At 35.6% G+C, this 144,179-nt stretch overlaps 1 protein-coding gene and 2 pseudogenes across 1 annotated transcript; 2 read left to right on the top strand and 1 right to left on the bottom strand.

Moving 5' to 3' along the window:
• Window positions 1-30,362: 30,362 nt before the first annotated feature.
• CYLC1 (cylicin 1) lies at window positions 30,363-114,520 on the bottom strand. The gene is made up of 6 exons (XM_045471806.1): window positions 114,458-114,520; window positions 89,404-89,457; window positions 82,721-82,761; window positions 80,862-80,980; window positions 77,766-79,376; window positions 30,363-30,545 (listed from the first exon to the last, which is right to left on the bottom strand). Exons 1-6 carry the CDS (start codon window positions 114,472-114,474, stop codon window positions 30,513-30,515), a joined length of 1,875 nt encoding a protein of 624 aa, XP_045327762.1. The 5' UTR covers window positions 114,475-114,520; the 3' UTR covers window positions 30,363-30,512.
• LOC123595174 lies at window positions 34,983-48,207 on the top strand (annotated as a pseudogene).
• Window positions 114,521-132,976: 18,456 nt separating the features above from the next.
• Window positions 132,977-134,464, top strand: LOC123595042 (annotated as a pseudogene).
• The last annotated feature ends 9,715 nt before the right edge of the window (window positions 134,465-144,179 follow it).

Raw genomic sequence — 144,179 nt, 5'->3', positions numbered from 1 at the left:
CTTTCTGCTGCTTCATTATTGGTGTATACAAATGCAACAGATTTCTGAATTTTCATTTTGTATCCTTGGACTTTATTGAATTTGTGTATCAGTTCTAGCAATTTTTGGTGGAGTCTTTCAGGTTTTCTATATAAAGTATCATGTCATCTTGAAATAGGGAAAGTTTGACTTCTTCTTTGCTGATTTGGAAGCCTCTTATTTCTTTCTCAGACTGCTGTGGCTAGGACTTACAGTACTATATTAAATAACAGTGGTGAGAGTGGACATCCCTGCCTTGTTCCTAATTTTAGAGGGAAAGATGTCATGTTTTCCTCCATTGATATTATTTTACCTGTGGGTTTTTGTATATGGACTTATGTGGATATTACCTGTGGATTGTTGTATATAGACTTTATTATGTGGAGGTATGTTCCCTCTAGACCTACTTTGTTGAAGGATTTTACCATGAATGGATATTGTACTTTGCAAATGCTTTTACTGCATCAATTGAAATTATGATATATTTAGTATCCTTCCATTTATTAATGTGGTGTATCACATAGATTGATTTGTGAATATTGAACCACCTTTCAGCTCAAGAATAAATCCCACTTGTTTGTGGTGAATGATTCTTTTAAGATACTATTGAATTTGATTTGCTAGTACCTCGTTGAGAATTTTTGCATCTGTGTTCATCAGAGACATTGGCCTGTAGTTCTATTTTAATGGAGTCTTTATCTGGTTTTGGTATCAGGGTAATGCTGGCCTCATAAAATGAATTAGAAGTTTTCCTTCCATTTCTATTTTTTGAAATAGTTTCAGAAGAATAGATACTAAGTTTTCGTTAAATGTTTGGTAGAATTCCCCTGTGAAGCCATCTGGCCCTGTACTTTTGTTTGTTCGGAGATTTTTGATTGTTGATTCAACTTTTTTGCTCATTATCAGTCTGTTCAAGTTTTCTATTTCTTCCTGTTTCAGTTTTGGTAGTTTATATGTTTCTAGGGATTTAATCATTTCTCCTGGGTGTCCAATTTGTTGACATATATTTTTTCACAATATTCCGTTATAATTGTTTGTATTTCTGTGGTGTTGGTTGTTACTTCTTCTCTATTATTTGTGATTTTATTTTGGGGGGGGGTCTTTCTCTTTTCTTTTTGATAAGCCTAGCTAAGGTTTTGTTGATTTTGTTAATTTTTTTTTTAAAGAACCAACGATAGTTTCATTGATTTTTTTTCTTTTTGTTTCTACATCTTTTATTTATGCTCTAATCTTTATTATTTCCCTTCTTTTTGTGGCTTTATGCTTTGTTTGTTGTTGTTTTTCTAGTTCTTTAAGCTGTAAGGTTAGGTTGTTTATTTGAGATTTTTCTTGCTTCTTAAGATACAACTCTCTTGTTCTGTAATTCGCTAGGAGCACTTTTTCTGCATCCCAAAAATTTAGGGCTGTCGTGTTTTCATTTTGTTTCCATGTATTTTTTTTTCAATTTCATTTTTGTTTTCTTGGTTGTCTCATTCATTGTTTAGTAGCATTTTGTTTACCCTCCATGTATTTGTGGCCTTTCCAAATTTTTTCTTGTCCTTGACCTTAAGTTTGGTAACACTGTGGTCAGAAAGTATGCATGGTATGATTTCAATCTTTTTGTACTTGTTGAGGACAGATTTGTGACCTGTATGTGATCTATCTTGGATAATGACTCATTTGCACTTGAAAAGAATGTTTATTCTGCTGTTTTAGGATGCAATGTTCTGAATATATCTGTTAAGTCCATCTAGTTCAGTGTATCATTCAAAGCCATTGTTTCCTTAATGATTTTCTGTTTAGATGCTCTGTTCCTTGATATAAATGGGGTGTTAAAAATCCTCTAGTGTTATTGCATTATGGATTAATTCCTTTATGTTTGTTATTAACATATATTTTATATGTTTTATGTATTTGGATGCTCCCATGTTCAGTTCATAAATATTTACAATTGTCAGATCTTGTTGCACATTCCCTTTTATTATAAAATAGTTCCCTTCATCTATTGTTACAGTTGTTGATTTAAAGTCTAGTTTATCCTATAATCACATTGCTACTCAGGCTTTTTTTGATGACCATTTGCATGATAAATGTTTTTCCAAGCCCTCACTTTTAATCTGCACATGTTTTTGTTTTTATTTTTTTTTATTTTTTTATTTTTGAGAGTGAGAGACAGAATGTGAGTGGCAGAGGGGCAGAGAGAGGGGGAGACAAGGAATATGAAGCAGGATCCAGGCTCTGAGCTGTCAGCACAGAGCCTGATGCAGGGCTGGAACTTCCCACTTAAGCCAAAGTCCGATGCTTAACCAACTGAGCCACCTAGGTACCCCTAATCTTCACATGTCTTTAGGTCTTAAAAGAGTCTCTTGTAGGCAGAATATACATGGGTCTTGTTTTCTCATCCATTATGATACCCTATGTCATTTGATTGGAGTGTTAAGTTGATTTACATTCAGAGTAATTATTGAGAAATATGTATTTAGTGCCGTTTTACTACTTGTTTTGTCATTGTTTCTGGAGACTTGTTCTGTTACTTTTTTGCCTTTGTCATTATTGGTCCTTCCTTTCCACTCAGAGTCCCCTTTAATATTTCTTTCTGGGTTGGTTTAGTTTTCAAAAGCCTCTTTAGTTTTTGTTTGTCTGGGAAACTCTTTAGAACTCCTTCTGTTATGAATGACAACCTTGTTGGATAGAGTATTTTTGGCTACAGTTTTTTTTTTTTATCATCCCATTCAGCACATTGAATATGTCATGCCACTCCCTTTTGTCTTGCCAGGGTCCTGATGGGAAATCTGTAGCTAGCTTTATGTGTCTTGCCTTGTAAGTTAAAGACAAATAAGATGTTTTCCTTAATACTATATTTTGCAAATTTAATTACAATATGTCTTGGTGTTGGCTTGCTTTTGTTGATTTTGATGGGAGTTCTCTGTGCCTCCTGGATCTAGATGTATGCTTCCTTCTCAAGATTAGGGATTTTTTAGCTATTACTTTCTCAAATAAATTTTCTGCCATATTTTCTCTCCTTTCTTCTTCTGGGACTCCTATAATATGAATGTTCTTGCATTTTATGGATTTACTGATTTCCATGAGTCTATTATCATGAATATCATTTGTCTTTCTTTTTTTCAGCTTCTTTATTTTCCATTATTTTATCTTTTAAATCCCTTGTTTCTTTGTTTTTCCTATATTTTTGTTCATTGCATCAAGACTGCTTCAAATCTCAGTTACTGTATTTTTTTTTATTTCTGAATGATTCCTTTTTAACCCTTTTATCTCTTCAGTAAGGGGCTTCCTGAAGCCTCCCATTCTTTTCTCAATCCCAGAGAGAATTCTTATGATTGTTGCTTGAAATTCCTCATCAGGTATGTTACTTATATCTGTTTCACTTAGATTTGTGGCCATGACCTTCTTATTTTTTCATTTGGGATGAATTCCTCCATCTTGGCATTTTGTCTAAGTCTCTTTCTTCTTCTCTGTGTTAGAAAATACCATTATGTTTTATGCTTCCAAGAGTAATGGATTTAGGAAGAAGGGGTCATATACTGTCCCAGGCCTCTTACTCTAGGTTGTGTCTCTATTGTATGCTGTGTGTATTCTGCTGTTGTGTTTTGACTATTTCTTTTTTAGGCCAGTCTTCTGCAGATGTTCTTCTTGTATGTAGTGGGCAGTGTTTGATCTTTTACCAGAATGTGGCAAGTTTTACCTACATGTGTTCTCTGGTCTGCTTGTGAAATGAGACTTGATACTATTTCCACTAGAATTGAAGCCCTGCAGAATTCTCTCAGTAGGAGATATGTGGTCAGATATTTCTGCTGTTCTTCTGGGGAAGGGAACCACTGTGTTGGGACTGAGGTAAACCTAACCAAGAAGGGTTGTGCTGTCAAGTACATTTTCTACCTAAAATGGTATAAAACTAAATATTACAAATATGAGGAAAACTGGAAAATTCATAAATACATGGAAACTAAACAACCCGCTTCTGGGACAATGATCAAAGAACTAATTCAAAGGTTATAAAAATGTATCTTGGCACAAATTAAAATGGAAACACTAGTTATCAAACCTTAATGGGAACATCATAATCAGTTATAAGAAAGAATTTTATACCTAGAGTTGCATACATTAAGAAAATAAAAATATCTCAAATAAACAACCTCACTTTATACATTAAGGAACTAGAAAAAGAACAAACTAGCCAAAGTTAACAAAAGGAAGGAAATAATGAAAATTAGGGTGGAAACGAATTAAATAAAGAAGAGAAAAATAGAAAAGATTAATAAAGCTATGATATGGTCCTTTGGAAAGATAAAAAAAAAATTGTGAGGCCATTAGCTAGATAAATGAAGAAAAAATGAAGAGAAGACCCAAATTGATAAAACTACAAATGAAAGAGGAGACATTACAACTAATACCAGAGACATGATAAAAAAAAAAAACATATGGTAATACTTTAACAGACATACTCCAACAAACTGAACAAATTATAAGAAATGGGTAAATTTCTAGAAACATAAAAATTACCAAGACTTAATCAGGAAAAATAGAAATATAAACACCAAATAATGAGTAAGAAGGAATCAGTAATAAAATATCTCCAAACCCAATAAAGCCCTGGCCCTACCTGCTGTACAAATACCAGTTAAGTTTACTGATAAATTATGCAAAATATATATAGCTGAATTAACACCTATCCTTATCAAACTCTTCTACAAAATTTAAGAGGAAGGAAAACATCCAAGTTTACTTTACCATCTCTGCATTACCCTTATACCAATGCCAAATAAAAAAAACTAGAAGACACAAACACTATATGCCAATATCCCTGGTGAATATAGATGCAATATTTTTCAACAAAACATTACAAAACTGAATTCAACACTTTAAAGGAGTATTTACCATGACCAAGTGGAATTTATCCCTGGGATGCAAGAATGGTTCAAAGCATTAAAATAAAAATGTGTGTTATACTACTTTAATAAAATAGAAGTTAAAATGACATATAATCATCTCAATAGATGCAGAAGAAAAAAACATTTGACAAGTACCACCCCCTTACATTGTAAAAACTCTCAAAAAATTGTGTCTAGAAGGAATATACTTCAATGCAATAAATGACACAGTGACAACACACAACCGACCTCATAATCAAAAAAGTTTGAAAGTGTTTCCTATAAGATCAGGAACAAGACAAGCAAGTCCACTGTCACCACTCCTGTTCAGTACAGTACTGGAAGTCCTAGGCAGATCAATTAGACAATAAAAAGAAATAAATCACATAAGAATTAGATTGGAGAAAGTAAAATTGTCTCTATTTGCAGATCACATGATTTTACATATAGAATAATCTCAAAGACTCCACCAATTTTTATATTTAATCAATAAATACAGAAAACTTGTAGGATACCAAATCTACATTTAAAAATCAATGGTGGTAGATTTACATTTCTGAAAAATAAATGGTAGAACTTGGGGAAGAAGGTGGAGTAGGAGGACCCTAGGCTCACCTCATCCCATGATTACAACTAAATAATACCCATAGCAGTTTAAGTAACCCAGAAAATGGCCACAAGACTGGTAGAATAAACTCCACATGTAAATGTAGAGAAGAAGCCACATCAAAAAGTGTAGGAAAGGAAGAGATGTAGTCAGGAGCTAAATGTATTGGCAATACTCTTTGTGGAGAAAGGAATGCCATGGGCACAGAAAAGAGAGAGAAACAGAGTTCCAAACTGGGATACCTGCAAGGGCAAGATGAATCCACATAACATTTAGCTTTGAAAGTCAGAGGGGCCAATTTTTCTGAATTTTTTTAAGCCAAGGGACTTAAAACCTGAGATTTAAAGCAATCAATGGCTTGGCTCTGGGAGAGCTAAGAGGGCAAGAGGAAACTGTCCCTTACCACAAAGAAGGAATATAACAGCCGATAGAGACACAGCATATAAGCAGCAATTTGAAAGGTGCCTGAGGCATAATGAGAGGAGTGTTATTTACTCATCTTAGAGCCTGTCCCAGATGAACAGAACTCTTCCTAAAGAGTTAGGGAGCTCTTCCTCAAGGAATAAAAGAACTGGAAGACATCATTTTCCTCCTCCACACCCCTACATAAACACAAGAGAACCTAAGGGCCTGGCTACTGAACTTGCTAGCATAGCTTCCTTGCCACCATATGCTGTGCATCTGCCAAACTACCACTCTGGACATTACCTCTGTCCCAGTGTTGCAGGACCCCTCAAATGGTACGCAAAGCTTGCTAGCACTGCCTCCATGCTGTACTTCCCCCTGCAATGTGCTTCTGCAGATCCAAAAGATATATTCAGTCTTTTTGCTGCAGGACCCCTCCCCTGACAGCACAGAGCTTTCTTGAACCAACACCCGAAAGCACAGCCACCCCAATGCACTGCTCCTGCATTGTGCTTTGGAGGACCCGTCCTCACCTATATGCTCTTGGCCAGGATGATGGTGCAGGCCTGACAGTGTACAAACAGCCTCTACAGTGACAAGCACCATTCCAAAGTGACTCCTTCCCTCAAGAGTGGGAAAAGTAAACAAACATGTCAGCCAGGCTGCTGCCCCAGCAGTGGACTGGAGGGAAACAACTGGTCTGATGACAGGTCCCACCCACCAATGAAAGCTTCTCAGGGGACAACACAGGGAAAGCACCCTGCAGTTTGGTGCTACAGTGTCTCTGGCAAAAGTGTGGTCTGAATCAATTCAGGTGCAAGTCATCCTAAGACTGGCCTGCTAACAGAGACCAAACACTGCACAAAACAAAGAGAGGCCTTGCAATCAACTGGATTGAAAGAAAAAGTGGCTGAGATACAACAGCAGGGCAAACACATGACACACAAGAGACAGCCCTGAAGCACCAGTTCTCATGAACAGAGGATACTACATAACAGGGCACTACAGAACCTCCTCCTCATTAGGCCATTATTTCCAGTACAGGAATGTAGCTATCTTTCCTAAAATAAGGAAATAGACACAGAGAGTGAGAGAAAAAGAGGAGACAGAGCAATACGTCCAAAATGTAACAACAGGACAAAAACTCAGCAAGAGATCTAAGTGAAACAGATATAAGTAAGATCTGATAGAGAACTTAAAGTAATGATCATAAAGACAGTCACCAGACTTGAGAAATGAGTGGAGGACATCAGTGAGACTCTGGAAAAAGAGATGGAAAAAAAGGAACAAATCAGAGGTGAGGAACACAACAAATAAAATTAAAAATACACCTGATGGAATAAATAGGGGTCTAGAGGAAACACAGGAAGGAATTAATGATCTGGAAGACAGAGCAATGGAAATTAATCATGTTGAGAAAGGAGAGAAAAAAGAATTATGAAAAATGAGAGTGAACATACGAAACTCAATAACTCCATCAACTGTAATGACATTTGCATTATAAGAATTCCAGAAGAAGAAGAAGAGTGAAGAAGGGGCAGAAATTTTATTTGAAGAAATAATAACAGAAAACTTCATTAATATGGCTAAGGAAAATAATACTCAGATCAAGGAGGCACAGAAAGCACCCAAAAAAATCAACTTAAGGAGGTCCACAAGTAGCATAGTAATTAAAGTGAGAAATGAAGTGATAAAAAATTTAAAGCAGCAATAAAAAAGAAGGTAGTTATATTCAAGTGTAACCCCATAAGTCTATCAGTGGGTTTTTCAACAGAAACTTTGCAGGCCAGAAGGGAATGGCATGATATATTCCTAATGCTGAAAATGAAAAATCTGCAGTCAAAAATTCTCTGTCTAGCAAGACTACCATTCAGAATAGAAGGAGAGATAGAGTCTCTGAGTTAAACACAAATAATACAAAACAAAAACACTAAACAAGTTCCTGACCACTAAACCAGCCTGGCAAGAAATATTAAAGGGGATACTTTGAGAGGAAAGGAAAGACCATAAATGAGACTATGAAACCTAAGTACCTCTGCATAAATTAATAAAGGAATTCACAAAGTAAAAGGATGTAAAATATGACACCATATACCTAAAACATGGTGGGGGTAAGAGTAAAGTTGGGTTCAAATTTAAGTGACTATCAACTTATCGACTGCTATGTGTAAGAATGTTAATAGAAACCTAATGATAATTACAAATCAAAAACCACTAATAGATATGCAATAAATAAAAAGAGAATAACCCAACTGTATCACTGAAGGAAACCAGCAAGGCATGAAAAGAGAAAAAGAAGAAAGGCTTATAGAAAAACTATAGAAACAACAAAATAAGTAATAAAGTGGCAATGGATACATACATAACAATAATTACTTTGACTGTAAATGGACTAAACAATCCAATCAAAAGACATAGGGTGACAGAATGGTTAAAAAAAACAAGACCCATATATATGCTGCCTACAAGATACTTATTTAAAACCTAAAAACACCTTCAGGTTGAAAGTGACAGGTGGAGAAATATTTACCATGCAAATGTATCTCAAAAGAAACCTAGGGTAATATTTATATCAGAAAAAATAGACTTTAACCCAAAGTCTCTAAAAAGAAACAAAGAAGAGCACTATATGATAATATAATGACATATATGATAATAAAGGGGGAAATCCAACAAGAAGATATAACAATTGCAAATATTTATGCACCAAGATGAGTGCACCCAAATACATAAAACAGTTAATAACAAACATAAAGGAAGTCATTGATAATAATATAGTAATAGTAGGGACCTTTAACACTACATTTGCATCGATGGACAGATCATCTAAGCAGAAAATTAACAAGGAGACAATGGCTTTAAACTGGAGACAATGGCTTTAAACACACTGGACCAAGTAGATTTAACAGATATATTCAGAACATTCCATGCTAAAACAGTAGAATACACATCCTTCTCAAGTGCACATGGACTATTCTTTAAAATAGGTCACATATTCGGCCACAAAAATGTCTCAACAAATTCAAAAGAATTGCAGTCATACCATGTAACTTTTCTGACCCCAACACTGTGAAACTAGAAATCAACCACAAGAAAAAATCTGGAAAGGTGATAAATACATGCACGTTAAATAACATGCTACTAAACAATGAATGGATCAACCAAGAAATCAAAGAAGAAACCAAAGATCACATGGAAACAAAATGAAAACACATGAAAATAAAAACACAATGGTCCAAAATGTTTGATACATAGCAAAAGTGATTCTAAGAGGGAAATTTGTAGTAATACAGGCTGAACTCAGGATGCAAGAAAAATCTCAGTCTACCTTACACCTAAATGAGTTAGAAAATGAAGAATAAACAATATCCAAAAACAGTAGAAGAAAATAAATAATAACCATTCAAACATAAACAAAATAAAAACTAAACAAAAATAAAAACAGAAAACAAAACAAAAAGCAGATAAATGAAACCAGGACCTGATTCGTGGAAAAGATCAACAAAATTGAAAAATGTTTAGCTAGGGGCATTTGGGTGGCTCAGTTGGTTAAGTATCCAACTCTTGATTTTAACTCAGGTCATGATCCTATGGTTCATGGAATTAAGCCTGTGTCAGGCTCTGCACTACAATCGCAGAACCTGCTTGGGATTCCCTCTCTCCCTCTATCTCTGGCCATCCCCTGCTCTCTCTCTCTCTCTCAAAATAAATAAATAAACATTTTTAAAAAATTAACCAGACTCACCAAAAGAGAGAGGGTGAGAGAGAGAGAGAGAGAGAGGGAGGGAGAGGGGGGATTCAAATAAAGAAAATAATAAATAAAAAAGGAAAAATAACAAATGACACTCCAGAAATAAAAAAAAAAGATTATAAGAGAATATTATGGAATAGTGCATGGTAACAATGGAACAACCTAGTAGAAAGGATAAATTCCCAAACATATAATCTCCTAAAACCAAATCAGGAAGAAATAGAAAATTTGAACAGACCAATGACCAACAATACAATTGAATCAGTAATCTAAAAACACCCAAAAAACAAATGACAAGGACCAGCTGGCTTCCCAAATAAATTCTATAAAACATTTAAATAATTGGTATATGTATATTTCTCAAAGTATTTCAAAAAATAGAAGAAGAGAAGTTTTGAAATTCATTTTATGAGTCCAGTATTATCATGATACCAAAGCCAGGTAAAGACACTACAAAAAAAAAAAAAAAAAAAAAAAAAAAAAAAAAAAAAAAAAACGAAAAACAAAGAACAAAAAACAAAAAAACAAGAGTACTGTAGGCCAATATCTCTGATGAGCATAGATGCAAAAGCCCTCAAAAGAATATCAGCAAAGAGAATCCAATAATACATTAAAATATATTCACCACAGTCACATGGGATTTATTCCTGGTCTGCAAGGGTGGTTCAATATTTTAAAATCAACCAATATGATGCATCACATCAATAAGAGAAAGGATAAGAACCATATGATCATTTCAATAGATGCAGAAGAATCCTTTGACAAAGTACAGCATCCATTCATGATAAAAATTTTCAACAAGATAGTCTTAGAGAAAACATACCTCTACATGATAAAAGCCACATATGAAAAGCCCACAGCTAACATCATACTCAATGGGGAAAAACTGGGAGTTTTTCTCCGAAAATAAGGAACAAGGCAAGGATATCCTCTCTCACTACTTTTATTCAACATAATACTGGAAGTCCTAGTCACAACAGTCAGACAAGAAAAAGTAACAAAATGAATCCAAATTAGTAAATATGATGTAAAACTTTCACTATTTGCAGGTGACATGACTATATATAGGAAACCTTAAAGACTCCACTAAAAAAAAAAAAAACAAACAAACAAAACTACTACGACTGATAAATGAAGCCAGTAAGGTCTCAGGATACAAAATCAAAAGGCAGAAATTTTGCAATTCCATACTCTAATAATGAAGCAACAGAAAGATTAATTAAGGAATCAATCCTATTTACAATTTCACCAAAGATAATAAAATACTTAGGAATAAACTTAACTAATGCGGTGAAACACCTATACTTTGAAAACTATAAAATGTTGAAACTGAAGATATCCCATGCTTATGGATTAGAAGAACAAATATTGTTAAAAATGTCCATGTTACCCAAAGCAATCTACACATTTAATACAATCCTTATCAAGATACTGATAACATTTTTCATTGAACTGGAACAAAACTATCCTAAAATTTGTATGGAACCATAAAGATCCTGTAAAGCCAAATCAATATTGAAAACACTACAAAGCTGAAGTTATCACAATTTCAGATTTTAGGTTGTACTACAAAGCAGTAGTAATCAAAACAGTATTGGACTGGCATAAAAATAGACACCTAGATCAATGGAAAAGTCTTGAAAGCCCAGATATAAACCCACTATTATATGGTCAAATAATCTTCAAACACAGTAGCAAGAATTTGAAATGTGGAAAACACGGTTACCTCAAAAATGGTGTTAGGAAAACTGGACATCTGCATGCATAAATAAATTAATGTGTACCACTTTTTATATCATACACAAAAATAAACTCAAAATAAATTCAGGACTTAAATGTGAGAAATGAAACCATAAAAATCCTAGAAGAGAGTACAGACAGTAACTTCTCTGACATCGGCCATAGCAAAATTTTTCTGGACGTGTTTCCTGAGCAAAAAATAAATAAATAAATAAAAAACTATTGGGACTTCATCAAACTAAAAAGCTTCTGCACAGCAAAGGAAACAAGAAACAAAACTAAAAGACAACCTACCAAACAAGAGAAGATATTTGAAAAGATATCCAGTAAAGGGTTAGTATCAAAAATATATAAAGAGCTGATAAATTGGAAACATATGGGGGTTATTCAAAAAGTTAAAAATAGAACTACCCTATGATCCAATAATTGCACTACTAAGTATTTACCGAACTAAGCTTTACCAAACAAAGTATTTACCAAAAGAATATGAAAATACTAATTCAAAGGGATGCGTGCACCTCGATGTCATAGCAGCATTATCTACAGTAGCCAAATTGTGGAAACAGCCCAAGTGTCCATCAACTGATGAAAGGATAAAGATGATGTGGTATACATATACAATGGAATATTACTTAGCCATAAAAAGAATGAAATCTTGCCATTTTCAATGACTTGGATGGAGCCAGAGAGTATTATGCTAAGTGAAGTAAGTCAGAGAAAGAGATATACGATGATTTTATCTATGTGTGGAATTTAATAAACAAACAAGCAAACAACAACAAACAAGCAAAGGGAAATAAAAAAAGGGAAACAGGCCAACCAAGCAAAAGACTCTTAACTATAGAGAACAAACTGATGGTTACCAGAGGGGAGGAATAGGTTAAATGTGTGATGGGGATTAAGGAGTGCACTCCTTAATTGTGATGAGCACCAGGTATTGTATGAAAGTGTTGAATTACTATATTGTAAACCTGAAACCAATATTACATTGTATGTTAACTATCTGGAATTTAAATAAAAACTTAAAAAAAAAACTTTAAAATGAGTTTATATAACTCAACACCCAAAAAACAAATAACCCAATTGAATATGATAAGAAGTCATGAACAAACACTTTTCATGAACTGAACACATACAGATGGACAACAGACACATGAAAATGTATTCAATATTACTCATCATCAGGGAAATGCAAATCAAAACCACAATAAGATTATACCTCATGTATGTCAGAATGGCTAAAATAAAATAAAAGAAATAGGTTTGGGGAGGATGTGGAGATAAAGGGACCCTCATGCACTCTTGCTGAGAATGCAAACTGGTGCAGCCACTGTGGAAGACAGTATGGAGGTTCCTTAAGAAATTAAAAATAGAACTACCCTATGATCCAATAATCGCAGTACTGGGCATTTACCAAAAGAATGTGAAAACAATAATTTGAAGGGATATATGCACCCCTGTGTTTATTTCAGTATTACTTACATTAGCCAAATTATTGAAGCAGCCCAAATGTTAATAGATAGATGAAAAGGTGGGTGAGGGGTATTGAGGAGGGAACCTGTTGGGATGAACACTGGGTATTGTATGGAAACCAATTTGACAGTAAATTTCATATTAAAAAATAAATAAAATAAAAAAAGAAGTGGCATATATATTCAATGGAGTATTACTCTGCCATAAAAATGATGAGATCGTGCCATATGCAACAACATGGATGGATCTATACAGTATAATGCTAAGCGAAATAAATCAGTCAGAGAAAGACAAATGCCATATGATTTTACCCATATGTGGAATTTAAGAAAGAAATCACACAAGGAAAAAAGAGACAAACCAATAAAAGCAGACTGTTAACTATAGAGAACATACTGATGGCTGTTCTAGGTGGGTGAGTGAATTAGGTGAAGGGAGTAAAAGTACACATCATAATGAGCACTTAGTAAAGTACACAATTGTTGAATAACTATTGTATACCTGGGACTGATATAACAGTGTGTGTCAACTACACTGGAATTTAAAAAAAAAAAAAAAAAGAGCAGCTATCATATAAAAAAGCTAGCCTTAAAATTCCCCCAAATATCAGGGGAGCTTTTGGAACTTTCCCTGTGTGAAGGAGCTGGTGGACACAGTTTTTGCTCTCCATTCACCTTGAAAGTGCAGACCTGTGCAGAAGCTGGGTGCCCTAACAAACATGTTGCCTCAGTGAGCTCCAGACCCCTATGCCACACCAGCCTTAGCTGTCCCACAAAGGTGGCCACATAGTGGTGCATACTGGGACACTCTGGTTAGTGTTCATTACACCACCAACCTTTACACAAAAATGACACAGGCACAAAGGACCCAGAGCACTTTAGGCCCACATCACTTTGGCTGCAGATGGTTTGTTAATGTACTTCTGGTGCAGAGTATGTTGGAACCTCCTGGTTGATATCTGCTTCAGATTCAGCCACCCTGCCAAAATGCCACCTTCACAGAGTGCTCCAGAACACTCCTGCTGCACTGGGCTCTTCTACAGTCGCCACCAGTCCAGGACACCCACTATGTTGTGTACCTCAGGACACACTGGATTGCAACAAAATCAATTTCAGCTGTCCTGTCAGGTCACTCTTAATGTGGAAAACCCTGGAACAAGCCAACCTGCAACCGCTTCATCTTCAGCTGAAATGCTAGAGAACATTTTGTGTGGAAAGTCCAAAGATCACACCCACCCACACCCACTCTAACTTTAGCTGTCCTGACAGAGGTTCCCCTTTTTGAGCACCGCAGGACTCCATGATACATACACCAGGAAACTTTCTGTGCAGAGTGTTGTAACACCCTAGTTTACATCCACTTATGCTTATCTATTCTGCAAAGGTATTCGACGTGAGTAGCAACACAGTTCCCCAGCTTGCACCCACTTTAGTTTCAGCTATTCTGCCAGGTTACCCTCTGTACAGGGAACCCAGGAACTTTCTGGATCATACACCATCTCACTCCAGCTTCCCTGCCAATGTACCTCTTGCACAAAAAGCACCAAGACACTCTAGATTACACCAAATGCAGCTTCAGCTATGAAGATGCTTTCTGCAAGTAGAGTCTCAGGACAACCTGGTTTGCAACCACTTTAGCTTTAGCTGTCCTGCCAGGGAACCTGTTGCATAAAGAGCCAAAGACCACACAAATTTGTTCCCACTTCAATTTTCGCTATTTTGCCACAGCCCTCACTGTGTGGATGGCCCTGGGATGCCAGGCCCCACCTACAACCAGTCAGAAAATTTCACCAAGAACTCACTCTCAACATAGGGGATACCATACCCAAGACAATTCCATCAAGATTAGAAGTAGCTGTTTTGCCTAACCCATAGAAGCCAACACAGAAATTCAAGAAAAATGGGGAGACAGTGGAATATGTCCCAAAATAAAGAATAAGAAAAATAACCTAAGAAAATAACTAAATGAAAAGGAGATATGCAAAATGCCTAATAAAAATTTACATGAATGGTCATAATTATGCTAACCAGGCTGCAGAGAAGAGTGGAAATCTCACTGGGACCTTCAGAAAAGATATAGAAAATTAAAAAAAAGAACCAATAAGTGTTGAAGAATACAGTAACTAAAATAAAAAATCAACAGTAGAGTAGCAATGCAGAATGTATAAGTGATTTGGAAAACAAGGTAATAAAAAGCACTGAAGCTGAGCAACAACAAAAAATAATAATAATTTAAAAAAATGATGAGAGGTTAAGGAATCTCTTGGACAACATCAAATGAACAAACATATGCATTGTAGGATTCCCAGAAGAAAAGACAGAAAAGTACAAAAACACTTATTAGAGGAAATAATAGCTGAAAATTTCCCTAACCAAGTGAAGGGAACATTCACGCTCAAAGAAGCACAGAAAGTTCCAAGTAATATTAACCCAAAAAAGAGCACACAATGACACATAATTAAAATATCAAAGTTTAAAGATAAATAATTTTAGAAGCCGCATGAGAGAAGCAAAACATTACCTGCAAGGTAAATCCTTAATAATATCAGCTGGTTTTCCAGCAGAAAATATTCAAGCTAGAAGGGACTGGCAATGTATATTCAAAGTGCTTAAAGGAAAAAAAAATCTACAATCTACAATCAGGAATACTCTACCTGACAATCTTATTATTCAGATTTGAAGGAGAGATAAAAAGTTTCCCAGAAAAACACAAATTAAAAGTGTTTATCACCACTAAACCAGCCTTACAAAGGATGGTAAAGGGACTTATCAAAGTGGAAAATAAATGGCCATAATTAGACATGAGAAAATTAGGAACAAAAAGTTATAAAATATGATAGCATATACATAAATGTGAGGGAGGGAGTAAAAAAAGGAAGGTTCTTTGGAATGTGTTTGTACTTAAATGACAACCAACTTAATATAGACTGCTGTATAATTAGGATGTTATATATCAATCCCATTGTAACTACAAATCCAAAAAATATAATAGATGCACACATAAAAAAAAAACAATAAGGAGAAATAATGCCAAACATAACATTACAGAAACTCCTCAATCACAAAGAACAAGAGAAGAAAAAAGGAACAGAGAACAACTGCAAAAATAACCTGAAAACAATTAACAAAATGGCATTAAATACATACTTATCAATAATTATTTTAAATAAATGTCCTAAATGCTTCAATCCCAAGACATAGGTTATCAAAATGGATAAAACAACAAGACCAATGTATACGTGGCCTATAAGACACTCACCACAGATCCAAAGACACATACAGACTAAAAGTGAAGTTATGGAAAAACATATGCCATCGAAAATTGAAGTGAAGAAAAAGCTAAGGTAGCAATACTTATATCAAACAAAATAGACATTAAAACAAAGCCTGTTGCAAGAGATAAAGAAAAGAATTACATCGTGATAGAGATCAAACAAGGAAATATAAAAACTTCAAAAATCTTCACACACAATAATGACACAATAAATGCATATAGAAAATATTAATGGACATAAGAAAAGACACTGATGGTAATACAATAATAGGGGGCACTTTAATGCCCCACTTACATCAATGTATAGATCATCCAGTCAGAAAATCAATAAGAAAACCTTGTCTGAATTTCACATTTCACCAGATGAACAAAACAGATATGTACAGAACATTCCATCCAAAACCAGTAGAATGCTTCACCAAAAACCATACTACATCTAGGAATAAACCCGACCAAATAGGCAAAAGATCTATACTCTGAAAAATATACAATGCTTATGAATGAAATTGAAGAGGTCACAAAGAAATGGAAAACCATTCCATGGTCATGGATTGGAAGAACAAATATTGTTAAAATGTCTATACTACCTAAAGCAATCTACACATTAATTAAAAGACAGAAAAGTACAAAAAAAGTGCGTTTTTCACAGAGCTAGAACAAACAATCCTAAAATTTGTATGGAACTCTGATAGACCCCAAATAGCCAAAGCAATCTTGAAAAAGAAAAGCATAGCTGGAGGCATCACAATTCTGGGCTTCAAGCTATATTACAAAGCCATAGTCATCAAGACAGTATGGTATTGACACAAAAACAGACACACAAAGCAAGAAAGAATATCCAAGGGGGGGGGAGGGGGAAACAGTGTCCTCAAAAAATGGTGTTGGGAAAACTGGACAGCAAAATGCATAAGAAAGAAACTGGACCACTTCTTACACCATATACAAAAATAAATTCAAAATGGTTGAAAGACCTAAATGTGAGACAGGAAACCATCAAAACCCTACAGGAGAACACAAGCAGCAACCTTTTTGACATTGACCATAGCAACTTCTTACTAGGCACATCTCCAGAAGCAAGGAAACAAAAGCAAAAATGAACTATTGGGACTTCATCAAGATTAAAAACAAAACAAAACAAAACAAAACAACAACAACAACAACAGCAACAACAACAAAAAACCTTCTCTGTAGAGAAGGAAAACAATCAACAAAACTAAAATAAGCTCATGGAATGGGAGAAGATATTTACAAGTGATATATATGATAAAGTATCCAAAATCTGTAAAGAATTTATCAAACTCAACACCCAGAAAAACAAAATAATGCAGTTCAGAAATGGGCAGAAGACCTGAATAAACATTTTTCCAGAGAAGATGTTCAGATGGCTAACAGACACATGAAAAGAGGTTCAACATCACTCATTATGAGAGAAATGCAAATTCAAACCACAATAAGATACCACCTCATATATCTCAAAATAACTAAAATTAACAACACAGGAAACAACAGATGTTGGCAAGGAATCAGGGAAAAGGGAACCCTCTGGCATTGTTGGGAATGCAAACTGGTGCAGCCACTCTGGAAAACAACATGGAGTTTTCCCCAAAAAGTTAAAAATAGAACTGCCCTATAATCCAGCAATTACAATAGTAGGTATTTACACAAATGATACAAAAATGCTAATTCAAAGGGACATGCACCCAGATATTATAGCAGCTTTATCAACAATAACCAAATTGTGGAAAGAATCCAAATGTCCATCAGCTGATAATTAGACAAAGAAAATGTGACATAGAGGCACCTGGGAGGCTGAGTTGGTTGGGCGTATGACTCTTGATTTCAGCTCAGGTCATGATCCCAGGATCATGGGATAGAGCTCTGCTTGGGATTCTCTCTCCCTCTGCCCCTCTCCCTGGCCCATGCTCTCTCTCTCTCTCTCTCTCTTTCTCAAAATGATGTGATACACTCACACACACTACTACTCAGGTATAAAAAATAATGAAATCTTGCCATTTTCATGATGTGGACAGAGCTAGAGTATATTATGTAAAACAAAATAAATCAGCCAGAGAAAGAGAAACACCATATGATTTCTGTCATATATGGAATTTAAGAAACAAAACAGATGAACACAGGGGAAGGAAAATAAAGAAAGGACATTATACTTCCTTCTTAACCATAGACTCTTATCTATAGAGAATAAACAGTGTTGCTGGAGGTGAGGTGGGTGGGGATGGGCTAAATTAAACGGGTAATGGGTATTAAGGAGGACGCTTGTGATGAAACCTGAGTGTTATATATGTGATGAATCACTAAATTCTACTCCTGAAACCAACATTATACTATATGTTAACTAACTAGAATTTAAATAAAATTTTGAAACAAATTACCAGTAACCAATATATTTTCAAGTGCACATGGAAAATTATACAAGATAGATCACATGTTAGGCCACAAAACAAGTCTCAATAAATCTAAGATTGGCATCATATCATACCTTGTTTTTGACTCCAATAGTATGAAACAATAAGTCAATTACAAGAAAAAATTGGAAAAAAAACCCAAAAACGCGGAGACTAAACAATATAGTAAGCAACCAATGACTCATGAAGCAATCAAAGAAATAATAAAAAACATACAAGAAGGTAAATGAAAATGAAAACACAATGATCCAAAATCATTTGGATGCAGCAAAATCAGTTCTATAAGGGAAATTGATAGCGGTAAAGGGTTACCTCAAGAAACAAGATGTTGAGCATCTTTGCATGTGTCTGTTAGCCCCTCACACTGGTCAGAGTGTCTAAAATTAACAACTCAGGAAACAACAGATGTTGGCAAGGATGTGGAGAAGGGAACACTCTTGCTCTGTTGGTGGGAATGCAAACTAGTGCAGCTTCCCTGGAAAACAGTGTGGAGGTTCCTCAAAAATTGAAAATAGAATTACCCTATGACTCAGCAATAGCACTTCTAGGAATTTATCTAAAGGATACAGGAGTCTTATTTGTAGGAGCACAGGTATGCCAACATTTATGGCAGCACTATCAACAATAGCCAAATTATGGAAAGAGCCCAAATGTCCTTCAGCTACTGAATGGATAAAGAAGATGTGGTATGTATATACAATAGAATACTACTCGGTGATGAAAAAAATGAAATCTTGCCATTTGCAACAATGTGGATGGAACTGGAAGGTATTATACTAAGTGTAATAAGTCAGAAAAAGACATCATATGCTTTCACTCATATGTGTAATTTGAGAAACTTAATAGAAGACTATAGGGGAAGGGAAGGAAAAATAAGTTACAGAGAGGGAAGCAAACCATAAATACTCTTAAATACAGAGAACAAACTTATGATTGATGGGAATGGGGGGTTGGGAGGTGGGGAAAATGGGTGATGGGCATTGAGGAAAGCACTTGTTAGGATGAATCATGGGAATCTAATGCTGAAGCCAAGACTACACTGTACACACTGTATGTTAGCTAACTTGACATTAAATTATTAAAAACAAAAAAAGAAACAAGAAAATGTTCAAATAGTTAATCTGATCTTACACATACATGATGGGAAAAAGGGACAAACAAAACCCAAGGTGAGTAATAAAAAGGAAAAAAAAAACCCACAAAGATCAAGGCAGATATACGTAGCATAAAGTCTAAAAAATGTAAAGACAAGAAAAGGAAAAAGTCAATCCTGCCAAGAGCTGCTTCTTTGAAAAGATAAACAAAATTAAAAATCTTTAGCCAGACTCAAGAAAAAAAGTGAAAAGGCCCAAAAAAATGAAATCAGAAATGAGAGAGAAGTGACAATTGAAACCACAGAAATACAAAGGGTTATAAAAGAATACTAAAAAAATTATATATGAACAAATTGCACAATCGGGAAGTAATGAATGTATTTATAGAAACATATAACCTTTCAACACTGAATCAAGAAATAGAAAAGAAAAAAAAGAAATAGAACATTTCAATAGAAGAATTAATAGTAATGAAATTAAATCAATGATACTGATTAAAAAAATACTACCAAAAAATTTCCAGGACCATCTGGATTCACAGATGAATTCTACCAAACATTAAAAGAAGAGTTAATACCTATTCACCTCAATCTATTCCAAAAAGAAAAAAGAACCAAAAAAAAAGAAGAGCTTCTAAATACATTTTATGTGGCCAGCATTACCCTGTACTAAAACCAGATAAAGACACAATAAACACACACACACACACACACACACAATAGGCCAATATCTCTGATGAACATAGATGAAATACTACTAAAAAATATTAGCAAACCATATTCAACAATACATTAAAGGAATTACACATTACAATCATGTGGGATTTATTCTGGGTACACAAAGATTTTTCCATTATTGCAAATCAATCAATATAATATATGATATTAACAAAACAAAGGATTAAAAGCATATGATTACCTCAATAAATGTAAAAATACCATTTGACAAAGTACAGTATCCATTTATGATAAAACTCTCAACAAAGTGGCTTTAGGGTGATCATCCCTCAACATAATAAGAGACATATATGAAAAACCCATAGTTAACATTATATTCGATGGTGAAAACGAGAGGTTCTATTCTAAGATTAGGAAAAAGACAGGGATATCCAATGTCACCATTTTTATTCAACATAGTACTGGAAGTCCTACACACAGGTATCATACGATTTTACTCACATGTGGAATTTGAGAAACACAACAGATGAACATATGGAAAGGGAAGGGAAAATAAAATAAAAACAGAGAGGGAGGCAAACCATAAGAGAGTCTTAAATACAGAGAACAAACTGAGGGTTGCTGGAGGGGACGTAGATGGGGGGATGGGTTAAATGGGTGATGGGCATTAAGGAGAGCACTTTTGCGGATGAACACTAGGTGTCCTATGTAAGATATGAATCATTGGGTTCTACTCCTGAAGGCAAGAATACACTGTATGTTAACTAAATTGAATTTAAATAATAAAAAAAGACAAGCAATAACAAGTGTTGTCAAGAACTTGGACAAAAAGCTGTTATTGTACACTGCTGGTGGAAATAGAAATTGATAGAGCTACTGTGGAGAACAATATGGAAGTTATCTAAAAATACAATTACCATATGATTAATTAATTCTACTACTTAATTTTTATGAAAAGAAAACAAAAACACTAAATCAAAAATATATGTTCATCCTTAAGTATATTAAAGCATTATGTATATTAGCCAAGATATGGAAGGAAGCTAACTGTCCATGGATAGTTGATTGGACAAGGAAGATGTATATACATATACATATACATATACATAAACATATACATATACACATATACATATGGTATACACATGTACATATAGAAAAAAATGTTACATAGCCATAAAAAAGGATGAGATCTTGCCATTTGTGATAATGTGTAGAACTAACAGATATTATACTAAGTGAAATAAGTCAACCAGAGAAAGACAGATACCATATGATTTCACTCATATGTGGGATCTAAACAACAAATGAGTAACAAAGAAAAAGCAGAATCGGATCTATAAATATACAGAAAAGAATTATGATTGCCAGAGGGGCGGAAAAAGGGGGATGGGCAAAATGTGTAAAGGGTATTGGGAGATACAGCCTTCCAGTTATGGAAAAAAATAAGTCATAGTAATAAAAGGTACAGCATAAGGAATATAATCAATGATATTGTAATAGCATTGTGTGGTGACAGATGGTAGCTGCATTTGTGGAGAGCATAGCATAATATACAAACTTACTGAATCACTGTGTTGTACCCCTGAAACTAATGTAACATTTTGTCAATCATAGTCAAGACTTTTTAAATGTAAACAATAAAAACAAATTGAAAATAAGGATTTAACCATTATTAAAAAATTATTTATAAATATGGACTATATAATAGTTTTATTTTTTGAAATAAAAGAATATTAAAATGTAGTTCAAAAGAAAGTATTTTTTCTTTTTTTTCCAAATTTTTATATAAATTCTAGTTAATTACCATATAGTGCATTATTAATTTCAGGAGTAGAATTCAGTGATTCATCACTTACATACAATACCCAATGCTCATCATAACAAGTGCCCTCCTTAATACCCATTATCCCTAACCCTAACCCACCTCCTTCCATCAATCCACATTTTGTTCCATATATTTAAGTGTCTCTCATGGTTAGTTTCCCTTTCTCTTTTTTCCCCACTCCCATATGTTCATCTATTTTGTTTCTTAAATTTTGTATATAAGTGAAATCATATGGTATTTTTCTTTCTCTGACTTATTTTGCTTTGCATAATACATTCTAGCTCCAAACATATTGCAAACGGCAAGATTTAATTCTTTCTGAAGGCTGAGTAATAGCCTTCAGATATACATCTTCTTGATCCATTCATCAGTCCATGGACATTTGTGCTCTTTACATAGCTTGGCTATTGTTGGTAATGCTGCTATAAGCATTGGGGTGTATGTACCCCTTCAAACCTGTATTTTTTATCCTTTTGGATAAATACCTAGTAGTGTAATTGCTGGGTCTTAAGGTAGCTCTACTTTTAACTTTTTGAGGAACCTCCATACTGTTTTCCTGAATGCCTGCCTGCACCAGTTTGCATTCACACCAACAGTGCCAGAGGGTTCCCCTTTCCCTGCATCCTTGCCAACATCTGTTGTATACTGTGCTGTTAATTTTAGCTATTTTCACAGATATGAGTTGGTATCTCATCATGGTTTTGATTTGCATTTCCCTGATAATGAATGATGTTGAGCATCTTTTCATACTTCTGTTGACCATCTGGATGTCTTCTTTAGAAAAGTGTCTATTCATGTCTTCTGCCCATTTCTTAACTGGATTATTAATTAATATTTGGGGGGATGTTGATATATATATATATGTATATATATATGTACATATATATATATATATATATATATATATATATATAATTTATTGTCGAATTGGTTTCCATACAACACCCACTGCTCATCCCAACAAGTGTCCTCCTCCATGCCCATCACCCACTTTCCCCTCTCCCCCACCCCTATCAACCCTCAGTTTGTTCTCAGTCCTTAAGTGTCTCTTATGGTTTGGCTCTCTCCTCTGCAACTTTTTTTCCCCTTCCCCCCACCCCCATGGTCCTCTGTTAAGTTTCTCAAGGTCCACATATGAGTGAAAACATATGGTATCTGTCTTTCTCTGCCTTATTTCACTTAACGTAATTTGGATACTAACCCTTTATCAGATGTCAACTGCAAATATCTTCTCCCATTCGATTGCTTGTGTTTTAGTTTTCTGACTGTTTCCTTCTCTCTGGAGAAGCTTTTTATCTTGATGACATCCCAATAGTTAATTTATGCTTTTGTTTCCTTGCCTCTGGAGATGTTTCTACTAAGAAATTGCAATGGTTAGTGTCAAAAAGCTTGCTGCCTTCCACTGTAAGGTTTTAATGGTTTCTGTCTCACATTTAGGACTTTCAACCATTTTGAATTTACTTTTGTATATGGTGTAAGAAAGTGGTCCAGTTTCATTCTTCTGCATGTTGCTTTCCAGTTTTCCCAATATCATTTGTTGAAGACACTATTGTTTTCCCCATTGGATATTCTTTCCTGCTTTGTTGAAGATTAATTAACCATATAGTTGTGGGTTCGTTTCTGGGCTTTCTGTTCTGTTCCATTGATCTGTGTGTCTGTTTTTGTGCTAATACCATACTGTCTTGATGACTACAACTTTGTAATATAGCTTTAAATCTGGTACTGTGATGCCCTCACCTTTGGTTTTCTTTTTCAGGTTTGCTTTGGCTATTTGGAATCTTTTTTTGTTCCATACAAATTTTAGGATGTTTGCTCCAGCTCTGTAAAAAATGCTGTTTCTATTTTGATGGGGATTGCATTAAATGTGTAGATTTCTTTAGGTAGTATAGACATTTTAACAATGTTTGTTCTTCCAATGCGTGAGCGTGGAATGATTTTCCATTTCTTTGTGTCATCTTCAATTTCTTTCATAAGTGTTCTATAGTTTTAAGAGTATAGATCTTTTACTACTTTTATTAGGTTTATTCTTAGATTCCTAATTTTTTGGCGCAATTGCAAGCAAGATCGATTCCTTGACTTCTTTTTTGGCTGCTTCATTATTGGCATATAGATATGCAACCAGTTTCTGTACATTGATTTCATATCCTGAGACTTTGCTGAATTCCTGACAATACTTCAGTTGACAGGTAAAATAGTTGTAGAAGTTTAAGGTGCAAAAATTTACACACCTGTGTTATAAGTCACACAGATGAAAAGAATAGCATCGGGAATTAAGTCAATAATATCTTAATAAGTACTTAATAAGACCTAGAATCATTTACTTGAGTGCCTATACACTAGGGAAAGGAGAATATACAGTTACTTTGAGGAATATTGGACACAGTATCTGACTTGACATTGATATCCAGAGAACTGAAGCATCACCATCATGGTACCCTTAGTAAGGCCTTAGAGATGGGTTATGGGTTGAATTGTGTCCCTCAAATTTCTCTGCTGATATCCTAACCTTCAATACTTCAGAACATGACCTTTGGGGGAGAGTATTTACAGAGATAAATGTTTAAATGAGGTCATTGGGATAGATCCCAATCTAATGTGATATGTCTCCTTATAAAAAATGGAAATTTGGACACAGAGACATATGTAGAGGGAGAATACCATGTGAATATGAATGCATCCATCTACAAGCCAAGGAGAGTCCTTCCCTCACAGTCCTCAGAAGGAACCAACTTTGTCAACACCTTGATTATGTTGTTATAGCCTACAAAATGGTGAGAGAATAAATTTATATGGCTCAAGCCATTCAGTTTGTGGCAGCTTAAGTACCTGCCACTTTGGTAGGCTACCCTAGAAAACAAGTACATATGAACAGGTAATAAATAGAGTCTTGGTTATGGTTCAGCTTATGATTGGTCTAATGGATGTTGCAAACCCAACCACTGGTCATTTCCTCAACTTCTAAGTGTATCACTTAGCTGTATACTTGGCAGTTGGAGTAACCCTCTATGTGGTCCATGGACTGTGGAGTAGTAGCTATTATAGTAATGAAATCAAGTGGAAACCTTAGAAACTTCCTTTCCACCCTTTAGGAAAAACATAAAAGTATATATAGCATCCCTAGGTCCACTTGGGAATGATTTATATTACTTTTAAGGAGAAAAAGTATACAAGAATAACATTCCCACTCATAGCTCTGCTTAATTTGTGAGTTTGCCTACTGAGAAAACTGGATGAATCATGGAGAATGACTATAAACTACTACAAGTTCATCCAGGTGGTATTCCCAACTGTAGCTGCTCTGCTAGACATGGTACTGTTGCTAGATCAGCTTGGAAAGACCTCACATACACTGATTTGGGAAATTATTTTCTATTTATTCAGAAAAGGGAAACAGAAAACAGTTCACAATCATATGAGGCAATGATATGCATTTACAGTTTGCTGAGATCTATGTTAAATCTCCCATTCTTTCTCATAATATAGTCTAAACTATTCTGAAACATCTGTATACCCTATAGAATATTACATCAGTGGCATTATGCTGATTAGGCAGGATAATAAAAAAATTGAAAAATATGCTGGAAGGCTTTATTAAGGGACATTTATTTCAGAGAATGGAGGACAAATAATAGAAATATTCAGGAACTTGCAATTTTACTAAAACTTTTAGTCCAGTGGTCAAAGACGTGCTGAGACACTGCCCCTCTACAGAAAAAAAAAAAAAAAAAGTTGTGTCTGGCATTTATTACTAAGCAGAAAGAAATACATTTGTGGTCTTCTTTGGATTCTGGAGTAACACACTCCACACAAAAGAATACTGCTCCATTTGACTTACTGGGTGACACTAAAGGCTGACAGATTTCAATGGGGCCTTGAAACAGAAAAGGGCTTGATAATAAGCCCAAGTTGTGGTGTCAGTATCCCTGCTGCTTGTGGCACAGAATGAAGAAAATTCTCTGGTTTTGGAGGTGTAAGTGATAGGGAAAGGTGCAATGTGGTGTTTCTGACAGGTGCCAGTGTGAGAATCTCAATTAAAGCCCCTGGGTTTCTGGAGCAAAGCCATGGTGTCTATATCCAAGAATTATATGCCCTTTAACAGACAACTCTTGGCATGGTACTGGACTATAATAGAGACAAAATGTTTTACAATAGGATACCAAATGATTATGAATCCAGAACTGCCAATCATAATCCAGATTCTGTTGAAGAATTTTTCCTAATCAAAAAGTCATGAAGGCCCAGCAGCTATCCATCATAAAATGGACATGGTCATTCTGGGATCAAGTCTAAGCAGGACCAGAAGTTATAAATAAATTTTATGAACAGGTTACACAGACCCCTATGTCATCCAACATACTTGCACTAGCACCCTCCCTCTGCTTACACCTGTGAATATTTGAAGAAGGAGAGAAAGCCTGAATTTCATTCATAAATAGGTTGGTTTAGTTTGTGGGTTCAAGCTAAAAATAGATGGTACCTACATTGCAGCCACACTCAGGGATGGCCTTAAAGGAGTATAGATCTAACCAGAGGATTCACTTCACAGTAAAGGAGAAGTGGGAGTAAACTGGCCAAGAGATTCACTGGTAATACATATTGCACTATCCAGAATCAACTGTCTTCAGAGAGAGCCTGAATGACCTATTGAAGGCATAATAAAATATTAACTTGGGTGCAATACTCTTCAAAATTGAGTGACATTCTTTAAGATGCAGTGCATGCATGAAAACAGCAACTTCTATGTAATGGTGTGCCTTGAATAGGGAGAGCATATGTGCTTAGAAATGAAGTGATATACTAAGGAGTGGCCTCACTTACTATCCCTCTCAATGGCTCACTAGAGCTTGAGTTCTTCTTGTTACATCAGTTCTGGCCAATGTAGTGTTATAAGTCCTAATCCTCCTAAAAGGAACATATTCTTGCCAGGGGAAATAGCAATAGTCCCAGTGAAGTGCAAGTTATGTCTATTGACAGGGAACTTTGGACTCCTTATGTTTAGAGGCCAGCTATTGTGAAGAAAAATCACCACCTTGACAGGGTAATTTAACCTGATGAGCAAGAGGAGATAGAGTTCCTTTTTACAATATAAGAGAGAAAGAATATCTGTGAAAGGCACATGATCTCTTGGTACTGTGGTACTTGGTACTTCCATTTTTTACTATGAATGGAGTTTGAAGAGGGTATGATTACTAGGGTCTCAGACCCTTCTGGAATGAAATTGGAGGTTGTACCACCAGGTAAGGCAGCAAGATCTATAGAAGCAATACCTGAGGATGAAGAGAAAGAATGGACAGCATAGGAAGTCAGCCAATTGTGGCCCTAACATCAACAACAGTGATGAAGGCTATTGTTTTTCCACTTTTCTCCCTAAGAAGAAGTCCACAGGAGCGTTGGAGGGATGAGTATGGATAGAGAAATTAATCTGTGTAGTGACTGAGTTTGCTGCTCAGATCTCACTTCAAGAAAGATTGGGGCGCCTGGGTGGCTCAGTCGGTTGAGCCTCCGACTTCGCTCAGGTCATGATCTCGTGGTCTGTGAGTTCCAGCCCTGCATCGGGCTCTGCGCTGACAGCTCAGAGCCTAGAGTCTGCTTCTGATTCTGTGTCTCCCTCTCTCTCTCTCTGCCCCTCCCCGACTAATGCTCTCTCTCTGTCTCAAAAATAAATAAACATTAAAAACCTGCATATCAAGATAATCCCTTCTTTAAAAAAAAAAAAGAAAGAAAGATTGTGCTATGAGGAGTGTAGATACTGATAGCCTCAAGCTACTGAAAATTTGAGATCCACCAGTGTGCAAGCCAGGGCCACTCTTTCACTGGATTGCTTCCAGCTAATGATTTAGCACCATGGGGGTACAAAGGTCAGGATATTCCTTACCAACACAAACTCTTCTAAAGAGCAGTATTTACTCATGGCTTTTCACTGGCCTGGTTGAGACTCTCTGAGCTGCATCACAGTCTCAAGCTCTTCCTTCCAGCTTTCCTTTTTCTTTCTCTTTTAACATGGGTCACAACTGCATGGTAATCTGAAGATTCTCCCTACCTACTCTTTCTCCTTTTCTCCTTTACCTTTCACCACTGTTTCCCTGAGTAAGTCATTTATATTTTTCATTATCCCTTAGCTTGTACTTCCTGGAGGATTGCTGGTGCTCTAGGGTAGAAGTCCAGAGAGACATTTCAGGTGGAGGGTAAATTCTCTAGCTGCCATTTGCCAACTGTTTTGGAAGTATTTTACCAACATTTACAGATCTATCCTTGTGTACTGGCTGAATATTGGTATTGGGTCTAAATTTCATCCCTGTTTCTCATTTATTTCTCCAACATCACTTATTATTTATAGGTAATTGCTTTTATTATTTTATTTTATATCATTCAAGAGCTTCTTTTAGGAAATACAGGTACACACACACACACACAGACACACACATGCATTCTCTCTTCTCTCTTTTAAAAAATACTATAGCTTATATAGCATATAGTCTCTTATTCACCTTGATTTTTTTCACTAAAACTTAAGTAAAAGATCTATCCATCTCACTACATAGAGAGCTTATTTATTCCTTTTCAGATTCATGTGGCATTCCATTACAATGAAATACTGTTGTATATTCAAACAATCATTTAATGACAGATAAATGGACTGTTTTTAAACTTTTCATATTTACAATGTTGCAATAAAAAACTTTTTTGTGTCATTTAGGGAATGTGTAAAGTTATCAAATGGGTTAGAAAAATGACACCTCTTTAAGAATTGGATCTGAAATGTAGTAATTTCTGAGTAAATGGAGGACAAGATTATAACAAAAGGCAGAAATCAGACTGTATGGAATGAAGGAGTTCTCCATATTTATATCTGTCTATAGCTCTATCTATATATTTGTTGTTTCAATAGATAGGATATTTGTGTTCTCTCAAAATTCATATATTAAAATCTTAATCCCCAATGTGGTGGCATTAGAGTGGGGCTTAAAACCCCAAAGGTAGAGCCTTTGAGAAGTGCTTTGGGGGAGCAGAACCCTCAAGAAAGGAATTAGTGTTTTTATAAAAGAGAACCCAGAGCTCCCTAGTCCCCTTCCACTATGTGAGGACACAGTGATAAGGGAGGTCTATGAACCAGAAGGTAGGATCTCACAAGACCCTGAATTTTCTGGTTCCTTGATCTTGGACTACCCAGCCTCTAGAATTGTGAGAAATAAATTTGTTTATGAGCTACCCAATTTATGGTATTTTTGTTATAGCAGCCAAGACAGACAAAGACGATTATCTACTCTAATCTAATCTAATCCGACTTCGGATTACACCGTCTTTCTTTCCACACCCCTTTACAGCTTTCAGGAATAAACATTACAAGCATATTCATGGAAATATGTAAAATAATTGACAAATATGTGTTATTCTTTCAGGGTAACTTGCAGATTATCATTAAATAAAGTAATAAACTAAAGAAAAAGTGTCTAAAGGTAAATGATTACATTTAGAGGTCTATATGTATGTAGGAAGTGGGGGTTACTCTCTACATATATCTCTTTATTTCTTTTAAGGGTGTAAAAGATATGATTCTTTCCTTCCATTATCTGTTTACTTTTTCTTAACGCTAAGAAAAGGTAGATAAAACAAAACATGATAAATGTATTCAAAGGGAGATTGTAAAGTTTTAACCTAAATTTAGAAATGGTTTCTAATTAAAGTTTCAGAACATGAGGTAAAATGCTACAGCATTTTGGCTTGAATAGTTCAAGCATTTAATAAAGCATGTACCACTAAAATTACCTCTATAAATTATACACAAAAAAATCAGCTCCTGGTGTAAGCATTAAATTGTAGTGTAGGGCTAAACTGTAGCCTTGAGAAATAACAGCTTTGTTTGGATACTGTAGGTTAAGAGATAACAGACTTGTCCTATCAATCAAGGGAACAAATGTTCAAGGAAAATCAACTGGATAAGTGTTTGATTGGATTGGGGCAAGGGCATGTCTGAACTGTTTCCACCCCCATCTGGGAACTATTTCTTTGTTCTGTTCCCAGGTGGTGATAAGACAATGTGGTAGGCTATAAAAACTCTATACCCCGGCTGTTCAAGGCCACACTCTGATCAAGAGTGTCCTCCCGATCTGTCGGCCTTGCCTCTCATTGCAATAAACTTTGTTGTGACTGTCACTGATGCCTGTAGCATTCTGTTTCAGGAGTCATGTGGATGCAACACTGGGATTCATGGAAGACTTGTTTTTATTTATTACAGTTCCACACAAGTAGAAATGATCATTTGGGAGTAGCCAGTGTTTACTGTGGTAAGGCCATTCTGTGAAACCAAGTGCTCAGTTGTTCTTTTTTTTTTTTTTTTTTTCTTTTTCTTTTTCTTTAAAGCAGCTTATGAATCCACTTTGCTTCAGGCTGAGGAATAAAGTAAAAAAAGGAAAAAAAAAGAAAATAAAAAGTAAAATATTATTTATCTATTAATTATGGAGAGTTCCTGGTTTTTTAGAGACCACACCAAAGCACATAATGTCACAAGTGAAAGGAACTTGGATATCATTTTTATTTCTTATTAAAAATGCAGGTCCCCGGACTCCACCCCAGACTTATCAAGTCGAAGTCTGAGATGGAGTCAGAAATTTGCATGTTCAACAACTTCCCTGGGTGCTCCTAATGTTCACCAAAAGGTGAGAAGTACTGAATACTCATCCAACAATAACGATTTGTGTAGGAACCAAGTTCTATCAAAGTACATTATGTATCTAAGATCTCACAACTATTTTAATAGACCAGAACTTTTGAAATTGAAAATATAATATAAAAACACAAAAAATAGTTAACAATAATGGAAAGTCACTTCAAATTCCACCCTACTAATATAAATATATTCATATTTGCATGTTACTATCTTTGTTCAGAAACATGCAGATTTTTGCTTAGTTGTGATCCCATAGTATTTTTTTCCTGTTTTTATCTCTTAAAAGTATAATATGAACTTTTTCCTTTAATTATCAAGGTTTTATAATTATTTCAATGAATGCATATGATTATATATATTTTACTAAACCATTCTCCTAATTTGATACCTTTAGTTTAATTCCAAAGTTTTTCCTTTACAGACTGTATTGTAATCATTGTCTTTATTCCTAGAGTTTGTTTATCCATCTGCTGATATTTTTATTACAATACATTTCAAGTAATGGGATTACTGAGTCAAATAGTATTACCACATTTACGACTCTTCCTTCATAGTTCCATATAATTCTAGAGGAAGGTTAAACCAGTTTACACTGTTCTTTTGCATCAGCAGTGAATAAAAGTACCACCATCCTTAAAGCCTCAAGAACTCTGTGAGATATATAAGATATCTTAAACACATAGTACATATAAAATTTGTTATATTTATATAATTTAGGTATGTATTATTATATCTTTACTTCATTATTATATGAGAAATGATCTCATAGGATTGTTTTCATTACTAACCATGGTCAATATATTTTTTTAAATTTTAAATGTTTTATTATTATTTATTTTTGAGAGAGAGACAGAGCACGAGTGGAGGAGGGGCAGAGAGGGAGATACAGAATCGAAAGCAGGCTCCAGGCTCCGAGCTGCCAGCATAGAGCCTGACATGGGGCCTGAACTCACGAACCATGAGATCATGACTTGAGTTGAAGTCAGATGCTTAACTGACTGAGCCACCCAGGCACCCCATAGTCAATATTTTTTAATAATTTTCTTATATTTATTTATTTCCTCCTGTATAAATTATGTTTCTATTTCTTGGCCATTTATTATAGGTACCTTTATTTTACTATAAGAAATGTGTCTTGGGGCGCCTGGGTGGCGCAGTCGGTTAAGCGTCTGACTTCAGCCAGGTCACGATCTCGCGGTCCGTGAGTTCGAGCCCCGCGTCAGGCTCTGGGCTGATGGCTCAGAGCCTGGAGCCTGTTTCTGATTCTGTGTCTCCCTCTCTCTCTGCCCCTCCCCCGTTCATGCTCTGTCTCTCTCTGTCCCAAAAATAAATAAACGTTGAAAAAAAATTTATAAGAAATGTGTCTTATTACTCACACTCTTGATTTATAGTTCAGTATTTTTTTCTACATCATACTTCTCAAATAATTAGGATGAAGTGTTGACTGTGTGTAGCCTAAAATACAGATAGGATAACTTTCATCTACATATAGTGGTTTAAGAGAATTACTGGAAATGCGACTTTCTAAAGCATTTCACATTACCTCAAGTCCAAATATTTGACATTCATTCATTTATATTTTGGCTTTAAGAGTTTTAAATGCTTCTGTTAAACCATAGTTAATACTTTAAAGGTGACTACTATGGACTGAATGTATGTGTGTCCCTATAATTCATATTCTGAAACCTTAATGCCCAATATGATGATATTTGAAGGTAGAGAATTTTAGGGGGTAATTAGGTTTAGATGAGGTCCTAAGGGTGGAGTCCTCATGATGGGATTGGTCCCCTTATAAGAGAATGAATAGACCAGATCTCTTTCTATGCCATGCAATGATATATCAAGAAAGTGGTGTCTATAAGCCAAGAAGAGGTCTTTTATCAGAACTCAGCCATGCTTATAGCCCAATCATGGACTTCTAGACTATCAAATTGTGAGAAATATGTGTTAAGTCACCCACTCTATGGTATTTGTCATAGCAGCCTGAGCTAAGATAGTATGAAATTATTTTGACAATTCAGGGAATAATAAGTGGCAGAATTTTTTCCCTATGAGAAAGCTTTTTGAGTTTCTGGAACTTTCCATAAGATTAAACATTGTCTAAAGAAGAGAGATCTTGGAATTAAAGTTTGTTCTTGACAGCCAAATGTCAACAAAAAGAAATCAAAACTAATGGCGACTGAGGGGAAATAGGTAGACTAGTTGCATTTTTGAAGCACAGCAAAGCAACAGCATATCAACACAGTTATGCAATAAAGGAAAAAAATCTTTTGAAACTACACTATTAAAAATCATAGGCCTTTGTTCACCTTATTTCCATTTAATTTATAGTTTAATATCAAAAAGAAAACCTGTGTAGAGGCATCACAATAATCTATTGTGGCTTTTATGCTCCTTAGGCTTTAATTATGTTTACTATGTGAGTTGCCAACCCTGTGTCTCTACCATCACTCACTTTGTCTGGATTCTTCCTGGAAATTCTGTTTCACTTCAGTTAATATCACCTTTCAATATCATACTCTTATCTTGTATCTAATGTTAAAATTTTATAGCCTGGTTCTCCTATTAACTAGTTGAGTGTACTTGGATACAAATTTCCCCACTGTCTTTGCCTTTCAAAATGTTTCTTATCTTTCATGATCCAGGTCAAATATCACCTTAATAGTTATTTGACAACTTTTTTTTTTACCCTTTTTTAATGAATGAATGGATGAATGAATCAATGAATCAATGAATCAATGAATGTATTTATGAACTGGGCACACTAAAAATTATACTATCTAGTATCATCTGGATTTTTAAAACTGCCCAGCAATTATTTTATTCATTTCTTCCTATTTTTTAAATAAATGTCACACTAATTTTCTTGTTCAATAAATATCAAGTGCCAGCCACTTTCTTGGGAATTTGGGATATATTAGTAAACAAAACAAAGAGCTTTGCCCTCACAGCGATTACATTATATATTATATTATACATTATATGTATAATACATTATATATTATATATTACATTATATATAATATACATATTATATATATGTGTATATATATATATACATATTCATATTTGTCAAACTACTGCCACAATCACTTCCAAACATTTCAATCACTCCCAAAAGATGCTATGTATCCCTTGATTGAAAGTTTTAAGCAGATGTGATGTGTTTTAACATGATGTGATGTATGTTTTCTACAGAAGAGAGTTAACAGTGGCTGGGACCAGGGAGGTAGCAGTGTAGTTGATGAAAGGTGGTCATATTTTAGATATCTTTTGAGTAAACCAGATCTAACAAGGATTGTAAAAGAAAAAGAAAAATCAAGATGTCTTTGGTATATCCTAACCTTATTCTTGATCTTAATTTTTGATCTTAATTTGTCTTGACTTAATGGGAAAGTATGACATTTTCTATCAGTTTTTTATAGATAGCTATTATCAAAAGAAGACAATTCTCTATTCTTTTTTTTTTTTTTAGTTTTTATTTAAAGTCTATTTAGTTAACATAGAGTTTATTATTAGTTTCTGGTATACAGTATAGTAATTCAACAATTCCATACAACACCTAGTGCTCATCACAAGTGCACTCCTTAATCTCAATCATCTATTTAACCATACACTCACCCATCTCCTTTCTGGTTACCATCACTTTGTTCTCTATAGTTCAGAGTCTGTTACTTGGTTTGTACCTCTCTCTCTATTCTCCACTTTGCTCGTTTGTTTTGTTTCTTAAAATCCATATGTGAGTGAAATCATTTATTTATCTTCTGACTTATTTTGGTTGCATAATATTCCCCAGCTCCATCCATATCGTTGCAAATCACAAAATTTTTCTTGTGTGAAAACCCGTTTGTCCTGATATTCAGCACCAAAGCAACAAATCGAAAAGTGCCTAGACCATGAATGACAAAGACCCATTTACTAATTTTAAGCAGCTTCCAGACAGGTAGAAACCTGCAAGTACGTTATCAGGTGGCAGAAGCACTGGAGAGTGTCATTTTTGCAATATCATCTTGACTTGCTGCTGATAATGGCAATGATACCGATTTTTGATTCTCTTCCTCTAGCCTGTTAACATCAGTGGTCTTGTGCTGCCTATCCTTCACTGTAATCAGAATGTATGAGTACCCCATGCCAACGTGCAGGACACCCAAGCCATAATGGGGCCAAGTGAGTGCCCAAGCACCCCAACCCATGCAGAGACCAAGGCACAACAAGGGTGGGTAAGCACCCTAGGCCCTGCACTACCCACACAGAAACCAAGCCAAAGCTAAGTTGAGAAAGGGCCTCACATCCTGCCAACCCTATGTAGTGGAAATGCCACAACTGGGTTAGTTAGTACCTTGAGCCTCACCCAAACCATTCAGAGACTTGAGCCAGAGTTTGGGAAAATGCCCTTAGATTCACATTCCCTGTGCAACATACTAGCCACAAACTGAACAAATGAGTGCCCAAAGCCCTTGCCTACCCCACACAGAGACCAAGAAACAATGAGATGAGCAAGTGGCTAAAATTATACTCTCCTTGTGCAGGGGTTGAGTTACAAACAGTTCAAAAAAAGGCCTCATGCTTCACCATCTCTGTACAGCAGCTGTAGCCTTATCACAACCCATGGGTATGTGCAACCCACAAGAAGTACAACTATAGAGTACCTGGCTCTGGTAGCCAAGGAAGATTGCATTTCTGGACCACACGTTTCAGCTTCTACACAATACTTCTCCTTCAAGAGTGGGGGAGGTGGCCATTTCACCTAATACAATACAAACACAGATAGGCAAAATGAGGAAACAGGAAAATGTTCCAAATCAAAGAATAAGGCAAATTTCCATATTAAACTTAATGAAATGGAAATAAGCAATCTAACTGATAAAGCATTCAAAGTAATGGTCATAAAGATGCTCATTGATCTTGGGAGAAGAATGGATGAACATAGTGAGAACTTCAACAATGTAATAGAAAATATAAGAAAGTGCCAAACAAATTATAACTGTACTGAAAAATACATTAGAGAGGTTCAACAACACAATGAACAAAATAGAAATATGAATTTGTGGGCTGGAATATAGAGCAATGGCAAACACCCAGAGCACCAAAAGGGGATAAAAAAAAAAGACATCTGGATAACATCAAGCAGAATGGGAGAAGGGAAAGAGAAAGGGACATAGAAAATATCTCAAGAAATAAGTGCTAAGATGTCTCTAATCTGGGACAGTAAAACATACATACAGGTTCACAAAGCCCCAAGAGTTCCAAATAATATGAAACCAAAGAGAAACACACTGGGACACATTTTAAAATGGTAAAAGTTAAGGACAAAAAGAATTTTAAAAGCACCAAGAGTAAAGCAACTTACTACATACAAGGGAAACCCCATAAATCTATCGGCAGATTTTTCAGCCGAAACATTATAGGCCAGAAAGGAGTAGCATGACATATTCTGAAGTGCTGAAAGAGGAAAACTGCAAACCAAGAATCCTCTGCCTAGCAAGTTTATTATTCAAAATTAAGACTTACAAATTGTTTTCCAGATAAGCAAGAACTAAAGGAAATTATCACCACTAAATCAGCTTTAAAAGAGATGTTAAAGACATTTCTCTGAGCTAAAATGGACAGGTATTAGTGAGTAATAAGAAAACACAGAAAAGCAAAAACCTCACTGGAAAGGATAAATAAATAAATGTTCAACCACATATAAAGTTAAGTATGATGGGTAAAATAAAAGTAGTAAAATTAAAAATACAATAATTAATTAAGGGATATATAAAATAAAATTATATAAAGTGTGTTTTCAAAATATTTTTGGGTGATATGAGTAAATATTTGGAATGAGTACAAAATTAATATCAACTTAAAATAAAGTATAACAAATAGAACAACGTGAGGGTTTCTCGAGGGGAGGTGGATGAGGGGATGGGCCAAATGGGTGATGGGCATTAAGGAGGGCATTTGTTGGGATGAAGACTAAGTGCTATATGTAAGTGATGAATCACTGGGTTCTACTCCTGAAACCAATACTACACTGTATGTTAACTAACTTAAATTTAAATAAATAAATTTTAAAAAGACTACAATATACCTAAGATATTTTATTTTATATGAAACTCACAGTACTACAAACAGCAACAACAATGAAAAAAGCTTATAGTGAATACAAGAAAGACAATGAGAAAAGGATCTAAACATAATACTAAAGAGGAGGAGGAGCCAAGATGGCGGAACAGCATGGAAGGTTTTTGTGTGTCTCGCATCCATGAGATACAGCCAGACCAACACTAAACCATCCAACACACCTAGAAAACTGATTGGAGATGTAACCCAACAATGCACAACCTGAAACACAGAATTCAGCAGGTATGTGGCACAGAGAGGTGAACTTGGGGAGAGAGAAGCTGGCGGCAGGCAGAGAGCCGCTTTTGCAGTCAGAGAGAGGATGGAGACTTGGGGGTGGGGAGAATACAGGAAAAGCACCCCTCCCCAAAAACAGCTGATGAGAAAGTGGAAAATTGGAAACAGTCACAGGGTCTAAAATAAAAAGGGAGAAAGGAGAAAGGAGAGGGTTTAAATTATATTAAGACTGTAAACAAGGGGAGCGCAAAGTCTGCAACTCTGCAGCTTGATAACTGACTGTGCTCTGGTGGGAAGGGTGAATCCCCAGGAACAGAGTGGGGTCTGGGGGGATCTCAGGCCACACGGGGAAAAGCGGTTCCACTGCTGGGAGGACATTTGGTAGAGACTGTTGAAGCCACCTAGACCCAGCAGACCCCAGAAAATGGCTACATCCGCTGGTGCTGGAACAAGGTCATTAAGGGTGAAGCCTGGTGCCAGTGTGTGTTGTGATTTTCCATAATCCCTGAAAAGTTCCTGCTACACTATCTCAATAACTTTTTCTGGGGTGGGCTGGCACCTGGCCTCAGTCACAGGCCACCAGCAGCAGCAGGGTCTAGCAAGCGATCCTGGGTGCAGTCAACATTTGGCCTTTGCTCATTTGGCCATTGCTCATATGACCCTCTTGCAGAGGGGTGGAATGGCTAAAAGCAGAGGTCCTTCAGAAGTAAGGGGGAAAAAACGCATCTGAGACAAAACTTGGGAGAGGTACTGCCTGGGGCTTGTTCATAGTGAAGAAGCGGAGAGTGGATGAAAGCTGAAGACAGAGGACGGGTGCACGATTACTGATCGGGGAGAACACAGTTCCAATACTAGAGACTGGGTAGCTAGAACAGAGAATTAGTGATATAGAGGACAAACTTACAGAGAATAATGAAGCAGAAAAAAAGAGGGAGATTAAGGCAAAAATGCACAATTTAAGACTTAGAGAAATCAGTGACTCATTAAAAAGGAACATCAGAATCAAAGGGGTCCCAGAAGAGAAAGAGAGAAAAATCAGGGTAGAAGTGTTATGTGAGCATATCATACACAAATTCTCAAAATACTTAGGCAAGGAGAGAATCATGAAAGCATCAAGGGAAAAAAAGTCCCTAACTTACAAGGGAATACAGATCAGGTTTTCAGCAGAAATTTCCACAGAAACTTGGCAGACCAGAAAGGAGTGGCAGGGTATATTCAATGTGCTGAATCAGGAAAATATGCAGCCAAGAATTCTTTATCCAGCAAAGCTGTCATTCAAAATAGAAGGAGAGAGAGGGAATAGGAAGATGGAGGCGTAGGAGGACGCTGGGCTCACCGCGCGTCCTGCTGATCAAGTAGATTCCACCTACACCTGCCTAAATAACCCAGAAAACCGCCAGAGGATTAGCAGAACGGAGTCACCGGAGCCAAGCGCAGACGAGAGGCCCACGGAAGAGGGTAGGAAGGGCGGCGAGGCGGTGCGCGCTCCACGGACTGGCGGGAGGGAGCCGGGGCGGAGGGGCGGCTCGCCGGCCCAGCAGAGCCCCGGAGTCTGGCCTGCAAAAGCGGAGGGGCCTGACGGACTGTGTTCCGACAGCAAGCGCGACTTAGCGTCTGGGAGGTCATAAGTTAACAGCTCTGCTCAGAAAGCGGGAAGGCTGGAGGACAAAGGGAGGGAGAGCTGCTGAGCCCCCGGACGACAGAGCTCAGTTTGGTGGGGAACAAAGGCGCTCGCCAGCGCCATCTCCCCCGCCCATCCCCCAGCCAAAATCCCAAAGAGAACCAGTTCGTGCCAGGGAACTTCCTCGCTCCGCGCAAACACCCAACTCGGTGCTTCTGTGGAGCCAAACCTCCGGCAGCGGATCTGACTCCCTCCCGCTGCCACAGGGCCCCTCCTGAAGTGGATCACCTAAGGAGAAGCGACCTAAGCCTGCCCCTCCTGCCCCTGTGCACCTTGCCTACCCACCCCAGCTAATACGCCAGATCCCCAGCATCACAAGCCTAGCAGTGTGCAAGTAGCCCAAACGGGCCACGCCACCCCACAGTGAATCCCGCCCCTAGGAGAGGGGAAGAGAAGGCACACACCAGTCGGACTGTGGCCCCAGCGGTGGGCCGGGGGCAGACATCAGGTCGGAGTGCGGCCCCGCCCACCAACTCCAGTTATACACCACAGCACAGGGGAAGTGCCCTGCAGGTCCTCACCACGCCAGGGACTATCCAAAATGACCAAGCGGAAGAATTCCCCTCAGAAGAATCTCCAGGAAATAACAACAGCTAATGAGCTGATCAAAAAGGATTTAAATAATATAACAGAAAGTGAATTTAGAATAATAGTCATAAAATTAATCGCTGGGCTTGAAAACAGTATACAGGACAGCAGAGAATCCCTTGCTACAGAGATCAAGGGACTAAGGAACAGTCATGAGGAGCTGAAAAACGCTTTAAATGAAATGCAAAACAAAATGGAGACCACCACAGCTCGGATTGAAGAGGCAGAGGAGAGAATAGGTGAACTAGAAGATAAAGTTATGGAAAAAGAGGAAGCTGAGAGAAAGAGAGATAAAAAAATCCAGGAGTATGAGGGGAAAATTAGAGAATTAAGTGATACACTAAAAAGAAATAATATACGCATAATTGGTATCCCAGAGGAGGAAGAGAGAGGGAAAGGTGTTGAAGGGGTACTTGAAGAAATAATAGCTGAGAACTTCCCTGAACTGGGGAAGGAGAAAGCCATTGAAATCCAAGAGGCACAGAGAACTCCCTTCAGAGGGAACCTGAATCGATCTTCTGCACGACATATCATAGTGAAACTGGCAAAATACAAGGATAAAGAGAAAATTCTGAAAGCAGCAAGGGGTAAACGTGCCCTCACATATAAAGGGAGACCTATAAGACTCGTGACTGATCTCTCTTTTGAAACTTGGCAGGCCAGAAAGAATTGGCACGAGATTTTGAGTGTGCTAGACAGAAAAAATATGCAGCCGAGAATCCTTTATCCAGCAAGTCTGTCATTTAGAATAGAAGGAGAGATAAAGGTCTTCCCAAACAAACAAAAACTGAAGGAATTTGTCACCACTAAACCAGCCCTACAAGAGATCCTAAGGGGGACCCTGTGAGACAAAGTACCAGAGACATCACTACAAGCATAAAACATACAGACATCACAATGACTCTAAACCCATATCTTTCTATAATAACACTGAATGTAAATGGATTAAATGCGCCAACCAAAAGACATAGGGTATCAGAATGGATAAAAAAACAAGACCCATCTATTTGCTGTCTACAAGAGACTCATTTTAGACCTGAGGACACCTTTAGATTGAGAGTGAGGGGATGGAGAACTATTTATCATGCTACTGGAAGCCAAAAGAAAGCTGGAGTAGCCATACTTCTATCAGACAAACTAGACTTTAAATTAAAGGCTGTAACAAGAGATGAAGAAGGACATTATATAATAGTTACAGGGTCTATCCATCAGGAAGAGCTAACAATTATAAATGTCTATGCGCCGAATACCGGAGCCCCCAAATATATAAAACAACTACTCATAAACATAAGCAACCTTATTGATAAGAATGTGGTAATTGCAGGGGACTTTAACACCCCACTTACAGAAATGGATAGATCATCTAGACACACGGTCAATAAAGAAACAAGGGCCCTGAATGAGACATTGGATCAGATGGACTTGACAGATATATTTAGAACTCTGCATCCCAAAGCAACAGAATATACTTTCTTCTCGAGTGCACATGGAACATTCTCCAAGATAGATCATATACTGGGTCACAAAACAGCCCTCCATAAGTTTACCAGAATTGAAATTATACCATGCATACTTTCAGACCACAATGCTATGAAGCTTGAAATCAACCACAGAAAAAAGTCTGGAAAACCTCCAAAAGCATGGAGGTTAAAGAGCACCCTACTAACGAATGAGGGGGTCAACCAGGCAATTAGAGAAGAAATTAAAAAATATATGGAAACAAACGAAAATGAAAATACAACAATCCAAACGCTTTGGGACGCAGCGAAGGCAGTCCTGAGAGGAAAATACATTGCAATCCAGGCCTATCTCAAGAAACAAGAAAAATCCCAAATACAAAATCTAACAGCACACCTAAAGGAAATGGAAGCAGAACAGCAAAGGCAGCCTAAACCCAGCAGAAGAAGAGAAATAATAAAGATCAGAGCAGAAATAAACAATATAGAGTCTAAAAAAACTGTAGAGCAGATCAACGAAACCAAGAGTTGGTTTTTTGAAAAAATAAACAAAATTGACAAACCTCTAGCCAGGCTTCTCAAAAAGAAAAGGGAGATGACCCAAATAGATAAAATCATGAATGAAAATGGAGTTATTACAACCAATCCCTCAGAGATACAAACAATTATCAGGGAATACTATGAAAAATTATATGCCAACAAATTGGACAACCTGGAAGAAATGGACAAATTCCTGAACACCCACACTCTTCCAAAACTCAACCAGGAGGAAATAGAAAGCTTGAACAGACCCATAACCAGCGAAGAAATTGAATCGGTTATTAAAAATCTCCCAACAAATAAGAGTCCAGGACCAGATGGCTTCCCAGGGGAGTTCTACCAGACGTTTAAAGCAGAGATAATACCTATCCTTCTCAAGCTATTCCAAGAAATAGAAAGGGAAGGAAAACTTCCAGACTCATTCTATGAAGCCAGTATTACTTTGATTCCTAAACCAGATAGAGACCCAGTAAAAAAAGAGAACTACCGGCCAATATCCCTGATGAATACGGATGCAAAAATTCTCAATAAGATACTAGCAAATCGAATTCAACGGCATATAAAAAGAATTATTCACCATGATCAAGTGGGATTCATTCCTGGGATGCAGGGCTGGTTCAACATTCGCAAATCAATCAACGTGATACATCACATTAACAAAAAAAAAGGAGAAGAACCATATGATCCTGTCAATCGATGCAGAAAAGGCCTTTGACAAAATCCAGCACCCTTTCTTAATAAAAACCCTTGAGAAAGGTGGGATAGAAGGAACATACTTAAAGATCATAAAAGCCATTTATGAAAAGCCCACAGCTAACATCATCCTCAACGGGGAAAAACTGAGAGCTTTTTCCCTGAGATCAGGAACACGACAGGGATGCCCACTCTCACCGCTGTTGTTTAACATAGTGCTGGAAGTTCTAGCATCAGCAATCAGACAACAAAAGGAAATCAAAGGCATCAAAATTGGCAAAGATGAAGTCAAGCTTTCGCTCTTTGCAGATGACATGATATTATACATGGAAAATCCGATAGACTCCACCAAAAGTCTGCTAGAATTGATACATGAATTCAGCAAAGTTGCAGGATACAAAATCAACGTACAGAAATCAGTTGCATTCTTATACACTAACAATGAAGCAACAGAAAGACAAATAAAGAAACTGATCCCATTCACAATTGCACCAAGAAGCATAAAATACCTAGGAATAAATCTAACCAAAGATGTAAAGGATCTGTATGCTGAAAACTATAGAAAGCTTACAAAGGAAATTGAAGAAGATTTAAAGAAATGGAAAGACATTCCCTGCTCATGGATTGGAAAAATAAATATTGTCAAAATGTCAATACTACCCAAAGCTATCTACACATTCAATGCAATCCCAATCAAAATTGCACCAGCATTCTTCTCGAAACTAGAACAAGCAATCCTAAAATTCATATGGAACCACAAAAGGCCCCGAATAGCCAAAGGAATTTTGAAGAAGAAGACCAAAGCAGGAGGCATCACAATCCCAGACTTTAGCCTCTACTACAAAGCTGTCATCATCAAGACAGCATGGTATTGGCACAAAAACAGACACATAGACCAATGGAATAGAATAGAAACCCCAGAACTAGACCCACAAACGTATGGTCAACTCATCTTTGACAAAGCAGGAAAGAACATCCAATGGAAAAAAGACAGCCTCTTTAACAAATGGTGCTGGGAGAACTGGACAGCAACATGCAGAAGGTTGAAACTAGACCACTTTCTCACACCATTCACAAAAATAAACTCAAAATGGATAAAGGACCTGAATGTGAGACAGGAAACCATCAAAACCTTAGAGGAGAAAGCAGGAAAAGACCTCTCTGACCTCAGCCGTAGCAATCTCTTACTCGACACATCCCCAAAGGCAAGGGAATTAAAAGCAAAAGTGAATTACTGGGACCTTATGAAGATAAAAAGCTTCTGCACAGCAAAGGAAACAACCAACAAAACTAAAAGGCAACCAACGGAATGGGAAAAGATATTTGCAAATGACATATCGGACAAAGGGCTAGTATCCAGAATCTATAAAGAGCTCACCAAACTCCACACCCGAAAAACAAATAACCCAGTGAAGAAATGGGCAGAAAACATGAATAGACACTTCTCTAAAGAAGACATCCGGAAGGCCAACAGGCACATGAAAAGATGTTCAGCGTCGCTCCTTATCAGGGAAATACAAATCAAAACCACACTCAGGTATCACCTCACGCCAGTCAGAGTGGCCAAAATGAACAAATCAGGAGACTATAGATGCTAGCGAGGATGTGGAGAAACGGGAACCCTCTTGCACTGTTGGTGGGAATGCAAATTGGTGCAGCCGCTCTGGAAAACAGTGTGGAGGTTCCTCAGAAAATTAAAAATAGACCTACCCTATGACCCAGCAATAGCACTGCTGGGAATTTATCCAAGGGCTACAGGAGTACTGATGCATAGGGGCACTTGTACCCCAATGTTCATAGCAGCACTCTCAACAATAGCCAAATTATGGAAAGAGCCTAAATGTCCATCAACTGATGAATGGATAAAGAAATTGTGGTTTATATACACAATGGAATACTACGTGGCAATGAGAAAAAATGAAATATGGCCTTTTGTAGCAACGTGGATGGAACTGGAGAGTGTGATGCTAAGTGAAATAAGCCATACAGAGAAAGACAGATACCATATGGTTTCACTCTTATGTGGACCCTGAGAAACGTAACAGGAACCCGTGGGGGAGGGGGAGGAAAAAAGGAAAAAAAAAAAAAAAAGAGGTTAGAGTGGGAGAGAGCCAAAGCATAAGAGACTGTTAAAAACTGAGAACAAACTGAGGGTTGATGGGGGGTGGGAGGGAGGAGAGGGTGGGTGATGGGTATTGAGGAGGGCACCTTTTGGGATGAGCACTGGGTGTTTTATGGAAACCAATTTGGACAATAAATTTCATATATTATAAAAAATAAAAAAAAAATAAATCTCACAACCACCTTGTAAAAAAAAAATAAATAAAAATAAAATCACCTATAAAAAAAAAAACAAAAAAACAAAAAAAACAAAATAGAAGGAGAGATAAAAAGTTTCCTAGAGAAACAAAAATTAAAGGAATTTGTGACCACTAAACCAGCCCTGCAAGAAATTTTAAGGGGGAATTTCTGAGGGGAGAAAAGATGTATACATATATATAATATATATATATATATATATATATATATATATATATATCTTATATAATGTAATATATAATATAATATATAATATAATATGTATATATTATATACATATATAATATGTATATATAATATAATATAATATGTATTATATATACATATATATTATATATATTATATAACAAATATATAATTATATATTAATTATATTTTATATAATATATTAATATAATTATATTATAATTATAATATTAGATATTATATGCTATTATAATATATATTAATATATTACAATATAATTATATAATATAATATATATACTAATATATTATAATATAATATATTATATATATCAAAAACAACAAAGATTAGAGAGGACCAGAGAACACCACCAGAAACTCCAACTCTGCAAGCATCATAATGGCAATAAATTGATATCTTTCAGTACTCACTCTAAACGTCATTGGGCTCAATGCTCCAATCAAAAGACATAGGGTAACAGAATGGATAAGAAAACAAGATCCATCTATATGCTGATTACAAGAGACCCACTTTAGACCTAAAGATACCTTCAGATTGAAGGTAAGGGGATGGAGAACCATGTGTGATGTAATGGTCAACAAAAGAAAGCCAAAGTAGCCATACTTATATCAGACAATCTAGACTTAATATAAAGACTATATCAAGAGATGCAGAAGGGCATTATATCATCATTAAGGGGTCTATCCACCAAGAAGACCTAACAATGGTAAACATTTATGCTCCAAATGTGGGGGCACCCAAATATATAAATCAATTAATCTCAAACATAAAAAAACTCATCAATGGTAATACCATAATAGTAGGAGACTTCAACACCCCACTCACTACAATGGACAGATCATCTAATCAAAAAATCAACAAGAAACAATGGCTTTGAATGATACACTAGACCAGATGGATTTGACAGATATATTCAGAAAATTTCATTCTAAAGCAGCGGAATACAGTTTCTTCTCCAGTGCACATGGAACGCTCTCCAGAATAGATCATATACTGGGACACAAATCAACCCTAAGTAAGTACAAAAAGGTCGAGATCATACTGTGCATATTTTCAAACCACAATGCTATGAAACTCGAAATCAACCACAAGACAAAATTTGGAAAGGTAACAAATACTTGGAGACTGAAGAACATCTTACTAAAGAATGAATGGGCTAACCAAGCAGTTAAAGAGGAAATTAAAAAGTATATGGAAGTCAATGAAAATGATAACACAATCCAAAACCTCTGGAACGCAGCAAAGGTCATCATAAGAGGAATGAATATAGCAATCCAGGCCTTCCTAAAGAAGGAAGAAAGATCTCAGATACACAACCTAACCTTATGCCTTAAGAACCTGGAAAAAGCAGCAAATAAAACCAAAAACCAGAAGAAGACAGGAAATAATAAAGGTTAGAGAAGAAATTAATGCTATTGAAACTAAAAGAAAACAGTAGAACAGATTAATGAAACCAGAAGCTGGTTCTTTCAAAGGATTAACAAAATTGATAAACCACTCGCCACTTTGATCAAAAAGAAAAGAGATAGGACCCAAATAAATAAAATCAAGAATGAAAGAGGAGAGATCACAACCAACACAACAGAGATACAAACAACAATAAGAGAATATTATGAGCAGTTATATGACAATGAAATGGTCAATCTGAATGAAATAGACAAATTCCTAGAAACATATACACTATCAAAACTGAAACAGGAAGAAATAGAAAATTTGAACAGATGCATAACCAGTAAGGAAATAGAATTAGTAATCAAAAATCTCCCAAAATACAAGAGTCCAGGGCCAGGCGGCTTTCCAGGGGGAATTCTACCAAACATTGAAGGAAGGATTAACGCTTTTCTCTTGAAGGTGTTCCAAAAAATAGAAATGGAAGGAAAACTTCCATACTCTTTCTATGAAGCCAGCATTACCTTGGTTCCAAATCCAGACAAAGACTCCACGAAAAAGGAGAACCATAGACTGATTTCCCTGATGAACATAGATGCAAAAATCCTCAACAGGATATTAGCCAACTGGCTCCAACAATACAGTAAACAAATTATTCACCACGACCAAGTGGGATTTATACCTGGGTTGCAAGGCTGTTTCATATCTGCAAAACAACGTGATTCATTACATCAATAAAAGAAAGGACAAGAACCATATGATCCTCTCAACACACGCAGAGAAAGCATTTGGCAAAATACAGCATTCTTTCTTGATACAAACCCTCAACAAAGTAGGGATAGAAGGAGCATACCTCAAGATCACAAAAGCCATACATGAAAGACTCAACACTAATATCATCTCCCATGGGGAAAAACTGAGAGCTTTGCCCCTAAGATCAGGAACAAGACAAGGATGTCCACTCTTGCCACTGTTATTCAACAAAGTATTGGAAGTCTTAGCCTCTGCAGTCAGACAATGCAAAGAAATAAAGAAAATTCCATACTTACTATTCCCAAATTATCCCAAAAATGGAATAGAAAGTAGCAGTGCCAAACTTATTTTAAGAGGCAAGTATTATTCTGATACCAAAAGGAGAGAGAGAGAAAGAAAGACACAAACAAACAATCGGGCCAATATTTCTAAAGAACTTAGATTTAAAAATTCTCAAAAACCTATTAGCAAATTGAATTAAACAATATATTAAAAGAATAATACATGGTCAAATTAGATTCTTTTCGGGGATTCAATGATGGTTGAACATATGAGAATCAATCAACATGATATTCCACATTAAAAAATGAAGGATTAAAAAGCACATGATTAGTGACAGTACTGGAGAAGGAAGTTGGAAGCCACTATAGTAGCCTCTGGAGGAGCAGGCAACGTTGATCTGTGGTCCAGAGGCCATTATCCCCAACTGGGAAACCCAGGAAATCTCCACAGGGACTACTCTAATGGCTGAGCAATTTGATGGGGTCGTGATTTTGGGAGCCCACTCCATAACAACCACTGGGTCCTATATCACCAGTTGAGTGACTGATAGGCTGACCCCTATTCATGACTGTATTTTTTGCTGCCACTAAGGCTCAACAGCTTATATGCAGGCAGTAGGTGATGCTGTCAGTTATCAGTTTGATTTCCACAGCACCGAGCTGAATGAGCCTCCTATGGTACACACAGCAACCAGCCTCTTTTAGGAGATGTGTTAATGGTATCTAGAAGACCTGATGGCAGGAATCATCATTGCAGGCTGGTAACCACAAGAAGGAGGCCAGTTGTACTCAGTTCCTATTGTAGGTATGATGGTAAGGCAGTCCTTTGCCACTGGGGGTTCTGGGAGCTCATATACCTATGGCTATTGGAAAGCATGACCAAGGAAGAGTGTCTGGAATTCACTGCCAATGATATTAATTTGGTCATGGAATGGGTGGTTCCAGTGGAGGGGTGATTTGCCTGGAAGCCATTGCAGAATAAAGGGTAGAGCAGAAGGTACTTTTGGGAGCCTAGATTCCCAAACTCACCATTACCACATCCACAATTCCTAGAATTCTAAGATACAATAAAAGACACACCATTGTGATGGAAAATTCACTAAAAATTTCATCAAAAAAGAAAAAAGTATGATCATTTCTATAGATGCAGAAAAAGCATTTGACAAAATTCAACGTCAATTTATGATAAAAATTCACAACAAAGTGTTTATAGAAGGAATGTACTTCAACATATAAAAGCCATATATAATAAACCCACAGCTAAGATACTCAGCAGTGAAAAGCTGAAAGCTTTTCCTCTAAATCAGAAACAAGAAAAGGAGGCCTGCTCTCAGCACTTTTATTCAACATAGTATTAAAGTCCTAGTTGCAACGATTAGGAAAGAAAAAGAAGTAAAAGGTATCCAAATTGAAAAAGAAGAAGTAAAATTGTCACTATTTGAAGATGACATGAAAATGAATTCAGTAATATTACAGGATACAGAATTAATATACAGAGATATATATCTATACACTAAAATGAACTATCAGAAAGAAAAATTAAGAAAACAATCCCTTTTACAATAACATCAAAATAATAAAATACTCAGGAATAGATTTAACCAAGGAGGTGAAACTCTTATATTCAGAAAACTATGACATTGTAAAAGTGATTAAAGACAACACAAATAAGTGAAAATATATTTTGTACTCATGGATAGGAAGAATTAATATCTTTAAGATATCTATACTACCCAAAGAGTTAATATCATTAAAATATCTATACTACCCAAAGCAATCTAAAGATCCAATACAATCCCTACAAAATACTAATGACATTTTTACAGAATTACAGTAAATAATCCTGATATTTGAAGTAAACTACAATGGATACTTAATAGCCAAAGAAATCTTGAAAAAGAATAAATCTGGAAATATTAGATGCTACATGATTCTGAACTACACTACAAAACTATAATAATCAAAAGTATATGGTACTGGAACCAAAAGAGGCACGTAAGTTAATGGAACAGAATAGATACCCAAAAAATAAACTCATTTTCTGTGATCAATTTATCTACAACAGAGGAGGCAAGAACATATAATGGGGGGAAAGAAACCAGAATTTTTAATAAATTGTGTGCAAAACTAAACCACATTCTTACAGTGAATACAAAAATAAACTCGAAGTGAATTAAATACTTAAATGTAAGGCCTGAAACCAAAAAATTCCTGGATGAAAATACAAACAGTAAGTTTTTTTGCATTGATCTTACCAATATTTTAGTGGATGTATTTCCTCGGACAAGGACAATTAAAGCAAAAATGGATAAATGAAACTACAGCAAACTAAAATCTTTTGCACACTGAAGGAAACCAACAACAAAATAAATAGACAATCTACTAAACAGGAGAAGACACCTGGGGTTGATATCCAAAAGATATAATGATCTTGTACAGCTCAATAGTAAAAGAAAAAAAGGCTAATTAAAAATTGGCATGCAACCTGAATAGACACTCTTCCAAAGAAGTCAACAGGCAACAACAGGGAGATGGCCAACAGGAAGATCAAAACATGCTCAATATCACTAATCATCAGGGAAATGCAAATAAAAACTTTAAGGACACACCAACTCATGCCTGCCAGAATGGTAAATATCAAACAAACAAAAAGCAAGAAATAACAAGTGTTGGGGAGGGTGTGGAGGAATGGGAATCTTTGTGCACTGTTGGTCAAAATATAAATTGATGCAGCCACTATGAAAAACAGTATGGAGTTTCCTCAAAAAAAAAAAAAAAGATTCAATTACCATGTGATCCAGCAATTACACTTCTCATTATTTATCCAAGGAATGTAAAAACACTAATTCTAAAAGATAGATGTATTCCTTTGTTTATTATAGCTTTATATACAATAATCAAGATATGGAAGCAACCTAAGTATCCATTAATAATAAATGGATACAGAATGTATCACAAACACACTGGAATATTATTCAGCCATACAAAAGAATGAAATCCTGCCAAATCCAACAACATGCAATCACTTAGAGGATATTATGCTAAGTGAAATAAGTCAGAGAAAGGCAAATGACATGATTTTTACTTATATGTGGAATCTAAAAATAAGTCAATAAAGCAAGACAGAAGTAGGCTCATAGGTACAGACAGCAAACTGATAATTGCCAGAAGGGAGGGGATGGAGAAATGGGTGAAATAGGAAAAGGGGACATACAAACTTCCAGTTTAAATGATTAAGTCAGGGGCACCTGGGTGGCTCATTTAAGCGTCTGACTCTAGATTTTGGCTCAGGACATGATCTCACAGTTTGTGGGTTTGAGCCCCATGTCTGTGCTGTGCACAGAGCCTGCTTGGGATTCTCCCTCTCCTTCTTTCTTTCCCCCACTTTCTCTCTCTCAAAATAAATAAACTTTAAAAAATAAAATAAAATGATTAAGTCATGGGGATGTCCATCATAGGGAATATAGTTAATAATATTGTAATAAGTCTGTATGGTGACAAATGGAAACTAGACTTCTGGTGGTGATCATGTATTAATGTATAAAATTATCAAATCACTATGAGGTACATTTGTAACTACTATATGTTGTATTTCAATCATATTTCAATAAAAATATAAAATAAGAGAAGGGCTAGAGAAAAGGGACAGGAAAGAACTGAAGAGGAATAAGAGTATGAAAATTTTTCAAATAAAATACTTAAAGTTACAAAGACAATTAATGAAGGAACTAAAAATAAAGATAGAACCATATTAGGAAAAGAGGAGAGGAGATGGTGTATATGAACAAAATCTTCACCCATTATGGAAGACCATTTTGAGAAAATGTATAAAATTGAAAAGTAACCATAAAATATATTATTTAGAGATATGGAAGTAGCCAACAAACAAAATAAATACAGAATCACATTTATACGTACGTATGTCCTTCGGTTTGCCTATACAACTAATTTTACTGGTACTTGAATATCTTACCTTCAAATACAATGATAATGCTTCAAATTAAAGAAATTGTGTCTTTTGAAAACAGACCAAACCAAGTAATGACAGTGTTAGAAAAATGAGTCCTTATGTCATAAGTACATATTTTAAATACAATTCTTAAATTATTATTTTTTTACACTCTGGAAATCAGTGTAGTATCTAAGAATTCCCATACCTTTTCCTTGGAAAAATTTCATTAGATAATTTTCATTTCATGTCACTATTATTTCTTGTGATCTAGTAGTTCAGCCACCTATGTTACATCATTAGGAGTATTCCATTCCTGATCCATCCCAGTTATGTGCAGGCATATGGCTTACATCTTTCAGACTCCATTAAAACACCAAACACTTTCACTGTACTGTTCACTCCGGTTTCAATTTATAGCTCATTTAACTTAATTCTTCATTTTGAAGACAAAGAAATAGGCCCAGAATAGGAAGAGGATTTACTGGTTTTATTTTGTCATAAAACAATATGTGTTTTAGGGTAAAAAGTACAAATTTAAAGAGTGTGCACAGTTCTATAGTTCCTGTGTCTTTATTCAATTTGTGAATTCACAAAAATATCACACAGAGTAGAGAGATTTTGGAGGAAGATGGTGGCGTAGGAGGATGCTGGGTTCACCGTGTCCTGCTGATCACTTAGATTCCAACCACATCTGCCTAAATAACCCAGAACACCCGCCAGAAGACTAGCAAAACGGACTCTCCAGAGCAAAGCGTACACGAGAGGCCCACGGAAGAGGGTAGAAAGGGCTGAAAGGCAGTGAACATTACATGGACTGGCAGAAGGGAGCCGGGGAGGTGGAGGGGCATCCAGCCTTCCCGGGAGGCAGAGCCCCTGAGTCTGGCTTGCAAAAGTGGAGGGGCTGGACGGAGTGTGTTTTCACAGCCAGCAGAACTTAACATCTGGAATGTTATAAGTCAACACCTCTGCTCGGAGAGTGGGATGGCTAGAGGAAAATGTGAGGGAGAGTTGTTGAGCCCCAAAGGACAGAGCTCAGCTTGGCAGGGAACAAAGGCGCTGGCCAGAGCCATCTCCCTTGCCCATCCCCCAGCCAAAATCCCAAAGGGAACCAGTTCCCGTCACGGAACTTGCTTGCACCGTGCAAACATCCAATGCTGTGCTTCTGTGGATCCATCCCTCCGAAGGGTTGGCCTCCCTCCCAGTGCCACAGGGCTCCTCCCGAAGCGGACCACCTAAGGCAAAGCAAGCTGAGTCGGCCCCTCCTGCCCCTGGCACCCTGCTGGTCCACCCCAGCTAATATGCCAGATCCCACTGAAGCAGCACCACAAGTCTGGCAGTGTGCAAGTAGACCAGACAGGGGCCACACCACTCCACATTGAGTCCTGCCCCTAGGAGACGGGAAGATAAGGTACAGACAAGTCTGACTGTGGCTCCAGCGGTGGGCTGGGGGCAGACATCAGCTCTGACCACCAACGTAAGTTACTCCAGACAGCACAGAGGAAGAGCCCTGCAGTTCCACGCGACTCCAGGGTCTATCCAAAATGACAACATGGAAGAATTCTCCTCAAAAGAAACTCCAGGAAGTAGAGACAGCTAGACAACTGACCAAAAACGATCTAAGCAATGTAACAGAAAATGAATTTAAAGTAATAGTCATAAAATTAATCTCTGGGCTGGAAAAAAAGCATAAAGGACAGCAGAGAATCTACTACTACAGAGATCAAGGGACTAAGAAACACCCAGGAGGAGATAAAAAATGCTATAAATGAGCTGCAAAATAAAATGGAGATGACCACAGCTTGGATTGAAGAGGCAGAGGAGAAAATAGGTGAATTAGAAGATAAAACTATGGAAAAAGAGGAAGCTGAGAAAAAGAGAGATAAAAAAATACAGGAGTAAGAGGGGAAAATTAGAAAACTAAGTAACAATTAAATGTAATACCATATGCATAATTGGGATTCCAGGGGAGGAAGAGAGAGAGAAAGGTGTTGAAGGTGTACTTAAAGAAATAATAGCTGAGAACTTCCCTGATCTGGGGAAGAAAAAAGGCATTGAAATCCAAGAGGCACAGAGAACTCCCTTAAGACGTATCTTGAATTGATCTTCTGCATGACATATCATAGTGAAACTGGCAAAATACAAGGATAAAGAGAAAATTCGGAAAGCAGCTAGGGATAAACATGCTCTAACACATAAAGGGAGACCGATAAGACTAGTGATGGATCTCTCCACTGAAACTTGTCAGGCCAGAAAGGAATGGCAGGAAATCTTCAATGTGATAAACAAAAATTATGCAGCCGAGAATCCGTTATCCAGGAAGTCTGTCATTTAGAATAGAAGAGATACAGTCTTCACAAACAAACAAAAACTAAAGACATTCGTCACCACTAAACCAGCCACACAAGAGATCCTAAGGGGGACCTGTGAGACAAGGTACCAGAGACATCACTACAAGCATGGAAACTACAGACATCACAGTGACTCTAAACCCATATCTTTCTATAATAACACTGAATGTAAATGGACTAAATGCTCCAACCAAAAGACATAGGGTATCAGAATGGATAAAAAAACCAAGACCCATCATTTGCTGTCTACAAGAGACTCATTTTCTTTATTTTTTATTTAAAAAAAAAAAATTTTTTTAACGTTTATTTATTTTTGAGACAGAGAGAGACAGAGCATGAACGGGGAGGGTCAGAGAGAGGGAGACACAGAATCTGAAACAGGCTCCAGGCTCTGAGCCGTCCGCACAGAGCCCGACGCGGGGCTCGAACTCACGAACCGCGAGATCATGACCTGAGCCAAAGTTGGCCACTTAACCGACTGAGCCACCCAGGCGCCCCTACAAGAGACTCATTTTAGACCTGAGGACACCTTCAGATTGAAAGTGACAGGATGGAGAACTATCTATCATGCTACTGGAAGTCAAAAGAAAGCTGGGGTAGCCATACTTGTATCAGAAAAACTAGAGTTTCAATTAAAGGCCTCAACAAGAGATGAAGAAGGGCATTATATAATAATCGCAGGGTCTATCCATCAGGAAAAGCTAACAATTATAAATGTCAGTGTGCCGAATATGGGAGCCCCCAAATATATAAAACAATTAATCACAAACATAAGCAACCTGACTGATAAGAAGGTGGTAATTGCAGGAGACTTTAATACTCCACTTACAACAATGGAGAGGTCATCTAGACACAGGATCAATAAAGAAACAAGTGCCCTGAATGATACATTGGATCAGATGGAATTGACACATATATTTAGAACTTGCATCCCAAAGCAACAGAATATACTTTCTTCTCGAGTACACATGGAACATTCTCCAAGATAGATCACACACTGCATCACAAAACAGCCCTTCATAAGTATACAAGCATTGAGATCATACCATGCATACTTTCAGACCACAATGTGATGAAATTTCAAATCAACCACAGGAAAAAGTCTGGAAAACCTCCAAAAGCATGAAGGTTAAAGAACACTCTACTAAAGAATGAATGGGTCAACCAGGCAATTAGAGAAGAAATCAAGAAACATATGGAAACAAATGAAAATGAAAAGGCAACAATCCGAATGCTTTGGGATGCAGCAAAGGCAGTCTTGAGAGGAAAATACATTGCAATCCAGGCCTATCTCAAGAAACAAGAAAAATCCCAAATACAAAATCTAACAGCACACATACAGGAAATAGAAGCAGAACAGCAAACACACCCCAAACCCAGCAGAAGAAGAGAAATAATAAAGATCAGAGAAATAAACAATATAGAATCAAAAAAAAAAAAAAAAACTGTACAGCAGATCAATGAAACCAAGAGTTGGTTTTTTGAAAAAATAAACAAAATTGATAAACCTCTAGCCAGGCGCCTCAAAAAGAAAAGACAGAGGGACCAAATAGATAAAATCATGAATGAAAATGGAAGTATTACAACCAATCCCTCAGAAATACAAGCAATTATCAGGGAATACTATGAAAAATTATATGCCAACAAATGGACAACCTGGAAGAAAAGGACAAATTCTTAAACACCCACACACTCCCAAAACTCAAACAGAAAGAAATAGAAAGCTTGAGCAGACCCATAACTGTGAAGAAATTGATTCAGTTATCAAACATCTCCCAACAAATAAGAGTCCAGGACGAGATGGCTTCCCAGGGGAATTCTACCAGACATTTAAAGCAGAAATAATACCTATCCTTCTCAAGGTATTCAAAAAAAAAAAAAAAAAAAAAAAAGGAAGGAAAACTTCCAGAGTCATTCTATGAAGCCAGCATTATTTTGATTCCTAAACCAGACAGAGACCCAGTAAAAAAAGAGAACTACAGGCCAATATCCCTGATGAATATGGATGCAAAAATTCTCAATAAAATACTACCAAATCGAATTCAACAGCATATAAAAAGAGTTATTCACCATGATCAAGTGGGACTCATTCCTGAGCTGCAGGACTGGTTCAACATTCGCAAATCAATCAATGTGGTACATCACATTAATAAAAGAAAAGATAAGAACCATATGATACTGTCAATCAATGCAGAAAAAGCATTTGACAAAATTCAGCACCCTTTCTTAATAAAAACTCTTGAGAAAGTCGGGATCGAAGGAACATACTTAAACATCATAAAAGCCATTTATGAAAAGCCCGCAGCTAATATCATCCTCAATGGGGAAAATCTGAGAGCTTTCTCCCTGAGATCAGGAACATGACAGGGATGTCCACTCCCACCGCTGTTGTTTAACACAGTGTTGGAAGTTCTAGCATCAGCAATCAGACAACAAAAGGAAATCAAAGGCTTCAAAATTGGCAAAGATGAAGTTAAGCTTTCACTTTTTGCAGATGACATGATATTATACATGGAAAACCCAATAGACTCCACCAAAAGTCTCCTAGAACTGATACATTAATTCAGCAAAGTCGCAGGATACAAAATCAATGTACAGAAATCAGTTGCATTCTTATGCACTAATAATGAAGCAACAGAAAGACAAATAAAGAAACTGATCCCATTCACAATCGCACCAAGAAGCATAAAATACCTAGGAATAAACCTAACCAAAGATGTAAAAGATCTGTATGTTGAAAACTATAGAAAGCTTATGAAGGAAATTGAAGAAGATATAAAAGAAATGGAAAAACATTCCATGCTCATGTATTGGAAGAATAAGTATTGTTAAAATGTCAATACTCAAAGCTATGTACACATTCAATGCAATCCCAATCAAAATTGTACCAGCATTCTTCTCAATGCTAGATCAGGTAAGTCAGGCAGAGTGGCTAAAATGAACAAATCAGGAGACTGCTAGATTTGATGCTAAAGAGGATGTGGAGAAATGGGAACCCTCTTGCACTGTTGGTCGGAATGCAAACTGGTGCAGCCACTCTGGAAAACACTGTGTAAGTTCCTCAAAAAAATAAAAATAGACCTACCCTATAACCCAGCAATAGCACTGTTAGGAATTTACCCAAGGGATACAGGAGTACTGATGCATAGGGGCACTTATACCCTAGTGTTTATAGCAGCACTTTCAACAATAGCCAAATTATGGAAAAAGCCTAAATATCCATCAACTGACGAGTGGATAAAGAAATTGTGGTTTATTTACACAATGCAATACTACGTGGCAATGAGAAAGAATGAAATATAGCCCTTTGTAGCAACGTGGATAGAACTGGAGAGTGTTATGTTAAGTGAAATAAGTCATACATAGAAAGATATCATATATTTTCACTCTTATGTGGATCCTGAGAAACTTAACAGAAGTCTATGGGGGGGGGGGAGGAAAAAAAAAGAGGTTAGAGAGGGAGAGAGCCAAAGCATAAGAGGGTCTTAAAAACTGAGAACAAACTGAGGATTGATGGGGGGTAGGAGGGAGGGGAGAGTGGGTGATGGGTACTGAGGAGGGCACCTTTTGGGATGAGCACTGGGTGTTGTATGGAAACCAATTTGACAATAAATTTCATATTAAAAAAAATCACATAGAGTAACTAAGTATAGCTAATTCTGTATACAGTAAGTACTCTAAGGTGGACTCCAGTTTACAAATAATATCTTTCCTTGAATAGAAATAATTTTTCATCCTCCTTCCTTGTTTTTTTTTTTCTCGTTATTTGATTTGCCTTCATTTGACTCTAATTAACCATAGGAATTGACAATATAAGCTATTTAATCAAATGCTTAGGATTGTGTATAATACCACCTAATTTCTGGGTGCTCAGTAAATGAAACTACCTGCTGGAAAATAAAATAAACTATCAGTGACTGTTTCTCTTGGTAAGAAGGTGACAATTAACATATTGATTTATTTTTTGACTTGAACATTTTTCACTGAACTGGTTTCTTTTATCTTATGTTCATATTGCCCAAATGCAAATTAAAATTTATACACATCAGTATTTGAGAAATCTTTATAGGAATATGGGTCTATGAATATGTTTAATACAACCTTAGATACATTACTAAGCAATTTACATGCTTTACTTTCCTATAAAGAATGTGGTATTCATGTCCCATTTTACACTTGAGGAAAATGATATTCCAAATGATTAAAAAAAGTTCTTCAAAGGAATTCTGCAAGTAACTGGTAGTGTAGCAATTAAAATCAAAGCTTTCTGACTCCAAAACTGTAGGAAGTAGCAACTAGATTATTCAATGTTCATGATACTTTCTATTTTCAAATTATTTAGGTATTTTGAGGAAGGTTAGAAAATCTTTGCTGACACATTTTAAGATACTAGAACCTTGACTATCACAATGTTCACAGTTTGGGACTAGATGACCGCTTATTATTTCCTTAGGACAAGCTTTTTAAAAATTTTTTTAAAAAAATGTTTATTTTTGAGACAGAGCAAGAGACAGAGGACAAATGGGGTAGGAGTAGACAGGGGATGACACAGAATCTGAAGCGGGGTCCAGGCTGCAAGCTGCCAGCACAGAGCCCAACACGGGACTCATACCCAAGAACCGCAAGATCATGATCTGAACCAAAGTCAGCTGCCCAACCAACTGAGCCACTCAGGTGCCCCAGGACTAGCTTTTTATTTTTAAATTCCCTGTTGAAAACTAGGTTATGGCGAAGATTATTTTCACCAATATAGAAAGCCAAGAATAAATAAAAAGAATTATAATATATTTGGCTATATAAAGGTTTATAAATTTTTGCATAGCAAAACCAACAACAACAACAACAACAACAACAACAACAAACATAACCCAACACTAATATCATCCTCCATGGGGAAAAACTGAGAGCTTCCCCCCTAAGGTCACGAACAAGACAGGGATGTCCACTCTTGCCACTGTTATTCTACATAGTATTGGAAGTCTTAGCCTCTGCAATCAGACAACACAAAGAAATAAGAAAGCATGCAAATCGGCCAAGAGGGGGTCAAACTTTCACTCTTCGCAGATGACATGATATTCTATATGGAAAAACCAGAAGATTCCTCCAAAAAACTGCTAGAATTGATTCATGAATTCAGCAAAGTTGCAGGATGTAAAATCAACACACAGAAATCGGTTGCATTCTTATACACCAACAATGAAGCGGCAGAAAGAGAAATCAAGGAATCCATCCCATTTACAGTTGCACCAAAACCCATAAAGTACCTAGGGATACATCTAACCAAAGAGATGAAAAATCTATACACTGAAAATACACAAAGTTTAACAAAGAATTTGAAGAAGACACACACACACACACACAAAATAGAAAAATATTCCATGCTCCTGGATAGGAAGAACAAATATTGTTAAAATGTCGATACTACCCAAAGCAATCTACATATTCAATGCAATCCTAATCAAAATTGCACCAGCGTTCTTCTCGAAGCTAGAAGAAATAATCCTAAAATTTGTATGGAACCAGAAAAGACCCCGAATATCCAAAGCAATCTTGAAAAAGAAAACCAAATCAGGAGGCATCACAATCCCAGACTTCAAGCTATACTACAAAGCTGTAATCTTCAAGACAGTATGGTACTGGCATAAGAACAGACACTCAGATCAATGGAACAGAATAGAGAACCCATAAATGAACCCACAAACGTATGGCCGACTAATCTTTGACAAAGCAGGGAAGAATGTCCAATGGAATAAAGAGAGTCTCTTCAGCAAGTGATGCTGGGAAAACTGGACGGCGACATGCAGAAAAATGAACCTGGATCACTGTGTTACACCATACACAAAAATAAACTTAAAATAAATGAGAGACCTAAATGTAAGATAGGAAGTCTTCAGAATCCTAGAGGAGAAAGCAGGCAAAAACCTGTTAGATGTTTGCCGCAGCAACTTCTTACTCAACAAGTCTCTGGAGGCAAGGGAAACAAGCAAAAATGAACTACTGGGACCTCATCAAAATAAAAAGCTTCTGCACAGTGAAGGAAATAATCAGCAAAACTAAAAGGCAACTGACAACATGGGAGAAGATATTTGCAAGTGACATATCTGATAAAGGGTTAGTATCCAAAATCTATAAAGAACTGATCAAACTCCACCCCCTAAAAACAAAGAATCCAGTGAAGAAATGGGCAAAGACATAAATAGACACTTCTCCAAAGAAGACATCCAGATGTCCAACCAACGCATGAAAAAATGCTCAACATCACTCATCATCAGGGAAATACAAATCAAAACCACAATGAGAGACTACCTTATACCTGTCAGAATGGCTAACATGAACAACTCAGGCAACAACAGATGTTGGAGAGGATGTGGAGAAAGAGAATCTCTTTTGCATTGTTGGTGGGAATGCAAGCTGGTGCAGCCACTCTGGGAAACAGTATGGAGGTTCCTCAAAAAACTAAAAATAGAACTACCCTATGACCCAGCAATTGCACTACTAGGCATTTATCCACGGTATACAGGTGTGCTGTTTCGAAGGGACACATGAACCTCCATGTTTATAGCCGCACTATCAACAATAGCCAAAGTATGGAAAGAGTCCAAAAGTCTATCAATGGATGAATGGATAAAGAAGATATATAATATATATATTAATATTTATTAATATATATTAATATATTAATTAATTAATATATAATTTATATATATTATTACTCAGCAACCAAAAAGAATGAAAGCTTGCCATTTGCAACTACATGGATGGAACTGGAGGGTATTATACTAAGTGAAATTAGTCAGAGAAAGACAAAAATCATATGACTTCACTGATATTAGGGCTTTGAGAGACAAAATAGATGAACATAAGGGAAGGGAAACAAAAATAATATAAAAACAGGAAGGGGGACAAAACAGAAGAGACTCATAAATATGGAGAACAAACAGAGGGTTACAGTAGGGGATGTGGGAGGGGGGATGAGCGAAACGGGTAAGGGGCACTAAGGAATCTACTCCTGAAATCATAGTTGCACTGTATGCTTACAAATTTGGATGTAAATTTTAAAAAATAAAATAAAATAAAACATAAAAACAATAGCTATATGAGAGTAGGGAAAATTACAACAAAGAAGAACAGAGACTTATATCTATAATAAATAAAGTCTTTTATAAATTGACAATAATCTCTAAATATCCAATGAGAAAAATGGACAAAGGATACAAAGCCATGATTCTCAAATTATCAAACCAAAGTGACCAAAATACATTCAAAATATTTTCAAGGTCACTAATAGGGACATGCAAGTTAAGGTATCAGTGAATTATTATGCATCCATTAGAATGGTTAGAGGAAGAGCTGTAACATATATTGCTAACTTGGATGTAGAGATGTATGTTTATTTTTTTGCCTTTAAATGAAACTAACAAAACATCGCCCTCTCTTCTGCTTTCTGCACCTTTCCCATTCTCATGTGTGTGTGTGTGTGTGTTTCAAGGTTTGATATGGTGAAGTGAATCTTTAATAAAAGTAAGGAATGCTACATAGTAAGAGGTTGTTGATTGTTATCCGAAGAAAATAAGTGGAAATGGATAAGGGTAGAAATGGGCAGTGGGAAAACAAGCCAAAATAAAAACTAAAAAAACTGATGTTAGCAAATCCAGAATGTATGGCATCTTGGAGAATTAAATTATGTGTGTATTTTCATAAATAAGATGGAACTTAAAGCAATAGCATTAGATACATATCTCCTGGTTTATAGAGATAATTAGGATATTGTCAGGTAAAAAATTAAATTGTAAAGTACAGCATATGTATGATTTTAGTTTAGTCAAAACAAATTATTTATCTCTCTATCTGCTTCTGCTTACATACACTTGTATGTACAAGGTGTTGGTGCAAAAGAAAAATGAACACCAGGCTGGTAATACTGGTTATCTCAAGAGGATATATGCTAAGGAACTTAGAAGTACAGGAGTGAGCATAAGGATTTAGTAACTTTTTACATATTTTGTATTTTAGTTGTTATAAAAAATTTGTATTACTTTTGTTAGTAAGAAAATATTTAAATTTGACCATAAGACAGAAAATCAATAAGGAAAATTCAGTTTTAAACAATACATTATACAAAATAAACTTAACAGATATATACAAACCATTCCAAATAAAATCGGTAAAATATATATTATTCTCACATGCAGGTGAAAAATGCTCCAGGATCAATAATATGTTAAGCCATGAAATCAGTCTTAAAAAAACCAAGGAGAGGGGCTCCTGGGTGGCTCAGTCGGTTGAGCGACCAACTTTGGCTCAGGTCATGATCTCACAGTTTGTTGGTTCAAGCCCCGTGTTGGTCTCTGTGCTGACAGCTTGGAGCCTGTAGCCTGCTTCGGATTCTGTGTCTCCCTCTCACTCTGCCCCTCCCCCACTCATGCTCTGTCTCTCTCTGTCTCAGAAATAAATAAATATTAAACAAAAATTTTTAATAAAATATTAAGGAGATTTAAATAATATCAAGCATCTTTTCTGAACATAATGATAAATTACATAAAGAAGCGTAGAAAATTTATATTACATGGAAAGTTAAAAACATGCTACTAAATAACCAATGTGTCAAAGAAGAAATCAAAAGAGGAATTAAAATGTAACTTGCCAGGGCACCTGGGTGGCTAAATTAGTTGTGTCTAACTCTTGGATTTCAGCTCAGGTCATGCTTTCATGGGTCATGAGATCAAGCCCTGAATCAGGCTCTGAACTGATGGCATAGAGCCTGCTTAGGATACTCTCTCTACCTCTCTCTCTGCCTGTCCTTCCCCTAAAAATAAATAAACTTAAAAAATATAACTTGAGAAATTAAAATGTAAATACAACTTACCTAAACTTATGGGTGGAAGAAAAAGCAATTCTAAGAAAAAAATCAGGGGCGCCTGGGTGGCGCAGTCGGTTAAGCGTCCGACTTCAGCCAGGTCACGATCTCGCGGTCCGTGAGTTCGAGCCCCGCGTCAGGCTCTGGGCTGATGGCTCAGAGCCTGGAGCCGTTTCCGATTCTGTGTCTCCCTCTCTCTCTGCCCCTCCCCCATTCATGCTCTGTCTCTCTCTGTCCCAAAAATAAATAAACGTTGAAAAAAAAATAAATAAATGTTAAGAAAAAAATCATACTGAGAAATACCTGATTCAAAAATAATAATAATAATAATAATAATACATAAAAAAGAGAAAGACAATTCTCAAATAATAAAACTAGCTTTACAACTCAAGAAATTAAAAAAAAAGATTAAACAAAACCGAAAATTAGTAGAATGAAGGAATTAACAAAGGTCAAAGCAGAAATAAATGAAAAAGAGACTAAGAAGATAATAGAAAAAAAGATCAATGAAACTAAGAGATCGTGTTTTGGAAAGATAAACAAAATTGATAAACCTTTACCTAGCCTCACCAAGAAAAATATCAAATAAATAAAATCAGAAAAGAAAAAAAATACATTACAGATTTTGTTACAACAGAAATACAAAGGATCATAAGAGACTACAATGAAGAATTTGATAAATCCTAGCAACATACAACATTGCAAGATGGAATCAAAAAGAAATACAATATCTGAACAGACTGATTACTAGTAAAGAGGTTGAATAAGTAATCAAAAACTTCCCAACAAAAGTTGAGAATCAGAGGGTTTCCCTGCAAAATTTTATCAAATATTTAAAGAAGAACTAATACCAATCCTTCTCAAACTATTCTAAAAATATAAAAGAGGAAGTAACATTGCTGAACTCATTTTATTTATCCATATCCTAAAACCACTCAAGGATACCACAAGCAAAGTAGAGGCCAATATCCCTGATGAATATAGATAGAAAAAATCCTTAGGCAAATACTAGCAAAACTGAAATCAACAATACATTAAAAGAACCATACAACATGAAGAAATAGGATAAATTCCAGGGATGCAAGGATGGTTCAACATCTGCACATCAATGTTATACACCATGTTAACAAAACTCATTTTAATAGATGCAGAAAACATGTATGAAAAAATTCAACATTCCTTTATGATAACTCAATACACTGGGTATAGACGGAATGTGCTTCAACCTAAGAAAGCTTATATGAGACAAAATCCACAGCTAACATCATATTTAATGGTTAAAACTGGACATTTTCCCCCTAAGATTAGACACAAGAATTATCATTCTCATCATTTTTATTCAACATAGCATTGAAAGTCCTAGCCAGAACATTTAGGTACAAACGAGAAATTAACATCATTCATACCAGAAAAAGTTAAAGAGCGTTAACACATACAAACTTCCAATTACAAAATAAATCACAGAGATGAAAAGAGCACCATAGGGAATATAGTCAATAAGATAGTAATAATGTTTGGTGATAGATGGTCAGTACACTTATCATAATGTATAGAATTGTAAAAGCAGTATGCTGTACATTTGAAAATAATATAACACTGTATGTTAATTATACTTCAATTAACAAGTCAACCAAATCAGAAAGGAAAAAGTAAAACTGTCTCCATTTGCAGATAACATATTATACATTATAAACACTAACCACCAAAATCTGTAAGAACTAATAAAAGCATTCAACAAAGTTGCAGGATAGAAAATTAATACACAAAATCCTGTTGTTTTTCTACACAATAATAATGAACTAGCAGAAACAAAAATGAAGAAAACAATTACACTTACAATTGCATCCAAAAAATATCCAGATATAAATTTAACCAAGGAGGTGAAACACCTGGACTCTGAAAACTGTAAGACATTGAAGAAAAAAATGGAAGACACAAAAAAATAGAAAAGTATTCTATGCTAATGGATCTGAAGAATTAATATTGTTAACATATCTATGCTACCAAAAACACTCTACAGATTTAATACAATCCTTAAAAAAATTCCAATGATATTTTTCACAGAAATAGATATAACAATATTAAAATCTGTATAAAAATGATAAAAGACCTTGAAAAATCAAAGTAATGTTGAGAAAAAAGAAGAAAACTGGAAGTGTCATGCTACCTGATTTCAGACTATACTGCAAAGCTATAGTAGTCATAATAATATGGTACTGGTACAAAAACAGACAAAGAGTTCAATGGAGCAAGATAGAGAGATAAGAAATAAACCCATACACATAAAGTCAATTTGGTTATGACAAAGGGGCCACGAATATTCAATGGGGGAAATGACAGTGTCTTCAATAAGTGGTTTGGGAAACCTTGACAGCCACATGAAAAAGAGTGAAACTGAACCATTGTCTTACACCATACATAAAAATTAACTCAAAAACAGATTAAAGATTTAAATGTAAACTCAGAACCATAAAACTCTTAGAAGAATATATAAGCAATAAACTCCTTGACATTAATCATGTTGATGGCATTTTGGATTTGATTCCAAAAGTTATGGAATAATAAGTCACAGTAATAAAAAGCACAGCATAAAAAATTTAGTCATTTATATTGCTATAGTGATGTGGGGGACCAATGGTAGCTACACTAGTGGCAAACATAGCATAATGTATACAATTTTCAAATACTATGTTGTATGCCTGAATGTACCTGAATGTGGTACACCTAATGTAGCATTGTGTTAACTATATTCAAATAAAAAAATAACACACACACACACACACGCACACACACATACACACAATGGAATGTTATTCAGCCTTAAAAAGAAGAAAATCTTGTACTATGTATGAAACTTGAAGGAATTATGCTAAGTGGGGTAAGTCAGATAGAGACAAACACTGTATGATTTCACTTATATGTGGAAATTAAAAAAAAATGGGAGAGTGGATACAGAGAACACATTTGTGGTTGTCATATGTGTGGAGGCTGGGGAATGGATGAAGTGGGTGAAAGCAGTTAAAAATTACAAGCATCAAGTTGTAAAAACAAAGAAGTCATGGGTATGTAATATACATCATGGTGACTATAGTTCATTATGCTGTATAGTATATTTGATAGCACTGAAAGAGTATATTTTAAAAGTTTTCATCTCAAGAAAAAAATTTTGTATCATTAATGGTGATGGATGTTAACTAAATTTATTGTGATGATCATTTCTCAATATATATAAATACTAAATTTTTATGTTGTACATCTGAAACTAATATAATGTTACATGTCAATTACACCTAAATAAAAAGAAAAAAAAAAGAATAGGAAACAAAGAACTTTAAGTATAACACTAGTTTTCTACCTTAGTAAGTGAAGTATAAACAACTTTTCCAGGGAAACCTGGGAGTATGGCAGAATAGGAGGATCCTAAGCTAACTTTATCCCACCTGATACACCTAGATAATAGAGACATCAGTGCAACTAACCCAGAAAATTACCTGAAGACTGGAAAAAGAGACTCTCCACCATTAATCAGACAGAGGAGGCCACGTAGAAAATGCTAACAGAGGCAGAGACCCAGTCAAAAACAAAACTCTTAGTGAGTCTGACCACAAATGGGAGGGACACTACAAATATAAAAAGGGGAGAGGAACAGATCCCACATCAGGCACCCAAGGCATAGAAAACCTGAACTTGGAAGATGTATTTCCATAACATTTGGCGTTGCAAACCAGTGGGGCTTAACTTCTCAAGTTTTTACAATCAGTGGGGCTTAACCCTGGGTACTTGAAAAATAAACTAGTTCAGCTCTGAGAGAGCCAAAGGCAATAGGAAACTGGGTTGCTGCCTGTAAAGAAACAGCATAACAAACAAATCCACTGAGATACAGCATAGGAGCAGCAGTTTGAAAGGTGCTTGGCTCTAGCCAGGTATTATACTTCAAGACTCCACAGTAGGGAAGGGCATCTACCTTGCCAATATCACACCTCCTGCCCCAGCACTCTTCTGCAGACTCACCCCATCCAACCCATTCCATTTGGCAGGAGTCCCTTTAAAGTCGTGCTTGTTGTGTCTCATTCTGCAAGAAGCCCCAACAGTGACCATCACCACTCCAAAGTGACTCTTACCTTAGGGATAGGGGAAGATAACCACACACTGCAGCCCCCACAGTGGGCTGAGGCAGACATCTGATCTGATTGCTAGCTCTGGCCACCAAAAAAACATCATGGGGGCAGCTCAAGGAGAGAGTCCTGTAGTTCAAGGTCACTGAAACCCCCACAGACAAATTAGGAGCAAAATCTGGCCTGATTGTAACCCTACCCACCAACAAAAGCCTCCTAGGGGAAAATTCAGGAAGAGCATTCTGCAGTTCAGTGTGACCACAGCCCTGCCTGGCAAATGGGCTGAGAGCAAGTATAGTGTCTGAGCCAATTTTAAGCCAAAGGCAGCCCCAGCCCTGGTCCTTAATAGGACAGGGATCAAAACCGTCTGTCTAGCAGAAATTTTGCAAGGCTTGCAAGTGGCATAATAGATTCAAAGTGCTGACCAAAGACAACCTACAGGCAAGAATACTCCATTCAACAGAGCTATCATTCAAAATAGAAGAGATAAAGAGTAGTTTTGCAAACAAACAAAAGTTAAATAAATTCCACTAAATGAGTCTTATAAGAAATGTTAAGGGGAATCCTTGAGTGGAAAGGAAAGGCTATATCAGGAGTAAGAACATTAGAAAAGAGAAAAAATCACAGGTAAATACAAACATAATAAGGGTAGTAGATTAGTCACTTATAAAACCAATATGGAGGTTAAAGCACAAAGCAGTAAAATCAATTATATGTATGAAATTAGTGATAGGATTAATAAAATAAAAGAATGTAAAGTATCATATATACATAAAACATGACAGGAAGTAAAGATTTAGTGTTTAGGATAGGTTCAAATTTTCATCAACTTAATATAGACTGCTATATTCATTGGATCTTATATATCAACCTAATAGTAACCACAAATTAAAAACATGCAATAGGTATACAATAAATAAAGATAAAAGAATCCAAGCATATCACTAAGGAAAACCAGAAAACCGCATGAGAAGAAAGCTAGAGCAGAAAGGAACAGAGAACTACAAAAACAGTCATGAAAGAAATAACAAAATGGCAATAAATACATACTTATCAATAATTAATCTGAATATACATAGATTAAGTGCTCCAATAAGAACACTTAGGATGACTGAATGGATGGAAAAGCAAGATCAATCCATATGTCCCCTACAAGAGATTTACTTCAATGAAAGTGAGAGGTTAAAAAAGTATTTATAGTGCCAATGAAAGAAAAGCTAAAGTAAAAGGGTAAAAGAAAGCTAGGTTAACAATATTTATATTGAAAAAATAGGCTTTAAAACAAAGTCTATAACAAGAGATAAAGAAGGGCACTACACAATGATAAAACTATTAATCCAACAAAAAGTATAACAATTGTAAATATCTATGCTTCCAACCTGGAACTACCCAAATACATAAGCAACTATTAAGAGATACAAAGAAGAAAATGATGGTAATGCAATAATAGTAGGGGACTTCAAAACCCCACTTACATCAATGGATAGATCATCCAGACAGAAAATCAATAAGGAAACAGTAGCTTTGAATGACACATTGCATCTAACATATATATTCAGAGAACACCATCTAAAAACATGGGAATACACATTCTTACCAAGTACACATGGAACACTGTCCAGAATAGATCATATTTAGGCCATAAAACAAGTCTCAGCAAATTCAAAACCATTGAAATCATATCACGCATCTTTTCAAACTACAACACTATGAGACTTGAAATCACTACAAGAAAAAAATTGGAAAGACCACAACAAAATGGAGGTTAAAGAACATCCTACCAAGGAATGAATAGCATAACTAGGAAAATAAAGAAGAAATTTAAAAGTACATGGGATGAAAGAAAAATAAAAACACAACGTCCAAAACCTTTGGGATGCAGCAAAGGCAGTCCTAACAGGGAAGTATATTGTAATACAAGCCTACATCAAGAAGCAAGAAAAGTATCAAATACACAAGCTAAACTTAATACCTAGAGGAGCAAGAAAAGGAACAGCAAATAAAGCCTAAAGCCAGCAGAAGAAGGGAAATAGTAAAGATTAGAACAGAAACAAATGATACAGGAACAAAAAGAAACACACACACACAGACACACACATACACACACACACACACACACACACACAAGAAAAGATCAACAAAAATAAGAGCTGTTAGAAAAAAATTAATGAAATTAATAACCCCCAGCCTTTTCAAAAACAAATATACAGAACCCAAATAGATAAAATCATTAATGAATTAGGAGAAATCACAGCCAACATCACTGAAATATAATCAAGTATAAGAGAATATTATTTTTAAAAAAAATTGTCCCAATGAACTGGGCAATCTGGAAAAACAGACAAATTCTTAGAATCTCACAAAATACCAAAACTGAAGCAAGAAGAAATAGAAAAATTTAACAGACCCATAACCAGCAAGGAAATTGAATCAGCGAACAAAAATCTTCCAACATACAAAAGTCCAGGGCCAGATGGCTTCCCAGGGGAATTCTACCAGTCATTTAAAGAAGAGTTAATACCTATTTTTCCTCAAACTTGTCCAAAAAGTAGAAATGGAAGGAAAACTTCCCAACTCATTCCATGAGCATTACCTTGTTTCCAAATCCAAAGACCCCACTAAAAAGAATTATAGGACAATAGCCCTGATGAACATGGAAGCAAAAATTTTCCACAAGATACTAGCAAATCGATTTCAAAAATACATTAAAAGATTATTCACCATGATCAAGTGGGATTTACTCCTGGGCTGCAGGGCTGGTTCAATATTTGCAAGGCAATCAATGTGATACACCACATTAAGAAAATAAAGGATAAGAACCATATGATCCTCTCAATAAATTCAGGAAAAGCGTTAGGCAAAATACAGCATCCTTTCTTGATTAAAAAATATCAACAAAGTAAGTGTAGATGGAACATACTTCAACATCATAAAGGCCATATACTAAAGACCCCTAGCTAATATCATCTGCAATGGGGAACAACTGAGAGCCTTTCCCCTATGGTAAGGAACAAGACAAAGATATCCACTTCTACTATTAGTATTTAACATAGTACTGGATGTCAGTCTCAGCAATCAGAAATAAATAAATAAAAGACATTCAAATCAGCAATGAAGACCTCAAACTTTCACTATTTGCAGATGACATGATACTCTATGTAGAAAACCTGAAAGACTGCTAAAAAAGTGTTGCTAGAACTAATACATGAATTCAGTACAGTCCCAGGATATAAAATCAATGTACAGAAATCTGCTGCATTTCAGTAAACCAATAATGAAGCAGCATAAAAAGAAATCAAGGAATTGATCCCATTTGCAACTGCACCGAAACCATAAGATAAATAGGAATAAACCTAACCAAGGAGGTAAAAGATCTGTACTCTGAAAACTATAGAGCACTTATGAAAGAAATTGAAGAGGACACAAAGAAACAGAAACACATTCCATGCTCAAGGATTGGAAGAACAAACATTGCTAAAATATCTCTATTACCTAAATCAATCTACACATTTAATGCAATATTTACCAAAATTCCACCAGCATTTTTCAGACATAGAACAAATTATCCTAAAATTTGTATGAACCACAAAAGACCCTGAATAGCCAAAGCAATTCTGAACAAGAAGAACAAAACTGGAGGCATCACAATTCTTGGTTGCAAGCTTATTACAACTTGTAGTCATAAAGACAGTATGGTATGTCACCAAAAAAGACATACAGATCAATGGAGCAGAAGAGAAAACCCAGAAATTCACTTATAAGTATATGGTCAACTAATCTTTGATAAAGCAGGAAGGAATATCCAATGAAAAAAAGACAGTATCTTCACCAAATTGTGTTGGGAAAACTGGACAACAACATACAGAAAAAGGAAACCGAACCACTTTCTTACACTGTATACAAAAATAAATTCAAAAATGGTTAAAAGACCTAAATGTGAGACAAGAAACTATCCAAATCCTAGAGAAGAACACAGGCAGCAAATTCTTTGACCTCGAATGTAGCAACTTCTTATTAAACAAGACACTAGAGGCATGGGAAACAAAAGCAAAAATGAACTATTGGGACTTCACCAAGACAAAACCTTCTCTGTAGGGAAGGAAACAGTCAACAAAATTAAAAGGCAACCCACAGAATGGGAGAAGATGTTTGCAAATTACATATCAGTAAAGGGTAAGTATCCAAAATATATAATGAACTTATACAACTCACCCCCCTCAAAAAAAATGCCAAACAATTCAGTTAAGAAATGGGCAGAAAAGTTGAATAGACACTTTTCCAAAGAAGACATCCAGAAGGGTAACAGACACATGATAAGACGCTCAACATCACTCATCTTCAGGGAAATACAAATAAAAACCATGGTAAGATACCACCTCACCTCTGTCAGAATTGTTAAAGGAACGGCACAAGAAACAACAGGTATTAGCTAGGATGTGGAGAAAGGTGAACCCTCTTGCATTGTTGGTAGGAATGTAAACTGCTGCAGCCATTCTGGAGAACAGTATGGAGGCTCTTTGAAAAACTAAAAATAGAACTGCCCTACTATCCAGCAATTGCACTATTAGGTATTTACCCAAGGGATACAAAAATACAGATTCAAAGGGATACATGCACCCGATGTTTATAGCAGCATTATCAAAAATAGCCAAACTATGGAAATAGCCCAAATGTCCATTGACTGTTGAATGGTTAAAGAAGATGTGCGTGTGCATGCGTGCATGTGTGTGTGTGTGTGTGTGTATTCAGCCATCACAAAGAATGAAATCTTGCTATCTATGATAACCTGCATGGAGCTACAGTGTATCATGCAACATGAAATAAGTCAGTTCAGAATAGAACAAATACTATATGATTTCACTCATATGTGGAATTTAAGAAACAAAACAGATGACAATAAGTGAAAGGGTGAAAAAAGAGAGAGGAAAACAACCACGAGAGACTCTTAAAGATAGCAAACTGATGGTTGACAGATGGAGGTTGGTGGGGGATGGACTAGATGGGTGATGGATATTAAGGAGGGCACATTTGTGATGAGCACTGGGTGTTATATATAAATGATGAATCACTAAATTTCACTTCTGAAACCAATACTGCACTGTATGTTAATTAACTAGAATATGAATAAAAATTTTTTAAAAAGAATCCCATTTATATTGCACCAAAAGGAATTAAATTTCTAGGAATACACTTAACCAAAGTGGTAAATGACGTGTACTCCAAAAAATGTTAAACATTAATGAAAGAAATTGAAGATGACACAAACAAATGGAAGGATAGTCCATGTTCATGAATCGGGAGAACAAGGATTGTTTATATGTCCACACTACCAAAAGCAATCTACATATTTAATGCAATCCCTATCAAAATACCAACAGCATTTTTCACAGAAGTACAACAAAGAATCCTAAAATGTGTGGAATCACAAAAGACTCTAAATGGCCAAAGCAATCGTGAGAAAGAGAACAAAGCTGGAGTTATCACTATCTCATATTTAAAGATATACTACAAAGCTGTAGTAACCAGAACAATATAATTCTGGCAGAAGAAGATACACATAAATCAATGGGAGAGAATAGATTGCCCAGAAATAAACGTAGGATTATATGGTCAATTAATTTTCAACAAAGGAAGCAAGAATATACCATGAGGAAAAAACAGTCTCCTCAAAAAATGGTGTTGAGAAAATTAAACAGCTACATGCAAATAAATAAATAAACAAATAAATAAAATAAAATAAAACTGTACCACTTTCTTACACCATACACAAAAAAAAAATTAAAAAAGATTAGACATACATGTGAAACCTGAAAGTATAAAATTCCTAGAATAAAATATAAGCAATAATCTCTTTGACATCAGTCATCAAAACAATTTTTCTAGATATGTCTCCCTTGGCAATGGAAACTAGAACGAATTTAAATTATTGGGACTATACCAAAATGTGTAACTTCTGCATAGTGAAGGGGAATAGCAACAAAACAAAACTATACCCAACTGAATGAGGGAGGATATTTGCAAAAGATATATTTGCATCTGATAAAGGGTTAATATCCAAAATATATAAACAATTTTTACAATTCAACATAAAATAATCCAATTAAAAATGGGCCAAAGACATGTATAGACATTTTCCAAAGAAGACATACAGAGGGTGAAAAAAAAAATATATATATATATAAAGATGCTCAACATCACTAACCATCAGGGAAATGCAAATCAAAACAACAGTAAGATATTACCTCACACCTGTCAGAATGGCTAAAATAAATAAATAAATAACAAATTTTGGTGAAGATGTAGTGAAAAAGAAATCTTCGTGCACACTGTGTGGGTATGCAAATTGCTATATTCACTGCAGAAAACAATAAGGATATTCCTTTAAAAATTAAAAATATAATTACCATATCTTCAGTAATTCTACTTCTTGGTATTTACCCAAAGAAAACAAGAAAACTAATTTAAATAATATATGCACCACAATGTTTATTGAGCATTATTTACAATATTCAAGATACAGTAGCATCTTAAGTGTGCTCTGATAGATGAAAGAATAAAAAAGAACTGGTACATCTACACAATGGAATAATACTTAGCCATGAAAAGGAATGAAATCTTCCCATTTGTAACATGGATAGATTAGAAGGTATAATGCTAAATTAAATAAGTCAATCAGAGAAAGACAAATACTGTGTTTCACTCTGTGGAATTTAAGATACAAAACAAATACATAGAATAAAAACGACAAACAAGACACACCCTTATATAGAGAGAATAAACTTGTAGTTTTCAGAGGGGAGGCGGTGAAATGAGTAAAGGGGATTAAAAGTACACTTATCTTGATGAGCACTGAGAAAGATATAGGATTTAAAAAGTATATTATATACCTGAAACTAATATAACATTGTATATTAAGTTGAATTATTTTTTTTATTCCAGTTTATGAATCATGACATGTTTTACTAACATAATTTCAAATGTCAATTATTTTAATACAGGAATATAAACAGAGGTGATCTTGAAACATGGCATTAGCCCTTATTATGTCCATTATGATAATTATGAACAGTAGTATAATTCATTGAGCCCATACTAAAACAGACCTAAGGCTCATTAACAGTTTGTTTATAAATTCCCTGGATAAAAATGAGAAAATATATATAAGTATCCTTTTGTGACTTCCACTTAGAATGCACAATTCCCTTTTGTGACTCCCCACACTCTTTTAAAAAATATGCCTTATTATTTGTTCATTTTGTGTGAGTAGAAATGCCTGGAAAAACAGATGTCAGAAAGTCCATTAGTATCATATGGTCTGCAGCTCTTTAGACAAACCATGTTCTTAACCAACAAAATATATCTCACGTGCTGCTTTTGGAATGGTGGATACAGTTCTTGGGGAAGATGGTGGCGTAGGAGGACGCTGGACTCACCACGCGTCTTGCTAGAGCTCAGCTTGGCGGGGAACAAAGGCGATTGCCAGCGCCATCTCCCTCACCCATCCCCCAGCCAAAATCCCAAAGGGAACCAGTTCCTGCCGGGGAACTTGCTTGTTCCGCGCAAACACCCAATGCTGTGCTTCTACGGATCCATCACTCTGGCGGGTCTGACTCCCTCCAGGTGCCGCAGGGCCCCTCCCGAAGTGGATCTCTGAAGGAAAAGCGAGCTGAGCCTGCCCCTCCCGCCCCTGTGCACCTTGCCGATCCGCCCCAGCTAATACACCAGATCCCCAGCACCACAAGCCTGGCAGTGTGCAAGTAGCCCAGATGGGCCACGCTACCCCACAGTGAATCCCGCTCCTAGGAGAGGGGAAGAGAAGGCACACACCAGTCTGACTGTGGCCCCAGCGGTGGGCTGGGGGAAGACATCAGGTCTGACTGCGGCCCTGCCCACCAACGCAAGTTATTCAAGACAGCACAGGGGAAGTGCCCCGCAGTCCCGCACCACTCCAGGGACTATCCAAAATGACGAAACAGAAGAATTCCCCTCAGAAAAACGTCCAGGAAATAACAACAGCTAATGAACTGATCAAAAATGATTTAAACAATATAACAGAAAGTGAATTTAGAATAATAGTCATAAAATTAATCGCTGGGCTTGAAAGCAGTATAAAGGACAGCAGAGAATCTCTTGATACAGAGATCAAGGGACTAAGGAACAGCTAGGAGGAGATAAAAAATGCTATCAATGAACTGCAAAATAAAATGGAGACAACTACGGCCCGGATTGAAGAGGCAGAGGGGAGAATAGGTGAACTAGAAGATAAAATTATGGAAAAAGAAGAAGCTGAGAAAAAGAGAGATAAAAAAATCCAGGAGTATGAGGGGAAAATTAGAGAACTAAATCATGCACTAAAGAGAAATAATCTACGCATAATTGGTATTCCAGAGGAGGAAGAGAGAGGGAAAGGTGCTGAAGGGGTACTTGAGGAAATAATAGCTGAGAACTTCCCTGAACTGGGGAAGGAAAAAGGCATTGAAATCCAAGAGGAACAGAGAACTCCCTTCAGACGTAACTTGAATCGATCTTCTGCACGACATATCACAGTGAAACTGGCAAAATACAAGGATAAAGAGAAAATTCTGAAAGCAGCTAGAGATAAACGTGCTGTAACATATAAAGGGAGACCTATAAGACTCGTGACTGATCTCTCTACTGAAACTTGGCAGGCCAGAAAGGAATGGCAGGAGATCTTCCATGTGATGAACAGAAAAAATATGCAGCTGAGAATCCGTTATCCAGCAAGTCTGTCATTGAGAATAAAAGGAGAGATAAAGGTCTTCCCAAACAAGCAAACACTGAAGGAATTCGTCACCACTAAACCAGCCCTACAAGAGATCCTAAGGGGGATCCTGTGAGATAAAGTACCAGAGACATCGCTACAAGCATGAAACCTACAGACATCACAATGACTCTAAACCCATATCTCTCTATAATAACATTAAATAAATACATAAATACATAAATCCCTGGCAAGAAAACAATCTTGGTGTGTATAAGAATCAAACAACACATGCTAGCTTGGCTAAATTATATAATAAAAGGGGAAACATGGTGCAAAATGAGGGTGGAAAATAGGTAGGGTCTAGATAATGTAGGCATTGAAAACCAGGGTAAGTGTTTGAAGCAGTAGAGAATAGAGATACCAAGACTACTTAGAAACCTTTGTAGAATTTCAAGAAAGATGATGATGGAAACTATTAAAGTAGTAGTAATTGAGATGCAGAGAAGTGGACTGATTCAGGACATATTTTGGAGCTAAAGTACAGAAATTTTATTGATTGATCACATGTGTGAGTGAGGAAATGGATGAATCATAGATGATATACAGATTTTAAAAGAGCAAATGAGTGGATGGCAGCACCATTACTAAGATGGAGAAGGCTGGGGAGGTATAGGTTTTGGAATGGGTTGAGAGTTGTTAAGATATGTTAAATTTGAGGTGCCTAGTAGAATTCATGCTAAAAATTTCAGGTAGGTGCTTAGATATAAGAATTGGTTCCTCAATGGAAAGATCAAGCTAGACGTATTAATTTTGAAGTAATTAAAACATAGATGATATTTAAAGCCATTGGATTAGATGAGTTTACCAAAGAAAGGTTGTAGATATAAAAGGTCAGGAACCAAGTCTTAGGTCATTGCAACATCAAAGATGAGGAAGAAGGGGTTACAATAAGGGTGGCAAAAACTACAAGTAGAAAGAAAACATGACATTTTTTCTAATGTAAAATGCATTTTTTTTTTAGGAAGAGAGAGAGGCTATTTTAAATGCTGTTGGTAAGATGAGAGAGGAGAAACCAGTGGATGTGGCCACAAGCATATATATGGCAATCTTGGAAAGAGCAGTTTCAGTAAAGTGATAGAGATGGAAGAGCCTAATTAAATGGTAGCTATGCACATGGAAGTTTATTAAAGCGACAGTCTGAATTTATACAAGCCCATAACACACCCTGAAAGGTTTTCTTCTACAATTAAAATCAATCCATGTCCCCAACTGGATTTCTTGTATTTTACTTATTTTTCATAAAAAAAAATCTAATGGAAAATAATCCAGCTACTTGAAGGTCTTTTTTTTTCATTTACATTAAAATTTATACACCAATACATTCTTATTTCTTGTAAATCTTGTTGCGCTAGTGGCCACTCATCCATTGATTCAACCTCCAAGACTTATCCTTTAACAAAGAAGTCGTGAATTACTTTCAAGTCTCAAAGCTGACTTTTTGAGTCTGCTTGGAAAAAAAATGGACTTAAAGTCCAGGATTTTTGACAGAAGTTTTTTTTTTAAGATTTCTAAATAAAAATAGGAAAATATAGGAAGATAAAAATGGAGATCTATACATAAAATTTTATTAGAAACCAAGGATAGAAAAAACTTGGAGTGAAATGTAAAGGGAAATCCCCACAAGATTAGAGGAGGAATATTTGAGACGAAATAAGAATAGGAAAACAGGGAGGAAGAGGAGGAAGGGAAATTTTAATTAATGCAAGAATGTAATTAACACAAGAAGCTCAAGGTTAAGACTCAGCAATATCTACAGGTGTTCTGAATTTAGCAGGACAGAGAACATAAGCCCTATCATGAAGAGAATTGACAATAAACATTATGTGAAAGCAGAGCACACAGATTGATGCCCAGAAACCATGCAAATAAATTACACCCCAACCAAAGATTAGAGAGAGCCAACATAGTGGACAACATGGGGAACAGGAGACCCTACATTCAAACTGAGATGTCTAATTAAGCTTCCCTTTACAGCAAGATTTTGGAGGCAGGGGAATGGAAGAGGAGATCTCCTGGAGGAGAGAAAAGAAATTAAATTTACAGAGCATTTACTCCCCTAAAGAGGGAATTAACCTGAAAGAGACTGTTATAAACCAGAGGGATCTAGTTACTTCTAGCAAGTTAACTTTTTTTCTGATTAATAGTAAGAATGATGAATTATAAATAAATTTATTTCAGATATAGATTAAATAATTTAATTGCATGTTTGAATCCTTGTATGTTACATTTTTACCCTGCTATCTCTGGATTTTGGTTGATATTTAGCAACTTCCTAGGAAATGTCTTCATACCTCATTAAAATTTGCCACTGTAGAAGTTTTAGTCAATTTTAATTTTTTATTCCTTCTTAAGAATAGGACACTTAACCACTCTTGTAGTGTTCTCTTTACAAATACTTTTAAATGTTTCCTTAAGTTACAAGCCAGTTCTCTGTTCCAGTCTAAATATTAACTTTTTGACACTTGTTTTTCAACTCTTTTGAATTCTTTTGAAGTACTCTCTGATGTGTTAGTCCCTAACTTGTCAATATTCCAATAAAACTGAACTATTCTTAAGGAAAATATAAATTCAAACCTTTAAAATGTTTTTCATTATAGTCATTTTTTTCTAAAAATAAAGCACAGTAAACATACCAAAGGCGCATATCTTGGTTTTAGAGGTGGAGGAGGCATCTTGCACTGACAGAGACGTTTGACCTTGGGTGATGGTAGTATAGGCTCACAAGGAGGTAGTGGTGGTCTTTCTCTTGATGGGGGGACTCTGCCTGTACCTATATTTTCCCCTTTTTCTTTGAATGTAGTCTTTTTGGATGAAATTTTGAATTCTTTCTTCAGTTCCAGTGCTTCCTTCTTTGAAGTAGATGTGGCATCTGATTCGTCAACTCCTTTCTTTTTAGCCTCCAGTTTATATAAGGAGTCTTCAGATTCAGCATCTGAACTTTTGACTGTCTTAGTCTTCTTTGAGTCTTTCTTGGAAGATTCATCAGATTCAGCATCAGTAGACTCTGTACTCTTCCTTGCATCCTGTTTCTTGGCATCTTTTTTTGAATCTTTGTTAGCCTTCTTTGAATCATACTTATCCTTCTTTGACTCCCAATCAGATTCAGTTTCAGTAGACTCTTCAGACTTCATTACAGACTTACTTCTGTCATCTTTCTTTGAATTTCTCTTATAATTTTTTTCATCTTTTTTACCCTTTTTTGAATCCCATTCAGATTCAGAATCAGCATCAGTAGACACTGCATCCTTCTTGGTGGACTTTTTCTTGTCATCTTTTTTTGAGTCTTTCTTGATCTGCTTTTCACCTTTCTTCCAATTTTTTGCCTCCAGTTCAGACTCAGATTCAGCATCAGTAGACACTACATCTTTCTTTGTATCTTTTTTCTTGTCATTTTTCTTTGAATCTTTCTTAGCCTTCTTTGAATCTTTCTTTGCATCCTTTGAGTCTACAGATTCTGCATCTGTAGACTCTGCATCTTTCTTTGCATCTTTCTTCTTGCTGTCTTTCTTTGTACTTTTCTTATCTTTTTTTGCATTTTTCTTTGCATATTTTGAATCTACAGATTCAGCATCAGAGCTCTTTGCATCCTTTTTTGTGTCTTTCTTTGAAGGCTTCTTTGAATTATTGTGAGAGTAATTCTTTAACCATATATCCGATTTCATGGATTCAGCACCAGACTCCTCTATATACAATATGAAATCCATATTTGAACTATTTTTTGAGCAAGTCTGTGATTTGACATCAGAATTGTTCTTTGAGCCCTTAGAATCCTTCTTTGCACATAGGAACTCATTATCTGTGTCCTTGGACTTCTTTGAATCTCTCTTATCTTTTTTTGGATCCATTGAGACTGTCTTAAAATCTTTGGATTCTGGATTTGTTTCCAATTGAAACTTTGGTTTCTCGAATAGTTCACTTTTATGTGATAATTTTGATTGAGTTTTGTCTGATTTCTTTCCTCTTTCAGTTTCCTCATCATTTACTGTTTTGGATTCTGGAGTTGTTTCATGTTGGCTTTTGTTTTTTTTGGGATTTCTTTGTAAAGTTCTTCCTTTTTTGTCATATTTGGACTTTTCAGATTCTCCATTTTCAGGATGGGTTTTAGGAGTATAAGGATTTCTGAATAGAGCCTGTCTCCTGACAGTTAAATAAACAGATGGCCTTTGGGAATTTTTTTTAAAAGAATGCCTTATCCTTATATGTTCTGGCTTCTCAACTTCCTTTAATTTTCTTTTGTCATGTCTCTGAAAAGATTAGAATAATTTTAATCATTTTTGAATAAGTTTTATTAATATGTATATATTTTTAGAGAGAGCAAGAGACCAAGTGGGGCTGGCGCAGAGGAAGAAGGAGAGAAAGAATCTCAAGCAGGCTCCATGCCAAGCACAGAGCCCAATACAGGGCTCAGTCACACAACGATGAGATCATGACCTGAGCCAAAATCAATCAGTCAGACTTTTAACTGACTGAGTAACCCAGGTGCCCCAAATGAGTTATGTCTTTTTAATATTGAAACATGAAAATAAGCTAGCTTTTCATTAACCATCTAGTTCAAATGGAAAAAAAAATCAACATTCTGTGTGGGTTATGTCTGTGAGATAACTCCATATTAAAAATACAATGACTTTAGAAGAAATCTTGGTATTTTCTCAATGACTTTTATAGGGATTAGAGCAGGCCCGTAATGATCCATGACATTTAAGGGCTCATCCTCACAATTGATAGTGGGTTCCTTTTCAACCCCTGTGTAGGAGAGATCATTTGAAACATTTTGTGCACCTTTCACCCCCAAGTTAGCTCAGAAATAAGCTGAATACCCATGAAGATTGTCATGACAATTTTTATGATAACTATAAGCTTCAAGCCTTAGCCTCACTTTGTACTCCTGCTTTTAAGGTCTCTGATCAAATCAAGAGACTTAGAGCCCTGGTGTGAATTATTTCCCAGAACAAGGACATAAAATGAAAAAAAAAATTGATACCATTAATTTGTGTAAAGGTACTGTAATTTTTTTAAATTCCTAATCTCAAATCTGTCAAATCTGGTTTTCATAGTGATCTCATACACTAATTTTGCATTTAGCTCTTATATTCTTTTAACTATTCAGTAGGGACTTCACCAATGAAATGGTCATATAGAATTAAAGGAGGACCATAAAGAGAAGCATGAGACTTGGATCACTAAAGATGTGGAAATGGCACTCAAATAAATGCATTGACTTACTCTGACTTGGGTTATGCTTTTAAAACATATTTTGACATCACCATGGGTGACCTCTGTAAGCTAGTTTTTCCTTTTCCTAATTAATAAGATATTTACATTTTATATAAAAGAGGTAAAATCTTGAATGTCCCTGTATCTAGTATCCTGAATGCCAGATTAAAGAAAATGGAGAGGCCCTGAAACCTCATCAACATTGGCCCATGTTCTAAGGTTCAAATTTTAGATGTTTTTGCAGCTGGTAAATTTTCCTGAGAGATCTCACCAGTTTCATCATTAGGTTCTGTAGCTTCCATAGCCTATTACTATATAATGCCTTTGAAAATGAGAATTATGTACAAATATAAGTATATCTGAAACAGATGGAGGTAATCTGTTGTACAGGGAATTATAAATTTAAAATATCTGCTTCCAAAAGGAATTAAAATTCAAATTATATATATTTTTTATTTAAATTAATATATTGTATAGTCTTAGATTTAGTTAAAAATGACATTTTCAATACTTACAGGAACTGAGGTTTGTAATTCTGAAGATCTTGATCTCTTTTCTCTACCTGGCTGGAGTGGTTTGGGAAATGTCAAAGTAAAGTAATCTTGATTCCATAATTTTCTGTTTGATTCACTGACTATAATGAGTGAAAACAATGCACAAGTTGCAGTTAATAGCCAGACTTCCATCAGCACTGAAATATTCTTAAAAAATATATTGCTTAAATTAAACTAAGTTATAACTCAAAATATAGCTTCCTTCCCTGGATTCTTTAGTATATTTGCATATCAATTAGGGAAAATAAAAGCTAATTTCCTCATTTAGCACTAAATTGTATATAAAATTACATTTGTAACTTTATTTTTTAAATTAAACTTGTTTTCACAATTTTTACTTAAATCATAATAGTTAATATAATACAATAAGTAGGAATGTAAAATGGAGAAAAATTTGCTGTTTCTTTTCAAACATGATCTTATATATTTTGATTTATTTTCTTTGTCATTTTGGTTATCTTGCAGACAATGTGACTTCTATAGTCTCCATAATATCACAATGCAGAGCATAAAGTAGTCCATAAAGTCTCTATTGATTAAATCTGATCATATATTTTAGCACACCTCTGACCTCAATGACATCCAAGCCACAAAAAATTAGGGCCACAAACCCAAATACTGAATTCATTTCAGGGAAACCTATTTAAAGATTGGTATATACACCCTTGAGCACATCCAGAATGAAGTGATCAAACTATCTGGGTGTTCTAACATCAAAAGAAGAAATAGTGAGGTAATTCAGTATAGTTCTCCTGGATATAAGGAGATTAATGAAGGATGTGATCCCTATATTCAAATATTTAAATAACTGTTATATGAAAGTATAATAGTAATAGTAACAGTATAACCACAACTACTAACACATATAGTGTTTACTATGTGTCAGACTGTTTTAAGCACGTTTAATTCACACAACACTGAGTTAGATAATAAAATTTATAATTGCTTCAATTTTATAGATATACAAAAATGAAGCACTGAGAGAGGTTAAACTGCTTGCTGAAACTCATAATGGGGAAGAGCTAAGATTCAAACAGGTAATTTGGCTCAGAGTCCGTGGTCTTGGTCACAATGTTAGAGACTTTATGTATTTCCTGAGGGGAGAACTAGTTCCAGTGGGTAAAAGTTGTATCAGTGCAGGAAGATATCAGCTCAATATATAAGGAAAAATTTATTTAAATTGTAGCTTTTCAACAAAATTGTATGTCCACTTTCGTCATTTTGACTATATTTCTTCTCTACTTTGGGTTTTGTAATTGTGATTTATCTCTACTTTGGGCTTTGTAATTGTGATTTTTAAATAAAAGGAAACTTATGTAATTAAGATTTGTTGTTATAATGAGGAAGAACAAACTAAATATTTCATTTTTCAGTTTATTTATTTATTTACTCACTTATGTATGTATTTTGAGAGAGAGAGAGAGAGAGAGAGAATGAGAATCCCAAGCGGGCTCTGTTATGTCAGCACAGAGAACGACATGGGGCTTGATCCCATGAACAAAGAGACAATGACCTAAGCTGAAATCAAGAGTCAGATACTTAACTGACTGAGCCATCCAAGCGTCCCAATATTTTCTTTTAAAATAGCTACTACAAACCCACATTAAGATCAGAAATACTTTAAACACACATATATTTCGATGCACACATATACACATACACACGCATATAGGTTCTTTTAAATTTTAAGAGATATAAGGACACTTTATGCTTTACTACTTTGAATGGTTATTTGTTCCAAAAAAACAAAAGTTATTTGTCCCCAAAATAACTTTGAATATGATCTAAGTAATATTGAATTTCAAAGACTCAATTCTTACTTGATATGGAATTAACATACATTCTGATGTTTACTTCTTGCCTGTTAAAAAAAAAGCTTCAATTAAATTTGTGCTATAGTTAATAATAACTAATAGTAGTCATACATCAATAAATATAATATAATACAATACAATACACCAGTGAGAATGCCTGGTATCAAAAAGACAAAAATAATAAGTGTCTGCGAGGATGGGGAGAAAAGTAAACACTTGCACACTGTTGGTAGGAATATAAACTTGTGCAACCACTGTGGAAAACAGTGTAGAGTTTCCTCTAAAACCTAAAAATAGAAGTACCATATCATACAGTAATTCCACTTTTGGGTATTTACTTGAGGAAAGCAAAAACAATTCAAAAAGATATATGAACCACTATGTTTAGTGCAGCTTTATTTTCAATAGCTAAGATATGGAAACAATCTAACTGTCCATGCATAGATGAATGGCTAAAGATGTAGTGTGTGTATATATCAACTAAAAAAATAATTACATCTTTCCATTTGCAGCAACATGAATGGACCTAGAGGGTATTATGTGAAGTGAAATAAATCAGATACAGAAATAAAAAAAATACTATATGGTTTTGCTTATTATGTGGAATCAAAAAAAGAAAACAAACAATGAACACATAAACAAAAATAGAAACAGACACATAAGTACAGAGAACAAGCTGGTGGTTGCCAAAGGGGAAGAGGATGATAGGATGAACAAAATAGGTGAAGAGTATTAAGAGGTACAAACTTTCCATTATAAAATAAATAACAGGGATGAAATGTATAGCACAAAGAATATAAGCAATAATATTTTAACAATGTAGTATAGTGCAAATGGTAACTGCACTTATTATGGTGAGCACTCTATAATGTACCGAATTGTTGAATCACTATGTTGTACACACGAAACTAATATAATATTGCATGTCAACTATACTTCAATAAAATGTAACATAAATTTTGGGGTGCCTGCATGGCTCAGTCTTTTGATAGTCCAAATCTCAATTTCAGCTCAGGTCATGATATAACATTTGTGAGATCAAGCCCCACATCAGGCTCCTCACTGAGTTTGGAGCCTACTTGAGATTCTCTCTTTCCCTCTCTATCTCTGCCCCTCCCCAATTGTGTGCACTCTCTCTCTCTAAAGAAATAAACATTTTTTTAAAGTAACATCAATTTTAAAACATGTTAAAATACTATGTACTTCTTATGTATTATTCAATATTGTAATAAACAAACACAGTTTGCATTATTAACATCAATAAACATATACTAAAATACTTCAATTAAATTTATACTATGGGTAATGATTATTATAAATACTATTATTAATAATCCTTCAATAGTAACACTTTGAGGATTTTTTTCATTTGAATATAGTTGTCACAATGTTACATTAGTTTCAGTTGTACAAAATAGTGATTCAACAAGTTTATATATTGTTACGTTCACAAGCGTAGCCTTATCCATCCCAATACATTGTTGTTACAATATAACTAACTATATTTCTTATGCTATGCCTTTTATTCCCATAAATGTCAACTATCAGTTTTTCTGCATTTATAGGTCTGATTCTGCTTTTATTAATTTATTTTTTTGATATTCCACTTATGAGTGAAATTATATGGTATTTGACTTTCTCAGCCTGATTTATTTCACTTAGCATAACACCCTTAAAGTCCATCCATGCTGTCTAAAATCTCTTCCTTTTGGAGGCACCTGGGTGGTTCAGTCACTGAAGCATCCAACTTCAGCTCAGGCCATGATCTCATGATTTGTGAGTTCAAGCCTCATGTTGGGCTCTGTGCTGACAGCTCAGACTCTGTAGCCTGCTTCAGATTCTGTGTCTCCCTTTCTCTCTGCTCCTCTCCTGCTCATACTTTCTCTCTCTCTCTCTCTCTCTCTCTCTCTGTCTCAAAAATAAACATTAAAAATTGTTTAAAAAAATAAAATCTCATTTTTCTTGTGGTTGCATAATATTCCACTGCATGTGTACACACAACCTCCTTATCCATTGATCTATTCATGGGAAAGTTAGTGGTTTCCATATCTTGGCTCTTGTAAATAAAGCTTCAATTAACATAAGGGTGCATATATCTTTGTGAATTATTATTTTTGTTTTATTTGTGTAAATACCCATCAGTGAAATTATTTGATCATGTGGTATTTTAATTTTAATTGTTTCAAAGAACCTCCATACTGTTTTCCACAGTGGCCATACCGATTTACATTCCTACCAAGAAGGTACAAGAAAGCGTTCCTTTTTTCTCCACATTCTCTCTTGTCAAAACTAATTGTTACTTCATGTCTTTTAACCATTTTAAAAGTTATAAAGTAATATCTAATTGTGGTTTTGATTTGCATTTCAGTGATTATTATTGATGTTGAGCATCTTTTCATGTGTCTGTTGGCCATCTGAATGTCTTCTTTGGAGCATCCGGTAAGGGAAGGAGAAATAAGATAAAAACACAGAGGGAGGCAAACCATAAGAGACTCATATGCAAAGAAAACACTGAAAGTTACTGGAGGGGAAGTGGTTGGAGGGATGGGTTAAATGGGTGATGGGTATTATGGAGGGCACTTTTTGGGATAAACACCAGATGTCATATGTAAGAGATGAATCACTGGGTACTACTCCTGAAGCCATGACAATACTGTATGTTAACTAACTTGAATTTAAATAAAAAAAAAAATGACTAGTCTCATTCCCTGCACATTTTTCAAGCAGATTGCTTGAGTTTTTTTCTGTGGAGCTGTATACATTTTAAATATATTTTGAATATTAACCCTTTATCAGGTATATCATTTGCAAATGTCTTCTCCCATTCACTAGGCTGCCATTTTGTTTTGCTGATAGTTTTCTTTGTGGTGGAAAATCTTTTTATTTTGATGAAGCCCCAATAGTTTACTCTTGGTTTTGCTCCTCTTGCCTTAGGAAACATATCCAGAAAAAATATTGCTATGATTGATGTATGAGTAATTATTGCCTTTATTATGAGAGTAATTATTGCCTGTATTATAAGAGTAATTTTTTGCCTGTATTATCTTCTAGGATTGTGATGATTTTAGGTCTTTAATCCCTTTTGAGTTATTTTTAGGTTTGCTATTAAAAGGTGATCCAGTTTCATTCTTTTACATGCAGCTGTCCAGTTCTCCCAGCACTACTTATTGAAGAGATGGTCTTTTGCCTATGGCATATTATATATATTGTGTTTCTTTATTGAGAATCTCAGTGAGTTCTTCCACTCATTTCTACAGCCTGGTATCTTTATAATCATTACTTTAAATTCTTTATAAGGCATGAAGGGAAAAAAATAAAAAACAAAGAAGAAAAAAAGAGGTTAGAGAGGGAGGGAGCCAAAGCATAAGAGGTTCTTAAAAACCGAGAACAAACTGAGGGTTGATGGGGGTGGGAGGGAAGGGAGGGTGGGTGATGGGTATTGAGAAGGGCGCCTGTTGTTATGAGTACTGGGTGTTGTATGGAAACCAATTTGACAATAAATTTCATATTAAAAAAAGAAACAAAAACAATCAAAAAATAAAAAAATAAATTCTTTATAAGTCATATTGCTTAAACCTATTTCATTTAGTTGTTTTTATGAAGTTTTTTTCTTTCTTTTTTTTTCCTCTTTTATTTCTTTCTTCTTTCTTTCTTTCTTTCTTTCTTTCGGAGAACATTCTTCTGTGTCTCCATTTTGCTTTCTGTGTTTGTTTCTATGGATTAGGAAGATCACTGACATTTTCTAAACTGAAGGAATGGTCTTGTGTATGGTTATCCTCTATGTAGACTATGTTGTTGGTGACTTTTCCTGGCTGGCTAGAGCTATGGTTGGCATGGACTGAGTGTCTTGGGGCTTTCCAAGTAGTGGGCATCCTGTCAGGACAACCAAAAGTAAAGTGTATGCAAGCAGGGTTTTCTCAGCATTCTACACACGGAGGCCACCCTAGTAAGATAAAGCTGAAATGGGTGTAAACCATGGTGTTCTGGAGCACTCTGTGCAGGAGGTGCCTGGCAGGGTGGCTGGAGTTGATGTAATGTGCAGTCAGGAGGTCCCTGAGCTCTCCATGCAGATGGTGCCGTAGCAGAACAGCTGAAACTGAAGTGGGTACAAGTGAAGGCACCTAGGTCTCTACACACAAAAACATCTTGGGAGGATAACTGAAGACCAGAATCCACCCTAGGCACCTCGGGCATGGAGGGACCCACACAGGGAAAACAAATTACCATAATATTTGGCTTTGAAAACCAGAGAAGCCTAACAATCAGGGGGACTGAATACTGGAACTTTAAAAATCCAGGGACCAATAGTAATAATAATAATAATAATAATAATAAAAGAAAGAGAGGCTCTCTTAACTATAGAGAATAAAAAGGGTTGCTGGAAGGGAGGTGTGCAGGGGATGGACTAAATGGGTGATGGGTATTATAGAAGGCACTCAAAGTGATGAACAGTGGGTATTATTGTATGTAAATGATGAGTCACTAAATTCTGCTCCTGAAATTAACATTACAGTGCATATTGGCTAACTAGAATTTTAATAAAAACATGAAACAAACAAACAAAAAGCCAGGGGGAGCTCAGTTCTGGGAGAGCTAGGAGGGCAGAGTCTCTGCCACTAAAGATACAGCACAACAAACAGCCCTGTTGAGATGTCGTTTAGAAGCAGCAGTTTTGAAAACACTTGGAGTGTTCAGGAAGGAAATTTATTTACTAATCTCAGAGAATGCCCTGGGTGGGCAGGGATCTTTGGGTAACTTCTCCAGGAAAAAAAGAGCTGGCAGGTACCATTTCCTTCCCCCACACCCTAACCTAGATTCAAGGGTAACAGCAGAAATTAGCACAGTGCATACTTTCCACTTCATTTGCTTATAGTGTTCCCCAACCCTGTGTGCTCCTGCAGAAACATCCCTGACATCCAAGCTTCAGCAGGAGTTTTTTCAGGTAGCTGCAGCCCCCTTTAGCAGCAGAAGTGTGCAGAACTTTCTGGCACTGTACTTCCAGACCCCATGTTCTCCTGTGGACCTTACGCCTCCAATATACCCTTGTCTACAGCCCATTGAAAGAAATGCCAAAAAACAGCCTCACTAGGAGCCAGCACCACTCCAAAGTGATTCCTGGCCTGTGGAGAGGGGAAGATAACTACACATGCAAATCCAACAGTGACTCAAGAAGTAGGCTGGGAGAAGACATCAGAGAAGAAACTGATGGTTACCAAAGGGGAGGTGGCTTGGGGAATGGATGAAATAGGTTAAGGGGGATTAATAATATACCTATCATGATGAGCACTGTTAATGTATAGAATTATTGAATCACTATATTGTACGCTTGATACTAATATCACATTGTATATTAACTATACTGGAATTAAAATAAAAAATAAATATTTAAAATAAATAAAATTACATGATTATAAATCTTAAAATGATAAATTAAAATAAGAGACAAAACTTTTTCATTGGATTATAGAAGATATACCAAAATAAAAGAACACATAAAGATTAATGTTTTAGTGGAGATAGTGTACTGTGTACACACTAAAGGATAGTAAGCTCATAAAGCTATACTAATGTCAAAGTTAATTTTAACATAAATAAAGATAAATGCAACATTTTATAATGCTAAATGGGTCAATCCCATAGGAAAATACATCTAAATTTGCATGTACTCACTTGCATAACTAAAATACACGAGCAAAAAGTTATACAACTAAAAGCAATATGCAAACTTACAATTACAGCTGGAACATTTAGTATGTGTATTTAAGTAACTAAAGGATCAATTATATAAAATATATAAGTAGAAATATAGACAATTTGAATAGCATTATTAACAAAATGACATATGAAGACACTACACCAAACAACTGCAAAGTACACGTTCTTTTCAAGTTCACATAGAATATTTAACCAAAGTGACTATAGACTGTACCATAAATTGTTTCAACAAATATCAAAGTACTGAAATTGTATGGTATATATTTGCTGACCACAGTTGCATAAGGCTAGAAATCAATAACAAAAAGAAAATTTTGAAAAATCTAAATATTTGGAAATTAACAGTATAATATATATGTGTTAAAGAGTAAATAACAATAAAAATTAGAAAATATTTTGAAATATATTTTGTATATCATGAAGAAAAATGTGATAGTTAAATATGAATGGATGCAAAGAATTACTAAGAATTTTATAGCTTTATTCATATATCAGAAAATAAAAGAAGCTGAAAACAAATGTTTTACATATCCATCTCAAGAAACTAGAAACAGAACAGCTCATTGAAGCCAATATATGTCAGAAGAAAAAAAAATAAAGATAACATGGGCACCTGGGTGGCTTAGTCAATTAAACATTTGACTCTTGGTTTCAGCTCAGGTCATGATCTTATGGTTCATGAGATTGAGCTCTGTGTTGAGCATTTTTCTAACAGTGTGGAGTCTGCTTGTGATTCTCTGTCTCCTCTTTCTCCACCCCTTTCCCTCTTTCTCTCTTACAAAATACATGAATAAACATTAAAAAATAAAGATAACAGAGGTGAAAAGAAAACAAAAAAAATTATGCATGCAAAGTTGAAAATTTAGGTGAAATAAGAAAATTCCTTTAAAAAGAACACATATTAAAGCTGAAATAGAAAAATATAAATTATTGTATGTATACTAAAGATGTTAGCTTGATAATTAAAAACTTACCGACATAAAGAATTTGAGGAATGGATGTCTTCATTGATAAATTCTCCCAAAAATCTGAAGAATAAATAACAATTATTCACAAACTCTTCTGAAAAAGGGAACATTTATCAACTTGTTCTATGAGAAGAGAATAGCCTTAATAACAACATCTGAAAAAGTCATTAATAGAAAATAAAATTAGTCTTATATCTTTTATAAATATAGATTCTAAAATGCTTAAACATTTTATCAAATTCAACACATAGAAAGCATATTATATCACAACCAAATGAGTCTTATTTTAAGTCAGTTCAACATTTGAAATTCACCACATTAACATATTAGAATAAAGGAGGGAAAGTCATGTGATCATTTCAGTATACAGAAAAAGTCTTTAAGAATACCTAACATTTGGGGAGCCTGGGTGGCTTAGTCAGTTAAGTGTCTGACTCTTGATTTAGGCTTAGGTCATGATCTCATGGTTCATAAGTTTGAACCCCACATTGGGCTCTGCAATGGTGGTGTGGAGCCTGCTTGCAATTTTCTCTCTCCATCTCTGCCCCTCCCCTGCTCACACTGTCACTCTCTTTCAAAATAAATAATAAATAAATAAATAAACTTACAAAAAAGAATATCTAAAATTCATTTATGGAAAATTTTTGGCAAACAAGAAATAGAAATTTCTTTAGCCTGGTAAAAAGAATCTATAGGAAACCAGAATAAATGTAATATTCAATGGTGAAGTAGAAGCGTTCCTCTTAAACTGATGAATAAAAAGGGTGTCCACTAGTAAACTTCGATCTGACATTGTAATAGAGGTCCTAGCCTATGCAATAAAGCAAGAAAAAATAAGTTAAAAGCCTAAAAATAGTAAAAGGAGAAATAAAATTGTTATTTGCAGCCAGCACAACTGTCTACATGGAAAATGTAAGATGTTCAGACACACAATCAGAATTAATAAATGAATTTAGTGACATTGCTATATACTAAGATTAACTGTGAAAATAAGTTATATTTCTATACACAACAATATAATTAGAAAATATACCATTTATATGATAACATCATGAGTACCAAACACTTAGGAATAAATCTAAAAATATATCTTCCAAATGTCTATAATGAAGGGTGTAAACCAATATTAAGATAAATTAAATAAAACATAAATAAATTGACATATATACCATCTTCAGGAATTGAAAGATTCCATATTGTATGTATAACACACCTTCCCACATTGATATATTGATTGAATATAATCTCAATAAATTTTTTTGACATTTTTTATAACTGATAGCTGATTCTAAATTTTACATGGAAATGAAAGAGCCAAGAATATTCAAGACAATTTGAAAAAAAATGGAAAATTATACATTGCCAAATATCAATATATCAATTTATGATAAAATGGCAACAGTTAAGACAATGTAGTAGTGGCACAAAAACAAATAACCATTGAAACAGAATAGGAAATATAAAAAGATGTCTATAAAGATATGGGCACATGAATTATCCTAAAATTGTTATGCACTGGGGAAAGAGTATTTTCAACAAATGGTACCAGTCAATTTGATATCTTCAAAGGGACAAGATGTGAGTATTGGTTCTTCTCTCACTTTACACACCAAAATTAGTACTAGATGTATTATAGACATAAAGCTGAAAAGTAAAACAAAATGTTTTCAGAGGTAACATAGGAGAATATTTTAATAGCAGTGGAGTGTTTCTTAAACAGGACACAAAAATCTATAATCCTAATGGAATAGAATGACATGTAAGCCTTCTGTTATCCAATGAGGATTAACTGTACCACTCTTCCTTTTTCCAAAAAAAAAGGAAATGTAAAGAAAAAAGTAGATAAAAGACATATTTCTTCTTTTAACATCATAATAAAATATTTTTAAAGAAATGGTAGTCATAACAATATTAATAACAATAATAACTAGTATGTTTATTGTGCTTTTATAGTGTTTTAGAGTGCTTAAAATGCACTTTCAAGTATAGTATACCTTTTAATATAAAAAGCTATTTTAATTTGTTTTATTTGTTCTGGAATGAAATCCTGCTCTCAAAATTATTTTTCCTTCTCCATTTATATGTCCTTTTCTTCAAATCTTCTTTTTATAAACATAACTGCTAACTGTTTTTCTCTACTTTTATTTAATTCATTATTTTTCTTGAAATTCTATTCCTTGATAATTGAATAAGTCAATTCTTCAAATTTCAATAAGAAATTATGATGTTATTTTCATTCATGTATTCATTCAACTAATAAATATTGAGTACTGTGGAAGGTTGGTAAATAACTTCACAAAATGTCCATATCTGAAGCACTGGAACCTGTGAATGTCATCTTATATGACTAAAGGGATTGTACATTTGTGGTTAAGAACCTTGAAATCAGGAAATTATTCTGTATTATCCAGCAAGACACTTAATGTATTCAACAGAGTTCTTATAAGAGGAAAACAAGAAAACCAGAGGGTGATAAGGCAATCTGATGATGAAAACAGAGATTGGAACGATTCCCTTTGAAGAAGGGGAAAGGAGACACAAGCCAAAGAACTCAGGTGGTCACTAGAAGCTAAAACTATGCAAGAAAATTGGTTTCCTCTTCAAAGACTTTAGAAGAAAGCAACCTTGCTGACACCTTGATTTTAGCCTAAGTAAAACTGATTTCAGACATATAACCTCAAGAAATGTAAGCAAATGTGTTTGTATTATTTATCCCACTGAATTTGTGGCATTTTCTCACAGCAATAATAATTAATACAAATCGTGGTACCAGTAGTGGGTGTGGGTGCTGCTGTAACAAATACCTAAAAATGTGGAAGTAAATTTAGATTTGGGATATGGGCAAAGGCTAAAGGGATTTATATTGCCTTGGAAAAACTGTTAGTAGACATATGAGTGTTAAAGACTCCTCTGATGGACTCTGGAGGAAGTGAGGAGCATGATAGAAAAAGCCTATATAATCTTAAAGAATACATAATAAACAAACTATTGGTAAAATACGGACATTAAAAGTGTTGATGAGGGTTCAGAAGGAAGTGGAGAGCACAATAGAGAAAATGTAACATCATCTTAAAGAATACTTATATAGCCACATATAGAATTTTGGTTGAACTATGAACATTAGGGTGCCTGGATGGCTCACTCAGTTTAGCATCTGACTCTTGATCTCAGCTCAGGTCATTATCTCATGGTTCATGAGATGGAGCCTTATCTGAGCTGACAGCACAAACCCTGCTTGGTATTCTCTCTCTGCCTCTTTTTCTATCTCCTGCTCATGCTCTCTCAAAAGAAACAAACTTTAAAAAAAAAAAAAAAACAAGAAGGAAGTTAAAGCTCCAAAGCAGTAAAATGGTTACATATATATATAACCCAGTCACAAAATTCACAAAATAGAAGGATGCAAAGTATGATATCATATGTGTGCATGGGGGAAATAAAAATTTAGTGCTTTCAGAATGGGTTCCATCAATTTAATATAGACAGTTATATGCATGAGAAGTTATATATGAGCTAATTGTAACCACAAATGAAAAATCTGTATAGAGATGAAAAAAAAGAAAAAAAATAATCCAAACATATTATTAAAGAAAACTACCAAACAAGAGAAAATAAAAGAGAAGAAAGGAACAGAGAAAAAATACAAAAAAAATATGAAACAACAAAATTGAAATAATTACACATTTATTGGTAATCCCTTTGATTCTAAATGGCCTAAATGCTCCAAACAAGAGACACATGCTGAATGAAAGGATAAAAATGCAAGAACCACTTTTGGTTCTCTATATGGTACCCAGAAGAGACCTACTTCAGACTTAAAGACACATACATATTGAAAGTGAAAGAATGGAAAAACCCTTACTATGCAAATGGAAATAAAAAGAAAACTGGGTAGCAATACTTGTATAGAAAAAAATAGACTTTAAAACAAACACTGTAACAAGACACAAAGAAGGACACAACATACTGTTACAGCCCAAAATCCAACAAACAGATATAACAATTTGAAATATTTATGCAGCAAAAATAGGTGCACCTATATACATAAAGCAATTATTAGCAGACATAAAGGAAGAAGTTGACAATAATACGATAATAGTATGGGACTCTAACACACCTTTACAGGAGTAAATATATCATCCAGGCAGAAAATCAACAAGGAAACAGGAGCTTTGAATGGCACATTGGACTAGATAGACCTAACAGATTCAGAACATTCTATCCAACGTGTGGAATGCACATTCTTTTCAAGGGCACATGAAACATTCTTCCAAATAAATCAGATGTTATACCACAAAACAACTCTCAATAAGTTAAAAAAGACTGAAATCATATGCATCTTTTCTGACCACATTGTTATGAAACTAGAAATCAATCACAAAGAAAAAATTTGGAAAGAACACAAATACATGAAGGCTAAATAACATGGTACTAAACAATGAATGGGTCAACCAAGAGATCAAAGAGGAAATAAAAAATACATGGAGACAAATGAAGATGAAAACAAAATTGTAAAAACAAAAATTGAGGGATGAAGCCACAGCCGTTCTAAGAGGGAGGTTATGGCAATACAGGCCTACCTCAAGTAGCAAGAAAAGTCTAAAATAAACAACCTAACCTTAAACCTAGAAGAACTAGAAGAGCAAAGCCCAAAACCATTAGAATAAAGGAAAAAATAATAATTAGAGCAGAAATAAATGCAATAGAGACTAAAAAAATAGAACAGATAAATTAAACAAGAACTATTTCTTTGAAACAAAGTGTATCAAAAAAATTGACAAACCTTTAGCTAGACTCAACAAGAAAAAATGAGGGAGTACTCAAATGAATATAATAAGAAATGAAGTAGGAGAAATAAGAACTAACACCAGAAAAATATGAAGGATTATAAAAGAAAAATATGGAACATTATATGGTATCAAATTGGACAACCTAAAGGAAATGGATAAATTCCTAGAAACATAAAACTTTCCAAAAGTGAATCAGGAAGAAATAGAAAATTTAAATAGACTGATTACTAGCAATTAAATTGAATCATTAAAAAAAAAGAAAACTCCTGTAAAACAAGTGCAGAACTGATGTATTCACAGTAAATTCTACCAAACACTCAAAAAAGAATTAATACCAATACTCCTCAAACTATTTGAAAAAATAGAAGGGGAAAGAAAAAAAATATTCTATAAGGCCAGCATTACCCTGATACAAAAAAACAAACAAAGCAGATAAAGACACCACAAAAAAAGAAAACTACAGGCCAATATCTCTGATGACCATAGATGCAAAAACCCTCAATGAAATATTAGCAAACTAAATCCAACAATACAGTATCAAGTGTGCTTTATTCCCGGGTTTCAAGGGTATTTTAATATTCATAAATCAATCAAAGTGATGTGTCACCTTAACAAAAGAGTAAAAACCATATGATCACTTCAGTAGATTCAGAAAAAAATGACAAAGTGCAATATTTATTCATAATAAGTCTCAAAAAATCTGTTTTAGGAGGAATATGCCTCAACATAAGAAAGACCATATATAAAAATCCCACAGCTAACATCTACTCAGTGGTGAAAAACTAGAGTGTTTTTCCTCTAAGGTCAGGAACAAAACATGGATGTCTACTTACACTACATTTATTGAATATAGTACTAGAAGTCCTAGACAAAGCAAACAGAAAAGAAAAACAAATAAAGACATCCAAATTGGTAAGGAAGAAGTAAAACTTACCCTATTTGAAGATGATATTATATACAGAAAACCTTAAAGGTTCCACCAAAAACTACCAGAACTGATAAATAAATTTTGTAAAGTCACAAGATACATAATATGCAGAAACCTGTTGCCTTTATGTACACTAATAATGAAGTAACAACAAGGAAAATTAAGAAAGCAATCCCATTTACAATTGCACAAAAATGATAAAATAATAAATGTAACTAATGTGGTGAAAAACTACTCTGTAAACTACAAAATATCGGTGAATGATACTGAAGATGACACAAACAAATGGAAAGATATTTTATGCTCATGGATTAGAAGAACCAGTATTGTTAAAATGCCCATAATAACCAAAGCAATCTACAGATTTAATGAAATCCCTATCAAAATATCAACAACATTTTTCATAGTACTAGAACAGATAATACTAAAATTTGTGTGGAACTACAAAACACCCCAAATAGCCAAAGTAACCTTGAGGAAAAAAGCAAAACAAACAAACAAAGCTGCAGGTATTGTGATTCCAGATTTCAAGGTATACTACAAAGGTACAGTTACCAAACAGTAAGGTCCTGGCACAAATATAGAAACATAGATCTTTTTAATAAGTGGTGTTGGAAAAACTGGACAGCTACATGCAAAAGACTGAAACAGGACTACTTTTTTACTCCACACACACAAATAAAAAAGTGAATTAAGGAGCAAAATGCGAGACTGGAAACAATAAAACACTTAGAAGAAAACAGAATTTCTCTGACATCAGTTGTAAAGAAATTTTTCTAGATATGTCTCTTCTAGCAAAGGAAAGAAAACCAAAATTAATCTATTGGGACTATACCAAAATACATGCTTTTGCACAGCAAAGGAAGAAATTAATAATACTAAAAGATAATCTACTAAATGGGAGAAAATATTTGCAGATAATATATCTGATAAAGGGTTAGTATCCAAAACATATAAAGAACTTATACAACTCAATACCAAAAAATAGTACAATTAAAAATGGGCAGAGGGCGTGAATAAACATTTTTTTTTTCAGAAAAAGACATATAGATGACCAACAGCAGTATGAAAAGTAGCTCAACATCATTAATCATGAGGGATATGAAAATTAAAACCACAATGAGATTTTACTTCACACCTGTCAGGATAGGTAAAATCAAAAATACAAGAAATAAAACAGTTAGTGAGGGTTCTTTTCTCTCCACATCTTCCCCAACACTTGTTATTTATTTATTTATTTATTTTTGTATTTATCAAGATATGGAAACAACCCAAATGTCCCTAAGGTCCTTAGGACAATTATAAATAGTGCTGCAGTAAACATAGGGGTGCATATGCTTTTTCAAACTAGTCTTTTCATATTCTTTGGGAAAATATCCAGGAATGGAATTACTGAATCATGGTAATTCAATTTTTAATTTTTTGATGAACCTCGATAAGGTTTTCCACCATGGCCGCACCAATTTTTATTTGGTACCATATACTAAGGGATCTAGGAAGAGTCTTGCCCACCTTTGTATGTGGCGATAGTCCTTGGTACCACCTGTGAACACTGCAGTAGCCCATGAGCCACCATTAGCCTCTCTCAACCGTGGTCCAAAATATCCTGGACAACACTGTCTTAAACAGTCACTCACATATAAGCCTTTGCAGAAGCCCTGGTTTCAAGTGAAGTTATAGCACACCATTAAAATAAATGAAAGGAAGAAAGAAAGAAAGAAAGAAAGAAAGAAAGAAAGTCTGCTTAGAGAGAGTAAGAGAGACAATTGGAGGAGTTGACTTTATAAGCATCACCTATCCCCAAAAGCAGCACAGCTCACTGCCAAAAGTGAGTAAAAGTGTAGCTTCTGATTTCTCCCATGGAGGAGAGTGAAAGTGTGAATGTCCAGTTTCCTTAGCTGTGTGGGAAAATGACAAAAAAAAGTCAATTTCTATCTCATTACATCCAGAGTATTGAGTCATGAGCAGCATGACTAGGGGCATGAAGAGGCAGGGAGAGCAGTAGATATAATTCTCAGAGGACATTAAGTGGATATGGATCCTACTGTGTTAATGACTCCATCAAGAAGCCTACCCATGAGCTTCTGGGAATGCTTTGCACATGGATCCCTAAATTGACCCATGGGCACCCATGACACTGCCTCACCCACACAGACTCACACATTGTGTTTGGCTGCCTGTGAATGCTCCTGATGGTGAAGAGTGTGAGCTTTGGCAAATGGCTAGTGAGAATGTGCATAAACCTAGCATGAATCTGTGGGCCAGGAAATACAATGTTGAGCTTTAGTGTTGCCTCTAGGGAAGTAAATTGGAAGCTGTCAGCAGTTGGCCTATTGCTTGGCAAGATCCAGAGAAGAATTCAAACTTAAGAATTCTACCACAAAAAGGCCTAAGAAGCATGGAGCATGTATATCCATAGAATGTCTGATAGAACCTCAGGATCCCCAGCAGAGAAGATGGAAGGTGGTTCTCTTTTGAAGTCAGTCAGTAAGGAATGGACAAGGTGACTCCTACTTCAAATATGAAAACAAAAATGCAAGATTTCAAGGAACATAAAGCATCAAGGAAACATGACACCAAAAAAGGATTACAGTAATTTTTCAGTAACAAACCACAACCCAATGGAGATTTGTGATTTACCCAATAAATAATTCAAAATAGCTATTTTAAGGAAGCTTAATGAACTACAAAAACACAAAAAGAATATTCAACAACAATAAAAAAACAATACACAAGCAAATTGAATAGTTTAACAAAGAGGATAGAAAACATAAAAAAGGAAAAACAAATTCTCGATTTGAAAAACACAGCAAATGAAATGCAAAATGCAATAGAGAAACATCAAATAGAATGGATCAAATAGGAGAAAAGAATATATGCATTAGAAGACAGACCTTTTAAATTATTGAGTCAGAAAAAAAATAATGAAAAAAGTGAAGAAGGTTGAAACAATTTATGGAATACAACAAAAAGAAAGAATCTAAGAGTTATCAAAGTTCAGAAATCTTGCAAACAAGGAGAGAGTATGACGATAAATTCAAAAATCTGAAAGAGAAAAAAAACAAAAAACAACAAACAAAACCTTGCCAACAAAAAACACTCTATCTGGAAAGTTATCCTTCAGAAATAAGGGAGAAAAACAATTTTCCAGATAAAAACTGAGGGAGTAAATAAATAATCACTATTTTTTTAAAGAAATGCTGAAAAAGGTTATTCAAGCTGAAATTAAAGGACATTAATTAATACAAAATATACTAATATATTTAACACATTAGTAAAAGTCATATAGTCAAATTCAGAATATTTTAATACTATGATACAGTAGTAAATTGACCACTACTTAATTGAAGTTAAGTACTTATCAGCTTACAATGAACTATTATATTTATTAAGATGTTTTCTTTAAGACCAATAGTAACACAAAGCAAAATCAGACAGTAGATACACAAATGATATATAGAAGGACAGTTAAATAAAATCAAATTGGTAAATATAATATAACAAATAAATAGAATAAAAGAAAAATCATATAATCATATCCATAGATGCAGAAATAAGCATTTGACAAAATACAAAATCCTTTCATGTAAAAACTCTCAACACATTGACTATTAAGGAAATGTAGCTCAATGTAATAAAAACCATATATGACAAACCCACATCTTAAGTTCTACTGGACAAAATGTTGAAAGGTCTTCCTCTACAATTAGGAACAAAATAAGTGTGCCCACTCTGGCCACTCCTATCCAACATAGTACTGGCAGTCCTAGTGAGAACAATTAGGCAAACAAACAAACAAATAAACAAATAAATGACATCCAAATCCAGAAGTAAAATTATTTGTTTGCATATATATGATCTTATTTAGAGAAAAATCCTAGAGATCCCACAAAAAAACTGTTGAGGCTAATCACTATATTCAGTAAAGTTGCAGGATACAAAATCAAGATACAGAAGTGGGTTGCATTTCTATACACTAAAAATAAAATATCTGAAAAATAATGAAAACAATCTAGGAGAAGGAGGGGAAGATGGCCCTAGAGTAGGATGACCCAAGGCACATTTCATCCCAGGAACACAATTAGACAACTATCAAATCTTGCTAGATACCCTCGAAATCAACGTGAAGTCTGACAGAACAAACTCCGCAACTAAGGGAGAGAAGAAGCCACATCTAAGAAAGTAGAAAGTGTGGATATTTGGCTTAGAGGAGAAAGGGATCATGGGTGCCATTGAGGGGAAGGAACTGTGGTAACAGAGGATGAGAGAGACAGAGAGAGAGAGTAGAACACACAGGACAGTGCACAAGGAGAACAGATCCACAAAGACTTTGGCTTGAAAAATGAGAGCGGTTCAATTTTGTGAGTTCTTGCAAACAATGGAGCTAAAAGCCTGGAGTTATAAAGATCAGCAAGCTTGGCTGGGATAGAGTCCTGAGAGTGCTGCCCTGCTTCTTGAGAGAAGCAGGCAAACAACTCGGGGGCAGAAGGTGGGGAAACAGTGATCTGAAGCCTGGGGTACACAGGGAAGAGATTATTCACTCTTTTTAGAGCACACCCTTGAGAGGTAACTTTCACAGAGACACCTCTCCTGGAACAAAGAAGCTGCCTGGTGCCATTTCCCTCCCCAACTCCCCAGCATAAACACAGAGACACCTGAGGGAAACAACACAGAAGGGACACTGGCTACTTAATCAGCTTATACTAAGCCCCACTACCATGAGCTCTGAGGAGACTGTCCCTTTCAGTCAAGTTTGCCTCAGTCCCAGTGCAACAGGCACCTACCACAGAATACTGGCACAAGTGTAGAGAGGAGAGGAGCCAAGATGGCGAAACATCATGGAAGTTTTTTGTGTCTCATGTCCATGAAATACAGCCAGGCCAACACTAAACAATCCTGCACACCTAGAAAACTGATCGGAGGATTAACACAACAGTCTGCACAACCTGAACACAAAATTCAGCAGGTACGCAATACAGAGAGGTGAACTTGGGGAGCGAGAAGCCATGGCGGGCAGAGAGAGGATGGAGACGGGAGATGGGGAATGCAGGAAAAGCACCCCTCCCCAAAAGCAGCTGGAGAGAAAGTGGAAAATTGGAAATAGTCACAGGGACTAAACCAAAAAAGGGAGAAAGGAGAAAGGAGAGGGTTTAAGACTGTATTAAGACTGTAAACAAAGGGAGCACAGAGTCTGTAACTCCACAGCTCGATAACTGGCAGTGCTTTGTTGGGAAGGGTGAATCCCCAGGAGCAGAGTGGGGTCTCGGAGATTCTTGGGCCACATGGGGAAAAGCGGTTCCACTGCTGGAAGGACATTTGGTAGAGACTGTTGAAACCACTTGGTCCCAGCAGACCCCAGGGAACAGCCACATTCGTTGGTGCTGGAACAAGGTCAAGAGTGAAGCCTGGTGCCAGATGTGTGTTGTGATTTTCCATAATCCCTGAAAAGCTGCTGCTACACTATGTTGAGAACTTTCTCTGGGGCAGGCTGGAACCTGGCCAGCAGCAGGGTCCAGCAAGCTATCCTGGGTGCAGCCAATATTTGGCCATTGCTCAGTGAGACACTCCCATAAAGGGGCAGAATGGGTCAAAGCCACAGCCTGTCAGAAGTAAGGGGCCGGGAAAACAGCCGCATCTCAGACAAAACTCTAGAGAGAGGTACTGCCTGGGGCTTTGTCACGGACAGTGAAAAAGTGGGGAGTGGGAGAAAGCTGAAGACAGAGGATGGGTGCATGATTGCTGATTGGGGAGAACACAGTTCCAATACTAGACACTAGGTAGCTGGGTGACACCATTTTCACTGCTCCTGTGCTTGGGCATAGGCACTAACAAGCGCCACAACACTCCACCCCCGTAGTCTAGCAGCGCCATCTGGTGGAGAACGGAGCCATTGCACTGAGCCCTGCCCAATTGGGCCAACCTCTCTTCAAGAACAGAAGTCTCACCACATGCTTAGTTTATGGACTATAAAACACTTCATAGTCTGACTTCTAGGGGAAAATGAAGTAATTTAAGTCCTATTTGAATCTGTTAGCAGGTCCATCTACTCAATTTCCTTTCTTTCTTTTTTTTCTCTTTTTCTTGAATACAGAAAGAGAAAAAAATCCTTTTTATTTTCAGTTTTTTTAAAAATATTTTTTCTTTAATTTTGTACTATATTTTTTTTACTTTTGTGTAAATTTTTTTTCAAATTCTATTTTACTTCCATCATTTTATTTTAGTCTATTTCGGGGTATTCATTTTTTCAAATTTTCAAACGATTTCCTTTCTTTTCTTTTTCTTTTTTCTCTTTTTTGTTTTTTTTTCTTTTCTTGAATACAGAAAGAGAAAACCTTCATTTTTACTTACAATTTCTGTTAAAATATTTTTTAATTTACTATATTTTTTTACTTTTATGTAATTTTTTTCTAATTCTACTTTAACTCCATCATTTTATTTTAGTCTATTTCTGTGTATTCATGTTTTTTCAAATTCTCAAATGATTTCCTTTTTCCCCCCTTTTTTGCTCTACTCTATAAAACCACTTTCAACATCCAGACCAAAGCACACCTAGGATCTAGCATCATTTATTTGATTTTTGTGTGGGTGTGTTTTAACTTTTTAATTTTAATATTTTATTCATTTTAATTGTTTTTAATTTTTTTACCTCATTAATTCCTTTAATCCCTTCAAACTGACAAAAAGAAGTAATTCATCCCAAAGGAAAAGCACAAAAAACGGCATCCAGGGATTTAACCAACAAAGATACAAGCAAGATGCCTGAACCAGAATTAAGAATCACGATAATAAGAATACTAGCTGGAGTCAAAAATAGATTAGAATCCCTTTCTGTGGAGATAAAAGTAGTAGAAGCCAGTCAGGATGAAATACAAAATGGTATAACTGAGCTGCAATCATGGATGGATGCCGTGGCAGCATGGTAGGATGAGGCAGAACAGAGCATCGGAGATATAGAGGGCAAAATTATAGAGAATAATGAAGCAGAAAAAAAGGGAGATTAAGGCAAAAGAGCACGATTTAAGAATAAGAGAAATAAGTGACTCATTGAAAAGGAACAACACCAGCATCATAGGGGTCCTAGAAGAGGAAGAGAGAGAAATAGGTGTATAAGGGTTATGTGAACAAATCATAACACAAAACTTTCCTAACCTGGGGAAAGACACAGACATCAAAATCCAGGAAGCACAGAGGACCCACATTAGATTTCACAAAAACTGACCATCAACAAGGCATATGATAGTCAAATTCACAAAACAGGCAAGGAGAGAATCATGAAAGCATCAAAGGAAAAAAAGTCCCAAACATACAAGGGAAGACAGATCAGGTTTGCAGCAGACCTATCCACAGAAACTTGGCAGGCCAGAAAGGAATGGCAGGATATATTCAGTGTGCTGAATAAGGAAAAATATGCAGCCAAGAATTCTTTATCCAGTAAGGCTGTCATTCAAAATAGAAGGAGAGATAAAAAGTTTCCCAGAGAAACAAAAATTAAAGGAATTAATGACCACTAAAACAGCCCTGTGATAAATTTTAAGGGGGACTCTCTGAGGGGCAAGAAGATGAAATACATATACATATATATATATATATATATATATATATATGTATATATATATGTATATACATATTCTCTGGTCCTTTCTAATTTTTGTTATAGATTAGAAAGGACCAGAGAACACCGCCAGAAACTCCAACTCTACAGGCATCATAATGGCAATAAATTCATATATTTCAGTACTCATTCTAAACATCAATTGACTCAGTGCTCCAATCAAAAGACATAGGGTAACAGAATGGATAGGAAAACAAGATCCATCTATATGCTATTTACATGAGACCCACTTTGGACTTAAAGACGCCTTCAGATTGATAGTAAGGGGATGGAGAACCATCTATGATGTAATGGTCAACAAAAGAAAGCCAGAGTAGCCATACTTATATCAGACAACCTAGAATTTAAAATAAAGACTATATCAAGAGATGCAGAAGGGCATTATATCATCATTAAGGGGTTTATCGACCAAGAAGACCAAACAATTGTAAACATTTATGCGAAAAATATGGCATCACCCAAATAGATAAATCAATTAATCTCAAACATAAAGAACCTCATCAGTAGTAATACCATGATAGTAGGAGACTTCAACACCCCACTCACAACAATGGACAGATCATCTAATCAAAAAATCAACAAGGAAACAATGGCTTTGAATGACACACTGGACCAGATGGATTTGACAGATATATTCAGAAAATTTCATTCTAAAGCAGCAGAATATAGTTTCTTCTCCAGTGCACATGGAACGCTCTCCAGAATAGATCATATACTGGGACACAAATCAACCCTAAGTAAGTACAAAAAGGTCAAGATCATACTGTGCATATTTTCAAACCACAACGCTATGAAACTCGAAATCAACCACAAGACAAAATTTGGAAAGGTAACAAATACTTGGAGACTGAAGAACATCCTACTAAAGAATGAATGGGCTAACCAAGCAGTTAAAGAGGAAATTAAAGAGTGTATGGAAGTCAATGAAAATGAACACCACAACCCAAAACCTCTGGGATGCAGCAAAGGCCATCATAAGAGGAATGAATATAGCAATCCAGGCCTTCCTAAAGAAGGAAGAAAGATCTCAGATATACAACCTAACCTTATGCCTTAAAGAGCTAGAAAAAGAACAGCAAATAAAACCAAAAACCAGAAGAAGACAGGAAATAATAAAGGTTAGAGAAGAAATTAATGCTATTGAAACTAAAAGAAAACAGTAGAACAGATTAATGAAACCAGAAGCTGGTTCTTTCAAAGGATTAACAAAATTGATAAACCACTCACCACTTTGATCAAAAAGAAAAAGGAAAGGACCCAAATAAATAAAATCAAGAATGAAAGAGGAGAGATCACAACCAACACAGCAGAGATACAAACAATAATAAGAGAATATTATGAGCAGTTATATGACAATGAAATGGTCAATCTGAAGGAAATAGACAAATTCCTAGAAATATATACACTATCAAAACTGAAACAGGAAGAAATAGAAAATCTTAACAGATGCATAACCAGTAAGGAAATTGAATTAGTAATCAAAAATCTCCCAAAATACAAGAGTCCAGGGCCAGGTTGCTTTCCAGGGGAATTCTACCAAACATTGAAGGAAGGATTAACGCTTTTCTCTTGAAGGTGTTCCAAAAAATAGAAATGGAAGGAAAACTTCCATACTCTTTCTATGAAGTCAGCATTACCTTGGTTCGAAATCCAGACAGAGACCCTACTAAAAAGGAGAACCATAGACTGATTTCCCTGATGAACATAGACGCAAAAATCCTCAACAAGATATTAGCCAACTGGCTCCAACAATATATTAAACAAATTATTCACCACGACCAAGTGGGATTTATACCTGGGTTGCAAGGTTGTTTCATATCTGCAAAACAATTAACGTGATTCATCACATCAATAAAAGAAAGGACAAGAACCATATGATCCTCTCAATACATGCAAAGAAAGCATTTGACAAAATACAGCATCCTTTCTTGATACATACCCTCAACAAAGTAGGGATAGAAGGAGCATACCTCGAGATGACAAAAGCCATACATGAAAGTCTCAACACTAATATCATCCTCCATGGGGAAAAACTGAGAGCTTTGCCCCTAATATCAGGAACAAGACAGGGATGTCCACTCTCGCCACTGTTATTCAACAAAGTATTGGAAGCCTTAGCCTCTGCAGTCAGAGGATACAAGGAAATAAAAGGCATCCAAATCAGCAAGGAGGAGGTCAAACTCTCACTCTTCGCAGATGACATGATACTCTATGTGGAAAACCCAAAAGATTCCACAAAAAACTGCTAGAATTGATTCATAAATTCAGCAAGTTGCAGGATATTAAATTAACACACAGAAATCGGTTCCATTCCTATACACCAACACTGAAGCGACAGAAAGTGAAATCAAGCAATTGATCCCATTTACAGTTGCATTAAAAAAACATAAAATACCTAGGAATAAATCTAACCAAAGAGGTGAAAAATCTATACAGAGAAAACTATAGAAAGACAATGAAACAAATTGAAGAAGACACAAAAAAAGGAAAAGATTCCATGCTCCATAATAGGAAGAACAAATATTGTTAAAATGTCAACACTACCCAAAGCAATCTACATATTTAATGCAATCCCTATCTAAATAAAACAAGAATTCTTCACAGAGCTAGAACAAATAATCCTAAAATTTGTATGGAACCAGAAAAGACCCCGAATAACCAAAGCAATCTTTAAAAAGAAAACCAAAACAGGAGGCATCACAATCCCAGACTTCAAGCTATACTACAATGCTGTAATCTTCAAGACAATATGGTACTGGTGCAAAAACAGACACTCAGATCAATGGAATGGAATAGAGAACCCAGAAATGGACTCACAAACGTATGGCAAACTATTCTTTGACAAAGCAGGAAAGAATATCCAATGGAATAAAGGCAGGCTTTTCAGCAAGTGGTGCTGGGAAAACTGGACAGCGACATGCAGAAGAATGAATCTGGGCCACTTTCTTACACCATACACAAAAATAAACTCAAAATGGATGAAAGACCTCAATGTAAGACAGGAAGCCATAAAAATCCTCTAGGAGAAAGCAGGCAAAAACCTCTTTGATCTTGCCTACAGCAAATTCTTATTCAACATGTCTCTGGATGCAAGGGAAACAAAATAAAAAATGAACTACTGGAACCTCATCAAAATAAAAGCTTCTGCACAACAAAGGAAACAATCATCAAAACTAAAAGGCAACAGACAGAATGGGAGAAGATATTTGCACATGGAATTTCAGATAAATGGTTAGTATCCAAAATCTATAAAGTGCTTATCAAACTCAACCCCCAAAAACCAAATAATCCAGTGAAGAAATGGGCAAAAGACATGAATAGACACTTCTCCAAAGAAGACATCCAGATGTCCAACCGACGCATGAAAAAATGCTCAACGTCACTCATCATCAGGGAAATACAAATCAAAACCACAATGAGAGACCACCTTACACCTGTCAGAATGGCTAACATGAACAACTCAAGCAACAACAGATGTTGGCAAGGATGTGGAGAAAGAAGATCTCTTTTGCATTGTTGGTGGGAATGCAAGCTGGTGCAGCCACTCTGGGAAACAGTATGGAGGTTCCTCAAAAAACTAAAAATAGAACTATCCTATTACCCAGCAATTGCACTAATAGGCATTTATCCAGTGGTTACAGTTGTGCTGTTTTTAAGGGGAACATGCACCTCCATGTTTATAGCCGCACTATCAACAATAGCCAAAGTATGGAAAGAGCGCAAATGTCCATCGATGGATGAATGGATCAAAAAGGTGTGGTATATATAGACATGAAGTATTACTCGGCAATTAAAAAGAATGAAGTCTTGCCATTTGCAACTATGTGGATGGAGCTGGAGGTATTAAGCTAAGTGAAATTAGTCAGAGAAAGACAGAAATCATATGACTTCACTCATATGAGGACTTTAAGAGACAAAGCAGATGAACATAAGGGAAGGGAAACAAAAATCATATAAAAAGAGGGAGGGGGACAAAACAGAAGAGAGTCATAAATATGGAGAACAAACTGAGCGTTACGGGAGGGGTTTTGGGAGGAGGAATGGGCTAAATGGGTAAGGGGTATTAAGGAATCTACTCCCGAAATCATTGTTGCACTATATGCTAACTAATTTGGATGTAAATTAAAAAAAAAAAAAGAAAAGAGAAGAAAAATAAATAAATATCATATTAAAATAAGATTAGTAGCACAAACCACTGCTCACAACATGTCTCTAAACTTAGGAGTTTGAAAATTCAGCAATCTTTGCTGGGATTGAGCATGGAGAGCACTGTGGTGTTCCTGGAGAGAAGGCAGGCAAAAAGCCTGGAGGCAGACAACATGGAAACAAGGATTTGAAAGACACATGGCACACACAGGAGGGCCATTATTCATTCTTCTCAGAGCCCTTCTGTGATAGGCAACATTCAGGGGAAGCCTCCCCAGGAATAAAGGAGCTAGCTGGTGCCTTTCCCTCCCCTGCCCCTCAGCATGAGCACAGACCTACCTATGGGAAAAGGCTCAGCACCAACACCTGCTAGATACTTGCTTACACCAGCTCACCCCCTGTACTCTGTTGGAAATGCCCATCTCAGTTAAGCTAGCCTCAGTTACAGTGCAATGGACCCCTCCCTCCGAAGATTAGGACAAAACCCCACACATACCATGTCTCCCAACCAGAGTTCTTCAGGGCTTCAATTCTGATGAAAGTAGTATCAGGTCTCATTTCACAAGCAGACCAGAACACTGGTATTGTTAAAACTTACCACATTTAGTCCAAGGACCAAACACTGTCCACAGCAGGCAAATAAATCTTCTGCAGAAACCTGGCCTGAAGTAGAGAGCAGACAAAATACAGTAGCAAGAGCACACACAACACTCACCAGAGTCACTACTTGAAGCACCAAGCCCTGGACACTATATGACCTCTTCATCATAAAGCCATTATTTCAGAAGCAGGAAACATAACTGGATTTTATAACACAGGAAAAAGGAAGTGACAGATAAAATTCAAAGACAGAGGAATTTATCCCAAATGAAGGAACACCATAACACTATAACCTGGAGATCTAAGTGAAACAGATATAAGTGACATGTCTGAAGGAGAACCAAAAGCAACAATCATAGAGATACTGCGCTTTAGAAAAGAATAAAGTACATTAGGGAAACTTTTTACCACAGATATAAAAGAGTTAAAAAAGAATCAATCATAGATGAAGAATGAAATAAATGAGATCAGAAACAGGCTTGATGCAATGAATACCAGAATGGAAGAAGCAGAGGAATGAATTAGTGACCTAGAAGGAAAAATAATGGAAAATACGGAAGCTGAAAAAAGTACACAAGGAACAACTATGCAACACAAGAATAGACTTAGGGAACTCAATCAAGTGTAATAACATTTGTATTATGGGAGTTCCAGAAGAAGCACAGAGAGAAAAGAGGGCAGAAAATTTATTTGAAGAAATCATAGTTGAAAATGTCCCTAATCTGATAAGGAAACAGTCATCTAGATCCAGGAGGCACAGAAAACTCCATTAAAATCAACAAAAGGAGTCCAATACCAAGACATATTGAAATTAAATTTGCAAAATATAGTGGTAAAAATTATAAAACATCAAGATAAAAAAAAGTCCTTATTATACAAGGTAATACCCATTAATCTAGCTGGAGATTTCTCAACAGAGACATGGCAAGTCAGAAGGGAATGGCATGTTATATTTAAAATACTAAATGGGAGCAGTGCCTCAGTGGCTCAGTCAATTGAGCGTCCGACTTCAGCTCAGGTCATGATCTTGTGTTCTGTGGATACAAGCCCCACATCAGGCTCTGTGCTGACAGCTCATTGTCTGGAGCCGTCTTCAGATTCTGTGTCTACCTCGCTCTCTGCCCATCCCCTGCTCATGCTTTCTCTCTCTCTCTCTCTCTCCCAAAAATGAATAAACATTAAAAAAATCGAAAGCTAAATGGGAAAAATCTAAAGCCAAGAATATTCATACAGCAAGGCTATCATTAAGAATAGAAAGAGAGATAAAAAATTTCCCAGACAAAAAAGTACTAAAGGAATTTATGATCACTAAACCAGCCACAAATATATAGAGGTTAAACAACATGCTGCTAAATAAGGAATGGGTCAACCAGGAAATCAAAGAAAAAATTTAAAAAAAAAATACGTGGAAACAAATGAAAATGAGAACATGATAGTCCAAAACTTTAGGGATGCAGCAAAAGTGGTCCTAAGAAGGAAATATAGTAATACCAACCTACCACAAGAAGCAATAAATTGATCAAATAGACAACCTAACCTTAAACCTAAAGGTGTTATAAAAGAAAAACAAACAAAGCCTAATGCCAACAGAATCAAGGAAATAATAAAGATTAGAGGAGAAATAAATTATATAGAAATTAAAACAACAACAAAAATAACAACAATAGCAACAACAATAGAAAATACCAATGAAACACGAAACTGGTTCTTTGAAAAAATTAATAAAATTGTTATACCTCTAGCCAGACTTAAAAAAAGAGAGATTTTGGCACCTGGGTGGTTCAGGTGGTTGAGCATCCCACTTTGGCTAAGGTCATGTTCTCACGGCTTGTGAGCTCAAGCCCCGTGTCTGGCTCTGTTGTGACATCTGAGCCTGGAGCCTGTTTCAGATTCTGTGTCTCCCCTTCTCTTTGCCCCTCCTCTGCTCATACTCTCTCTCTCTCTGTCTCTCAAAATAAATAAACATTAAAAAAAGAAATACTGAGATAAATAAAATCACAAAGGAGGGAGGAGAAATGACAACACTACAGAAATAAAACAATTGTAAGAGAATATTATGAAAAACTATATGTCAACAAATTAGACAACCTGAAAGAAGTTGATAAATTCCAAGAAACATATAAGCTAACAAAATTGAAACAGTAAGAAGTAGAAAACTTGCACACACACACACACACACACACACACACACACACAATAGAATCTTATCCAGTCATAAAAAAGAATGATGTCTTGGCACTGCAATGATGTGGGTGGAGTTAGCCAGTATTATGCTAATCAAAATAAATAAGAAAAAGAGAAATATTGTATGTTTTCACTGATATTTGGAATTGAAGAAATAAAACAAATGAGCAAAGGAAAATAGAATCAAACCAAGAAACACATTCTTTTTTTAATGTTTCACTTTTATTTTTGAAAGAAAGACAGAGCATGAGCCGGGGAAGGGCAGAGAGAGAAGGAGACACAGAATCTGAAGTAGACTCCAGGCTCTATGCTATCAGAACAGAGGCTGACATGGGGCTCGAACTCACAAGCTGCAAGATCATGACCTGTGCTAAAGCTGGAAGCTTACTCAACTGAGCCACCCAGGTTCCCTGAAACATAGTCTTAATTATAGACAAGCTGATGGTTACCAGAGCAGAGGTGGGGAAGAGGATGGGTTAAATTGGTGATAGGGATTAAGGAGGGCACTTTTTGTGATGAGCATCAGGTGTTGTATGTAAGTGTTGAATCGGCACATTTTTTATCTGAAACTAATATTACACTGTATGCTAAATAACAGAAACTTAAATAAAAACTTAACAAAAAGAAAAGGAAAAGGAAACCATCTAATTTGTAATAGTTTTAAAAATAAAATGATTACAAATATCTTTAGCCAAGGAATTTAAATATTTTTACACTTAAAATTTTCAGATATTGAGGAAAGGAAATGAAGACACAAATAAATGGAGAGGTATCCCAAGTTCATGGATCAGTAGAATAATATTGTTAAGATGCCAATAATACCAAATCCATATATAGATTAAGTGCAATCCTGGTCAAAATTCCAAGAGAATTTTTCCACAGAAAGAGAACAATCCTAAAATTCATGTGGAAACACAAATGACTATAAGTAGGCAAAACAGTTCTGAGAAAGGAATAATGCTGGAGATATTACACTTTATGATTGCAAACTATAGTAAAAAGGTATAGTAATTAAAACAGTATAGTACTGGAATACAAACACAAACATAGACCAAGGGAATTTAACCAAGAACAGAGAAGTAAACCCATGTATATATGATCAACTAACCTTCATGAGGGCACCAAGAACACACAATAGGTAAGGGATCATCTCTTCACTAAATGATTCTGGGGAAAGTGGATATCTACATGTGAAAGAATAAAAGTGGAACCCTATCACACACAAGTCACAAAAATTATCTTGCAATGGTTTAAAAACTTGAACATAAGAACTGAAAGTTTTCAACTCTTAGAGAAAAACATAGGGAGAAAGATCTTTGATATGCCCTTGACATTGATTTTCTTGGATATGCCACCAAATGTTCAGGCAACAAAAACAAAAGTAAGTATGTGGAATCTATATAAAACTTAGCTTCTGCACAACAAATGAGCAATAAATATTGAAAAGCAATTATCTGATAAGGGGTTAATATACAAAATATTTAGGTAACTTACACAACTAAATAATAATTTGGTAAACTGATTAAAAAATGGAAAAAGGATGTGAATAGGCATTTTTCAAAGAAGACATGTTCTTTCCACAGAAACAGATGTTGTCAAGGGGTACAAACTTCCATTTATAAGATGAATATGTTGTGAGGATCTAATGCATAATATGGTGACTATAGTTAACACTGCTGCGTTATATACTTGAAATCTCGTAATAGAGTAGACCTCAAATGTTCTCACCACAAAAAAAAAAAAGGTAATTACATGACGTGATGGAGGTGTTAAATAACCGTACCATAGTCATAATTTTGCAATGCACGTGAGCATCAAATAATAACATTGTACATCTCAAACATACACAGTTATATTTCAATTGTTTCAATAAATCTACAGAAAAAATAAAAATAACGAGGCTACAGAAAATAAGTTAAATATAGGAGCCATATTCTTACGTAGTGAAGGAAATCCAATGCTCAGTGTTATGAGTTGAATTGTGTCCCACATAAATACACATTCATGTCCAATCACTGGGTACTTGTTAACTTGACCTCATTTGGAAAAAGGGTCTCTGTAGATGTAATCAAGTTTAGATGAGGTCATACTGGATTAGAACACAATGACTGGTGTTCTTATGAGAAGAAGGAGATTTGGACACAAACACACACAGGGAGAGTGTGCCATGTGAGCTATGATGGAAACAATGACTGGGGTGATGGATCTACAATCCAAGGAATGTCAATGATTGCTAGAAACTGCCAGAAGCTAGAAGAGAGTCATCGGACAGATTCTTCCTCAGAGCCTTGGCAAGGAGACCACATTGCTGACATTTTTATTTTGGACTTTTAGCTCACAGAAATTTGAGAAAATAAACTTCTAATGTTTTAAGCCAGCTAATCTGTGGTGATTTGCTTCAGCAGCCCTAGGAAACTAATATACCTTAAGTTATATTTAGATATGAGTAAGAAGAGAGTATCTACTATAATAGGAGAAAAGTCAGGGGAAAAAAGATTGTAAAATACATATAGATTAGTATATTTAGTTGTGGCTATGGTGAAAATTTATCCTATTTATCTCTATTATGTGAGAGTGGAGTGGAAAAATCTATTATAAATTTAACAGAAAAAATTTAAGAAATAGTCATCTTAAAGGAGAGACTTGAACAGATGAGAGAAGTTTAATACCATTGCCAGGTAACATTAATGGCCCACTTGCAGTTTGATATTATAAATTAAGTTGAAGCCAATTATCATGGTTACATGATTTTCCTCAACCACATTCAGGTTGCAAAAAGGTACCACTGAGAAGTGATGGGGGAGTTGGATATATCTATAACTAGGGTTTTGTCTAAGAGACATCAAAATGAAAGTGGATAAAGGGAATTTAATATTTATGCATGAAATTATTTGTTTTGGTTCACTATGAGCCTATAGGAACCTAAGATAGGTAAGAATCTATAATGAGTAAGAACATAAGTAAAGCCATTGGGAAAGGATTAATGAGCAGTAGTTCAAAGTTGGTAAAATCAATAGTAGGTCTTATAGGGGTAGGAGAATTGTTGGAGTGTGGGTATTAGAGGTACCTGAAGTAGTGGTTGGAGAATATCTGAAATTGAGATTTTGGAGGGATATGAATATAAATGAGCAACTGAAATAAGATGGAAGGCAAGATACTTTGAGAAAATGAAGTAAAAAAATGGAATATTAGGATATGGGAATGATTATCTACATATCAAAATCACCAGGGATTAAAGAAAGAGGCAATGGCAGTGGATCAGACAGAGAATCATGGCAAAATAAAGGGAATGACCTGGGAGTTAGTCAATGAATACAACAAGGAAACATAGCAGGTGATATAAATCTGATGATATGAGATTCAAAGCTGGCTATTTTTAGGGAGTAGAGAAGTAGAATGAGTTGGAAATGCCATTGAGGAACCAAGTATACATCTATAGCATCTCTGGTTCCAGTGGCAGGAGGGGACATGGGAAGGAAAATATCCATTCAAGAGGGCCCCAGGAAAAACAATGTATTTGAGAAACAGCCGAGTTTCGGAGAGCAATAAAGTGGAGATATCATTCAGATAGGAGGCAGAGGAGGGTATAGAGGATTTTGCTGATGACAGTGTGTTTCAGAGATAATGCCCAATGGTGACATAATCCTGAAACCTTTGTGATGTAATAGGAAAGATCATATGTAGGCAGGATAAAACTAGAGACACCTCTCCAAAATCACTAGGAGCTCAATTTTAATTTCTAGATCAAACCATTCTTTTCCTTTCTTTCACATTGTATTGAAATTTCTCATTTTAAAAGTAATAATACTCATTGAAAAACATCCAAACATCATAAAAATGTGTCATTTAAAAAGGGAAAATCTCTTTAAGTTTTTTAGAGTTTGAATTTCTGAGTCAAAGATTTTCTAAATGTTCTTTTTATAAATGAGGTTGTGCATTTTTTCATATGTTTACTGGTCATTCACATTTCTTTTTCTATAAAATATCTGTTCATAGCCTTCAACTATTTTTATGCCACCTTAATTGTATCTTTCTTATTGAGCTTTATGAGCTTTTTATATGATTGTATCTTAAGAAATTCCCATTTTTGTAGGTAAAAATGGTTGAATATTGACAATCTCATATAATTCAACATAATACACATCGCTATTAGCTGGTAGTTCCAAGTCAATATGGTCTATATTATCCTAATTTTTGTATTATTTCAGCAATATTCTTGTGGGGATGTAAACTTTTAAAGTAAAGACCAACATTGAAAGATGTGGCCAACTAAAACCTGCAGAAATACTGTTAAATCCATGTTAATATTTCATCATCCACTTAATGAATCCTTTTAAAAGTCAACTCACTAAACTTTCTTTTCTTGGAAATAATACTAAGTCTTCCTTTTTAGCAGAGCAAAAGGATGATCTAACTTTCTTTTTACAGAAAATTAAGTATACCAAAGTTGTATAATAAAGTCTTACTACATTATATCATGCTTTACATTTTAAGTGCCTTCACACACATTAATTACTTCCTTTCTCAAAATAAGATGTGATTGTAAGTACACACACACACACACACACACACACAAAATGGTTAAGGCCATGCAACTGTTTTGTGACAAAGCCTGAAGTAGCTAAATCTCAAAGCAAAAAACCCAAGATATTGTTGAAAATTTCATACCTCTCTTTAAAGTATTAATCTATAAATAAAATTACAATGAGATAAACATTATTCACATTTAAAAATATAAATATGTTGCTAAGTTGAGCATATTAGTCATTAAAAATACTAAAAAGTATTAGACAAAGTACTTACAATCTTGTAAGAGACATTTCCCCTGCCTATATGTTGCCAGAACTTTAGGATTGTAATTTAAAACTGGTAATGTTGAGTGATGACATCATAAAGACACTGTGAATAACAGGAAGTTGAAGGGAAAAGACAGAGTTAATTATATTTTATGGTGCATAGATGCCTCTGAAATCTATTCTAAAATTATACCTGTGTTTACACATAATGTTTCACAGCTTGAACAGGAAGAATCAGGTTTTCATTGATTAAATCTATTTGGTTGTTTGCTAAACATCTAATTGTTATTAGACTATTTTAACACCAGTTTTGAACATACATGTGTACACACAGACCTATATACACATGTATATGTGCATATGAAGGAGCTATATGTATTAAAAGGAATATAAAATAATATAAACATTCCTCTATAAAGAGCTACTTTAATCCTGTACATTTCCTTCACATTCAGACTTTCCCCCATAAAAGTATCTATCTATTATCTATCTATCTATCTATCTATCTATTATCTATCTATATTCACAGTGATATTTCTTCAAAATAACTTGAATATAGTTTCATGTTATATATGTAAATTACACAAAGGTGAAATGTCTATTAAAATAGTACCAAGAAGTCTGAAACACTTTTTTTCTCCCCAAATCTAAAAACAATTGTTGTTATGTACAAAGTTATGTTAGAACAAGTTATCAAATGCCACTTGGCAGGAAATTTGAAAAATATGAACTTTACATTACATAAAGGAAAGTCATGTGGTAGGTAAGGATGCATACAGAAAAAAAGATGTCTTTTATGTGATCTAGAAAACAAAAAGTGAGTATCTTTTTGGTCCCAGGAAGAGAAACAGTTGATTAGTTATTCTCATTTTTGGCTACTTTTTTGTCATTGAATTTTTATTTATTTTTGAAAGTGTATATTTCTTATGTAATACTAAGCTCATCTCATTTTTTTAGTTTGTTTATTAATTTTGAGAAAAACAGAAAGCACGAGTGAGTGGGGGAGGGGCAGAAAGAGAGAGAGAGAGAGAGAGGGAGAGACAGAATACCAAGCAGGCTCTGTACTGTCAGCACAGACAATTTCACAACCACGAGATCATGACCTGCACCAAAATCAAGAGTTCAATGCTTAACTGACTGAACCACTCAGGCGCTCTTGACCTTATTTCATTTTTAGAAAATAAAAGCAAAATGTGATCCAAGCACCAAGTTAGTTTTCACTTGGGCAGTGTTACACAGTCTCAGAGCCCTTCCATTGGCCAAACTGAGCTTAAAAGACTATCAAAAGTATTACCTTCTGAAGTAAAGTAATATAAAGCCATTCAATTTGTAAGTCAAAAATAGACCACAATCAGTAAAGTAATAAAAGGAACACTATGTGTAAAGAGCCTTGAAAAATGTTCCTACTCTCAGGCAGAGTAATTCTACTCCTAGGAATGCATCCTAAGTAACTATTTCAGCACAAAGATGTTAATTATAATTTTACATAAAATATTAAAATTTAGATACACTCTAAATGTCCAAGATTAGGGAATGGTTTTAGTAAATCCCTAGATTATAATTCCATGAGGGCAGGAATCATGTCTGTTTGGTTGTCAATGCCTAAAATTTGTGTGAAAAACAAAAAGATATGTAGAACTGTACACAGAGTTTGATAGCTACCATGTAAAGTGGAAGTATTTATTGTAAAAAGAAATAAAGTTAAATATATCATAATGGTATAAGTGGGGTTATGGATAATTTTGTTTTCTGCATATGATGTTTTGTACTTAAAAATTCCTACAAAATATGTATATATTGATAAGCAAAAAATATAATACTAAAATATATATAAAGCATTGCAAATGCAGATAGAAATAATATTTGGAACATTTATATTCTTGGATTATCTGGCCTGATAAGAAAATTAGTATTACTTTTGAAAGACTGTTGTGTAGATAAAGCCAATTAACAAAATAATCATTTTATTAATTTTTTTAATGTATATTTATTTTTGAGAGAGTCAGAGTGTGAGTGGGGGGGGGGGCAGAGACAGGGGAGACACAGAATCTGAAACAGACTCCAGGCTCTGAGCTGTCAGCACAGAGTCCAATGTGGGGGCTCAAATTCACAAACCTGGAGATCATGACCTGAGCTGAAGTTGGAGGCTCAACCGACTGAGCCATCCAGGTACCCCGCAAAATAATCTTGACTAATACTACTTTATTTTTTTAACTTACCTGTTAATTCAAATAGTCAAATTGATATAAATGCAGCTTCAATGAATACAAAATTTCTGTCAAAATTTCTAAGATTCAGTCAAGGAAAATTAACTAAGTAATATCTATGAACATATAAAGCTGTAAATGGCTTATTTTAACTCATGTGAAGAGTATTCTTAAAGGTTTTATTTTTAAAAATTTGTACATACTATTGATTTGAAGTTTTAATCTTAAGGAAGAAAATTAGAGGGAAGAAGAACCAGAGAACAGCCTTGTTTTGGGAAAGATCTAGGGCTCAAGCAGAGTACATGCCCTGTACAACCCCATCACCAAGGCAATACTGAGGCAGACGGTGACTGGTTGTCTCCTCCTCTCTTTCTCTTTTGTCACACCTGTTTCCTCCCCCCCACCCCCCATTTCAAAACTTTCTCAGATTTTTAAAATGAGATACAAAGCAGGGAACAGTGAAAGCATATGCACATCTACAACGAGATTTGGCTTGGGCCCTGGACTTCTCCAAGCATGACCTCGAGCTTTGAAGAAGAAAAACATAACATTTTATTTTCAGTCACCAGTTTCAGTCTTTAACAATATTCACACACAGACTGGCAGGACATCACATCTTCAATTGAATCTGAAGCCCCCATACCACTTTCTCCCCTGCACTGGGCCTCCCTTCCACTCTATCTCATTTATTTTTTTCCATAGCACTTATTGCATTCTACATAACTTACTTGTTTATTGTTTATCACCCACCACTAGAATATACAGACCATGGCTGCAGGGATTTTTGTTTGTTTTATTTACTGATGTATCTCCAGTTCCTGGCAAATAGGTGACACTAAAACATTTTTATTGAATGAATAAAATCTATAATTTATTATTATGGAAGGAAATATCGGCTATCTCAGGTGTTTTCTTTCACTAAGAAAGCATCATTAATGTCTGTAGCCACTGAAAAACTAAGATTTAAATGGTCAATATACTGCTACCTACTAGTAATAGGACTAAATTGGCCATTAATTTTGATCTAAAATTTATGACTATGTTGCAGTTTCATTTTGTACTGATCCCCTGCTGGTTCTGGTGGTAAGGGTGGACGTGTTTTGAAGGGATATGCTTGGGAGTAAAAACATACTAAATTAGAACTCAGGAAACCAGTGTTAAAATTTCAGCTTTGTCACTAATCATATGGCTTTGGATAAGCCAACTAAACTTTCCTTGGTGTCTCAATCTGTAATAGGGATGGAGTAGATAGCTAGTTAACCTAGAGTAACACAGACTGTTAAGGATCTAAGAGGGTAGTAACCAAGTGGTCTAGAGCCAAATTCCACATTTCACATAGGTTTCATTCTGTATTAATATATTTTATGTAAAACAATCTGAGTGCTTTTGCATGTAATATATTGATCCAGTAAGGTAACACCACTATTTGATACTTATCAGGCATTTTAATTGGCAATGATATATAATGAAGATAATTGTGAATATGAAAACTCTATGGAATTCAGGATTTAAGTTAAAAGCTAAAATCTGAAATTACCCCTTTGCTCTATTCCCACCTTTACTCAGGAAACTCCAGTAGATTAAAAAGAGCCTGATATCTCCATCTAGTTAGAATAATGGTTCTTAACTCTTAAACTCTAATCATTTATAAGGATTCTCTCAAACTTTGATCAAGAGATAATATAAATGATTATTGCAAGTGAGGATGCACACTTCAAGTCTTGTCAAAAGGAACACTGAAGTGAGTGAATCTTCTGATATTGAGGGGAATAAACCTTGCATCAAATTCAAAGAGGGAAAATTGGAATATCAAAACTTGAGTCAACAATCTTATGTTTCCTGGAACAAGCAATGCAAGCCCCACATGAAAGTAAGGCTATTTCTATTTTTGTTTTGTTTTGTTTTGTTTTTGCTGCTGTTGTAGTTAATAATTTCATCTCCATGATTAGCAGAGTGCTTCTTCAAACTAGGCACTCAACAAATATTTGTTTAATGCATAAATATGTAAGAAAGGTATGATCAGGAAAAAGTTGTACACAGGTAGAGATAAGGGACTGACATGCAACAATTTAAATCGTACAAAAGTGGATGTTTTTATAGATCATTAGTGACATTTAATATTATTAATTGTGTGGCAATTATTGTGGCTTAGTACAGCTTTAGTTAGAATCTTTTATTTGAAATGTGCTCAGAAATTTTCATTTTCAAATGTGTGCCATAAACACATGTATATGCATGATTGTGAATCACAGAATTAGAAGAACTTGTCTTACAAAATAGGAAATTGTCTAAAGCTTTTGAGAGAACTTTACTAAATATTTTATTTATATGTAAGACCCATAATGACTAAATAGCGGCTATATTTTGAGAATATCCGTGACTGAGTTCATTAGATATTTATTTTGATTGATCAAATGAATACATTTTTAAAAGGCAAATGAATTAGAGAGATAGACAACACCCTTGCACTGCCTTTTTTTAATATAAAGATAAATACTACACATGTAACCCCTATGCTTCAGTAGGTGAACATGTGCACCCAATCTATTTCTCCAACCTCTTTCTACCATTTCCCTCATATTCCTGATACCCATGTCCACTGAAAGATATTGTGATAGAACCTATTGATTACTTACCCAACATTTTTACCTTCCTCTGTATTTCTTATCTGCCATCACCATAAAAGTTAGGGAGTCCATTTGCATAGTTCCAAGACTTCCTTGTAGCTAGTACTGGTCCCCCAACCTAGATTGGGCCAATTATAAATAATAAAAATACTTCTAGGGAGTGTCTGGGATTTTCTATTATGATAAAAACCCTATTTTATTCCTGCTTCATATATTGTTATATAATGGCATGATGCTTGAAAGTGCAGCAGCCATTTTGTGAACATGAGAGGACATATTGACAACACCAAAGATAACTCAGCAGAAAGACTGTAATAACATTTTTAAGCCTCTAACTTAATTATATATAAAAAAAATCTTTCTGAAATTATGCTAGGGTGAGCCTGGGTGGCTCAGTTGGTTAAGCCTCCAATTATTGATTTTGGCTCAGGTCATGATCTCATGATTGAGTTCCATGTCATGAGATTGAGCCACATGTCAGCCTCAGTGTGGAGCCTGCTTGGGATTCTCTCTCCACCTCTCTCTCTCACTGTGTGTGCTCTCTCAACATAAATAAACTTAAAAAATCTTGTTAAGAAAACAGTAATGTCTTTATGGTTTAAGCTGCTATTAATGGAGTTTTCTCTTACATTTTTTCAGAAAGCGATAATAACTGATCCAACTTTCTGTGCCAGTTTATGACTGTGTCTTTTTCCAGTGTCTTTCCCCTCATCTAAAATGGTATTCTCCCTATCTGTTTCCATACCAATTTTCATCAAGCACCAGATCAACTATTATTTGCTCTGTGAAGACTTTATCATTCAGAGTTAAGTGCTTCCTAGGCAGAGTTGGTCATTAATTCAAAAAGTAATTATTGAGAACCGACTTTATGACAGACATTTTACTAGAAGCTAATGATGTAATTGTTTAAAAAATGACTCTGGAGCTTACAGTCCATTGCATATATAATTAATTATATACCAACATCCATTTCCCTATTTTTTCCTTATAAGCAAAACCACAATTTTAATTTATTGTTCATACTTTCCTCATATAACTTAAATGAGGCAAACTTTATCTAGAGCTATAAGTATAAATTATTGTTGCCCTAAGCCATTGTTCAGTATTTTTTTTTTTTTGCTAGTGATTGATTTAGGGGATATCATCCAGTTCTAGCCAATTATATCTGAGAGAAGGCTTCTAGGAAAGTTTTTTCACTCCTATGTAGTTGTCACTAGAAAAAAAACAGTCCATTTTCATCTCCTAGAAATACTCATATCTGGTTGCAATGCTTGAAACCAATGCAACAACCATCTTGTAAATATGAAGAGACACAAAACAGGCAAAGCCAAACAACTAAGGTATTTAGATACAGAAATTAGGTTTTGATGACACTTGTGATATGCTGAATTAACCAACACTGGAATTTTCTCTAGTTCTAAACACTATGTAACTTAAATGCTTTAGCTGCATACGTTTATTTGAGTTAGAGTTTTCTAATACTTGCAGGCAAAAACATCTCAAATAACAGTCTTACAGACAATGCAAGAACAAGGTTGTAAACGATGAACAAATTGGAGAAAAAGGCCTTTGGTTTTATTAATTAAAAACTCTTGGTCTCAGAATAACTAGATTGCCCATTTAAGAGAACATAAATAGACCACAAAAATCATTCTTACTAAATATTTGTAGATCAAAGATCTTAGTACTTAGTGGTTGCCTCCATGGCATATACTTTTTGCCATAGCAATGGCAAGGTTGTTTCAATATAATCATCTATGTCCCTTTGTGATTGTCTGAAATATAGCTGTCCAATATTAGGGATACTGTTTTTTATCATGACATCAAAGATGACTAATTATGTGGAAAATATTTGTGGACCTTGACTTATTTGTATTGAACTTTAACCTCTAAACTAGCTTTCTACAGATGTTGTATTCCATTTAATATTTTGTGAATGATGTATATATGTGTAAAGACTTATATCATGTTTTTATGTTTATGGATTTTCTATCCCCATTTTCTTTTTGTGCCTTTTAAACTCTTCTAGCCCTCTGGCAACTGGCATTAGCTTTATGCAAAATTTGTCATTTTCAAGCATCTTAGTAATACCAATGTGACATTTTTACATCAAAATTGGACTGCTCATCCAAGCCACCATAGAATTAATTTATAAGGTTACATTCACTAAGACATATTCATAATATACCCATTGTGTTGTGACAGGTGAGGTTTTTTTATGTTCAGCATTTCCATTTTTCTTGCTAATTCAAAGGTCAAGGTCACTGTCTATACTTTGGCTTAATCTATTTAGTAATGAATACTGTCCAATATTTCTAGTTACTTTACTGTTTTTTTGGCCAATAATTTAAAAGCCACTTGAATATTTCCAAATTCATAAACCTTACACGTGTATTTGAGAACGTTGTTGGATAAAAGAGAACACTTGAAAGACAAAATATTCAACATACTAAAGCAGAGTAGGTCAAAACAATGATTAACAAGCAGGCTGTCTATAGAAAAAAAACATAAGGAAAATTCCCTTTGACATTGGCCTTGGCAACATTTTTTTTCAGATATGTCACCAAAAACACAAGCAACAAAATGAGAAATAAACAAGTGAGATTACATCACTCTAAAAAGATTATGTGGAATGAAGAGGCAATCTATGAAATGAGAGAAAATATTTGCAAATCATAGATCAGATAATGGCTTAACACCCAAAATATGTAGGGAATTCATATAACTCAATAGTAAAATAATTAACAATAATAATAATAATAATAATAAGTAAATAAATAAAATGGGCAGAGGACCTGAATAGACATTTATCCAAATGGCCAACAGATATAAGAAAAGAATCTCAACATCACTAATCATCATGGAAATGCAAATGAAACCAGGGTGAGGTATTATCTAACAACTGTTAGAATGCCTATTATCAGAAAGACAAGAGATAACAAGTGATGGTGAGAGTGTGGAGAAAAGGGAACCCTGTACAATGTTTGTGGGAATGTAAATTTGTATAGTCACTATAGAAAGCAGTATGCAAAGTTAAAAAAAAAATAAAGATATAACTACCATATAATCCAGCAGTCTCACTTTTGGCATTTATACAGAAAAAATGGAATCACTATCTCAAAGGGATATTTGCACAGCCATGTTCACTGCAGCATTATTCGCAATAAACTAGATGTGAAAACAACCTAAGTGTTCATCCATGGTTAAATGTATAAATAAGAGGTGGTATATATAAAGAAGATATATATATACACACACACACACACACACATACATACACACAATGGAATATTATACTATTATACAGCCATAAAAAGATAATCCTGTCAGTTGCAGCAACACTAATGGATCTTGGGGGCATTATTCTATGTGAACTGTCAGACAGAACAAGTAAAATACTGCATGACCTCACTTCTATGTGAAATTTTAAAAGGCCAAATTCATGTAAACAGAGAATAACAAAGTTGTTGTCAGGGACCTTAAACCCATACAATGTTATATGCAAATTATATCTCAAAAATATTTATATATGCTTTATACATACATAAAGCTGGAAAAAAATAAAAATAGAAGAAAACAAATAGGCTGTCTGGTAGAAACTAAAATATATCTCTTAATTCTTTTATAAAAGTTAACAGAAATAAAGTAGAGCATGCAACTCTTGTTCTCATGATCATGAGTTTGAGCCCCATGTTGGGTGTAGAGATTACTTAAATAAAAAAAAAATTAAATTAGAAATTATTTTTTAGATTTCGACCTTCAAGTCAATTAGAGATAAATATGAATCTTCCACATTTTTTTTCTCTCTGAAGTTGGACAGTTACATTCAAATAATTAAAGGCTGTATGAAGAGAGACATGTATCAGATTTCCTGTTATCTTTTTTGTACTCATACAAATTAGAATTTAAAATGTTTTTCAAGCAATGTGTCAATAATAAATCAGTGAATCTATTAATCATACACAAAATAATCACTGAGTCTATTCCAATGTGGGAAATATGGGAGAAATGTGTTCTTGGGGCGTGTTCTCATGGGATGTTTTGGTGAGTGTATAGATGTTCATTTTAAAATAAATTTATGATGTGTTTATTTTTTCAACTGATGCACCATTTATAGAAAATTTTAAAAATACAGAACACTAGTAAGAGTTTGATAGGTAGAAACTGTAGTTTCAACTTGGTATAATGAGTACATGTTGCAGCTTCCACCCTTACATTAATCTATAAAAATTTTAAAAAGAATATTTTAAAAATTAATGAAGATATTACCATATTCAAATATAGGAATGATAAATCACAAGAGAAAAGAAAACAAAAGCAGATAAGATTTAATCAGAGAGATAACCCAGAGGCTCAGAGCCTAGGATGCATGTGGGATCTAGTGGGAGAGTACTGGGTTTTTAAAAAGAATCAACACCAAGGGACCTTAATGTCTAGAGGTTCTTGACACTAATAACAGAAATAAACTGAGAGACAAATAATTGGGGATTAGTAGGAACAGAGCAGGAGAGAGCAATGAGGCTGGCTTATACTTGAGCATTCTTTCTCTAATTCTCTTATTCTGAAAGCTGTGACAAAGGTGTCTGTTTCCAGGAGGAAGAAGTGCTTGGAGATGATAAAGCCTGTAGATGAGTATGTCTATACTAAGAAGAATATATATATATATATATATATATATATATATATATATATATATGAAAACATATCTATATATATATATATATATATATATTGATATGTTTTCCCAGAAGATCAATTGTAGTGAAACTATCCAACTTGCAGTATGCTCCACTCATTTATCCTTCTCCTAAAAACTATCTCTCCTGTGCCCCCAAAGCAGGCTGTATAGTCAGATTTAGCTGATTGTCTTGGAGTAAATCTCAGTTACCAGGATGAGCTCACAATAACAAAATATAGGTCATTTGAGACATGTAAACACCACAAAAGTGAGACAATACAGACGTGTGAAACCAGAGCTAATGGAGAAGGCAGATCAGGACTTACATATAAGTATAATTATATAAATATAAGAACAGTAAGGGAGGGTATGGCATTCATGACACAAGAAAGAATAACCACAAAAATTAAAATACATAAATAATTTTATAAATAAATATGAGTTTCAATATGTTGATATTCAATAGATGAGTTGAATAATGGAACAGACACACAAGAACAGAGAATTAATAAGCTGGACAATTTGGCTAAGCAATTCTCAATGCAGCACAAATGAATGAAAAGATGAAAGGTAGTTTTAAAAGGTTAAGTTAATAAACACATAGATTGCAGAAGGGCCAGAATCCACCTAATAGTAGTTCAAAAAGAGTAATACCTAATTTAATCTAATACAGAGAAACTTGCACCCAACAAAGATTGGACATTCTTTCAAATGCACATAGAACATTATTAAAAATAGAGCACAAGGAAATAGCAAAAAAAATTAAGGAATAAAAATTATAAAGACCATGTTGTCTCACAAAAATGCAATAAAATTAGAAATCAAAAAAATACCTTCAATTGTAGAAAATATATTTGGAAAACAAATGTATCTACTACTACAAATTAATTGATTAAAGAAAAGATAACATAATAAAAGTTATGAGATATTTACAATAAAATGACAAAATACTATACTGAATTGTGGGAATTCAGAAGGAAGGACAAATAATATAAGTTTTAAGAGAATGATTGACAGTATTCATAAATATTTTAAATATTGGATATAACAGAAGAATGAGTCAAATATAAGTAGGATCTAAGAGCTAGATGTTTTGAAAAACTAGTGGGACATTTTAGTGAGGCCGGAAGGAGAAAATTTTCAAGACGGAAACTACATTTTGGCAGAAAACCTCGGAAAAGTTAACAGTTGATGGTATGTGCATTAATAACACCTCTGAGATGAAGAATGTATAAAGAAGAGCAAAAGATCAAAGACTGAAAGAACCTTTAGTAATCCCCGTATTTTGATGATGACAGGAGTAAAAGGCCATTAGGTCTAAAACAAAAATGTTTAGATAAGAAGGAAAACTCAATGCACCAAATGTCATTAAATTCAAAATATGAGATAATTTCAAGGAGTGGGAAATAATTAACCATGACTAATTCAGTAGAGAAGTTAGTAATAAATGGAATAGAGAAAAACCAGTTGGATTTAGCAAGATTTTCACAGCCAACTTTCTTTTTTTATATGAAATTTATTATCAAATTGGTTTCCATACAACACCCAGTGCTCACCCCAACAGATGCCCTCCTCAATGCCCATCATCCATCCCCTCCCTCCCAACCCCCATCAACCCTCAGTTTATTGTCAGTCTTTAAGAATCTATTATGGTTTGGCTCCCTTCCTCTCTTTTTTTTCCTTCCCCACCCCCATTGTCTTCTGTTCGGTTTCTTAAGATCCACATATGGTAAACTTTCAAGAAAGCAATACAAGAAGAATAGTCATGGAAAATGCCTGATAAATTAAATTATTTAAGAACAACATGAATATGTCATGTTCTAGAGATGTTTATCAGTAAATTTATTTATTGTAATCACTTCTTTTGATGATAGGCCCTATTGTAGAAGGTGAGGTGTTGGATAAGCAAGTTAAGTCAAGAATTATGGTTTATCCATTAATACTCCTTTCTGCTTTTTTCTATCTTGTTAATGCTTGTTAATGTTTTAAGATTTGATCACAAAAGGTATGTAAAGCTCATAAAACTTTAGGAGGATTTCATCCGTACATATATAATAGTTACTGTTTTGGTTCACAAGGCAGATAATTATGTCATATCTGATTATAAGTCTGTAATTATAAGTTAGGCTTCATTGGTAGCCACATTAATTCTGCTGATTGAACATGAAATACTCCTTCAGTGGTAAAAAGCTAGTGTGGCTTCTAAAATGTTGTGTTCCTCTTGCTTCCAGAGACATGTCTAGTAAGAAATTGCTACAGGGTGCCTGGGTGTCTCAATCAGTTAAGTGGTCAACCCTTGATTTCAGCTCAGGTCATAATCTCATGATCTTGAGATCAAATCCTGCATTGGGCTCTTCAATGAGCATGAAGTACATTTATGATTCTCTCTCTCCCTCTCCCTCTGCCCCTCCCCAGCTTGTGCTCTCTCTCTCTCTGTCTCTCTCAAAGAAGAAGAAGAAGAAGAAGAAGAAGAAGAAGAAGAAGAAGGAGAAGTTGCTATGGCTGAGGTCAAAGAGGTTGCTCCTTGGGTTCTCTTATAGGATTTTGATGGTTTTCTGTCTCATATTTAGATATTTCATCCATTTTGAATTAATTTTTGTGTATGGTGCAAGATCACCAAGGAGGAGAAGGAACTGCGGCTGAAGCTGCGGCCGCTCTACCAGTTCATGTCGTGCAAGGAGTTCGACGACCTGTTCGAGAACATGCACAAGGAGAAGATGCTGCGGGCCAAGATCCGCGAGCTGCAGCGCTACCGGCGCAACGGCATCACGAAGATGGAAGAGTCGGCCGAGTACGAGGCGGCGCGGCACAAGCGTGAGAAGCGAAGGAGAACAAGAACGCGGCGGGCGCCCGGCGGGGCAGGGAGGACGGCAAGGACGGCGAGTTTGCGGCCATCGAGAACCTGCCCGGCTTCGAGCTCCTGTCCGACCGCGAGAAGGTGCTCTGCAGCTCCCTGAACCTGAGCCCCGCGCGCTACGTGACCGTGAAGACGATCATCAAAGACCACCTGCAGAAGCGACAGGGGATTCCCTCCAAAAGTCGCCTGCCTAGCTATTTGGACAAAGTGCTAAAGAAAAGGATTTTAAATTTCCTCACGGAAAGTGGTTGGATCTCCAGGGACGCCTCCTGAAGCGGCAGCGTGGAGAGTCGGGCGCGGCTCCGGGAGCCAGGAGGGCCGGAGGTGAGGGTGGGGGAAGGAAACGCTTTTCCCCCCACCCGTTGTTGCTCTTTTTTAAGCAAATTGAGTTCCTTTCTTTTAGGCTATAAATCCTTTTCGTGGTCCTCTGGAAAAAAAAAAAAAAGTTTCATTCTTCTGCATGTCACTGCCCAATTTTCCCCATGCTATTTGTTGAAGAGACTATCTTTTTCTCATTGGATATTCTTTCCTGCTTTGTCAAAGATTAGATGACCATATAGCTGTGCATCGATTTCTGGGTTGTCTATTCAGTTAGATTGTTCTATGTGTCTGTTTTTGTGTCATTACCATACTTTCTCAATGATTACAGCTTTGTAGCACAAGTTGATGTCTGGAATTGTGATGCCTTCCACTTTCCTTTTATTTTTCAACATTGATTTGGCTATTCAGGGTCGTTTCTGGTTCCATAAAAAATTTAGAATTGCTTGTTCTAGCTATGCAAAAAATACTGATGTTATCTTTATAAGAGTTGCATTGAATGTGTATATTGCCTTGGATACTATAGATATTATAACAGTATATGTTCTCCAAATCCAAGAGCATTTCCGTGTTTTTTCAATGTTTTCTTTTCTTTTGTCTTTTTCAATTTCTTTCATAATTGTTTGGCAACCTACAGAATAGAAAAAAAAATATTTGCTAATATCTGACATATCAGATAAAGGGTTAGTATCCAGAATCTATAAAGAATCTATCAAAATCAACACCCAAAAGACAAACAACCCAATTAAGAAATTGGCAGAAGACATGAAGAAACACTTCTCCTAAAACATACAAATGGCTAACAGACACATGAAAAAATGGTCAACATCACTCATCATCAGGGAAATACAAATCAAAACCATAATTAGATACCACCTCACATCTGTCAGAATGGACAAAATTAACAACTTAGGAACCAACATATGTTGGTGAGGATGCAGAGAAAGGGAAACTCTTTTGTGTTGCTGATGGAAAGGCAAACTGGTGCAGCCACTCTGGAAAACAGTGTTAAAGAAAGTTAAAGATAGAACTTTAACTCAGAAAGTGAAAGATAGAACTACCCTATGGCCCAGCAATTTCACTACTAGGTGTTTATCCAAAGGATACAAAATACTGATTTGAAAGGGCACATGTACCCTAATGTTTGTAGCAGCACTATCAACAATAGCCAAATTATGAAAAGAGCCCAAATACCCATCGACCGAGGAATGGATAAGGAAGATGTAGTGTATATATACAATGAGATATTACTTGCCAATCAAAAAGAAAGAAATCTTGCCATTTGAAACAACGTGGATGGAACTAGAGTGTCTTATGCTAAGCAAAATGTCACTCAGAGAAAGAAAAATACTGCATGATTTCACTCATATGTGGAATTTAAGAAACAAAACAGATGAGAATAGAAGAAGGGAAGAAAAAATAAGATAAAAACAGAGAGGGGGCAAATCATAAGAGACTCTTAACTATAGAAAACAAACTGAGGGTTGCTGGAGGGGAGGTGGATGGGCTAAATGGGTGATGAACATTAAGGAGGGCATTTGTTGTGATGAACCCTGGGGGTTATATGTAAGTGATAAATCACTAAATTCTACTCCTGAAACCAATACTACACTAACTTGAATTTAAATAAAATCTTGGAAAGAAAAAAATTGAAAAATTAGAATGTTGCCTGTATATAAGAATAATGTGACTCCCTTATAATTCAAAAAATACATGGTGCCTGGGTAGTTCCAAGTTAATAAACCAGATATTTTCTGAAATCCATGTGTGATCCACAAGTACATTAAATTGTATACATGTGTAATAGTAAAATAAAAAAAAACATGGGAGAAGATAATGGGAACCAATGCTAGTAATTAAACAGAAAAATCTAAGAAACTTAAAAATAAGAATTTTATTAATATTTATTCATATATAAATCCTAGCTGTTTTAAAAGGAAAAGGTGATTATTATAGTAGAATAGAGAAATCTGAAATTATTTTATCCAGATTTTAAAGCATTGTCTTGGAAATTACAAAGATTCTGGAAGTTGGTGATAATTTTGAATTGTTAATTTCAGTTTAAAACTCAATGTTTTGTTTTTCCTTCAGATGGGAGTATAATTTTAACTATTCATATTGTTTATAATTACAGTTAGGGTCTTTTTTGAATCATAATTAATAGGGGCACTTATGAAATACATATCATTTGTCAAGCACTGTGCTAGGTATTTTTTATAATAGTCTCCTTTAATCTTCACAATTATTCAATGAAGGGAGTCTTAGTTTACTAATTTTTTATATGAGGATACTAAAACTGAAAGACAGGTTAAGTAACTTGTCCAAGGGTACCCAATAGTGAAAAGCAGAGCTAAGAGTTATATAACCTAAACCATCTGACTACAAAACCTGTGTTCCATTCTCTGTACTAATCTGTCACAAACATAATGAAAATAAGGAGAGAGACAATTTTAGAATGAAGGGAAAGGATTTAAACAAATCCAGCTAATTATGTAATAGTTAGAAATTGCTGACGGGTGCCTGGGTTGCTCAGTGGGTTGAGCATCCAACTCAATTTCAGCTCAGGTCACAATCAGGCGGTGTATACGATGGAGCCCCCCATCAAGCTCTGGGCTGTCAGTGAGGAGCCTGCTTGAGATTCTTTCTCTCCCTCTCTCTCTGCCCCTCCCCCACTTGCATTCTCTCTAGCTCTCAAAATAAATAAATACACATTAAAAAGAAGAGAAATTGCCTGAGATAGACTAACTAGGCAAAAGCCCAAGGTGTGCATGCGTGTGTGTGTGTGTGTGTGTGTGTGTGTGTGTGTGATTGATCACTTTGAAGTGGGAAATTTTTAATCAGATACTTCCAAGGTTGGTTCAAGTGGGCTCAAGAGTATGGAAATGAGAGTGGCATGGGATATGAGAAACGAAGCAATATATAACTTCACAACTTGGTGAGGACCAATTCAATTTCTTTTAGTTTAAATGCAGCATCTTTCAGAAAAAGTGACTTTATACCTACCAGAGGTGACACTGATATTATGTTCCTATAGTTATTCCTGTAGCTTTTAACTCAGCATAAGGCCAGACTATAAGATTTTCTAGTTGTGTAATTCTTTCTCAAGGAACTGAGTGCTCCCAGCAGCCATTTTCTTTTTAATAACATAAGATTAATGGGAGACAAGAGAGGAGGTGCAAATAGAATTATACATGTTTTACACATGTAAAACTTGAAATACAATATGTCAGACTTCTGAATAAGGGGGCATATTGTTCTCTGAGTCAAGAATAGACTAAATTAGTAACTGGAATTTTCTTTCTTTCTTTCTTTCTTTCTTTCTTTCTTTCTTTCTCTCTAGAAATAATAACAAAGTTTTTTCAGGGTGGGTTTCATAGAAATTCCTTTTAAATACTTTCTTTTTTTATTTGTTTACAATTTTTTAATGTTTATTTTTGAGACACAGAGTGAGACAGATCACGAGGGGGGAGGGGCAGAGAGAGAGAGAGGGAGACCCAGAATCTGAAGCAGGCGCCAGGCTCTGAGCTGTCAGCACAGAGCCCCACACGGGATGGAGTAAATGATGGCTATTAACAAACATTGCTCATAATCATTCTATTTCCTTTTAATGATTATTTCTGTTATTTGACAACTCTATGTGTACAGAGATGAAAACTAAATTAATCAAAGAATCTAATATAGTATATTGTGTCATATAGGTATTCATAATTTGTGCTTATGAAGTACCTAACAGTGAGTCAATAATTGCCATAAGTGGCTGATAGTGATATCACTCATTGATTTATTCATTAACCTGCCAGTGGAGTGTAGGATAAATAGAACAGGCTACATTTATCCATTCATTTATCTCTTAGACATAACTAGAAAGTAAATTATTAGTGACACAAGTTATACAGAAAGGGGTAAAATGTTATCTAGTTTAAAAGTATGTATATTCAGTAGTGCTAATGCACAAAATGGTTTATCTAATAAAACTAACTAAAGATGGCTGTGACTCCTCCCTTATCTCATCATGTGGATGGTTCTAAAATTTGTGATTGTTCTTTGTTTAGAGAAAAGCTATGGATGTCTCCCATGATAAAAATCCTTTATACTTCAATATTTTACAGTTTTTTCAAAGTAATTTCATATCCATTATTTAACTTGATCCTCACAATAATGCTATAAAATAGGTAGAACATATATCACAGTGCACTGAATGCTCTGGGGCACCAGAGCAAACTCACAGGGGTACCATGGGATAATTTAAATTTTCAAGGGAAACAGTAATATTCAACACTGAGGTAATTCACAGTGTCAACATTTAATATCAATACATTATTTTTGATGATCATATCATTAGAAGTTGGGTTTATGGCAATTGTGATAAAAAAGCAAGTACTGTATGAAATTTAATGTGGAATAGGTAATGAGAATGGTGGTGTAAAATCTAATTCCAGGGCTTAAGAAATTGTAATAGTCAGACTCATTTTACTAGCAAGCAATTATTGTTGTATACAAATGAAATATAAATATTGGTTTTTATTTCCATTCATGCATATTGTTTTTTAAAGGTTTATGTATTTATTTTTGAGAGAGAGAGGAGGTGGGACACAGAGAAAGAGAGAGAATCCTAAGCAGGCTCTGCACTGTCAACACACAGCTGGATGCAGGGTTTGAACTCATGAGCCACAAGATCATAACCTGAACCAAAATCAATAGTTGGGTACTTAACAGACTGAACCACACAGGTTCTCATTTGTATGCTGTTTTTTCCCCCAATAGAGCTAACTTATTAGGGTATATAGTATGTTGCTTAGACCTAATTACTTCGTAAACAGGACTATTAGATGTTTCTGTTGGTCTAAGAGTACCATGACAAAATTACTAACACACTGAGGTGCCATGAACTGAGAAAGTTTGGGAAACTCCATTATTAATGAAGGACTTTTCTCAGAATCACAGATGAAACTAGGCCATCATTATGACTTTATGAAAGTGAAGCACAGGGTGCTGGGTGGTAAGCCCAGGTTCAACAACAGACACAAGACATTGAAACAGAGAAATCTGTTCCTCATAAGTCCTGGAGAAAGTACATGGCACAACTCAAGGGACAGAGAGATCGGTGCAGGGTACAGACAAAAAAAAGGGCAAGACCTGGGGAACATGCTTTTATTAGAGTCTGTGGGTGGACTGTTTTGGGTTTCCTGGGCTAGAGCAGATTGGTCAGTTCATACTAAAAAGTGGAGCTTTATTAAGCCCAATGAAGGTCTTATCTAGGGGTCACATAAGGCATAAAAGCACTGGAGGTTGAAGGTACTTGATGACAAGTGTTGTTGGCAAAGTCATTTCAGGAACTCACATTTGCTTGTGACTGTGGGCTGCTCTCTAGGTCATGCACTTATATGATGTGGCTAGTGTCGATTTAAAGTCCTTGAATCCTTCAGGCTGCTTGATCTAACAAAATGGAGGCTGAGGTAGCAATACCATGGAATAGCTTAACTAAACTATTGACATTCCTTATATTTTGATTACACGCTAATATTCCTGCGTTTATATTATGCTGGCTCTCCTTTGTCCACACATGATGACATCTTGTTTTTATTCTATTTTCCCTCACTCACTAAGATGTCAGGTGTCTGCTTTTGCAGTTTTCATTAATGTATTAGAGACTGATAAAGATAGAGATAGTCCATAAATGATGCAAAGATGAAAAATAGGTGCATTTATGTCCATGTATATTGTTTTGCTTAGTGTGTTAAAGCTACTTAGAATATAAAAATAGAATAGGTCTCCACCTAAAAGCAGCTTCTCAGCTTCTTCTAGAACCCCTGTCAGGTTAAGCTTACTCATTTCCACTCCAGCCTTCACCATGTCCATCATGGTGACCCAGAGGTCTTACAGAGTGTCCACTTTCAGCCCCCAGGCTTTCAGAAGCCACTCATACATGAGCATGCCTGGTTCCTGCATAAACTCCATGACCTTATCACAATTGGGAAGTAGAAGCAACTTCAGGGGTAGCCTGGATGCCAGCATGAATTATTTTCAGGGGCTATGGCAGGGCTGGAAGTATGGAAAACATCACAGCTATCTCAGGGAACCAAAGGCTGCTGAGCCCCATTAAGCTGGAAGTGGGCCCCAACCTCCAGGTTGTGCACACCTAGGAGAAGGAGCATATCAAGACCCTGGACAAGTTTTCCTACTTTGTTGACAAGATGTGGCAGCTGGAGTAGCAGAAAAACATTCTGGAAACCAAGTGTAGCCTCCTTCAGCAGCAAGAAACAGCTCAGAACAACATGAACAATATGTTTGAAAGCTACATCAACAACCTTTGGTGGCAGCTGGATACACTGAGCCAGGAGAAGCTGAAGCTGGAGGTGGAGTTTGACAACATGCAAGGGCTGGTGGAGAACTTCAAGAATAAGTAGGAGAAGGAGATCAAAGAGTATGAAGACATGGAGAATGACTTTGTCCTCACCAAGAAGGATGTAGACAAATCTTACATGAATAAGGTAGAGCTGGAATCCTACCTGGGAGGGCCGACCAAGGAGATCAGCTTCTTAAGACAGCTTTATGAAAAGGAGATCTGTGAGCTGCAGTCCCAGATCTTGGACATGTTCATATTACTGTACATGGACAGCAGCTGCTCCTTAGACCTGGACAGCATCATCACTGGGATCAAGCACCAGTAAAAGGAGATTGCCAACCACAGCTAGGTTGAGGCTGAGACCATGTACGAGATCTAATATAAGGAGCTGCAGACATTGACTGGGGAGAACAGGTATGACCTCTGTCACAGGAAGATGGAGATTTCCGAGATGAACTGGAACATCCATCTGCTGACTCCAGGCTGAGATTGAGGGCCTCCAAGGCCAGAGGTCTTCCATGAAGGTCACCATCACTGATGCTGATCATCGCAGGGAGCTAGCCGTTAAGGACACCAATGTCAAGCTAGAGAAGCTGGAGGCCTCCCTGCAGTGAGTCAAGCAAGACATAGCATCACAGATGTGCTAGCACCAGGGGTTCATGAGCATAAAGCTGGCCCTGTGCATCAAGATTGACATATACCACAAATTTGTTGAGCGTAGGGAAAGCCAGCTGGCATCTAAAATGCAGAAAATGAGTGTTGATACTAAGACCACCACTACTCAGGCCGAGTTTGGCCTTTGGGAGCCTCACAAGCCCTGGACTCAACTATAGCCTGAGCTCCTTCCATTTCAGCTTCAGCTCTGGTGGGGGCTCCAGTTCCTTCAGCCATTTCAGTTCCTCCAGGGCTGTGGTTGTGAAGAAGATCAAAACCCATGATGGGAAGCTGGTGTCCAAATCGTTTGATATCCTGACAAAGTGAACAACTACAGTGGTCTCCCAGCCTCTCTATTTCTGTGGCTGACATAGAGCCTTTGGGGGAGGTATTTGTGCAAGGGAATGTCAGGAACAGGAGACTTGCCTGAGGCTCAACCCCAGTCCTCAGCCTACCCTTGTGGGGAGTCTATTGCCCTGGGTTCTCCCTCTTCCCCATGCCTCCAAATAAAAACCAATTCAAGTGTCTTTTTCCAAATAAAGTCACAGATGGCTCTTCCAATCCCTTCCCCCATCAAAGTAATAGAATAAGCACAAAGTACAAAAGTTCAATAACTTTCTTATATTTTTGTAACAAAACAAGGACAGTTTCAGGAGTGGTGGTAAGAACACAAAGGATTATATAAGCAGTTGCACACAGACTTCAAGAACTTGATGATTTAGTACCATCAGTGTTAAAAAAAACATTAAATTAAATGAAATAACATGACATTTTATGCTTCCTTGCAGGAATGTCTTTGTCTTAAGTGAAGATACACTAAAATTTATTCTACAGAAAACACACAACAAAATTTAGTTGATTTATTTCAAAACCAATATTAATGAAATAATGAATCAATGAATTCTTTATCATTGCTTAGATCAAATTAATGTGTTCACTGAAGTTTTGTTTTTTCAACTGATTTTTGGTATCTCTAAGAACAGACTCTGTAGTTTGACATCATTATATTCCAATGAAATATTTTCCTCCAGATAGAAGTATTTCAATAAATTGCCATCTAAAATAAAATTCAAGGAAGCTGACCAATCATTTCATGAGCAAATGTGACATAAAAGAAAAAAATGTGTTTTAAGAGAGAAACTAATATTATCTATTTTAACTTGGGCTTTCACGGGTCTGTTTATTGCATTTTTAGTTTCTAAAAATCCAATAATTAAACCATGAGTTTATTTGACATATGCACTCATCCCCCAGTTGGGCTTTTTTTCTGCTGTTAACTCTAAGATAGAACCAAACACAACTAACTCCAAATAATCTGAAAAAGAATTGCAAAATAAACTTGAAAGATCCCTTCCAGGTTCATTTAGCTAACACCAGTCTATAATTGACAGTTGTCTAGTACAATATTCTGCTGATACTGTGATTGTTAACTACAGGAATGAACGTTAAAAATGGTGGTCAGTAACACACCTGAAATGTTTAATTTTAACCTTCATAAAGCCATGACCTTCATTTCCTTCCATCGAGAGTGAAGAATTCAGTATTTTACTATTGTTTTTTTTCTCCCTATAGCCCAAGCTACCACAACTGATGACTGACAAGCCTACGAGTATTTACTTTTATATAACTTTTATAGCTGCACCAGTACACTGTAATTTAGGACTTTCTAAACATTTAAATACAAAATTTTATAGCTTAAGCACCACCAGGCCGTGGAAACTCCACAGTAATCTGGCAAAACAGTTGTTAGAAGTAAAGGAAATTAAAAAAAAGAAATAAAGGAAATTCTCAATGAAATGAGCACTACAGTATATTCTTAATATGCTGTTTTCAAATGTGTACAAATCTTTGTGGATTGATTGTTCATTTGATGAAATCCTTCACATGTTGATTTTTCATTTGACTAAATTTTTTAGATGCTGTGTGGGAGAATTTACTCTGTGCTAAAATAGAGTTTTGAAAGATTAAAAAAAAGCAGCATGATTCAACATAAACAATTTTCATAGAGCTTACTGGGAATGACTAATGGGATAAAGTGAGGCTAAACCACATAGGCTTTTGTCATTTGGTGCTGCCATAAACAGTACTAGTCACAATAAAAACTAAATGTTATTTCATTGTATAAAATAGAATTTAGATGCTAAATGCTTAACTTTTGTATTATTCACAAAACACTTGGATTTAGCTCTTCTTTGGAGGATAAACAGGCTTACAATGGCGATACTGATTTTAATGGTTGACTTTGGAGGTAATTCACTTTAAATGGAATCTAGATTTAGGAAAAAGACAATAGACATTATTACTATTTTAAAATTTATGGATGTGGTCAACAAAACTCAAGCTTTTTTTGCTTTTTCTATAATCTATATCATACATAAAGTTAATAATTGTAAAAGAAAACAATGCAAGTCATGTGTGGTGAATCATTATGTTTGAGATTACATTTTAGTTATTTATTTTTAATGGTTATTTTAATTTTGAGAGAGAGTGAAAGAGACAGAGCGCAAGTGGGGGAGGGGAAGAGAGAGGGGAGACACAGCCTGAAGCAGGCTCCAGCCTCTGGGCTGTCAGCCCAGAGCCCGACACAGGGCTCAAACTCACAAATACGATATCATGACCAGAGCTGAAGTTGGATGCTTAAGTAAGTGAGCCACCCAGGTGCTCCTGAGATTCCATTTTAAAATATGGCTAGGTCAGTGCATTTACCTGTTTCTTTTAATGGTTCTAATCATAACATTGGAATTTTAGCATTTAGAAGCATACTGCTTCCAAATAATAAATAAATAAATAAATAAATAGCTGCCTTCACAGTGTACCTGATATGTCTAATCACCAACTGATATTAGTTTATTTTTACAAAGATGGAAAATATAATAAGCTCCCACATTGTCCAAATTGTGGTTCACATAAAGGAACTTCTCTTCAGACTTAAAAATAAATATTGTGAGATCCTAAGCATGGTTGTGTTGGGTTATGACACTATCCTTTCCACAAACTGTTTTGTCTCTGTCAGAGGCACCAAAAATTTTTGTAAGAAAGTACAGTAGATATTTTCCATTATGTCATAGTTAAGTAATTAGAAATATCTCTTGGTGTGCCTGGGTGGCTCAGTCAGTTGAGTGTCTGACTATTGATTTTGGCTCAGGTCAAGATCTCATGGTCATGAGATCAAGCCCCATGTCAGGGTCCACTATGGGTGTGGAGCTTGCTTAAGATTCTATCTCTTCTTCTCCCTTTTCCCCTCCCCTGCTTTCTCTCTCTCTCAAAAAAAAAAAAAGAACTCTCAAAAATCTTCAAAGTCTTTTAGAAATTCCTATGGTCCACCATCTATTATTGTATCTAAGCTCTTCCCAAGGCTTTTTAAACTTTATATGAATTTAATAGAATCCTAGTGATTTAAGAGAATTTAACACTTCATTTTGGGGTGCCTGGGTGGCTCAGTCGGTTAAGCATCCATCTTCATCTCAGTTCATGATCTCACGGTTTGTGGGTTCAAGCCCCACGTTGGGTTCTGGGCTGACAGCTCGGAACCTGGAACCTGCTTTGGATTCTGTGTCTCACTCTCTATCTTCCCCTCCCATGTTCATGCTCTGTCTCTCTCTCAAAAATAAATGAACATTAAAAAAATAAGAAAACACTTTATTTAACAGAAAACAACTTAACTTCCAGAGAAGGTAAATAATTTATTCAGCAAACTAATGAAAATGCTAAGAATCTCAGGCCAGGTTTTCTGACACACAGCCCTTTATATATGTCGTTGTTATCAAATGCTTCGTATTTTCTGCTTGTATAACTTTTCATTATTAATCCCATTTGAATGAGGGGCCTAAAACATGCGTTTGTAAAAACACATACATTTGTTTTCATCGTGATTTTTTTCATATATTTTTTTAAAAGAGCCTTTTGATGGTTTCCTGTCTCACATTCAGGTTCTTTATCCATTTTGAGTTTATTTTTGTAAATGGTGTAAGAAAGTGGTCTAGTTTCATTCTTCTGCATGATTCTGTCTAGTTCTCCCAGCACCATTTGTTAAAGAGACTGCCTTTTTTCCATTGGATATTCTTTGATGCTTTGTCAAAGATTAGGTGGCCATACTTTTGTGGGTCCAATTCTGGAGTCTCTATTCTTTTCCATTAGTTCATGTGTCTGTTTTTGTGCCAATACCATGCTGTATTGATGATTACAGCTTTGTAGTAGAGGGTAAAGTCTGGGATTGTGATGCCTCCCGCTTTGGTCTTCTTCTTCAATATTACTTTGGCTATTCAGGGTCTTTTGTGGTTCCATATGAATTTAGGATTGCTTGTTCTAACTTCGAGAAGAATGCTGGTGCAATTTTGATTGGGATTGCATTGAATGTGTAGATACCTTTGGGTAGTATTGACATTTTAACAATATTTAATCTTCCAATCCATGAATCCCTAGAGGAGAAAGCAGGAAAAAAAAAAACTCTCTGACCTCAGCCGCAGCAATTTCTTACTTGACACCTCTCCAAAGGCAAGGGAATTAAAAGCAACAATGAATTATTGGGATCTCATCAAGATATAAAGCTTCTGCACTGCTAAGGAAACAATCAACAAAACTAAAAGGCAACCAATAGAATGGGAAAAGATATTTGCAAATGACTTATTGGAAAAAGGGCTAGTATCCAAAATCTATAAAGAACTCACCAGACTCCACACCTGAAAAACAAATAATCCAGTGAAGAAATGGGCAGAAAACGTGAATAGACACTTCTCTAAAGAAGACATCCAGATGGCCAACAGGCACCTGAAAAGATGCTGAACATCACTCCTCATCATGGAAATACAAATCAAAACCTAGATACCACCTCATGCCAGTCACAGTGGCTAAAATGAACAAATAGGGAGACTATAGATGCTGGAGAGGATGTGGAGAAACGGGAACCCTCTTGCACTATTGGTGGGAATACAAACTGGTGCGGCTGCTCTGGAAAACGGTGTGGAAGTTCCTCAAAAAATTAAAAATAGACCTACCCTATGACCCAGCAATAGCACTGCTAGGAATTTACCCAAGGGATACAAGAGTACTGATGCAAAAGAGCACTTGTACCCCAATGTTTATAGCAGCACTTTCAACAATAGGCAAATTTTGGAAAGAGCCTAAATGTCCATCACCTGATGAATGGATAAAGAAACTGTGGTCTATATGCACAACGGAATACTACTTGGCAATGAGAAAGAATGAAATATGGCCTTTTGTAGCAACGTGGATGGAACTGGAGTGTTATGCTAAGTGAAATAAGTCATACAGAGAATGATACTATGTTTTCACTGTTATGTGGATCCTGAGAAACTTAACAGAAGACCATGGGGGAGGGGAAGAAAAAAAAGTTGACAGAGCCAAAACATAAGACTCTTAAAAACTGAGAACAAACTAAGGGTTTGGGGGTGGGAGGGACAGGAGGGTGGGTAATGGGTATTGAGGGTACCTGTTGGGATGAGCACTGGGTGTTGTATGGAAACCAATTTGACAATAAATTTCATATTTAAAAAAAGAGCATTTTTTTCTCAATAACTTTAAAGACTCAAATTCAGAAATTTAGACAGTTAAATGAATTAATTGTGAGTCTTCTTATTTTTCCTATAAAGTTTTTCATTGTGTTTTCAAAACTATGATATAAAGACTTAATTGAAATTTTTTAAGAAGGGAAGTAAAACAAATGTCAAAATGCTGTTGATAATTGTGCAGTAAGGGAAAGAGATCTACTCAGAGAAAAGCTTCATTGATGTATTTCAGATAGAATGAAATCATGCCATTTTCAGCAACGTGGATGGAACTGGAAGGTATTATGCTGAGTGAAATAAGTCAGTCAGGGAAGGACAGATATCATATGTTTTCACTCATATGTGGATCTTGAGAAACTTAACAGAAGACTATGGGGGAAAGTAAGGGGAAAAATAGTTACACACAGAGAGGGAGGGAGGCAAACCACAAGAGACTTTTAAATACAGGGAAAAAACTGAGGGTGGATATGTGGGTGGGGGAGAGGGGAAAATAGATGATGGCATTGAGGAGGGCATTTGTTGGGATAAGCACTGGGTGTTGTATGTAAGGGATGAAGCATGGGAATCTACCCCAAAAACAAAGAACACACTTTACACACTGTATGTTAGCCAATTAGACAACAAATTATATTTTAAAAAGTTATCTTATTTAGAGTGAATAAATTACACAAACCTTTTTAAAAATCACCTACCCTTTTAGTTAAACACCTATACTATAGCTCTTTTTAACCAATATGGAGATGGGGTCATTGTGGGAAAATTATATATTTTTATGTGTTTGAACCACTTGACTCTTTTTCGTAGATCCAAGCAAATGAGAAATAATAAAAGAGTGAAACATTTTTTTTTTTTAAATCCTTGACACTTCACAAAACCATAGCACTTTAGAGCTGGTAGGGAACTTATATCAAGTTCATCTAGCTCAAATTGAGAATTTGGTTCTTATTATTTTTGGAATTCTACTGGAAAATTGGCATCAAATCCAGAAAATAACTAGAAAATATTGACTTTTTATTCTCGTTTCATAGTTCAATAATTAAAATTTAAAATTTTAAAAATAGATATGGAGAGAGAAAGATAGCAGAGTAGGAGGACACTGAGCTCATCTCTTCCCATGGACAAACCAAGACAAAAATTACATGCAATGCAACTCACTCTGAAAATAACCTGAGACTGGCAAAGCATATCTTGTACAGCTAAAGTCATAAAGACAAGGTCACATAGGGAATAGTGGGAGGGGAAGAGACACAGTAGAGAACCAAACTCATCATGCTGGTGACCCACAAGTGTGAAGGATATCATAGGCATGGAGAAGTTCTCTGATAATTGAGGGAATCAAGCCCCAAATCAGGCACCCAAACCCTGGGGATCTGCATCAGGAAGATGAGCCCCTATATCTGATTCTGAAAATTGTCAGGGCTTAGCTCTGGGAGCTGTGAAAATCAGTGAGGTTTAACTCTGAGAGAGCTAGAAGGCTATGAAAAAATTTGAGTTTCTGGGGTGCCTGGGTGGCTCAGTTGGTTAAGCCTCTGGCTTTCAGCTCAGGTCATAATCTCGTGGTTAGTGAATTCGAGCCCCTCTGCTGTTAGCACAGAGCCCACTTCAGATCTGCTTCCCTCTCTCTGCCCCTCCCTTGTTCTCTTGCTCCTTTCTCTCTGTCTTTCTCTGTCTCTGTCTCTGTCTCTCTCTGCCTCTCTCTCTCCCTCATGAATATACATTTAAAAATTTAAAAGAAAAACTGAGTCTCTGTTCTTCAAGGGCCAATGCACTATGTCACTTGGCCTGAGATCCACCACAGAAGCAGCTGTTTGAAAAGTGCAAAGAGTATATATGAAGGATATTTATTTGACTATTTTAGCAAGTGTGTTAGAGGGGCAGAGATCTGCAGGAGTTTGCTTTGAGAATAGTATTGCTGGTAGATGTCATTTTTATTGCTCTCTTTCAGTCTTCCTGACTGGACACATGGGGAAGCAGTTCTGAAACTCTCCATCTACTTTGCTAGCACAGCTTTTCCTGACCAGGTGTTCCCTTGTGGGCCTGCCCCACCCAACCCACCCACCCCAGCAGTCACACCTCCAAAACAGCTCCCACTCCACCATATCTGGCAGGCAGCCTCAGTTGGAGCTGGTATTTCTCCAGAGCGATTACCACTCTTCCAGACTGAGCAGACAGCCCAGGCCAGAACTGGCACCCTTCCAGAGTGACTTCTGCCCTGGGAAGGAATGGAGGAGCTAGCCCCATAGATCAGCATGCACACAGTAGCTACAGCCAGGTCTCTCAATCAGCTGCACTGGGTGCTGGCCCCAACCACAAGTGTGCTTGCAGTGGCTCGAGCTGGACCTTTCAGTTACCCATGCTAAGGGCAAAGTCATTCTCGGGAGTGCAACCATAGCAATAGAGGTGTGTTATTATAGACAGCTGGACTGAAGGCTGGCCTTCTCCACCAGAACACCCATAGTAGATGAAGGAAGGCTTCTCAGGTATGCCAGGGGTAGGCCCTGCCCACCAATGCACCCATAGCAGTAATGGCTGATCTTTGCAGGTAGCTGGGCTGAAGACTAGCATCACCCACCAGAATGCCCACAGCAGTCATTGCCTAGACACAATGGGACAGCGCATGCAACGCACACAGAAGACAATTCTAAAGTGCTTGGTGCTGGTGACCAAGGTAGATTGCACTAGTTGGTATCCAGGACAACTTTCTATATATGGTCACTACTTTTAAGACAAGGAGATGTAGCTGACCTACCTAATACACACTAACAAATCCCAAGGGTCAGACAAAATAAGAACAAGGAAAAATATCCAAATGAAAGAAGAGAAACACACACCTCCTCTCCCCAAACAAACTAAACAAAATAAAGATCTGCAATATACCTGAAAAAGAGTTTGAAGTAATGGTCATAAAAATACTCACTTGACTTGAGAGAAGAGTGAATTATGTCAGTGAGAACTTAAGAAAGAAAAATAAAAGATAAAAAAAAGAACCAGTCAAAGCAGAAGTATATAATAATTGGAAATTTAAAATATACTAGAGGAAAATCAAAGGCAGATTAGAGGATACAAAGGAATAAATCAGTGATCTGGAAGATAAAGTAGAGGAAAGTAACAAAAATTAACAGTAAAAATGTGGAAATTAAAAATTAATTCTACAACAATTGACATTCTACAATGATGTCAAGTGTAATAACATTCATATTATAGGGGCCACAGCAAAAGCAGATAGATAAAAGGAGACAGAAGAATTATTTGAAAAAATAATAGCTAAAAACTTCCATAACATGGGGAAAGAAATAGACATCCAATTCAGGAAGCAGAGAGAGACCCAAACAAGATAAACCCAAGAAGGTCCACATGAAAACACATAATAATTAAAATGGAAAAATTAAAGATAAAGACAGAATGTTAAAAGTAGCAAGATAAAAGCAGTTACATACAAAGAAAATGCCATAAGGCTATAAGCTGATTTTTAACAGAAACTTTGCAGGTGAGAAACCAGTGGCATGATATATTCAAAGTGCTGAAGCGAAAAAAAAATATACAACCAACAGTACTTTACCTGGCATGGTTAATTTCAAAACTAAAGCAAATATAGAGTTTCCCAGAAAAACAAAAGTTTAAAGAGCTCATCACAACTAAACTGGTCTTACAAAAAATGTTAAAGAGACTTCTTTAAGTGAAAAGAAAAGGCCATAACTAGAATAAGGAAATTATGAAAGAAAAAAAATTACTGGTAAAAGCCAACATGAAGGTAGTAGATTAATCACTTAGAAAGCTTGTATGAAGATTAAAAGACAAAAATAGTAAAATTAAATTATATTAATTATTTAAGGGATAAACAAAATTAAAAATATGTAAAATATGACATCATATAAAAATGTGGAAGGGAAAGTAAAAAATGTATTGCTTTAGAATTTGTTTGAACCTAAGCAACCATTAAGTTAATATAGACTTCTATATACAGAAAATGTTAAAAATAAACATCATGGTGGGGCACCTGGGTGGCTCAGTCGGTTGATCATCCAACTTTGGCTCACATCATGATCTCATGGTTCATGGGTTCAAACCCCGCATTGAGCTCCCTGCTGCTAGCTCAGAGGCCCCTTCAGATCCTCTGTCCCCTTTCTCTCTGATCCTCCCTGCTCACATGCTCTCTCTATCTCTCTCTCAAATTATATTAATACATTTTAAAAAATTAAAAATAAGCCACACATATTAATGTATAGATCATGCAGACAAAATAATTAAGAAAACAGCAAATTTTAACAATACATTAGGCCAGATGGAACTATTAGATATATATGAAACATTCCATCCCCAAACATGAGAATGCACATCTTTTTTAATTTTTTTAATTTTAATTACAGTATAGTTAATATACAGTATAATATTAGTTTTGTGTGTACAATAGAGTGAGTCAATAGTTCTACATATTACTCAGAGCTCATCATCATAAGTGTAAACTTTAATCCCCTTCACCTAATTCACTTACTTAAGGTGATGGGGATTAAAGCGTA

The sequence above is a fragment of the Leopardus geoffroyi genome, chromosome X, assembly GCF_018350155.1.
Source record: "Leopardus geoffroyi isolate Oge1 chromosome X, O.geoffroyi_Oge1_pat1.0, whole genome shotgun sequence".
NCBI classification, from domain to species: Eukaryota; Metazoa; Chordata; class Mammalia; order Carnivora; family Felidae; genus Leopardus; species Leopardus geoffroyi.
The sequence above is the reverse complement of the archived record's forward strand: the minus strand, read 5'-3'. Positions and strand labels throughout refer to the sequence as shown.

What these genes read in the sequence shown, in the direction of transcription:
- CYLC1 (XM_045471806.1), bottom strand. An exon ending in TCCTCAAATTCTTTATGTCG is followed by an intron (nt 82,762 to 89,403) that starts GTAAGTTTTTAA and finishes TTTTTTTAACAG; the next exon opens with GCAAGAAGTAAACATCAGAA. An exon ending in AATTACAAACCTCAGTTCCT is followed by an intron (nt 79,377 to 80,861) that starts GTAAGTATTGAA and finishes TAATCTTTTCAG; the next exon opens with AGACATGACAAAAGAAAATT.